This window comes from Carassius auratus, unplaced genomic scaffold (genome assembly GCF_003368295.1).
Source record: "Carassius auratus strain Wakin unplaced genomic scaffold, ASM336829v1 scaf_tig00027603, whole genome shotgun sequence".
NCBI classification, from domain to species: domain Eukaryota; kingdom Metazoa; phylum Chordata; class Actinopteri; order Cypriniformes; family Cyprinidae; genus Carassius; species Carassius auratus.
In genome coordinates, this window is record NW_020525608.1 from 33,722 (window position 1) to 177,900 (window position 144,179).

General features: G+C 37.4%; 7 protein-coding genes across 11 annotated transcripts; 4 read left to right on the plus strand and 3 right to left on the minus strand.

The window, feature by feature from the left end:
- Positions 1 to 5,156: 5,156 nt before the first annotated feature.
- Positions 5,157 to 28,602, minus strand: LOC113079302 (CUGBP Elav-like family member 5). Its single transcript, XM_026251549.1, has 2 exons — positions 27,801 to 28,602; positions 5,157 to 5,254 (listed from the first exon to the last, which is right to left on the minus strand). The coding sequence occupies exons 1-2, from the start codon at positions 28,165 to 28,167 to the stop codon at positions 5,157 to 5,159; spliced, it is 465 nt and encodes a 154-aa protein (XP_026107334.1). The 5' UTR covers positions 28,168 to 28,602.
- Positions 28,603 to 29,428: 826 nt separating this feature from the next.
- On the plus strand, positions 29,429 to 46,280 carry sirt6 (sirtuin 6). 2 transcript variants are annotated; one of them, XM_026251540.1, is made up of 9 exons: positions 29,429 to 29,537; positions 29,627 to 29,806; positions 30,621 to 30,748; positions 36,003 to 36,185; positions 37,293 to 37,352; positions 38,374 to 38,469; positions 38,882 to 38,962; positions 43,034 to 43,157; positions 45,166 to 46,280. In XM_026251540.1, exons 2-9 carry the CDS (start codon positions 29,741 to 29,743, stop codon positions 45,595 to 45,597), a joined length of 1,170 nt encoding a protein of 389 aa, XP_026107325.1. In that variant the 5' UTR covers positions 29,429 to 29,537; positions 29,627 to 29,740; the 3' UTR covers positions 45,598 to 46,280. The 2 variants fall into 2 exon arrangements, with proteins under 2 accessions (XP_026107325.1, XP_026107324.1); XM_026251539.1 differs by having other exon boundaries at positions 29,430 to 29,806.
- Positions 46,281 to 63,822: 17,542 nt separating this feature from the next.
- LOC113079311 (relaxin-3 receptor 1-like) lies at positions 63,823 to 65,423 on the minus strand. Its single transcript, XM_026251557.1, has one exon. It carries the CDS (start codon positions 65,245 to 65,247, stop codon positions 64,048 to 64,050), a length of 1,200 nt encoding a protein of 399 aa, XP_026107342.1. The 5' UTR covers positions 65,248 to 65,423; the 3' UTR covers positions 63,823 to 64,047.
- Positions 65,424 to 72,214: 6,791 nt separating this feature from the next.
- Positions 72,215 to 96,376, minus strand: LOC113079312 (cyclic AMP-responsive element-binding protein 3-like protein 3-A). 2 transcript variants are annotated; one of them, XM_026251559.1, is made up of 10 exons: positions 96,207 to 96,376; positions 91,053 to 91,163; positions 89,837 to 90,119; positions 81,533 to 81,663; positions 80,265 to 80,375; positions 78,949 to 79,055; positions 77,447 to 77,515; positions 76,004 to 76,088; positions 74,228 to 74,324; positions 72,215 to 72,745 (listed from the first exon to the last, which is right to left on the minus strand). In XM_026251559.1, exons 1-10 carry the CDS (start codon positions 96,225 to 96,227, stop codon positions 72,516 to 72,518), a joined length of 1,245 nt encoding a protein of 414 aa, XP_026107344.1. In that variant the 5' UTR covers positions 96,228 to 96,376; the 3' UTR covers positions 72,215 to 72,515. The 2 variants fall into 2 exon arrangements, with proteins under 2 accessions (XP_026107344.1, XP_026107343.1); XM_026251558.1 differs by having other exon boundaries at positions 81,533 to 81,666; positions 96,207 to 96,373.
- Positions 96,377 to 100,206: 3,830 nt separating this feature from the next.
- On the plus strand, positions 100,207 to 112,460 carry ralbp1 (ralA binding protein 1). 2 transcript variants are annotated; one of them, XM_026251536.1, is made up of 10 exons: positions 100,207 to 100,295; positions 101,401 to 101,735; positions 103,450 to 103,884; positions 104,522 to 104,871; positions 105,847 to 106,008; positions 107,187 to 107,318; positions 107,981 to 108,091; positions 108,416 to 108,537; positions 108,721 to 108,841; positions 109,575 to 112,460. In XM_026251536.1, exons 2-10 carry the CDS (start codon positions 101,489 to 101,491, stop codon positions 109,878 to 109,880), a joined length of 1,986 nt encoding a protein of 661 aa, XP_026107321.1. In that variant the 5' UTR covers positions 100,207 to 100,295; positions 101,401 to 101,488; the 3' UTR covers positions 109,881 to 112,460. The 2 variants fall into 2 exon arrangements, with proteins under 2 accessions (XP_026107321.1, XP_026107322.1); XM_026251537.1 differs by lacking the exons at positions 100,207 to 100,295; positions 101,401 to 101,735 and adding an exon at positions 103,047 to 103,236.
- Positions 112,461 to 113,682: 1,222 nt separating this feature from the next.
- Positions 113,683 to 120,163, plus strand: rab31 (RAB31, member RAS oncogene family). 2 transcript variants are annotated; one of them, XM_026251552.1, is made up of 7 exons: positions 113,684 to 113,878; positions 114,787 to 114,866; positions 115,237 to 115,318; positions 116,161 to 116,232; positions 117,212 to 117,318; positions 117,982 to 118,091; positions 118,319 to 120,163. In XM_026251552.1, exons 1-7 carry the CDS (start codon positions 113,843 to 113,845, stop codon positions 118,414 to 118,416), a joined length of 585 nt encoding a protein of 194 aa, XP_026107337.1. In that variant the 5' UTR covers positions 113,684 to 113,842; the 3' UTR covers positions 118,417 to 120,163. The 2 variants fall into 2 exon arrangements, with proteins under 2 accessions (XP_026107338.1, XP_026107337.1); XM_026251553.1 differs by lacking the exon at positions 116,161 to 116,232 and having other exon boundaries at positions 113,683 to 113,878.
- Positions 120,164 to 128,519: 8,356 nt separating this feature from the next.
- On the plus strand, positions 128,520 to 130,884 carry LOC113079304 (C2 calcium-dependent domain-containing protein 4C-like). The gene has a single exon (XM_026251551.1). The coding sequence runs from the start codon at positions 128,571 to 128,573 to the stop codon at positions 129,930 to 129,932; it is 1,362 nt and encodes a 453-aa protein (XP_026107336.1). The 5' UTR covers positions 128,520 to 128,570; the 3' UTR covers positions 129,933 to 130,884.
- The last annotated feature ends 13,295 nt before the right edge of the window (positions 130,885 to 144,179 follow it).

Here is a 144,179-nt window from a genome sequence, read left to right on the forward strand (position 1 = left end):
CTCTCCTCTTCCTGCTTCCCAGACATCTCTCTGATAAATACCCTAGTTATGAATTATATTGTAGTTCTTGTGGCTGAACCAACCGGAGCACAATAATTCCTCATAGTACAACAATACAATCTGACAACTCGATAGAGCTCTTAAATAAAAGGAAAGTAAGGAAACGGCTCACACACACACTCCATGAATTTCCTTCAGACATTTCGGTTGAGTCGTCTGACTTCATGGAAAATCGGTGAATTGAACAACAGGGTTGAGCTCGGACCCTTCATAACAATACAACAGGCATTAATCAGTCTTAGTGAACGTCTAAGTGATTGATTGTGCATAATTTCATCTGTTTTGCATTCAATCTATGAACTTGGTTGCTCCTGTGTGCTTAGTTAAATCTGGACTCAAAAATGTCACACACACACACAAAATCATGTTCACAAGGTACAATGAACACATCTGAGGACAAACTTACTGGTTGGTTAGGCAAGGTTGTGAGTGCGAGTTTCAAGATGATTTCATTGATTTGAAGTTTGGTTCATATGATTAGTCTCAAGATATCCTCTAGCCTATATTTCTCTTCAGTTGTACAGTTTAATTAGGTTTACCCTTGTCTAAACATCACATAATAAATACAAATTTAGCTTACAGTCTACACTGAAAGCAAAAATTAAGAATAATATGAGGCAGTAACAGTCAATTAGAACATTTTATTAATAGCATACGTGTATTATGTGTAGTGTATACACAATACTGTTCTAAAGTTTGGGGTTTTTAAGATTTTTTTAAAGGTCCCGTTTTTCGTGATCCCATGTTTTAAACTTTAGTTAGTGTGTAATGTTGTTGTTAGAGTATAAATAATATCTGTAAAATTCTAAAGCTCAAAGTTCAATGCCAAGCGAGATATTTCATTTAACAGAATTCTCCTACATCGAACGACCAGTTTGGACTACAGCCCTCTAGTTCCTGCAGTAATGACGTCACTAAAACAGTTTTTTGACTAACCTCCGCCCACATGAATACACAAAAAGGGGGCGTGGTCTTGTTGCGCTCCGATGGAGAAGAGGAAGAGTTGCATTTTATGTTTGTCGCCATGTCGTCGAAACGCTGTTATTTTCATCTCTGAGTTCAATCGTCTTTGTTTGGGCTTCCCAGGGACGCTGTACTTGAAGATTAATGGTTACAATTTATGTTTAACTCGGTTCCCCAAAATTATAATCCACATGTAACACTATGTGCAGCACATTTTGCTGAGGACAGCTTCCTCAATCTCAGTCAGTTTAATGCCGGATTCGCACAAAGATTATTCTTGAAAGATGGAAAAGTTCCCTCTTTGTCTGGAGAAGGCGTTGTTTATGGACCACAACCGGTAAGTGTATTTTATTATTTAAGTTGGTGCGTTTAACAGTTTCTGTAACTTACTACACAAAGGGCAACGCTGTTTAGCTTTGTTAACTAGATGGTAGGGCTGTGCAAAAAATCGAATGCAATTTTCATGCGCATCTCGTCAGTAAAAGCGTTCTGTGATTAGAAGTACATCTCCAGCACATGCGTTCAGATCAGGATTGCCAGGTTTTCAAAACAAATCCTGCACACTTGCTTCTCAAAACTACTCCAAAACTAGTCCAATCGCGTTTTCAGGAGGGCAGCGTGCGCTAAGCTGCTGTCGAATCACAACACAGGAACCGCTGGCACAATCAGAACTTGTTACATATTTCTGATGAAGGGACTTTATAGAACAAGGAAGTCATCAGCCCGTTTTTATGACAGTGAAAACAGCAGTATACAGATAAGTTAATTGTGTGAAAAATACAGTTTTTTTTTAAACGCGAAACATGAACACATGTAATATTGCACACTGTAAACACAATCAAAGCTTAAAAAAACATGAAAAACGTGACCTTTAATGTTTAGAAGTCTCTTAAGCTCACACAGGCTACTTTTATTTGATTAGAAAATACATCACAAATTGTGAAATATTATTACAATTTAAAATTAACTGTTTTCTGTTTGATTATATTGTAAAATGCAATTCATTCCTGTGACCAAAGCTGTATTTTCAGCATCATTAATTCCAGTTTTCAGTATCACATGATCCTTCTTATTATTATTAATATCGAGAAGAGTTATTCTGCTTCATATTTTTGTGAAAACCATTAATTTCCTCCCAAAATGGCATCTCTTTATTGCATTGCATCTGACTCGGGGTAAAATGATACTTGGCTAGAGTAACGAAGGCCAAACTAAATCTTGCAAACCACATTTACTTAAACCATTTGTCCCAATCCCAGAGCAGAATGAAACTCCGGCCAAAAAACAAGCCAGCGACTGACTGCTGTTTCCTGTTTCTAAACCAGTTCAGGTGTCACATGACTGACTGTTATTCCACTGACACCCCGTCTGCTCCTGAAATAGCCTCTCCAGCCTAAAATGACGCTCTACTGCTCTCTTTAACAGAGACCCCACTCCAAAACACCTCAGAGTAAAAGTAGCTCATTTCTTTTTAAGATGCCCAGTTCTATAATCGGCAGCCAGGGTTTATAATACACGTCTTAAACCATAAATAATGACTCGTATTATCATAATTCAGTGTGCTACACGTCCCAATAAGACCAGCAGGTTTGCTTGGACATCAGAGTATGAGACTTTTTTTTTTACATAATAATAATAATAATTATTATTATTATTATACAGTATTGTAGTATTTATTTTACTGTCTTTAATGTGTGCTGATTAAATTAAATATTTATATTGCAGCAATGTTTTTTAGACAAGAATAATGATAGTTATATAAAAAAATCACAATTAAAACACAATTTAAGGGTAAATCTGAGCCAACGCTGAGACCAAAATAAATAAACAATGCTACAAATTAATTAATTAAAATAGCCAATCATTAAATAGGAAACACAATATACACAATATTTAAATTCTGTAAAAATAAATATTTGAAATGATAAAAATACTTTTTTTCATTGACAAGACAATGTCAAGAAAAATCAACTCTTAATCGGCCAACTTCATTTCGGGGTAAAAAAGAGACTGCTCTTGGCAAGTTTCATGTGTTTCAGCTGTGTATATTTCTGCATAAGTTCCAGAAGTGCGTGTATATGGAAGCATTCATATTGTGTTTTTCTGCATCTGTGTGTGATCCAACAAGGTTAATGTTCGTAACCTTTACATAAATCTACTGCAGCTCTTTTCCAGCGTTGTGTTTTCCGGCAGCTGGCTCATGGTAGCGATAGACCCCACGGGAGCGTATGAATGTGCAGCCACATGTCTGCTCATGACAGTCCAACATGAGTACAAGAGCCAAACAAACCCTATAGCTCACCTCTGATTAACTCATGCTGCATTCCCTACGGAACTCACGCCATCTAAATATACAGCTCCATTTACACACATGCACTTTTAAAATAAAGCTTCTTTACTAGCATTGATGGCTCTATGAAGAATGCATGGAATCTTTCCAATAACAAAAGGTTCTTTATAGTGGACAAAGGGTTCTTTTAGATTTTTTTAATGGTTCTTTTAAGAACAGTTCACTGAAAGGTTCTTTTAGAAGCTTTATTTGTAAAGGAAAAGTTCACCAAAAAACGTTTCGAGAGAGAGTCAGGTGTCTTAATTGTCCGTGTCTTGTGTTCTGCAAACACATACGAGCATCATCACTGTGTATGTCACGACTCTGTTCCTCTTTCAGGCTTGAACTGATGGGAAAACTAAGGACATTATTAACTGTCTTTACATTTATGTTGAAAGATGAAGCTTGCGATTAAGGAAAGGGACATTACATTTTCGACGGATGCTTGCAGTGTTCGGCCAATCACAATGCACTGGGTCAGTTGGCCAATCAGAGCAGACTGCACTTGTCAGAAGGAGGGACTTTGTAGAAAACTACGTGTTTGAGAGAGGCGGGGCATAGAGGACCTACAATAATGTACAGTATTTGAAAAATAATGTGTTTTTTGAACATTAAAGCATGTCAAAATATTCTGTTACATCAAATACACTAATGATTTTTTTAAAAGCATCATATGAACCCATTAATGATGGATTTGTTTCTTACAAACAACCATCTTTTGGCTTCACAATATATAAACTGATGGACTGGAGTGGTGTGGATTATTGGGATATGTGTGTTTTTTATCAGCTGTTTGGACTCTCATTCTGACGGCACCCATTCACTGCAGCGCATCCATGATGGAAAGAGATGTAATGCTCCATTTCTCCAAATCCGTTCTAATGAAGAAACAAACTCACCTTCATCTCAGATGGCCTTTCAGCACATACATAAATTTTTGGGTGAACTACTTCTTTAAAATCTCTTTAATATCACAACTGCAATCTTAAATGGAGATCAAATAGAGACAAAAAAGACACAAGTAATCTCTTCTCTGCTCTGCTGTCATGCACACAGCATTGAATTAGCAGGAGAAATACATCATGAAACATCATTTCCTCTGTGTGAGGTGAACTTGAACAGACTGACAGTAAAGAGCCAAAGGCATGATGCAATAAAAGATGTCTAACATCTGCCACAGACAAACTTCTGATGGATGTGTTTGCCCTCAGAACCAAAGACCACCGGACGTTACAGAAATGTTACAGGGATGAAAATTTGAGAAAAATGGACACTTCAACTAGTTTCGGAATGATAGTTCACCCCACAAAAGTTCTACTCATTTCTATCTTCTTGAGGGCCACAAAAGCAGCTGCTTTTTATCAAATGTTCATTATGCTCTTTTTTTGCATAACGAAAGTATGATATGGTAACCAGAGCCTGTAAAGCTCCAAAAACAACCAAAATGTATCAATAAAAGTGCTTATTTAAAATCTCTTGTTGATAATATAATGACAAAGTACACAATTTTATGGACAAACTGATTCAAAAATACAAAAAGAGACACATAATAAAGTAACTGCAACTTAACTCAAATTAAATCCTACATTAATATTTCTCAGTGTCAATTTTAACAAAATTCAATTTTGGGTTGAACTTTTCCTTTAAGAATTCCTATAAATAAAATCTTGATTTCATGTCACAAACATATCAAGAGAACACAGACGTAGAAAACTGAAGTTGTTACTGAACCGTGTTCAACGGTTAGACCCTTTCTGCCTGAAATAGATGAAACAAAAAGCCATTAGAGAAATACAGAGAAAGATTAAAAGAGACTTACCCCTGGTAAAGTCTTCTGTTCATGCAATGCATTCTGGGCTTTGATGGCTGATTCACGAGCACAGTAGGTGAGGAACGCGCAGCCTGTAAAAATGAGACGAGAATCAGATACGGAACGGCACACACCTACACAAAACACACGAAGCTGTGTGTTTGGCTTCCACGCTGCCATTTATCACAAATAGATTATTATAGATTTTTACTTCCTGTGCTGCTCTTGCTGTTGTGATGCAAGTGTGTTCTGGGTTGTTGCCACAGCATTAGTATTTTTGATGTTTGAATTAACATACATTAACATGTATTAGATTCATTTATTTATTTAGCAGCTGCTTTTCTCCAAAGTGGCTTACAAATAAAACACATCACGTGGTATCTGCCGCAATGCCACATTTAAAGTGTAGATTTGGAGCAGGGTTACGACCCTACCACCAGTGTTTTGGTTGCCCTGGCCTTGTAACCTCAGCTCAACGCCTCTGCTCCCAGAAGACAGCTAGAAAAGATTTCCAATGACCATGATTAGACATCAACCATGTCTGTCATTCTGTGCTCTCTCTCTCTCTCTCTCTCTGTCTCTCTCTCGCTCTCTATCCCTCCCTCTTTCTCTCTCGCTAATTAACCCCATAACAGTTATGAGTAACAGGATATGATGTCACACTCTGCTCTTCTGTTTAATAGTATGTATATTTTGAATACTTTTAAATAAAAACCATTAATAATGAACACAAAATGTAAGCTACTTTTGTAAACTACTACTTATTAATAAGACATTAATTGTGAATAGTGTTGATATTGTTAACTTAAAAAAAATACAATGACTTAATGTAAACTACTTTGGAAAAACATGAATGGTGAAGAGTGTTGTTATTGTAAAGAAAATAAAACGTTTTCATTCATTGATATAAAGACAAATACAAAGAACTTACTTAAAAACAAAGGAATTTAGAAGTTGAAATACTAAAATGACTAAAATTGAAATAAAATAAAGCTAACAACATATTAACAATTAAACAATAATGAGATATAACAATAACTATCACAATAATTTTAAATACATTTGAATAAAACATTAACTTTGAAGAGTGTTGCTATTGTTAACTAAAACTTAAAAATAATTTTCATCAATTTAAATAAAGCTGAAAAATATAAACATTAAAAAAAAAGCACTAAAATGACCAAACCTAAAAGTGAAATAATAGAATCTTAAGATAAAAAGAAATATTACAAAAACTGGGGGAAAAAAAACTAATACATTTTACAAAAATAAAATATCAATAAATATTATATCTAATTAATTCAAAAACAATACTGATTGTTAACACTGAACTGTGGCTTCTATAAAAGCATGCACTAACTTTTAACAACCTAATGGTAAGTCTATTTAGAAAGTAATTTGAGCTCCTTTTGGCATTGAAATGAAAGCTAGATTTGTCCTAAATTACTTTAATTCACACTATACATTCACATGTTGGCTATCAATCAGCTTGATCAGGTGGATTTCAATATCCTGAATGAATCCTGAATTATTTATACTCTGTCTTGCTTTGTGCTAATCAGAAAGTTTTCAAAAAATAACATTAAAAAAGGTCAAAATTAATTAAAACTATCTTAAGAAGCACATTCCTTTCTATTCAGCATTTTTTCTATTCACATTCAGCCTCTTCCGAATATTAAAACACAAATAAATTAATTATATTTCTGAATTAAAACCACTGCATTTCCCATTGGAGCCGGCTCTCGAAGATCAGACAAAGAATCCAAAGGAATATTAAAGCAGTTTGGGGCGATCTGGAGAGGCCCATCCTTTTCTCATTCCCATTTATTGTTCTGACAGTGATATTTTCACAGCCCCAGTATAATTAGCTTGTAATGATTGCTGTTATAGGAGCAGTAGTCTTGCGTAACCTGTAAACCTTAATTAAACCAGTCACATTCAGATGGACCCAAACCAACCCTCTGAGCGCAGCCGCGTGTCCGGAGCGAACGGACCACCTCATGTAGAACTAATCACACACACACACACACACACACACACACAGCAGAGAGAGCAGAGAATGTAACAGCTCTCATATGTATTCATGTTGCACACCTGTGTCCATTCAACAGGAATATCACTAAAATACATGAACACTGGCACAGCATGCAGACGACGAACATTCGCTAGAAATCAACACAATCTCAATAGCAGCTCATCCATGCCACAACAGATTAAGAAGCTTGTAAAACTAGATTAAACACCCAATAAATCTGTTTTGACGTTCACAGTTTACTATCCTGCATTGATGTGTTACCTGCAGAAATTGGAAGCTGAGCTGGGATATATAAAAAAGGTGGCAACACTTTGCAATAGAGTCCTATTAGTAAACATTAATTAATTACCTAAAAATTAACACAAAACGTTCACTGGGGCTGCACCCTTCCAAAAGAGACTAATATACACTGAAGAGACTAATAACAAAGTGTCATGTCCACTGTCTGATCACCCCGTTCTTGTGTGTGTGTGTGTGTGTGTGTTTCTGTATATGTCTGCATTTCGTGCGCACATGGTGTTTTGTTTTGGTTTTGATCGCTCGTCTTGCACCTATCTTTGGCGTTCCTCCCTCCCCCTCATTATCACAGTTTCCGTTTCTAATGGTTTGCCCTTGCTCACCTGAATTCAATGTCTGTTCATCTCTTGCTCTATTTATTCCCGTCTGTCGCGCCTATCGGTGCCAGATCGTTGTTCGGCAACAATCCCCGTGTATCCACTTTGTCTGATCCTGTCAAGCCGTGTTCTGTCGTGCCTCTGTTTGCTGCTATTGGTTTGTTTTGTTTTTCTTTTTCCCCCCTCCCTCATTTCCTAGACCGGGCACCGGCATTTCCCAGAAGAGTTTTTGCACGGTCGCTGGCTCGCTCGTGGCTTCCTCCCCTCTCCGCTATCATCGCGGCCGCGCCGTTGAGCGCCCCCTGCCGGGTGTTTTTGCAAGGACATTTGAAGTCTCTTTTTCTGTTGGACATTTTTCCTAATTTCCCGGCCTGTTTTTGTTCATTGGAGGAAGTTTTTTCTTTTGAAGTTTTTGAATAAATTGGTCCTGCACCGTAACCTGCATCTGTGTCCAGTTGTGTTCCTGACTGAACGATCTGGCCAAGATGGACACAGCAGGTACAGACTCTGTCAGAACCGCAGTCACCCAGCAGGGTGTTCTTTTGGGCCAACACGAAGCCAGACTCACGAATACCACAAGGGAGATGGAGTTCTTAGCCAACCAAGTGGCTGAGTTGACCAACCGGATCCAAGAGCTGCAACGAGAGGCTCCTCAGGGTGGTGCAGTTCACCATCTTTCTCACCATGAGCCTGAGCCCCGATGCAATAACCCACCACCCTATGATGGGGACCCCAATTCCTGCCGGGCCTTCTTGTCCCAGTGTTCTGTGGTGTTTGCCTTGCAGCCACGCACATACGCACTTGAGATGTCCAAAGTGGCTTTTGTTTTGACTCTTCTGACCGGCAAGGCCAGAGACTGGGGAACCTCCGTCTGGGAGACCAAAGCTCCCTGTTGTGCTTCTTTTAAAGATTTCCGCCAGGAGATGGAGAGACTGTTTGACCGCTCTGCAAGAGGTCAGGAAGCGGCTGACCAGCTAGCACGGCTCCGTCAGGCGGGTCGCTCAGTGACGGACTATGCCATTCATTTTAAGACTCTTGCAGCGACCTGCGACTGGAATGAGGGGGCCTGTCGAGCTATGTTCCGTGCTGGGCTAGAGGATGACATCCAGGATGAGCTGGCCACTCAGGACCTGCCACGTGACTTTGACGATCTGGTTAACATGGCGTTGCGCATCGAGGGTCGCCTTCACCGCCGTCGTCAGCGCCTGGCAGTTCGTGCACCCTGGAGGACTGAGGAGTCGTCATCTGTCTCCCCCACAGAAACCACTGAGCCTGAGCCTATGCAGGTGGGGCGCCTTCGGCTCACTCCTCAACAAAAGCAGCAACGCCTCGCCCTAGGACTATGTCTGTATTGCGGCAAATCAGGTCACTTCGCAGTGGGCTGTCCACTAAAAGTCAAGGCTCACCAGTAAAGAGGGGGATCCTGGTGAGCGCTACCCCTTTATTACATCCCCCCTCCTCTCGCACTCTCCTTCCTGTCTCTATTCAGTTTGGTGGTGTCCTTAACTCCTGTACAGCACTGGTTGACTCGGGAGCTGAGGGCAACTTTATGGACCTCTCTCTAGCCACCCGTTGGGGAATTCCTTCCATTCCTCTTCCCAAACCTATTCCTGCCCGTTCATTGAATGGCACTTTAATAACCACTGTCTCATATGCCACTCCCCCTGTTAATCTTATAGTCTCGGGCAATCACCGGGAGGTGACCACGCTGTACCTTCTTGAATCCCCGAGTGCTCCCATAGTTCTGGGGCACCCGTGGTTGGTGCAACATGGCCCTCACGTGGATTGGTCCAACAACTCTGTCCTGTCTTGGAGTAAGTTTTGTCTTGCGTCTTGTCTGGGTGCTGCCTCTTTTCCTGTGTCTGTGTGTCCTGTCTTGCAGGTGGAGGCTGCTGATTTGAAGGGGGTCCCGGTGGAGTACCACGACCTGTGCCAGGTGTTTAGTAAGTCCCGGGCCACCTCCTTACCTCCACATCGCCCTTATGACTGTGCCATCGAGCTCCTCCCAGGCACTTCTCCGCCCAAGGGTCACTTGTTTTCCCTTTCAGGCCCTGAAAGAGAGGCCATGGACAAATATATTAATGAATCCCTCAAAGCCGGTCTCATCCGACCCTCTTCATCTCCTGCAGGTGCTGGGTTCTTCTTTGTCAAGAAGAAGGACGGCTCCTTGCGTCCTTGTATAGATTATCGAGGCCTGAATGACATCACTATTAAAAACAGGTACCCCTTGCCTCTAATGTCATCTGCCTTTGAGTTATTGCAGGGAGCCAAGGTCTTCACCAAGCTAGACCTTCGGAATGCCTATCACCTTATTCGCATACGTGAGGGGGATGAGTGGAAGACAGCTTTCAACACACCTACGGGACACTTTGAGTACCGGGTCCTACCATTCGGTCTGACCAATGCCCCAGCTGTCTTCCAGGCCCTGGTTAATGACGTGTTGAGAGACATGGTGAATCGCTTTGTCTTCGTGTATCTTGATGATATCTTGATATTCTCCCCATCTCTGCAGGTACACACTCAGCATGTTCGCCAGGTGTTACAACGGCTGCTGGAGAACCAGCTCTATGTTAAGGCGGAGAAGTGCGTCTTCCATGCCCAGTCGGTTCCGTTCCTGGGGTTCGTTGTTTCTGCGGGGGAGATCAAAGCCGACCCCTGTAAGGTAAGGGCCGTTGCCGAGTGGCCAGCTCCTGACTCTCGTAAAGCTCTGCAGCGGTTCCTGGGGTTTGCCAACTTCTATCGGCGGTTCATCCGGAACTTTGGTCAGATTGCTGCACCTTTAACGGCACTCACCTCTCCCAAGGTACCGTTCAAGTGGAATACTGGGGCACAGGAGGCCTTTGATAGATTAAAGTCCCGTTTTATCTCTGCTCCTGTCTTGTCTATTCCAGACCCTGAACGGCAATTCATTGTTGAGGTGGATGCCTCCGATGTCGGAGTGGGCGCGGTCCTATCTCAGCGGTCGCACGAGGATGGAAAGGTGCACCCCTGCGCCTTCTTCTCCCACCGCCTGAGTCCCCCAGAACGGAATTACGACATAGGTAATCGGGAGTTGTTGGCGGTCAGGCTGGCTTTGGGGGAGTGGCGTCACTGGTTGGAGGGCGCGGCTCAGCCCTTCCTGGTCTGGACGGATCACAAGAACCTCGAGTATGTCCGTTCGGCCAGGAGGCTGACCTCTCGACAGGCTCGCTGGGCCCTCTTCTTTGGCCGGTTCAATTTCTCACTGTCTTACAGGCCCGGGTCAAAGAATGTTAAGCCCGATGCTCTTTCTCGTCTCTTCGAGGCTCCTGGGGGAGGGGAGTCAGCAGACACTATCTTGCCCAAAGGGGTGGTGGTGGCATCCCTCTCTTGGGACATCGAGAGACGAGTAGAGGAGGCCCTACTTAAGGGGCCTGTGCCGAAGGGGTGCCCAGCGGGTAATCTGTTTGTTCCCACCAAGTTGCGCTCTGAAGTCATCCAGTGGGGTCACTCATCCAGGCTAGTCTGTCATCCAGGAGTCCGGAGGTCGCTGGCTGCCATCCGTCAGCGATTCTGGTGGCCATCCATGGCCAAGGATGTCAGGCAGTTCGTGGCTGCCTGCTCGGTGTGCGCTCAGAACAAGACTTCCAACGCGCCTCCCGTTGGTCTGCTCCACCCATTGCCCATCCCTTCCCGCCCCTGGTCACATTTGGCCCTTGATTTTGTCACTGGCCTTCCGGAATCCAAGGGTAACACCGTCATTCTTACGGTGGTGGACCGTTTCTCTAAGGCGGCCCATTTCATTCCCCTTCCCAAGCTCCCCTCAGCCAAAGAGACTGCTCAGGTGATGGTTGATCATGTATTCCGGATTCATGGTCTTCCGGTCAACGTGGTCTCTGATAGGGGTCCCCAGTTTGTCTCTCGGTTTTGGAAGGAATTCTGTCGGCAGATCGGGGCCTCTACGAGTCTGTCTTCAGGATTCCATCCCCAGACCAACGGGCAGTCCGAGCGGGCAAACCAGGATTTGGAACGTTCTCTTCGCTGCCTGGCATCCCACAATCCCGGCTCCTGGTGTCAACAGCTGTCCTGGGTAGAATACGCCCATAACTCCCTTCCTGTTTCTGCCACAGGTATGTCCCCATTCCAGTGTTCTGTCGGTTATCAACCTCCCTTGTTTCCCACACAGGAACCCGAGGCTGCGGTCCCGTCTGCTTTGGCCTTTGTCCGACGGTGTCGCCGCACCTGGAAGAGGGCCAAGGCGGCCTTGGCCCAGGCTAATAGGCGGACTAAAGCAGCGGCCGACCGTCACCGAACTCCTGCTCCCCGCTATGTGTGTGGTCAAAGGGTATGGCTCTCTACCAAGGACCTGCCTCTCAGGGTAGCCTCACGCAAGTTGGCACCCAGGTTCATTGGCCCATACCGGATCACGAAGGTCCTGAGTCCGGCGGCGGTGCAGCTCAAGCTCCCTAACACGCTTGGTCGGGTGCACCCTGTTTTCAATGTTTCCAGGGTTAAACCTGTGTTCTATTCCCCTCTTGTTCCATCTGCCCCAACCCCCCCTCCCCCCCGTCTAGTGGATGGCTCCCCGGTCTATACGGTGCGGAGGTTGCTAGATGTCCGACGTAGGGGTCGGGGCTTTCAATATCTTGTGGACTGGGAGGGCTATGGCCCAGAGGAGAGGAGCTGGGTTCCGGCCCGGGACATCTTGGATCGGACACTTGTCGAGGACTTCTACCGGCGACGAGGTGAGCCCCTTCCTGCGGCGCCTGGTGGCGTCCGTCGGAGGGGGGGTACTGTCATGTCCACTGTCTGATCACCCCGTTCTTGTGTGTGTGTGTGTGTGTGTGTTTCTGTATATGTCTGCATTTCGTGCGCACATGGTGTTTTGTTTTGGTTTTGATCGCTCGTCTTGCACCTATCTTTGGCGTTCCTCCCTCCCCCTCATTATCACAGTTTCCGTTTCTAATGGTTTGCCCTTGCTCACCTGAATTCAATGTCTGTTCATCTCTTGCTCTATTTATTCCCGTCTGTCGCGCCTATCGGTGCCAGATCGTTGTTCGGCAACAATCCCCGTGTATCCACTTTGTCTGATCCTGTCAAGCCGTGTTCTGTCGTGCCTCTGTTTGCTGCTATTGGTTTGTTTTGTTTTTCTTTTTCCCCCCTCCCTCATTTCCTAGACCGGGCACCGGCATTTCCCAGAAGAGTTTTTGCACGGTCGCTGGCTCGCTCGTGGCTTCCTCCCCTCTCCGCTATCATCGCGGCCGCGCCGTTGAGCGCCCCCTGCCGGGTGTTTTTGCAAGGACATTTGAAGTCTCTTTTTCTGTTGGACATTTTTCCTAATTTCCCGGCCTGTTTTTGTTCATTGGAGGAAGTTTTTTCTTTTGAAGTTTTTGAATAAATTGGTCCTGCACCGTAACCTGCATCTGTGTCCAGTTGTGTTCCTGACACAAAGTTTGAACATGTATCTTTAAGATACTAATATATATTATTTAGGGGTTAATAAGATTAAACCTTTTTAGCTTTTGTAGGGTACCACGCCAGCGCCAGCTTTGTACCAAGAATGACATACGAACATCAATAACCCGGTCTTCCTTTCTGGTGTTGTAGTACTTTTAAAGTTTTCTCGCTTGTGAATGACACATGATGTAGCCCAGCGGTTCCCATTTCCAGTGCTCACGCACATATTTTGTATGTCTCACTTAATTAACACCCGATTCAGATGACCGACTCGCGAGACAAATAAGCAACTGGAGCTTCAAAAACAAGCCCAAAACAAACCCAATATTATTTGATAATTTATTTTCCGCATTATCATTTATTAACAATAAATGAGCCTGCAACATATTAAACTGAAACCACTGCTTTATTAGAAAAGGATAAACTGAATAGGAAAAAAAGGATAAAAATAAATAACAATCAGGGAACTGCAACAAAGCGGAGAGAACGCACTTTCCTAATCTCCGATCACCTGTGAGGCTGAATCGGATTGGAGAGAAGGAAAGGACAAAAAGATAAGAAGGGAAAGAGAAGAGCATTAAGGGTAGCTGTAACATATATTTAGCTTAATTTAAAAAAAAAACGCAACCCGCAACCCGTGCTGTTTTAACGCGACTTACAAAAAAAAAAAAAAGCCCAAAGTCGCATATTATAAGCAGACTTGGCAACTATGCTCTGGTATTCTGGTCTGTGAGCATAAATTTGATCAGGGGGCGTGGCTTTGAACGGCGATCACAGGAAGGGTGGGACGTTTGCTTTCAGTGCTATCAGGCTAATGTTAGCACTTTCCAAGATCTCCTATTGCACCTTTAAATGACATTATAAAACTTTTTTTTATTTTAGTAGTTAACTAATGTTAACAAATTAAACCTTTTAAACTGTTACCAAAAGGGTCTCTCTTTTAATATCTTGGCAAAAATCACACTTGATAACAATGAAAAAACACACTCTTTACTGCAATATTTTATTTCAAGGTAAAACAAATTGAAAATAAAATTAAAATATTATTACAATTTAAAACATCTATTTTTTGTTTTAATGTATTTTAAAATGGAATTTATTCCTGTGATGAAAAGCTGAATTTTTAGCATCATAACTTCAAGCATCATTCTTCAGTGTCACATGATCATTTTATTATGCAGATTTGCTCAAGAAACATTTATTATTATGAAAACAGTTGTGCTGCTTCATATATTTCTGAAAACTGTGAATATCCTGTTTCAGTCAATTATTCATGTCAACTGAAGTAAAATGGGTTGCGAATGGAATTTCGTGTTAACGTAAAGAAAAACCAGCAAACAACATCAAAAGTCATAACTGGGTTCATCCAGGACAGTACGGCACAACTACAGCGCTTACAGAAAGAAGCCCAGCGTTAGGCTTTATACACCCGAGCATTACACGCCGGCTAATTTAAGATAGAGGCAGATAATTAGATTCAGGCAGCGTTATTCTGCACATTTGGTATCTGTGTTGTATCACGCTCGGATCAATACATTCTGGGAGCAGAAAATGATAGTCATCTCCTTATCATTTTCCATTAAAATCCCCTTTTGATAACATTTCATCACAGGCTGGAAGGAAAGAATGAGAGAGAGAGAGAGAGAGAGAGAGAGGGAGAGGGAGTGATAGAGAGATAAAAAGAGAGTAAAGGAAAGGTTTTTGTAGCTCCATAAAAACAGCTTTATCTCCTCTGTTTGCCCCCAAACGCTCCAAAAACAGACCGCACTGGATTATGGGCTATAAATTATATTAAAATCTCTCCGTTGTAGTAATTTCATTTTCTCTTCTAAAATAAATCTCAGCCCGACAAACACGAAACACTGGAAGTCAAACAGTTTTCTGGGAAACCTTCCTGAGGTTACTTCTGAATTAAACGACTCTATTGGCAATTATTTATGCGAGTTTTAACTCAACATGACTTCATTACATCCGAACGACTTCACCGTAAAACAGATTTAGGACTGGAACAAATTTAGATGAGGATTTTAAACAATGTGCCACATATATCAGCCAAAATCTAGATTGTTTGTGGTTTAAACCTATGCTTTATCACCAACCACAAATTTTTGGAAAGCAAACTTCAACAAGACACGTGATTTTTTTTAAAAAATGCACGTTATTCAACACATTAGCAGCTGTATCTCACTATTTGTCTGAAGCATAATAAACTGTCCACACAGAGATCATAAATGTGCTCAGAAATGTGGACCTCTCACAGGTTTTTGTATCAACACGTTAGAAAGGCAATAAATGCAATTACGGCTGACTTCCTACCCTCCATTACACTTACATTAAACAGCTATTATGTTATATGACTTTACCTTTTATATATAGCTTTTCTGTCTAAAAATGTAATTGTGACATCATTTCTCAGAGCCAAGATCTGCCTTCTTTTTCATCACCTTAAGGGCCAGTCACATTTGTACACATATATACGCTGTAATTAAACAAATTAATTTACTTGAAATTCATGATATTTTTATATTCAAAAGGAATGATTCTGGAACTGCCAGAAAAGAAAACTAATCTCACTGTTCTGTGAAAATAGTCAATTATATTCTACCAATCTAAATAAGTCTCTAAATTCTGCTCACCAAGGCTGCATTGTTTTAATTAAAAATACAGTAATATTCTGAAATATTATTACAATTTAAAATAGCTGTTTTCTATTTTAATGTATTTTAAAATGTAATTTATTTCTGTGATCAAAGCTGAGTTTTCAGCATCATTGCTCCAGTCTTTAGTGTCACATGACCCTTCAGATATCATTCTGATATGCTGATTTACTGCTCAAGAAATATTTCCTATTATTATCAATGCTGAAATTAGTTGAGCCGATTGATATTTTTGTGGAAACCATGATACATTTTGTTTTTCATGATTCTTTGTGTCCGTAAAGTGTCATTTTTGATCAATCGTGGCTGCGGGTGCTTGCACAAAAATGAAGCATATCTAAATACATAAAATGTTTTAACAATATCAAAAGCAGCACATGCAGAGAATCATCACATTATAGCAATCATCATAAGATATTAAATGCAAAAAAATATTTGGTCCAATTGATGACACTACATGCAGCAATTTTCATGCAGCAATCAAGTAAAAACAACTGACTTTCACAGTAGATACTAGATGATGTGAACGCTCTTCTATAAAGAAATCTTCACATGCACTAATAAAGCGTAAGCTCGCCATAATAACAGAGAAAGGATTACACCTAAAAATAAAGGAAAAAAACTTTTATTTTTTTACTTTTTATCCTCTATTTCTTTAGAAAACCATCTGCTGGTGTTTTAAAGAGTCCAAAAAACATTTGAAGATCTGAAGAACCTATAATGGACCATCAAGAACTTTTTAACAATATAGCAACTTGAAAATCCCAAAGCTAAAAACGGTTCTTGATAAGAAGAGTCTTCAACCACTGAAGAACCTTTTGTTTTTAACAATGTACTTCATATTTTGAAGAATGAGACGTACTTTCAAATGCATGTAAAAGTTACTGTACTATAAAACAGATAGGCACAGAGTGACTATTATACTTCATAGTACAGCCTGAAGGTCTACAGCATGCAGTCCAGGTTCATTACCCACAATTCCCTTCTCAACAAAACCAATATTCCCTATAACATCTTTCATAATCTGACATCATGCTAAACAGTAATTACCTCAATGCTTCACCTCGCTCCTCTCTTTGCGCTGTCACTGAGTGCCGACGTTAGTCTGAATAACAAGCTTTCACGCACCTACTCTCCCGGCACGATCCAGGCACTTATTGACAACCCTGATTAAACGTGTGCATGTGAGCGCAGGTCAAAGGGAAGCCTGTAAACATGCTGCTTGTGATGATTAATGTTTACCACTGTGGCTCTCTTCTTAAAACCAGTTGATTTTGATAGAGTTCGCTGTAGCTTAGCTAACAAAATTATAATCCAATAAGCATAAATATGCATGAGACAAACAAATATGGTGTAAAACAGGTCTTTATAATTGCACACTGACCTATTTTATGGTCTGCCATCCTCGGATCGTTTGTTGCTGTGCATTTTGAGATTGCCTTGAAGGGCACATATGATGCTGGCCTAAAATTTGGCCAAAGTAAGTTTCTTAGAAGCAACATAACCATACCTATTGGCAACAATATAAAGGATCATGGATAGTAATACACACCATTTATAACAAGCTTTTCATGTGTATAATGCCTTAGAATGCTGCCTTTGTATAAAAATAAATCATCTTAAACAGCCTAAAGAGGTTAGTTGGTCTACCAATCCACCTACTGAAAATGACTTGTCTGGTCTGTTTGGTTGGTTGGTTTTAGAGATATTTTACACACCTGGAGGTTTAAAAGATACTGAATATGTTGGGATGTTTCAATCCAATTTTGGGTCAAATATGGACTAACCCCGCTGTAGGGTTAATGTTTTCAATTACATTTTGAGCCGAAAATTTGGGTTAGTCTGTATTTGACACAAAGTTGGGTTGAAACAACCCAGCATTTTTTAGAGTGTTGTATTTATTTTGGTGTGTGATGCTACTGGATGAGAACTAAACTTAACTAAATTGAGCTTGATAGTGACAACTGTTTTCTGTAGAGATGCTTTAAAGCTAAATAGAATTTGTTTCATGGCTAATGAACTTTGCAACAATGACACTGTTATTGAACTGATTTGAATCAACACTATTGTCTTTTGTAGAGCTCCTTTATAGCTGAAATTGTATTATATAACTTTGCACTATTATTGAACTAAACTGAATCAACACTGAACTGAGCGGAGTAATTATACTATTAAACTATAACTAGAGCTGTGTTTGCTTCATAACTATTAACTTTGCTACATTCACAGATGTTGCACTGAATCTACAATGAATGAAATTGAGTTGAATGCCAACACTGTTGTCTTTTTAAATCTGCTTTACAGCTGTATTCATTTCATAATAACTGACGAACTTTGCAACATTAACACCATTATTTGTATGTTTATTACTGTGAAGATGATTTGATATGATCTGTATTGTATTATAAAGTGATATATATAAACAAATGTGTCTTGACTTGTCAGCTGGTAAGGTTGAGAGACCATCTAAACCATCATAAACCGGCTAAAGCCAGTGAGCCACATTAGGCTGGCTTTTGCTGTTCTTTTAACAGTGCTGTGAAAAAGAGTAATTGAAATGTGCATCTAATGCTGTTTTCCATCGATTTCACCCTCGGCCTATTGTGGCAAGACTTGCAAACTCATAGAGCACATTTCATAGCAGTAATTTAATGTCAATGTAAATGATAATCTAACAGCACTGTACTAATAACGTCCCACTGAGACGGCAGTCAACAGAGTGTGTGTGTGTGTGTGTGTGTGTGTGTGTGTGTGTGAGTGCATTTGTGAGTGTGACAGGCCTCCTACGCTGATTCATCCTCCCTCTCGCACCCTCCTATGGGCATAAACCATTATTCATTTGCGCGGTGTGTGCGTGAGCATGTGTGTGCCTCTGAGCGTGACAGAAAGAGGGAATATTTTGAGCAGAAGAGGGGGGGGGGGACGCAGATACTCACAGAGGAGTGTGTAGCTTTAAATGGGTTTTCAAGTTCAATTAACATGACGTTTTTAATGAATTAGACGACTAAGTTTTCTTTCACTAATAAATGAAATAATCATAGAAAACCTGGGCAAGAATCTGCCTGTTTAAAATGCATATGAAATATATTACATCTCTCCAGCGCTGCTCTCAAATCAAACTAGAGCTTCGGTCAGGTAAGATGACCTGCCTAAGACTAAAGAGAAATCCAGAAATATCAGCTCTTTTACTAATTACTTACAAATATTTACGAATATATATTAATACTGTATTATATAATTAAGATTGGGTTTTGAACAACTAAAAAATGAGATTGCTTTAGTATCTCATTGGGATGAAATGCAAAATGAGACTTATCTCATCTCATTTTTATCCTGAAAAAAGACCCCATAAATCTCACATGCTTCTTCTAGAATTTTAGAATAGGTCTCATTATGAACTCAAACATTTCTCATCAAATTCTTCCACAACCAAATGATCTGAGATGCGTTCCACATGCATTTTATAGTTCTACACTCTAAAAAAATAAAGTTTCCAAAAGGTTTATTCTGTAGCGATGAAATAGAAAAAACATTTTTGGTTCACCAAATGCTGTTTTATAACAAAGTTCGGGAGGAACAGTCGCAGTTCATTAACCTGACTAACACAAGTGGAGACCAATCAGTAATCAACTCATGACAAGGTATAAATAACAGCAGAACCTATCTCTGTTCATTGACAGTTTTCAGCATCCCGGTTCGCGCTGTCCGTCATCTTATCACAGACGAAATTTTCCTTCCAACAAGGAGATCCATACCGGCGATTTCTCAGATCTGCTACTTTGCTGACCATGATCATTAAACACGACCGTTGAGCACCATCAAACGTCATCGCGACAGCTGCTCTTCTTGCCAAGCCACACGTCGTGGCCAATAGACCGTGCAAAGTTCAAGCTCGCCTCGCTTGACGCCACGATTGACCCGATCAAGACCGGGCTCTCTTTGAGCGCTGGAATCGCAACACCAGCAGGCATTCAACCAGCCCGCTCCTCAGTTCTTACCGCAGCAAGCCTCTTTCACTTCCCGCAGCGGCTCAGCCTTTCACCGCGGCTTTTTCCGGCCGAGGCGCAGTTTGAGGCCGCCTCCTCTAGCGGCGCAGACCGTGCGTCATAAATCAATACATTTTTAGATGAAGACGGTAAATACAGGTTTGCGGCCAGAAGTAGTGCGAGAGCCGCGTGGAGTTCCGATCACATATGTATGTGGAAATTCAGATCCAAATTGAGCCTCGGATGCGTTCAAATATTTAAACTTCTGCGACCAGGCCGTGTGCAAACGCCCGACGGGATGTGATCTTTCGGTGCGAGGTCAGAATTACCTATATTTTGTTAACCTTGACATTATTCTTCAACATAATTTATGTAAAATGGTGGTTCATAATAATTAAATGAATTATTAAACCATTATTTACGTGATTAGCCCCACAAAACCTACTGTTTTTATTTAGGGGGTAATCTGATTTGTGACGATGTATTCATACATTATACATTCTATTCATTCAAATTATTAACTTTACCATGGTGAACATGTCAAGGTAACAGTTAGGGCTACTGCACGACCAGTTTGAAAGTTAAGCACCCCTGCCGCGAGAGGGAGAAATGCGACATTTGAGGGAGAAATGCGACAATCGTGTACAAATGTCGCGTGCTGTGGAAAGGAGGCTTAAAGTTCGTTAAATCAGGCCATGAGGTAGTCATCATCCACACTGAAATGTCCAAAGATATTATCTGCCTTACCGTGCATGTTTAAACCTCACTGAGGTTTTACAGACAAGTTTCATGCAATTATTCTGGCAGGACCAATTTTCTTGGGGACCTATTTCACCATCTACTGGCGTGATCATTATACCCTCGTTTTGCCGCAGGACAGCAGTGTGAGTAAATTCTGAGTTTTTCTAGGACCGTAATAAGAAAGCATGCAAGTAAATATCTTTAGAACTGCTTGTAAGTGAATAGCACATAACTGCAATTAACGTTATTGCCATAATCATGTCTGTTGGTATGTTTTACAGACATAATGATTTTCATTGCATAATGATTCTCATAGTTTTCAGAAGCCTCTGTTTCCACAGTCTATACTACAACGTGAAACCAGTGTTCCAGATGTATCCATTAGTGCTAGTGATGTGTCGTTCGTAAACGAATCGTTCTTTTTGAACGAATCTTTTAGCCGAACAAATCGTTCATGTTATCCACGGACTCATATTTCTCAAGTTCAGTAAAGTTCCTCCCCTCATAGCAGCGCGGCGCTTTAAGCAGCGCATGCGCAGCTCAGTGAACCGGGTAACAACCGTTCATCCTGTCAAAGAATTACTCAACATCGAGCCGATAGCCTTCGAGTATGAGATGTGACCGAGTATGTGATTTGTTGAATGTAGTAACTAATACGCCCTTCAATGAACGAGTTTCATATGAGTCTGAACTAGATCTAGAGATCTTATCGTTCGTGAGTGAAATGACTGAACTGGCACACCTGTCATTCGTGAACGAACTGAATGAACGGATACACGTCGTTTGTGAATTAAATGAACTGGCACATAGCTTATCTTGTTCGCGAACATTTGAATTAGAGTAAACTGGGTTAATCTGCTATTTTAACATGTCAATCTCGAAAATGCAAAGCGCAGTTATAGGTACAGTACTGTGCACATACGCTCGTCTTGATATTTAGCAACTCCACGTTTAATCCATAGACCGTAAAAGAAAGGTTAATCCCCGATTTATGAATGTGAATATATAATACACAAACTGTCTGACCAAACAATTAAAATGCTAATTAGGCAAGAAACCCCGTGCTTTGTTCATCTGAACAACTCAATTAGACTTCCTATATCGAACACGATTATACACACATTTTAATAAAGCCAGATCAGTTTTTGTAACAAGTGAATGCGTTCGTTGACGTAAGACATAACACATAATACACTCTTTTGCCACCTGCTGGCATATTCTGTGTAAAACGAAGAAATTATCTCTGAACTAATCATTTTGGTGAATGAACCGAAAATGAACGAATCTCTAGAAAGAATCATAATTTCCACCACTAATTAGTGCTGCAACGACGTGTCGACGTCATCGTTTACGTCGACTACAAAATGCGTGCAATGCGTGGACGCGTCACACTGTTTACATCTTGCATAATGGCATACGGCGAATGAAGAAGTTGCATTCTATCACAAACAGAGACCACTGTTATTAAAAGTATGAGAATACTTTAAACAGAGGACAAATAAAACGTCTCTTTGTTCCCTTTGCAAAACCGATATGGTGTACCACGGCAGCACAACTGCGATGAGCGAGCACCTCAGAGGAACATCTAGGCGCTCTCCGGTGTCTCCATGCAATTTAACTGGTTACCCTGTGATCTGGTGACCAACTTCCTAGTTCAGGTCTGATATTCTTGCGCTGCGGCATCCTGAAAAGTTGAGATGTTTTCAACTCGATGCGGTGCGGACGCGCCTGAGAAGGAAGAAAAAAAAAAAAAAAAAAAAAAAAAAAAAAAAAGGGGTGATAGGTGACCGGCCCCTTAAAAGACAGCGCGCCACGAGACAACAGTCACAAACCACCGAGCTACCCAGAATCAGCTCCAGATCTCTGGAAACCATGGTAAACCTTGCAGAACCATGACTACATTCTATGGTCATGATGCTAAAGAACATTTCATGACGTCTCAGACAACGGTACATTTATTGCTACCGAGGTTTAATTATAAACGCTGTCATAAACTCATATTTACAATAGTAAAATAATTTTTGCCTCTTATTTTATACTGCAAAAAAAAAAAAAAAAAAAAAAAAAAAACTTCCTCCACATTGGTTGAAAATGAACAAAGGTTGAAAATGTTACTAACCTGTCTACTCTTCCCACAGTCAAGGAGGGGGAACTCAGGGCCCAGTGGTTACAGAATGGACTCCTAACCCTAGGGATGTGGGTTTCGAGCCACGGCCCGGCCATGCCATGACTGAGGTGTCCTTGAGCAGGGCACCGAACCCCCAGCTGCTCCCTGGGCGCCGCAGCACAAATGGTTGCCCACTGCTCCGGGTGTGCGTTCACGGTGTGTGCGCGTTCACTGCCGTGTGTGCACTTGGATGGGTTAAATGCAGAGCTGCTTCCACAGGAGCCTTTTCCATATCTCCCCATTGCCGCAGCAGTGCCTGCTCCCGCAGGAGCCTTTTTCGTATCTCCTCACTGCCGCAGCAGTGTCTGCTCCCGCAGGAGCCTTTTTCGTATCTCCTCACTGCCGCAGCAGTGTCTGCTCCCGCAGGAGCCTTTTTCGTATCTCCTCACTGCCGCAGCAGTGTCTGCTCCCGCAGGAGCCCCTTTCGTATCTCCTCACTGCCGCAGCAGTGTCTGCTCCCGCAGGAGCCTTTTCTTTACCTCCCCCATATAAAAAAAAAAAAAAAAAAAAAAAAAAAAAAGTCATCATGTTAAGCCATTTCACTGAAATAAGCTGTTCAGTTTTCACAATAAGCGACGTGAATTTCAACAAGGGTTTATGATCAGCTTCGATGCCCCACATTCCCAGTCGCATTAGCCTCTGCATAATACGCTGTTTTCAAACATAAAAAAATAAATAAAAAAAAAAAATAAAATAAAAAAAAAAAAAAAATGTTTAATTTAAAAGTCTCTCTTGTTTCCACTTTCCGTCCAGCGAGCACCAGTCTCTCAACGGACGCAGTAAATATTTATTCGTTTCCACTGCCCGTCCAGCGAGCACGAGTCTCTCAGCGGACGCAGTAAATATTCATCCCTTTCCACTGCCCGTCCAGCGAGCACCAGTCTCTCAGCGGACGCAGTAAATATTCATCCGTTTCCACTGTCCGTCCAGCGAGCACCAGTCTCTCAGCGGACGCAGTAAATATTTATTCGTTTCCACTGCCCGTCCAGCGAGCACGAGTCTCTCAGCGGACGCAGTAAATATTTATTCGTTTCCACTGTCCGTCCAGCGAGCACCAGTCTCTCAGCGGACGCAGTAAATATTCATCCGTTTCCACTGTCCGTCCAGCGAGCACCAGTCTCTCAGCGGACGCAGTAAATATTTATTCGTTTCCACTGCCCGTCCAGCGAGCACGAGTCTCTCAGCGGACGCAGTAAATATTTATTCGTTTCCACTGTCCGTCCAGCGAGCACCAGTCTCTCAGCGGACGCAGTAAATATTTATTCGTTTCCACTGCCCGTCCAGCGAGCACCAGTCTCTCAGAGGACGCAGTAAATATTTATCCGTTTCCACTGTCCGTCCAGCGAGCTCCAGTCTCTCAGCGGACGCAGTAAATATTTATCCGTTTCCACTGTCCGTCCAGCGAGCACCAGTCTCTCAGCGGACGCAGTAAATATTTATTCGTTTCCACTGTCCGTCTAGCGAGCACCAGTCTCTCAGCGGACGCAGTAAATATTTGTTCGTTTCCACTGTCCGTCCAGCGAGCACGAGTCTCTCAGCGGACGCAGTATATATTTATTCGTTTCCACTGCCCGTCCAGCGAGCACCAGTCTCTCAGAGGACGCAGTAAATATTTATCCGTTTCCACTGTCCGTCCAGCGAGCACCAGTCTCTCAGCGGACGCAGTAAATATTTATTTGTTTCCACTGCCCGTCCAGCGAGCACCAGTCTCTCAGAGGACGCAGTAAATATTTATCCGTTTCCACTGCCCTTCCAGCGAGCACGAGTCTCTCAGCGGACGCAGTAAATATTTATCCGTTTCCACTGTCCGTCCAGCGAGCACCAGTCTCTCAGCGGACGCAGTAAATATTTATTTGTTTCCACTGCCCGTCCAGCGAGCACCAGTCTCTCAGAGGACGCAGTAAATATTTATCCGTTTCCACTGCCCTTCCAGCGAGCACGAGTCTCTCAGAGGACGCAGTAAATATTTATCCGTTTCCACTGTCCGTCCAGCGAGCACCAGTCTCTCAGCGGACGCAGTAAATAGTTATTCGTTTCCACTGTCCGTCCAGCGAGCACCAGTCTCTCAGCGGACGCAGTAAATATTTATTAATTCCACTGTCCGTCCAGCGAGCCTCAGTCTCCCAGTGGACGCAGAAATACCTATTTGTCTCCTCTATCAGTCGGCGAGCACTAGTCTCACAGCGGACTCAATAACATCTATTTTTCCACTGTTTGTCCAGCGAGCACTAGTCTCCCAGCGGACGCAGAAATATCCATTGATTTCTCTGTCCGTCCAGCGAGCACCAGTCTCTCAGTGGATGCAGTAATTATCTAATTCCTTCTACCTGTCCATTGGGCCTCAGTCTCCAAGGGGACACCGTAAATACATATTTTTCCTCTGCCTGTCCAGCGAGCACTAGTCTCTCAGCGGACGCAGTATGCATCCATCTCTTCCTGTTCTTCGTCCAGCAAGCCCAGTCTTCCAGCGGACGCAGGGACATAATTCGTCTCCCATATCTGTCCAGCGAGCCTCAGTCTCCCAGCGGACGCAGTAATATCTATTGGTTTCCTCTGTCTGTCCAACGAGCACTAGTGTCTCAGCGGACGCGGTAAATACCTATTCATTCCTCTACCCGTCCAGCGAGCCTCAGTCTCCCAGTGGACGCAGTATGCATCCATCTCTTTCTGTTCTTCATCCAGCGAGCCAGTCTTCCAGCGGATGCAGGAATATAATTTGTTTCCTCTATCTGTCCAGCGAGCCTCAGCCTCCCAGCGGATACATTACGCATCTAGTCAATATATCATTACACCTCGCAGGCAGACGGTGGAGCCCGTCTTCCCGCCATCGTAACCGCTTCTTCCTCAACTATTAACCAACAGGACCTGCCTGCTCCTCTACTTCTGCCAGAGGCAATGCAAGATCTCCTGGTCAAACGACCATACTTCTAAAAACGTCAGCCCGCCAAATCTCTGCGTTTTGGGGGGTTCGTAGTCTGGCGGCTGTCCTTTTGCTCTCTTGTTTTTGGGGGGAGTACTCTGGGTTCGGGCCACATCCCGAGCTCGGAGCCCTCCACCCGGACAGCACGCCAAATACGCATAAACTTACGGTATTAATATACGTAGATGTGAACTCGTGAAATGCTGTTTTATAACAAAGTTCGGGAGGAACAGTCGCAGTTCATTAACCTGACTAACACAAGTGGAGACCAATCAGTAATCAACTCATGACAAGGTATAAATAACAGCAGAACCTATCTCTGTTCATTGACAGTTTTCAGCATCCCTCCTCCACCCCATTTCTCCTCACTTATAGATCCATCTACTCTTACCACAACCGGGGGGAGTACTCTGGGTTCGGGCCACATCCCGAGCTCGGAGCCCTCCACCCGGACAGCACGCCAAATACGCATAAACTTACGGTATTAATATACGTAGATGTGAACTCGTGAAAGAACCATTCAGTGAACAATTCTTAAAAGAACCATTATTTTCTTATTGTAAACAAAATAAAAAATAAAAAAAACCTTTTGTGCATTGGACAGTTTCCATGGATGTTCTTCATGGACCCATCGATGCCAGTCAAGGATCTTTATTTTTACAACAAAAATGCATTTATTTTTGTCTAGAACTATTATGCAATTTGATGAAATTGACCTTTCTTAAATTTTTATAAGAATCCATGCTAAACCACATATACTTCCTAAAGCATCATGTTCTGATTTCTCTTGGTGCATTCATTAAAAAAAAAAAATGCATTCTTGCTCAAGTAAAGCACTCAAATGCCAAACAAAGAAATACTGAACCTTTAGTGGGTTCATGATTTCTTTAAATGCATAAATTAGCACGTAATGTAAGGTTCACATTTTGCTGTGAATGAGAAACCACACACCAAATGTTTAATTTGACATAATGAAGATGCACGTCGCGCATTGGGAGCTCTTAGTATGCATCATCTGTGCTCAAAGCGGGGCTGCCCTACTTCTGAGAGCACACACAAAAATACGAGGTGATACATAAGTGGGAGTGAACACGGTACATCTAGTATCCTTTTTAATGTCATGAAGCAGAAAAGCACAATGCAAGAGAAATAGAACGAGAGATCTGACAACATCAGATGGGTCTGTATGACATCTGACATGCATTGATGGAAATCAGATGCAATCATACTGAGCGTGGTTCAATATAATGTGGTTCAATATAAGGTGTATAATGCAACAAAAAAAATAAATTTGATGCTTATATTTTAAGTAAAAAAAAAATTAATAAATGCTAATCAGGTGCACAGGGTGAGCCAGCACAAACATACAATGCATCAGAGTACTAAATGAGAATTAGACCATGTTATTTGAAAAAGAGTGACAGAGGTAGGTTTGAATGGTATCTGACAGTATGTAGCTTACTGATGGAAATTAGTTGCAATAGTACTGACTGTGCTTAAAAACAGTGTGAAGGAGGGAAATGAGAGGATGAGAATACACAGTGTACATGATGAATAGATCTATGTGCTACAGAAGTTAGACTTTTATATTTACAGTAAACATTGAACATTTTCTTTCATTCCTTAAAATTGAGAGATTAGACTGACATCTAACATTATGCAATGATGAAAATTAGTTGAACCCATATCCAGTTTGCTTTAATATTGCATAAGTGAACGCAAAAAGTGAAAATATAAGAACTGGGCTATGCACAGTGTGTAAAGAACAAACGTGCATGTAATCTTATCTTTGTAAAGTCATAAATACCAATGTGCAAAATTACAATGCATTAGTGCATTCCATGAAAAACAGATTATGTTACTCTTAAAAAGACTTTGGCTTGAATTCAATCAACGCATGCTGTCAGATGTCAATCGCTCTTTATCGTGCTGGCCGTGGTATAGGAGAGACCAAAATTAGAGCAAAAGACCACGCTCTGTGCGTAACGAATAAATATAAGCGCAACAGAAGATATTAATGTTTAGAAGCAAGCAGTCGTGAACAATAACGAGGCAACGTATTTTTAGCCCAAGCCCGAACCAGCCATTCAAAAGCATCATTACCTTTGTGCATGCCTGTATAACGGTCCTTGAGGACAGTCAGTTCGTGGATCTTTCCAAACTGTTCGAAAAGAGGTTTGAGGTCCTTCTCCTCCAGGTTGCGCGGGATCTGTCCTATAAAGAGCTTGATGGCATCCTGGTCTTTCATGGTGCCGTTGTCGGGGTGGATGGAGATGGGCTCTGAGCCGTTCATGGGCTTGGGGAAGGTGATGTGCGCGTACTGGGGCTGGTGCGGGATGAGGAGCAGTGGTGCCCTTGCCTGGCTCGGTACCGCCCCCGGTCCAGAGAGGAGCAGGCTGGCGTGGGCAGGCTGAGGATGCTGCTGAGGATGCTGCTGCCTCCTCGCTTCAGTCTGGGTGAATCTAGCCATTCTGCGCGCAGCGGAGAGTGCGATAATAATAACAACATACACACGCACGCACACGCGCCGGGAGAGAGTACGCGCTCAGCTGGAAACGCGACGCTAGCAATCTATTCGACACATGCCACGCTCGCGCCCCCCGCACCTGACGGGAGGAGGAGATGAGAGCCGTGCGCGGTCACGACTCAAATGCGCGGGCCCGTAGCGCCACCTGCCGACCAATAGCCAACTACCCTACTACACAGACAGACTTTCTTGAAACAGTATTGTCTTGAAAAATAAAATTTTATGTATTTACAATTTGAAAAATCACTTGTGCGTCCAAAATACTAAATAAAATAGAAAATAAAACACATCACCTGTCAGTGAGGTTCCTCAGGGATCAGTTCTAGGATCCCTCCTCTTCTCCATATACACTAGCTACATCACTGGTGCATGGTTCCACCTGCCATTGCTTCTCTTCTTCCCTGCCACTCCGACTCTACAGCATCAATTCAGATTCCCGTTAAATGATTTCCTCATCATGTTTGGTAAGGAATCTTGACTTGCTGCAATCTTTATTGACCAGCTGACTTTCAAAGACCAAATTACAAAACCGCATGATCATGCAGGTTTGCATTGCAGAAAATCAGAAAGATCAGGCCATCCCTCTTGTCCCTTGCCCTTGTCATTTCTTGGACATTTCTCCCTCCTACTTCCACTCACTCTTACAAGTCTACATCCCCTCCAGAACCCTGAGATCTACAAGTGAATGACGCCTCATTTTACCATCACAGAGAGGCACAAGTTTCAGAACATTTTGTTCACTGTTCCTGGATGGTGGAATGATCTTCCGAATCCCATCCGGAATTCAGAATCCCTTACAGTTTTCAAGTGACATGCATATAAAGAGATGCAAAAGCCTCTAATTGCTGTCTGAAATTTCCTTCTAAAATTAGTATTTTATCAGGCTCAGTTATTTCACTTTAATTGCATAATTTCATATGTTGATGGATATTTTATTTTACAATGTAAATGTTATTTTAAGCATTATTGTAAAGTTAAAATATAAACAGACCTGCACACACACATGTGTATATGTATGTATGTATGTATGTATGTATGTATGTATGTATGTATGTATGTATGTATGTATGTATGTATGTATGTGTGTGTATGTAAATAGTTTTTTTTTAAGATGACGTAAAGCTATATAAAAATAATAGTCCATGCTGCATACTCCGGTACAGAAGGTGGCGGTATGAACCTGACAAGGAATGATTGCAACTCGCCATTAAAATAAGAGAAGAATGGCGCTACTGGGCATGCGCACATCAATACAACGTATTATTTACCAGTGGACAAAAATAATTACTGTTTTTTTTTCATTATCGTAAGGGGTAGGTTTGGGTTTGGGGTATGTGTAGACGTTAATAAAATACAATCTAATTGGTCGAAAATTAATTTAATTTTTCGTTTCCCGTCGTAGCTGCATCCCGTCTAGACACAACCGAGCAACACACTAAACCGATTGAACGGTTTCGGAAGATCACAAACTCTTTCTTTGACTTGCTGAACTTACCCTTTAGCCAGAAAGTGAGTCATGTCTGTGAATTACGCCGCGGGACTCTCTCCATACGCGGATAAAGGCATCTGCGGCCTCCCGGAGGTGATGTTTACATTTGTTGCCGTTAGCCTGCTAACTTAAGTTAGCTAGAATTAGCTTAATTTAGTGCACAATAGCGTCATATTTAATATTTGCCCTACGAAATGTACTGTTATTCCATATGTAAAGCTTTTCAGTCTCTGTAGACATACGTGTGTAAATATGATAACTGCACGGTTCATTTCGCTAACGTTACCAAATAAACCTAGTCAAAAATATTAGGCAGTCGGTGAATGAATATGCTAATTATAAAAACATGAATTCTGTACTTTGATTATACCACAGTGGAGGAAGCCATATGATAAAAACCACAGGAGTTACTGAATAATTTAATATATATTTTTTAATAACAATCATTTTAATAACAAAACATTTTTTTCCCTGACAGGCAACAACTGTGTGACTGTTTATGGTTGCCGAGCAACGCCATTAATTTGAATCCAGATGAGCTATTATCGATTGATATAATGTTATAACTAAAAAACAATAGTATACGTTTATTCAACGTATTTATAATATAAATGAGTTATGTGTGCATATTATATATTTGTATGTATATGTGCTTTAAAAACAGTAAACCATGATAGATAGATAGATAGATAGATAGATAGATAGATAGATAGACTCATGAGGACTCATGTCAGGATGGGGACATAAATTGGGGTCCCCATGGGTAAAAAAGCAGAAAGGCTCCTGTAGGTTTAGTTGTAGGGCAATAGAAGAAAGTACAGTAAAATCATTACGCCTGTGGGGAGTCCCTAGTACAAGGACAGCTGACCAGATGTGTGTGTGTGTGTGTGTGTGTGTGTGTTTGCAGGAGTTCGACAGCCCAGAGGAGCTTAAGACTAAAGTGGAGACACTGGCCCAGTGGATAAAGGAGTCACAGTACATGGTGGTGCATTCAGGAGCTGGAATCAGCACATCTTCAGGGATCCCAGACTTCAGGTACTGCAGACAGACCTTCATGGATGCGTTTATTAGCATTATTGATATACTTTTAAAGTTAATAATTTGAACTTTATTTTAAAAAATAATAATTTTTATAAAATGTATAGCCTGAATGCAATGTAAGTCGCTTTGGATAAAAGTGTCTGCTAAATGCATTAAATTTAATTATATATATATATATATATATATATATATATATATATATATATATATATATATATATATATATATACATTTTTTTTTTTTATCAAAATACAAAAATGAAAATACCTAAATATATACAGTATATTGCAAATTGGCCAAAAATACAGAGATATGAATTTTTACACACATACATATAATGTGCAAAAAAGGTTATAATCACATTTCATTCTAATTCTGTGACATTGCAATCTAAAATCTAAAATAAGGCTTTTAAAGTGGAAGTTAAATTCACTTAACTAAAAAGGAAAATAATTAAATAATAACAGTCATTTTACAGTCAGTGCTATCATAAAAATAGACATAGTTAAAATTCTACATGTAACATTTACTGTCTAGCTATAAATATTTCAGCAAAAGGCTTGGAAGAGCAAGGACAATTTTTAATATAACTCCGATTGGATTATTCTGAAAGAAGACAGTCACATACATCTAGGAGGGTGACAAATGTACTTTGGGGTGAACTATAGTCTACTCTTGCTGTTCATCTGTTTTTTTGGTAGATGGCGCTCCAAACTGCAATTTTCAAACCATGAAAGAGGCTGATTGTGACTCTCAGAAAAAGCACCATAAAAGTAGTCAGTCTCACTTTTTTTTGCTTTACATATAGTTCAGCAATTCACTGAAAATCGTGACTTATTTATAGCTCTCATTTCTTTGTTACAAGTTTCTTTTATGTTCACAATACATGTAATAACTTCAGAAAATTGCACTTTTTTTATAGGCTTTAGTTAACTGAAAGTAAAATGAAAATGAAAGCTATAAATTTATTTACTTAGAATACATTTAGAACATATTTACCTGTAATTAAAACTATATACATATTTAAAAACTAATAAAAAATGGCTAGGACAAATCAAAATGAAAACATTAATACAAAAAAAAATATATATATATAGTAGCATTTTAAAAATTATAATAGCATTTAAATGATACTTAAAAAGATTGGTGGCATGCTATTCTGACCCCAGCCTGACTGTCCAATCTGTGAGATGCATGCTTCGATTCTGTTCCAATGTTGGCTTTGACGTCACAAAACCAAATCAAAAGAAAAAGTGAAATCGTTACTTTGAAAGAACATTCAGATAACCTTTTACACATCTGATAAAAGAATAAATGAATGATAATTCTACTCTCAGTGTTTTCTGTTCTTGGGCCGTTCCTGAGTAAGGCCTAAAGCGCTGTACTCTTGTGTTTCTTTCCTTTTCTGGACATTTTTATCCCCAGGTAAAAAATGTACACAGACAGTTCTCATTGTCATTATGTGTATGGATTTTTGCTTGATTGTTTTTTAGTAATTTTCATTCATCTCAATGATAATCGGCCTTATTCTTGCAGTTTATCTTATATCCACAGTTGTTTTTACATGTTAACAATTACCTTGAGTATTTCATTTATATTTTATTGATTCATACCAAAAATTGGGATTTTTTTCTTTTCTTTTATGGGGATAATCTCCAGATCAGAATAAAATATAATAATGATAATAATAATAATAATAATAATAAACGTAATGTTTCTAAAATGACAATCATTTTGTATGCAGAATATTTAATTATTTAATTAATAAAAAAATTGTATAAATTTTTTCCTATAAATGTGGGATGAAATATGGCAGGCGTTTTACACTGAATTTTTTTTTATTTCATTTTGTTTTTCATATATATTATTTTATATATATTATATATATTATCATTATATATTCCATATGTCATATATATTTGCATACATGTATTTCAGTTAATTTTATTTTAGTACATCCAGTTAAGCTAAATATACAATTATAAATTTAGCCTCGACAACATATATTTATTATTTCAGTTAGAGTTTTTAAAAGGTTTTTTTTTTTTCTTCAGTAGTGTGTGTGTGTGTGTGTGTAGTGCTTTTCCACACTGCTGAGCTGAGTTGACCTCATTTCACTTTGGTTTACTTTAAGATTTGTGTTTGATGTACACATTTTTAATGTTCCATGAATTTCTTGGATTCACCTTCTGCTAGTTTGTCATTTTAATTGCTTAAAACTGTGTGGAGGAGGTTTAATTTTAGAAGGTGCTGATGTCCCACTGAGTGACACCTGTTACATTTATTCTCCTCCTTTCACTTCCTTTCTTCCCCTCTTTTTCATTCCGTCGGCTCGTCTGACTCATTATCAGAAGAAACGTGTTTGATGCGATGGCTGCTGCATATTTTTCTCTTGTGTTCTCTCATATGAAATCTTCATAAGAACACCTGAAGACTTTACTGTCACTTTTAATCATTTTAATGTACCCTTGCTTAATAAAAGTATTGATTTAGGGAAAAAAATAACTAACCCTAAACATTTGAGAGGGTAGTATTGATTCAAAATGTTTGCAAGAAATAAAATGCATAATCAATGCATGTTTTATAAAGTGTATTTCATTAAACAGAAATGCAATTAAATTATTGAACGATTTGGCACGATGTGAGGGTGAGTGTAGAATTTGTGTTTATAGTTGAACTATTATTTTAATATTCACACAGACACAGTCTCACTCTAGCCTTGCCTCAAGGGAACCATTTGACACATTCTCATGGTTGAATGTTTTAACATTCTGCAGGCATTTTCATCTAAACAGCAGTGCACAGGAATCTCCTTTCAATTTCATACTGCATAGTGAAGAGTTTACTTGGGACATATGTAGACTGCGTGCCCAAGGACTGTTTACTGACCGCCTGCATATTGCATACAGAAAATGTCAAGAGCTTTCTCAAACGTTGATCTCCAATTTGATTGCTCGGCTTGACTCTATTTCAGAAAGTCAGTGCACAGGTTTATATCAGTGCACCGGGAAACAAACTCATCAGAATCTAAGTTTTTGACATTGAGTCTTTGAAAGACGGTCAAAATAGACACTTAGTGAGTAAGCAGACAAGATTCTCATCTGATTTCAGATTTACACTCCTCCAAATGCCACATTAATGAAAAGCTAATTGTGTTTGACGGCTAACGTGTCAGTCAGACGCCCTCTTTCTGACTAAGTGCGTGATTCATGGCCAGAATAAGCTCTTGTGTACAAGACTTTGATCAATAGCCTAAAGTCTGGATAGGACTTATTTAGGGGTTTATGTAGTACTTGTAAGCGCTTATCCAAGTTTAGTAAGAACAGAAAACTTTTGATAAGTCGTGCAGGGAAAGCCGCTGCATGTGTGTAACTAGGAAAGCATGAAAAAGCAAACCAGATTTCATCAGAATTGGCTGTTGTGTGTGTGTGTCTGTGTGTGTGTTGATACAAATTCCCAAGTGCACGAGAGAGATTTCTGCCCGTTCAAGTGAACTTTTGTGTCGTTCCTGTGGATAGTAACTCCATCCACAGTTATTGAGAGTGAGGAGTTGTCATCATGGTACAGAGCCCCTCCCCTCGATATCCCAAATCGATACGTGACTCCTCACTCTCATATTGGAAAGCGTAGTGACCAGTATGAGCTGCCGGCTTGCTTCTGGCAGAGCTTAATATTTCTCGTCTAAATCCAGAGGAGAAGCGCTGCACCGCGTCTAGGACATCGCTAGGTATCGCACACCGGATGCTCACAAGCTCAATTTCCAGCTAATTTAATATAAAACTATGGCGATGCTGCTCTGTAGCACAGCAGGAATTTGAACAGCGTCCTGAGTCGTAGCTGGGCGCAGCGGACAGATGCTGAAACACCATAGAAAACAATGTGATCGAATTTTAAAGACGTGGCGCTGTGCTTCTCGTCCGGTGTGCGACATCCTTAAAATAAATACGATTCTGGTTTTCAGGTTGGCTGTCATTTGTCCGTCCTCTTCCGATGTGGCCAATGTTTCGTCTTTAACGAGATGCATCACAGGGAGAAGAGATGACGTGGTGATGCTGATCTGTGATTTTTCATTCTAGTGTATGCTTTCTTTTAAACTAAATCATTAATAATTATTATTTTAACTTGATCCAAATAAATATTTTAAGAAAAAACAAATACTTAAAAAATCAAAACGACAGTGAGGACGGTGTCACGGCTTTAAACCGGAAACACCGTCTATCACGGCAAGCCTACTCAGCAGTGCTCACTGAATCACAGAGGGAGAGGAGGATCCGAAAGGAGACGAAGTCATTTAGTTCTTTCTTCCTGAAGTTCACTAGTTTCTTGCTCCAAAAACAGTTCTATATAATCATTTTCAAACCTGAGGCAACACAAGTATGCAATGTAATTCTAGAATAATTTGCATCTATGCATTTCATGGTTATTTTTATCTAAATGATCATGCATCGCATTTTAAAGTATGCATTTTATCATGTCTTTTGACTGGGAATCAAACCTATCCTATGACTGTGATGTTTCTGACACCATGCCCTATGTTTAGTATATAGTATCTATACAGACCATTGTTCAAAAACTTGGGGTTGGTAAGATGTTTTAAATGTAAGAAGTCTCTTCTGCTCATCAGGGTTGCATTTATATGTTCAAATATACATGACAAAAAAATAGTAATATTGTTAAATATGATTACAATTTAAAATAGCTGTTTTCTACTTAAATATATATATTAAAATACAAGTCTTCAGTGTCACATGATCTTCAGAAATAATTCTAAAATGTTGATTTGATGCTCAAGAAACATTCCTGATTATTATCAGTGTTGAAAACGGTTGTGCTGCTTACATTTTTTGTGTAAACTGTAAAACGATTTTTTTTAAAGGATTCTATGATTTAAAAAATAATAATTAAATTATTTTTTTTAGCATTATAGATGTCTTTACTATCACTTTTGATCAATTGAATGCATTCCTGCTGAATAAAATATACAGTTTGTAAGAAAAAAAACATGATGCATACTTTTAAATGGTAACATACATTTGCATGTTAATATGATTGTGCACATATTTCAGAACTAGATCTTTTTTGTAGTTTTGCTTCGTTTATAGATTTTATCAATTTTATGATAGGAATTGAGTTTTGAAACTGACAGTATGATTTCAAAGTACATCAAGCCTTATATTTCAAAAGATCAAAAAGATTCGATTTTTCAGGATATGAGCCAGACTGTCTCTGTGCTGTTTGTGTTCATCAGAGGTCCTAAAGGAGTGTGGACGATGGAGGAGAGAGGCGAGACGCCTCACTTTAACACCACGTTTGAGGACGCACGTCCCAGCCTGACTCACATGTCCCTGCTGCAGCTGCAGAGGACAGGACACCTCAAATACCTCATCAGCCAGAACGTAGACGGCCTTCACCTGCGCTCCGGCTTCCCCAGGTAATGATGGATTTTACACACAAAAACATCCAGTCTGATTGGCTGGCTTCATGTCGGTCCCATGTCTCTCATACTGTCTGGATTTAAGTTCTGACCTCTGTCCTGCCTGTGATGTCAGATATGATATGTTAATTAGCTCTTTTAATTTTCTCTTTACACAAACAAATGAAATCAGCATGTCTTGTTCTAGGCAAATTACTTGAAGCTGTTAGTGTTGAGTTTAGGATATTGACATTTTATTCCGGTAGATTTAACTAAAAGCCCTCAGTCATAATCTAATGTATTGTTTTATTCTTTTGTTATTTGTCAGGCTTATTATTGTTAAATAAAACTATCTTAAGAGAAAACTTTAAATTACTTAAACATTAATTAATAAGAATTCACAGTAACTGAAAAAAGGAAAGGAAGGAAATATTTATTTTTTTATTCTAGTTGATGTTTAAAAATAACTAAAACTTTCATATTTTAAAACTTTATTAAATTAACAGAAATGACGTAAACAGAAATGACTAATTAATATTAATAAAACAGTATATGAAAAATACTTAACAGTGATTTCGAAATAAACTAGGCTTAATGGAAATGACAAAACTAATAGAAATTACAAAAACACAAATCACACATAAAAAAAAAAAAAATCTTAAAGAACACTTAAAAACTAATCCAATAATAATAATAAAAACTTTAAGGTTATATGAATAATAAAATAACACGGATTTGTATATAAACTGATCGAAATGTCATAACTAAAAGAAATGAGTGCACAAAAATGTAAATGAAAATATAAAAAGAACTAGTTCAGTTCTTTTATATTTTTCACTAAAAATAAAGTACTAAAATGATAACTTGGTAAGAATGAATAAAATAAGAAAAGACCGAACAAACTTATTACTAAAACTTTAAAAAGAAAATATATAAAAATTTATAAAAATAAAAACTAATTAAAAATATGAATAAATCTTATAATATATATTTTATACTAAAATATTGATTTGAATAGATAGAAACAACCCTCAGTCATTTGTGATCATTTTCTCATCAATTGCTTCTTTTTCTCTCATTCTTCTGCTCTGATTGGGTTTGTTTACTTCTCTCTGTATCTGCTAGGGATCGATTGTCAGAGCTGCACGGGAACATGTTTGTTGAAGAATGTGAGAAGTGTGGCAAGTATGTAATTGTTCTCTGAACGTGTTCGTGAAGTCTGTGTGCACACGTCAAGAGCAAGAATAACCACATCACCTGATGCAGTTTAACCAGTACACGACTTTCAGGACTGTTTTAAACTTGTTCCTGTGTTACTGGTTGCCAAGGGTTCATTACAGATTAAGCTCAGTCAAAAGCATTTGTGGTTCATTACCACAAACATTATTTCCATTTGTCCCTGCTTAAAAAAAAAAGATCAATTAATTAATAATATTAATTAGAAGACAAAATCTGACTTCCAGTGGACATAAATGGGGCTAGTCTGTAAAGATAAAAATGCTTTGTTTCCTCATCAAAGCAGATTTGGAGAAATGTACTGTATTGTTCCATCAGCTCAGCAATGGATCCTCTGCAGTGAATGGGTGCCGTCAGAGTCCAATCACCTGAAAAAGACTTGATAATCCACAAGTTATCCACACCACTTGTGTTTGTGATGTTTTTATCAGCTGTTTATAGACTCTCTTTCTGACGGCACCCATTCACTCCAGTGGATCAATTGCTGATTTCTCCAAATCTGTTCCCATGAAGAAACATACTCATCTAGATCTTGGATTGTGTTGGCTGAAATATCTTCAAAGTTTTTATCAACTGTAAGACATTTTGACTTGGTGCTGTTTGAACACTTTCAAAACATTGCTGTTTATTTGTCAAATTCTGATTTAAAATCGAATCACAAAATATAATCCCACCAGTTTTGAGCAGAAACAGGTAAATGAAGAAAACTAAATCTGTTTACAGAAAAGTCTTTGAATTTACAGTCTCCAAAAACATTGATTCAGGTTTATTTTTCTAGTGCACACTACATGTTTTACATTGAACGTGTGCATTATTGATTGTATATGAGCATCATAGCATTGTGTCTAACAGATAAAGTTATTTATCAGTATTGATCACTCGCACAAATCTCTATTGAAGGAGGCAAGGGGTAGTGTGCAGGTACTTCCAATGTCACCGCGATAAGCACTTGTGCCCTGGGCTGTTTCAGGCAATATGTTCGGGACACTGTGATTGGAGTGATGGGTCTGAAGCCAACCGGACGCTACTGCGATGTCACGCGCTCAAGAGGACTCCGATCTTGCAGGTGATTGTGCCATTTTAGAGCAATGGATCATAACACGTCCATCATGATTTTAGATAATTGTGGGAGCCAGAAATTCATGCCATGCGCACACAATGTATTAGGGAATTTATCATTTATTTATATTATTTATAATAGCCCTGGTATTTACAAAAGACTGCAAGTCACTAGTCCAAACAGGTAATTGATATTGACACTGATGCGCTGGTTTCTAAAGTTCACATGCTGCCTTAAAAACACAATGTTCATGAACTGATGAAAACCGTACAACAAGATGAAACTCACAAAGACCTCTGTCTGATGTATCTGTACTTAAAACATTATTATTAATAGTAGGAAGCACGCACCCTGCGCTTATGCCCCTTCAGATTTCTGTGCCTGTCCTGAGCTGTTCTGTGTGTGTGTGTTTCTGCAGAGGGAAACTGATCAGCACGGTATTGGACTGGGAGGATTCACTGCCTGACAGAGACCTGAATAGAGCTGATGAAGCATGTCGGTAAGGAAGAGAAGTGTGCTCAGCAATACAGCGAGACAGCCATTATATAGCAAATCAAGATATAGGTGCTTGTTAAAAACAAGACAAGTAGCAGTTACAGGTTTAAAATAAGATTCGTGATTGACAGGTGAATTAAGGAAATGCAAATCAAGGGCTATTACTAACTTTACTGTTTTTTATGTATAACTTTTGACTAGTTGATTGCCGGGGGGGGGAATGTTTTTTTTGTTTGTTTGTTTTGTTTGTTTGTTTTGTTTGTTTTTGATTACTTGAAATAAAATGCACATCAACTAGACTAAAATACAATAACATGTATAGAAATATTTGTAAAAAAAAAAAAAAGAAAGGTTCAAAACTTAAAATATAAAAAAAAGTACATTGATATCAAAATGGATAATTCTTTTTTTTACTGTGTTTATTATAAATTATTTATCCATCCATCATTATTCATTTTAGCAAACAAAATTTAGTTCCTGACACATCTAAAAACAAATTGTCATTCAAGAAAAATCATAGTTTTACTCTGATAACGTCACAGAAGGAAAGAAACGATGATTGCGATTTCAGTTCCATGCCGATCAAGTCCCTGGGGAAGTACAGAGCAGTAAATCATGAGTTAAGAAATTGCAAAACTACCATGAATTATTGACATAATTTATACAAATGATAGATTATGGACTTTATATCAGTACATCAGATTAATCTCACTTCCTGTACAACGCTGTTGACCATCAAGCTTGTTGATGTGTTGCATGCAGATGGTTTAGTTAAACAAAATCAAAACTTTTAATGACTTCAAACTGCTTCAGTTTCAGGGCTAATAAATAGATAGGAGTGCTCAGTCTTGATCATTGTATCAACAGCACCAGATCCATCTTAATCATATTACAGCGAACCTACTGCAGTCTCACAAGACTCACACGCATACAAAACATCTCACAACACCTGCTGCACATCTGACCTGCCTCTGTCCTCTGGGCTTCCACATGCTCTCGAAACCCACTGGAGCTTGAAAGAAGAGAAATGTGACCTTGGAAGTAGAAAGCGCTCTTTATTGTAATGCACAACAGTGACAATTTGAGTCCCTCCAGTGATTTTATTGAATATAATATGTTTGATCTTTTGTTTTAGTCTGTCAGGAGTTCAGTTTAGGACACAGTACTACAAAGCTGCTTGTTTCTCTTTCATTACTATAACTGTTTCCTAGTTTACATTGAACATTGGAATGTGTGTTATTAAAGGAGTAGTTCACTCAGAAAGTGAAATGTACTCCCCCTCTGGCCATCCAATATGGCAAGGAGTTTGTTTCTTCATCGGAACAGATTTGGAGAAATCTAGCATTCCATCACTTGTTCACCAATGGATCCACTACAGTGAATGGGTGCCGTCAGAATGAATGGGTGCCGTCAGAGTCCAAACAGCTGATAAAAACATAATCAAGTCCACAATAATGCTTCAGCAAGAAATATGTATTTATTTAGAACCGCTTTGACTTGTAAACAGTGTTTGATCTGTGCATATTGCTCTCCTGATTCAGAAAATCAGAGAAAGCAATATTTTGAATAGAAGCAAGAGTTTGAATTTAAAGTGCAGTAAGTAATTTCTCAGAAACACTGTTCATATTTGAAATCACCAAAACAAACACACCTCTATTTTAAAGGTCACACCCCTATTGTGAAAGCTCCGCCCCCAAATTCACAAACATGCTGTGCAACACAGGCACCTCCCCCACCACGAATTGCTGATTGGATACAAGTGTATTTTGGTGCTCAGTTCGATCCACTTGCAACAGTGTTTCAGAATAAAAATCGCTTCCTGCTCATTTAATGATGGAGCAGTTTTGTTTCTTACAAACATGCTGCTTTTCACTTCACAAGACATTAGTTGATCGACTGGATAACTTGTAGATTATTGTGATGTTATAACCGGCTGTTTGGTCTCTGATGCTGACGGCACCCATTTACTGCAAAGGGTCCATTGGTGAGCAAGTGACATAATACTACTTTTTTTTCATTGGCTAATAAATTAATTGAAAGGTGACCACAGCTTTACAGATATATCTTTTGAAATCGTTTTAGGTAAAAGTTGGTCTATAGGTTTCACAGTGGAGGCACAGCACACGGAGATTGATAGCGTGACACCGATGAGTTTCCCACGACCACATGACATTCGAAAACCAATGAAGCACCTACAAGCTCCAGTTCAGACTTAAAGAAGATTTCTGTTTCTCACTTTTGCTGTTTCACTCTTTCAATTTTCTCTCACAGTCTGAGGTCACTGGTGGTTTCTTTTTGTAGATGTCTCTTGCCTGCTGCAATCATTCACTTCTTCTGAATTTTGGATGCTGTGGTCAATCCCTTTTAGTCATGCATTTAGGAAGCTGTTCTTAGGTCTTAGCAGTTCATGAGGAATTAATGGAGCTTTTAGAGTAACAATTTTCATTATGTTGTGTACAGGATAATTATCTCCTCACGTATAATCAATTAAACATAAGTATTGTTCTTTTGAAGAGTATACTTTAAAGTTAATGATGTTCAGCTATAAAGCGACTTCAGACAGGCTTAGAAACGGTGATGGCAAAATGCAGAGCTTTGAGGCTATTACAGTTCATTTCAGGTCTGTGAATGTCTTACAGTCTTTTCTCCACCGCTGTTGCTATTCTGTGTTGTTTTCTGCAATGTCAGGATAGCAAACAGTTCAACACTTGTGAATGAAAAATTAAATAATAATAATAAAATCAACTAGCCATCCAACAATTGATTAGTCAACCATTGTGACCCATTCTGCTTATTTCAGACGTGTCTATATATATTTAATTCCAGTGACCAGGCCATTAATTAAATGTATTAATTTATTATTAGTAGTAATATTATACAAAACAAAAGTGCATCCTTTTATTAATTAAAGAGTATCGCAATGTGTGTATTTTATTTGTGTAATTGTGTTCAGAATTTTTTTATTTAAAGATCAATCGCGATTAAATGCGTCCAAAATAAGTTTTGTTTACATGATGTGTGTCCTGTGTATATTTATGTATATATAAATACACACATATGCGTGTATATATTTAAGAAAATATGTTTTTTCAAGAAAATAAGTTTATACATTTAAAATATTTAAATATAACATCAATTAATATTTATATATAATATCCATTTATATAAATATATACATGAAAATGTTTTTCAAAATATATAATGAATGTCTGTGCATTTATATATACATAATAAATATACACAAAACACACAGGATCTATGTAAATTTATAAACAATATTTTGGATGTGATTAATTGTGATTCACCATTTAAAAGCACTAATTTAAGATAATATGTTTTGTGTGTGTGTATATATTTATGTAAAATGCCATAAAAGGTGTAGTGTTGTTTTTTTAACTATTAGAAATGTTTATCTGACATATAAATATTAGTTTAATATTGATTTAATTGCTAAAACTGAGCAAAAATAGAGCTGGATAGAGGCTGTATAAAAACTAAAAAACCACATTAAACATTTACAAAAAATTTTGCTATAACGACAATACAAAATAAAAGCTAATTTAATATATTAACAAATTATATGTTAGTAGATAATGGTAAAATAACACTGGAAGGCTGTAAAAAAAAATATTACATGAGATACATTGTTCTGAATTGTTACAGATATTAAATTTAATTAATTATTTTGTGTGGAATTTCTTGTGAGGTGTAACTGAGACATGTTCTTGACAGGTTTTTGCATAATAATGATACTGATTTGCATCAACAAAGGAACCATGTGATGATGATTGCAATCACAATGAACCTGATCAGTACAACAGGATATTTGTGATGAATGGTTTATTAGCTGTATAATGTTAAGGTTATGGAGTCATGAATAAAGCCTTTTATTGGTCCTAATGAAGCAGGAACAGAGCGTTAAAAAGAGCTTGAATGCAGAAGCTGACATTAATGTGTGCATTATGACTGTATGTGAACAAACTGAGACCAAGACTCGTGTGAGCGGCACCTATTCACTGATTCTGAGAAAAGAACAACAGATCCAGAAGCTGATGCTCCACGTCTCTTTTCACAGGCGAGCTGACTTGGCCTTGACGCTGGGAACATCTCTTCAGATTAAACCTAGCGGAGATCTGCCTCTTCTTACCAAACGCTCAGGAGGGAAGCTGGTTATAGTCAACCTTCAGCCAACCAAACATGTACGTCTCACCAACACGCACGCCTTTCATGAAACGCTTCCTTCAAATTCATTTCAAATCTTTTTTTTTTTCAGCATTAAAAATTGCTCAGATGTGACATTGAAGCAGCACAACCGTTTTCAACATTCCATTAACATTACAACACAACATGATAAACTTCATCGGTATATTAGAATGATTTCTGAAGGATCATGTGACACTTAAGACTGGCGTAATAATACTGGAAATTCAGCTTTGATCACAGAAATAAATTACATTTTAAAATCTTTTGCAATATAAAACAATTATTTTAAATTGTATTAACATTTAACTTTTTTTTTTACTGTATTAGTAAATAATAAATGTAGCTTCGGTTAACATAAGAGCCTTCCAGAGCATCACAAATGACATGCAGATAAAAACATATTTATAACCAGAAATTAGGAATTTGCACCATAACATTCTATCAACATTTCCTCAACCATTTACAGTTGTTCCAAACCCGCATTAATTTCTTTCTTCAGTTTAACACAAGATGATGTTTTGAATAATGTAAGCAACTAAAATGTTTCTGGCCACATTGTTCTAATTTGTTCCCTATTGATTTAATTAAAGCAAAGGAACAAATTAGTACAACGTGGCCATCATTTACTAAAATGAGGGAACAAATTAGCACAACATGGTAACAATTTACTAAAACCAAGGAACAAATTAAGTTACAAACAAAGGAATTAACCAAGCAGTTGCTGGTCCCCATTGACTTCTACAGTATGGAAATACAATGGAAGTCGATGGGGACTACTAGTGTCTTTCTCTTAGTCCTGACCCACATGCAAACACAATTAGCAGTTTGAAATCTATGAACACAAGCTCAGATTAGTGTTACTCAAAAGCACAGCAGCGCTAAACCCCGTCTGACCATTCGTGCTTAGTATTAAAACAATTTTGATTAAGAAGCTTTGCAGCTTCATCAAAGAGTCGGCTGGATTTTCTCTTAAACTCGTCTGTCGTTTCCTTTCTGATCTCATCGTGTGGCTGGAATGTGTTTTAATGGATTCATCCTATTAATTTGTAGACGTTTTGATATATGCCCATGTTTGATTCATTTTCTTCTGAAGGTTATTTTTGCCGCTTTTACCTCATTGCTTCTACTTCCTGTCAACTTCTCAGTTCTCAAATTGGATTAATTTTTTTTATAAATCTAGTTTCAAATTCAAAGCCCGACATGCATGCAATGTGATTTCTTCCACGTGTCAGATTTTTGGAGGGAGAGTTTATGGTATTATAAGCAGCTTAATTTGTAGAGAAATAGAATTTGACATTTCTTGTGTTGTTTCGTTATGTCTGTCGGTAATCTGACTCTGCTGTGATTGATTAAAGTGTGCATTTATTCAAAGTAAATTAGTATTTCACTCAGACGGGAAAAAAAGAAAAAAGATGTAATTTTCAAGAAAAAAGTTTGGGGTTAGTAAGATTTTTAATGTTTTTGAAAGAAGTCTTTTCTGCTCACAAAGGCTGCATTGCTTTGATTAAAAATATAGTGAAAACAATTTCAATTACAATTTAAAATAGCTGTTTTCAATGTGAATATGGTGTAAAATGTTATTGAACGCTGATTTGTCAGCACCATTACTCCAGTTGATTTAAAAACAGTTGTGCTGCTTCATATTTTTGTGGAAAGTGTGATGTATTTCATTTTCCAGGATTCGTTGCTGATTAGACAGTTGAAAAGCACAGTATTTATTTGAAATGGAAATCTTTGTAAAATTAAAAATGTCTTTTACTGTTACTTTTGATCCATTCATTCTTAAAAAAAAAAAAAAAATGTAAACATTCACTTTTTTTCCCCTGTGATTTTTTTTTTTTTTTTCTCCTGTAAAACGCAGAAAGTAATTAAAAAAAGCATGATAAACAATAGTCAAGTAGCAGTGGTACATCTGAAGTCACACGATAGCTGTGTGATGGATTTCAGCGAATGACAGCTTGAAAACTCTTGTATTAGTTCAGATCTCTCGTGTTGTTTTTGTAGGACAAACACGCCCACCTGCGTATCCACGGCTATGTAGACGAGGTCGTGGGTCAGCTGATGAAGCTGCTGGGATTGGAGGTTCCAGAGTGGGCGGGGCCAACGGTGTGTGAAAGCTCAGGCGGAGACCTGGACATCCTCCCATTCGGAGCCTGGAAAAAGGAAGTGAAGGAGCTGAAAATAGAGGAGAATAAACACGCCATTCCAAAAAAAAGAAAGAAGAAAGAGCAGGCTGGTGAAATAAACTGCAAGACCGATGTTAAAGTAGAAGAAGAGACCAAAGAAGAGGGAAAGGAGGCAGCGTTTAGTGACTCTCAACCAATCAAAACGCAGAAGTCGTCCTGTGAGGCGCATCCTTTAAACGGCTCCTCCCACAATCCTACAAGTTCTCCTGCTGTGAATGAAACGGGCGCAGAACCACACGAAAAACACTGAGCAGCCCTCTTCCTAGAGCCCTATCACAGTCAGACAGAAACTGAATCACAAATCTCAGGAAGTGTGCTCACCACCACGTACCCTGTGTTTACATCATCACGAGGAAACCTGGACTCAGGCCTGTTAGATGAAGTGAGGTGATGAAGCCATGTCATGTGTACCATTACAGCTAGTTAGTGGATAAATTAGGTCGATGTTTCTCTGTTTGTCAGCTAGTCTGTGGAGTTTTTCTGGATGGAGGTTTTGGAGAATCATGGTTTTGTACTGTAAAATGGATATATGATCTGCACTGCACAAAACATGTCTGTCTTAATTCACCCTAAAATCAAAACATTATATTCTTTTTTATAATAGACTGTATAACAAATACTACTATTTTTTTTATTTTGGGGGGTGGGGGGTTGCTTAATTGTCATGCCACATTGAAGAAAAAGCATTTATGCAGAATCTTATTTTATTTTTTTCAATGTTTTGTTTTATTTGGGGGTGAAATAGGACCCAGGCAAGCTTTGTGAGGTTCAACTTTTAAGGAAAGAATGTGGAATTAGCTTGAGCTATTCATATTAACTGTGTAACATGTAATGCTTGGTAATGTCCACTTCTTTAGCCACTGTTTTTTTTCTGTTTTTCTACTTTTTTTTGTAAAGAACAACCATTGTATAAACAAGATGCTGAAACTGTAACCTGACTCTTATTTTATTTTAAGATGTAAAATATGTTTTCTGTCCTTGTATGATGCTTACATAGACATCATCTTAAGGTACTGAAGGCACACTCCATTTCCAAAGTACCTCTTATCCAAATTAGAAAAACATATGTGACCCTGGACCACAAAACCAGTCTTAAGTGACAATTCTTTTACATTTAAATGTATACATCATCTGAAAGCTGAATAAATAATCTTTTCATTGATGTATGGTTTATTAGGATCAGACAATATCTGGCCGAGATTTGAAAATCTGGAATCTGAGGGTGCAAAAAAAATTTTAATACTGAGAAAATTGCCTTTGAAGTTGTCAAAAAGAATTCTTAGCAATGTATATTACTGATCAAAAATGAAGTTTTGATACATTTACAGTAGGAGATTTAGAACATTTTTTTATTTTTTGTAGATTTTATGCATAAAAGAAAAATTGCTACAAATATACCCCAGCGACTCAAGACCAGGGTCACAAATCTGAAATGTAATTTCTGAAAAATTATAGGGAGACTTAAATATAGGCCTGTGTGTGTGCAATAAATTATTAGTAATTCGTATAACTTGTAGACTTGCTACCTATTCAGAGCATTCCAAATACATTTTACATTTGGTAGATGCTTTTATGCACAAATAACTAAAGGGGTTTCATTTTGCTCCCTTAGAAGGCAGCTATATGCACACGGCCTCGTCTATCATCTCACTGAACGGAGCAATGCAGAAAATATCACCGCAGCAAAGCAATGAATTCTCCTGACGAGCCTTTGAAAGAGCTGCATTAAATTACAGAGGAGGGTTTTGGAGTCGGACAGTGACCGCCACGGCTGATGAGTGGAGGACAGTACAAGTCCAGCATACATCAGCTGCCGCAGAGACTATTAACACGTCCCTGAGGTGCCATCAAGACTCCAGCTACTTCTGAGACAACAATTGAAAGCTCTCTCTGTAACCCTCTCGTGTCTCTGGCTGTTCAAAAGCCACTCATGCAGAAAGGCCGAATGAAACGAAAGCTGGATAAACACAGAGCTCGTGTTCTGATCGCTCCGGGGACCAGAGCTGTTCCGGGGAAGTCAGCAGACGCTTCTCTTATGATCAAAGATGACTGAAAGCTGAACTGAGAACTACTAGAACAAAGTCCTGGTATGGACTGGATTCCTTCCAGAACTCTCTCGTTCACTGCATGAACCCTTGAAAGTCTGCAGAGATTATTTCGACAGCACCGAGCCTTTAGTCAACAATAGTTCTGACAAATTCCCTACAGAGACCATGAAAGGGGGGATATGCTGTCTTAGAAGAAGCCTTGTCTAGTTTATCCACTGTCGTCTAAATGAGCAGACGTCACAATCGACTAGTGATTATCAACAGATCCATATCGTGTATGTCGGTCGGTTTCTGCTGTGCTGTAGGAAGCAAATTATTATAGTTCATACCGAGTTATTGTATTTCATACTGAAGCACAAATTAGTTTTGAACGTGGATGGTGAAGTGGTTTAATGCTTGAGGCTCAGAAAAGGCTGCTTGATCTGGATGATAAGAAATGCACTGCAAAACTTTTTCCCTCAGTATTTTTTGTCTTAAAGGAACATTCTTAAAGGAAAAGTTCACTCAAATGAAAGGAATGAGGAAACATAGGAAAGTTTCTTCATCGGAACAGATTTGGAGATATGTAGCTTTACATCAGTTGCTCACCAACTGATCCTCTGCAGTGAATGGGTGCCGTCAGAGTCCAAACAGCTGATAAATCATCACAATAATCCACAAGTAAATCATGCACATCAGTCAATCAGTTAATGTTCTTGTGAAGCCAAAAGCTGCATGTTTGTAAGAAACTAATACATCATTAAAACGTTTTTAACTTCAAACCATTACAAATCTCTTTTGCAGAATCTTGTACAGTGTGCCAGAAAATGACGCTGTAGAAATTGCTGGAACTGTTCTCTGTTGGCAGAGCCCTGAATTGCCATGTTTCAGATCAGACTGCCTGCTGTTGAACGGTCGGAGAGCTTGGGTCATTTTCCAATCAATCCTGACCCCCTCCTCCAGCACATCTCAGTATGGACATCTGCGCTCCCCTCCGGACTGTTCGAGCATCCTGGTGCCTCCGCAGCATACTAACACCTTCCTGCTTTCTCATCCAACAACCTCGTCAAGAGCTCTCATGGCCATCAGCAGAAAACTGTATGACTTCTGCCTCTCAAACCTGCTCCCTCAAAGTGGGATGGAAATTCAAGTCTCTATTCTTGTGAAATATGTGTACTTCAGTTGATTGCAACATTTGTTCTTAACACAAGACTTTGCTAGCTTTTATTCATTTATGTTGTTTTGCAGTTTTATATGAATCTCCTTATTATATCCCAAATTAACACCTAATCTCATACATGCATTTATCTTAACTGACACAGTAGAGTCTTTAAATAAAGAAGTCATATTTGATACATGAAGACTTCTTAATTATAGATGATGTAAACTTTGCTGAAAAAAAAGCATTTAATGTTTGTTTTACTGGTATAAAGATCGCATTGATTTACATTACAAGCTATTACTAAAATTACATATTGTAAGGTTTTATTGTTGTTGGTATTATTATTTTATATACTTATATTAGTATATATAAATATTATTAATTTATAATAGTAAAGATAATAGGTTAATTAATCTATTTTTATTTAATTCAGTTTAATTAGCTATATTATTTCATTTATATATTTATCTATATAAAATGCCATATACTAATAGAAAACGTTAAAAACATATATTACTAGGTATGGCTCAGTAGGTTCGTGAAAACTTGGTTTAAATTATTAACATTATAAAGTCTATTGTCTGTGAATGTGTTATTTATAATAAAAATTCAATAATTTAGCTGACCCTCCTGTTGTGTTTTTTTTTTTTTTTTTAGCACGGTACTAGTTTTTTGTTGGGGTCAAACTGATTGCTTCCATACAATTGGTCAAAAATCATAACTATGAACATCAACAACAAAATCCCCTTAAGATTCATGTAAAAACCAAACAGAAAACCTCTATCATAGCTGTCAGTCAGAGACCAAGAACTGACTGCATTACTACTTGTTGTGACCATTTGTACACCAATTTATTGCTATCTTCCTCTACCTTTGTGTGTGTGTGTGTGTGTGTGTGTGTCTGCCTCTCCAACCTTTGTGAGGGATAAATGGGTTTCTCGCTTCTTTTCAGAAGTGCAGCAGACTAATTGAGGTACTAAAAACAACCTTTCTTTGACCTTTATTTAAATTTCATTTCAATTTGCATGGAAACCAAAAAGGGCCAATGGAGGGGCCAATTTGAGCTTAACATAAAAAGAACTTGTACAACCTTTCCAAAACACATTTATGTGTTGAGACGTAGGCCTATTTATAACCATAAATGAGAAATGTTCAAAGAAAAATAATATGACCATTATTTTGAGCAATTTGAAAATTGAGCTGACCCCAACAAAACTAGGGGGTTAACTAACACAATGCATTTTATATTATTTATTTCATATAATATTCTCTATTTATATTCATTTATACAAATATATGTAATGTACCCAATGTGCCCATTTATACTCAAATCCTCAGATTTGCATGACTGAAGTGTTGTCTCTATGATGTTGCTCCCCTGCTGAGTGTGTAGGAAGGTGTGTGACGTCACGATCACACTGCAGCACTCGTGGAGATGTGCAGCACGGTTGCTTTAGGAAATAGATTTTTATCTCTCTTTTTCTAACACCTTTAATTAGGTTTAGGTGGAACTAAGTACTCAGTATTGAACAGCACATATAACAAAACATTGCCACAGTCATGTTTAACTTTTAAAGGGGTCATCGGATGTAAAAGACACTTTACATGTTGTTTGAACATAAATGTGTGTAAGTATGTGTACACATCCACACCATAATGATAAAAATTCAACAAGTGTTTTTTTTTTTAATCCATATTTTAAAATCTTCTTTCTCAAATCAGGCTGTTCTGAGATTCCTGGCAGAATGACGTAGTTCTGCACAGGCCCCTCCCACAATAGTTGATTGACAAGGCTGTCTTACCTTAGACCCCCCTTGAGTGAGCTGTGAGCTGCTTCATCTACAGAAGAAGTGAGTATAAAGTTTTTTATGAATCTTTGCAAATCGCCTTCACTAATCGTGTGCTAGTTAGTATGTTTCGCTGCTAAAGTTTACAGTCTGCTAATCATTTCATGGAAGAGAGGGGGCGGGGTCAGCAGAGCTCATTACCATTTAAAGCAACATGCAACAGAACGGGTTGCTGTAAACAGAGCTGATTTTGACAAGGAACATTTTTTTTTACTCTACCATTGAGAAATTTTAGCCAAAATATGTTATAGACTTTTCCTTAAGAACCTAAAGATTCATATCAACTTCTGAAAAAAAAAAAGAAAAAAGAAAAAAAAAACTACATCAGACTCTCTGAAATACTGGAGTCAGACACTGTAAGTTTCATTATGTACACTGGCAAGAAAATTAACAAGATTCTTGTAAAAGATTTCCAGTTTACTTGAGGAGGTCAACTTGAAGTACATTTGTTTTTAATCTTCTTTTGAAATTTAATATAAAACCATCTATCAGTGAATCAAGCAGGACTTCATGTACTAGTGACACAAAACCGTTTTGTGAATCTGACACATCTGCTCAAATCAGAGTCAAAATCTTTTTCACATTCACTCTTATGTTGCATAATTGTGATAAAAGAAAACGATTTTGGTTTCCAAGGTTTAAATGTTTTATATTAAGATGTATCTGTTAGGGACATGATAATGACATTGACAGCTTCTTCTTTTGCTTTTCCATTTACAGATTGTAAAATTGGTATAAGGTAAGATACAATCTGATTTTAAACCTCTCTCTCAGTGTGTGTATTTTCTGTCTTTTTCTCTTTCCCGTCTTTCATTTCCTCAGTTCTTTCTCACAGTCGGCTGATCTCACCTCTGCTTCTTTTTCTTCTCGTTTCTTCTCATCTGTCAGTCCATATCCTGCTCTTTTAAAATCATTCTCTATCTATCCATCTCTCACTCTCTGTCTTTTGTTAGTGTCTTGATCTGTTCATCTGCTTTGCTCTCTGTAATTCTACATAAACTGTGATTAGTTTTTCTTCCAGTGCATAATATTAGACGGTAAAACTCGGGGGCATTGTCATGATTTCATGTTGCTATATCATGAACAAAGCCACAATACTTACAGATGTGGAACTAACTTTGGCTGGAACTAATGAAAATGCTTTTGGCATGTTCAAAGATGCATGCCTTCTTTTTTTTCTTCTTTTTTTTGTGGCCATATCAACAAGTAAAGTATTCACATTTATTCACAGAAAATAAATAGATATTGCTTGCATGTGCACAGAAGCGTTTGCATTTTGCTATTGAAATTAATTTAAATTAATAGTTTACAAAAATGTTAATTGTATCACTTTTATCACAATATATATTTATTGTGTAAGCAAGCAGGTCACGCTGACTTTCAATGAATAATGAGAAGCCTTTATTTCAAATTATAGTGCAGGAATGAAATGTGTATCTATGGCTTTTTCACTTTTTAACAGATGAATGCAGGAATATAGGTTGTGTTTGACAAGATCATACAAATCTCTCTGCATCACTACAACACACATTTAATGAGAATGTGCATTAAGGCTCATAGGCATCACCAGAAGAACATAAAGGTGTGGAATACACAAGAGTTTTTACAACACCATATTATCCTTAGTCGATACCAAACCAGTAAAATCATGATTTCAAAACCCATTTCTACAGGACTTCAGATATGAACATGCACAAGTGTTAAACGTCATAAAAATGAATAAGTTCCTATAAAACAAAGTCATGCAGGCTAGCTTTCATTTATACATTTACTTAAGATGAACTAGCTTGGTTTGCGTTAATATTGCACATTCCAAAGACCACTTACCAGATACTTTGCATCTGGCCTATAGTGCACAGGAGCATGTTTATATCCACACATTACATTCAAAAGCAGCCACCTGTCAGTCAGGCACAAAACTGAATTGCTACTTAGAGCAACTGGCCAACTGTGTGATCCTGTCGTGGGCTCTTCCAGTTAACAGCTCACTGGAGGGGAAGATTGTAAATGAAATAGTGCTTTACAGCTGTCATATGACTCTGAATATAGCACATATAGCACAAGTTATATGGACTACTTCTGTGGTGAGTTGCATGAAAATGAATCTATATGGGTTTGAAATGACATGAGGGTGAGTAATTGTAAAATGTGTCCTTAAAATACAATGGAATATTGTATAAAATAATTACGGTGCCATGCATCATATTTAGTGAATGAAATCCAATACTTGTTCCATATTTATTTTAGCGTGCTGATTTAAAAAACAGTATCTGTTTTGCTCAAGCACGTCACGCTTTCTCACAAAATATGATGCCTTTTGTAGCACCTTTGCTTTTGACAATCATTTGTAAGGTGAAGAAGTCTAGTATTATTCCTTAATCACCAGAAATATTGCCACAAAGACATTCCTGTCTAAATCTGAGCAAGATTACAACTATTTGTTGGGTGTTCATGTTTACATGTATGAATGATTCTGAAGATGTTATTTCATGCCTAATCCAGATTTCAGGGTTAAAACTGTGGTCAGAATACAGAATAGATATTTTCTGCTCCTTCTGTGAGTATTTTACTACATCCCAAACTGCCAGAGATAATTACAGATTTTATAGAGGGAAAAAATTTATTAAATGCAATATTTAATCAGATTTGTCTACTCTGATATATTTTTGACTGCTTTTGTTATTTCTTATTTGTGAAACAGTACATTATGGAATGTTTTATTGATCATTTTGAACTCAGCATCACCAAATTAGGTAATATTAGGCCTTTTGGTGTGTATAATTGATTAGAATTCAGCATAATAATATTTTTTTTTTTTTTTTTTTTTTTTTTGTAGATGCAGGGCTGTGCTATCAACAGGTTATGCAAAATCAGCTGAATTAGTTATTTTTCCTTGCGACATGACTAGCGTTAGTGTGGTGTCGTCTGGTGTTGGTGTGTGCGTCACCCTTGGCTCTGCTCCGATGGTCTGGATTGTGTCTGTAAATGTTTTCTTGATCTTTTCTCCCTGAAGTGTGAACCTTGAAGGCCCAGATGAAGAATCAATATTTGGCCAGCTTCTCTAGGTCACCGCCACAGAACGTCAGCAACAAGAGGAACGACAAAACAGTTTGTCTACCTGTGTAAGTTCACCCAAAATCAAATGGAAGCCTATTTCAATTTCTGTAACATGGATGCATTTTCCATTGAAATTAGATATATGGTGAATTCAGGTAAACTGGGACTCCCAATAAATCTCCCAGTTAACCAGAAGTGACCCCTGTTTAATGAAGTATGAGTTCATATTCATTGGGAATCTGTAAAAAAAATATGGTCTGTTTTGCTTCATTTCTCGAGTATTTCTCCAGCAACATTATGAGATTATATGAAATGCGAATTATGATGATGTTTCCCTCTTCTCAGATATTTCTCCTGTGAAAACTATCCAATCAATTTCAAATGTATCTCTTCTAGAGATCCAGAAGATGTCAACAATATATCAGATTTGCCAAGATGCTAAATGCACAAGTCATCAGAATGAACTCAAATATTTCTCATCAAATTCTAACACCTTTTTTTTTAAAGAATAGAATTAGAATAGAGAGCGCTAGAGTTAGAGGGTCAAATAAAGATGGAAGAGATGTGTTTTTAGCTGAGTCTTGAAGATGGCTAAGGACTCAGCTGCTCGGACTTTGCTGGGATTATAATGACTATAATCAATGATAGTCAAGTTTATAATCTGATTAATAAATATTATTAAAAGTACTTTCTGAGTGACTGATACCATCTTTGTCATGGAATACACGCAGCGAGTTGACAGTTTTAACATACACGTATGTACATTTATTTGATTTCCTTTTTATATCTTGCTTTTAGTATGGTTATAAATACCGCTCAAAATGATATTCAAACTCACATTAGACACTTTTAACATTGAATAAAGCACATTATAAATACTGAGATTATTATTGCCATAATTTGCATATTGATGTTCCATCGCAAAAAATAAAAAATGTTTCTAAAATAGAAACTTTGCGTGTGGCCACTGCGGCTGGTTTAGGGCAAAAACTCAGATTAACATGGAAAGATACCTTACATCACATGTCGTTGTGCTCGTGGATAGGACAATGTTTTACACTATCAAATGTCCAAATTTTTTGTCCATTTGTACACAGAGAAAAAACTGAGACAAAGTCAATACTAAATTTAGACACAGCTAAAAACTCCCTTTTTTCCTTAAATAATGTGGATGTGCTTTCTAAAAATACACCACAGTTACTCCATACATGTGGAGGTCTGTAAATATGGGCCACCACCATGATTACACAATTGAAGCTTTGAAGGTTTTTGAAGCTTTTTGTAATGATGAATGTAAGAGAGCAGCCATTGAATAAAACGTGCTTCTGTTTTTCATTCTCAGAAGTTGACAGATTTTGAGGTGGTGATGCTTTTCTTACAAATTAACTGGAAGCTATAATAACCTCTGCTGATTCTGTTTCTTGCCGGCTTGTTTCTATACTTTTAAATATTGTTTAGAGGATAAAAAGCAGTAATGTCATGTCCTCTGTATTTTTCACGATTGTGTGTGTTCACATTTTCCTGTCTTGATCAATGAACCATCTTCCTGACAGTTGGGAGCCACAAAAAAAGAGACTGTGTGACTGGGCCTGAATAGACAAAAGAGTGACTGCTGCTGGGCAGAAACAGACAGATAACACCGACAGCCATCAGAGAAAAACAGGTAGTGTGAAACCACAGGACTTTTCTGCCTCTCATCTGAGGAAATCAAGTGATTTTGGAGCTTTGTTGTGATGAAAGCTCATGTTCTTCAAACACTTGTCTGAAAGGATGGTGTTTTTGATTTCCCCTTAAATTATAGCTCTTTTTTAGTCCATCCACTGCTTATATTCAATGGCTTCAGTGTGTTTAGAGAAAAGTCAGGTGGTTGAGGTTCATTTAGATGAAGACTGGACTGAACAGTTTTTAAAACACTATTGCAGACTTCAGAAATGATTACAGAGGAAAACTTCATTTCTACACTACCAGCCTTTAAAGTTGTTCAGAACCCACTCACACCGACACACGTGCATCATGACACAATGTGTAGCAGCAAATATTGTGTCTGTCCAGACTGTGAACCAGGTCAAAAGTGTCAGCCATATTCATATTTAGAAAATAAAATAAGGAATTATCTCACACTTTTCGACTTTTTTTTTTTTTTTTCAGAATAAAAGTTTATATATTACAATTGCAATTACATACCCATCTTACAAATCTGACATTGTTCCTCTTATAAACCTGAAGTAGTGCATTTAAATCTCACAATTTCTACTTTCTTTTTTTTTTTTGTTCTTGGAAATCTACATTTATGTCTTGCAGTTTTTCTTTTTCTTTTTTTCCCCACGACAGAGTTTAAATCTCGGAATTTTACAATTTTTTTAAGATCTAAATTTACATCTCACGACAATACTGGCTGTTTAAATTTTTTAAACTTGCAATTGTGAATTTAAATCTCACTATTTTACTATTTCTGATAGTCTGAGTTCTCATCTGGCAATTTACATCTTGCCTCTCTCTCTCTCTCTCTCTCTATCTTTCTCTTGTTGCAGCACAGAATAAAACAGAAAACTTGTGAGATTAAAATAAGACAGAAAATTGTAACTTTTTTAACACAAATGAACTGCAAATAGTAATCTGTAGCAATTCTGAGTTTAGATTCTTGCAATTCTGTTTGTATCTCGCTGCTTTGTCTTTTTTCACTTAGAGATATATTTACATCTCACAAATCTGACCTGCAATTGTGAGTTTAAATCTCACTATTTTTACTATTTTCTGAGTTGGAATCTGGCCTTTCTGATATTTTATCTGAGAATTAGCAGTTTACATCTCACTCTATGTATTTTTTTAAGTCACTGTAGGTGCGATGTATGAAAAGTGCTGGGCTGCTTGGTGTTTCAATGGATTCCTCCTCTATGGCTCCAACCTGTAATTGAATTAACTTTTGGGGGTTCTGAAGTGTTTGAAAGAGCATTGAAAGAGTGGGAAGCATATAAAAAGGGTTTCTGTTGCTTTTGATATGATGGCAACGTGGCTTTGCATTTTTATCTTTAAAAGGACACAACGGATATAGCAAGGTAGAAAACGCATAAGTTTGTAACTTCTGAAATTGTGTTTGGGAACAGAAAGCGTCGCTAACTTTGGAGTGGTGTTATGAGCGATAACTGACGATGTGTGTGGATGTGGAAGCAGTGGTCTTAAAAGATTAGATCATGTTATCTTGGACAAAATGTCAGTTAGACGAAAGTGTTTAATTAAAAGTAAATCCATAAATGCTAATGTTACTTGAAATAAAAATTCACATGAGTCTAAACTTTTTAGTAGGGTTCTAAATAACTAAAACTAAAGCTGACTCAGGACAGTGTAATTTGCTTGGCATGTTACTGCCATCATTGTTTTTTTATTTTACCTGAATCATGAGACAAATATAGCCGCTTTCTTTGTCACGGCTGAGTTGCCAAAGAGAATGAAATCTCATGCGACTGTCCTGCTTGAAGAAAGGTTAAATGAAAATGAACTGATGTGTTTACAGCAGAAGAGCGAGAGAGCAGAGATGATCCGCTTTTCCATTCTGAAGTGGATTTGCCATTTAAAAGTGACGCTCTTGCGAATCTGAAGAATGCAGCAGCTGTTTGATTAAATGAAGCTGTTGTCTTTGTGTTTTCTTTTTTTTCTTTTTTGTAAAGGTCATTGATGCTCTGCTGTCAGTTTAATCAGGAGCTAAGAATATCCTCAGGACATAGAAATATATTCTGTGGTATGATTCGACAAGATGGTGAAGTACTGTTCAAGTATAATAACAAAAATAATATTAAAAAAATAATCAAGTAAATTATCACATTTCCAATTAGCAGCCAGAATGTTTTAACTAAATATAGTTATATAGGTATTAAATATATAGGTATAGTTAACTAAAGAAAAAAAAAACTTTTTGTTATTTGGAATAAAATTAGCTGTAATAAAAAATAAACCAAAATTACATTTATTTCACAACATTTCTTATTTTCATTTAACTTAACTTAACTAAAACTAAAAAGACAGACATTAATAAACTATTAATACAAAACCAGGGTTATAGTTTAGTATATTTATTATTTACCAATATATAAATATTATTGAAAAAATATTTTATTTTATACATTCAGTTTAAATGTATTTATTTAATTTTCTTTACATTTTTATTTTTATTTTTTGGGCTTTAATTTGAAGAGGGATCAATATCACAGCACTGTCAGTTCAGTAGCACCTGTAATATGCAACACAACAAACAACAAACACGATAAAAACAAATGACCTAAAAAAAAAAAGCGTCTCTCATAATTAGGCAGAACAGAACGTGAGACACGATCTCTCTCTCTGCTGCTAATTAAAGTGAGGTCTAACCTTTAACATTATGAAGAAGCATGGAGTAGATCCTGCCACTGGCTTTGCAACACATGCACTTACTACAGGAAACATCGGTAACACTTTATAATAATTGCACACTATTAATCATTAGTTAAGCATTAGTAAACAGATATTCCATAATTTATAAAGCATTAATAGACAGTAATAATCAGTTTATAAATGCAGATATAAATGCTTTATTCTTGATTTAAAAGCATATCTATAATGTGTAATTTCATACTTTATTCATGATCAACTTATCATTTCTCAATGAAGTATATAAATAGTTTATTAATCATTTACTTACAATTTCTAAGTGATCTTATGGACCACTGACAACTCCTTAATAACTGGTGTGTAAATAATGCTATGCTTAATTTAAAAATGATAAATTGATCATTAATAAAGTATGAAAAAACAATTATTAAATACATTATAGATATGCTTTTTTAAATCAAGTATAAAGCATTTATATCTGTATTTATAAACTGATTATGAATGTCTATTAATGCTTTATAAATGATGAATTAACTGTTTCCTAATGCTTAACTAATGATAAATAGTATGCAGTTATTATAAAGTGTTACCGAAACATCTGTGACTATAACTTGAATATGCATAAAAAATTAAATTTTTACACCAAATTATTATTATCTTTATCAATCATTATTACACTTGTACAGACTGTACATATTTGCTGCTTGTTCCAATTCCCGCAAATTCCATAAAGCGGTCACGTTTCTGCACATCACACAGGACGTCTCCTGAGCTCGTGTTGTGAGTTTCACACAGGTCAGGTGACGTCACACGCCTCTGCCCTCTCTCTGAAACTGACACATGAAATACACAAATAATTGCATTTAAAGGCTTATCGTAATTGCTTCGTGTGCCCCGTCACACAGGTCAGGCCGTGACCTTTCCGTCTGGCCTGGCTGGATGATAGTGATCTGGTCAGAGCGGCTGGTTTAGCTCAGTCTTCCACAGCTCTGGACATGGCTCTTGTTTCCCCGCAGACGTCAGATCTGATCAACACGCCTGCAGTCACGCAAAACACTGCCTGTCTGCTGGAAAACACAAAGGACAATCTCTTTCATTTTTCTGACAGTGAAACACCTGCGTTCTGAGAATTCACTGAGCACCGCTACAGATATATCGAGATTGTTGTTTGCTATGATAAAACATTCAACTGATCACAGAACAACAGACGAACAGAGACCAGCCTTTTGCATTCAATCCATCAGACACTGACAGTATTTTGTTTTCTCTTCTGTTATTTTGGGTTATAAATGTCTACTGAATCTACATCCAGATTTTATTCTCCACTAAATCAGGCATAGAAAGAAGTCTCTTAAGCTCACCAATGTTGCATTTATTTGATTATATACCGGACAAAAATACAGAAGAAAATCAGCATCATTACTCCAGTCTTCAGTGTCACATGATCCTTCCGAAATCATCCTAATATGCGGATTTGCTGCTCTATAAATATTATAATCAATGTTGAAAACTGTTGAGTTGCTCGTTATTTTTATGGAAACAATGATTTTTACTGTCACTTTTGACCAATTGAATGCTAAACTAATTCCTTTCAAATAAATTCATCATGTGCATCCATTCATCCATCAATTTGTCCAGAGTCTCTAGACCTATCAATTATACATTTCTGGATTATTGGAAAGTTTATTGCTATGCTGATGTTTCAAAGCTCAGGAGGATTTATGGAGGGAGGATTTAATAATCTGTTATTTCAGTGCCAGATTTGTGTTCCTCCTGAAATTCCTTTGATAGACACAAATGAGGCATTAGCTGTCATACAGCAAGAGTACGGAGCTATGAAATGAATGTGAAGCAGCTCAGATCATTTGATCTTTCACTTTTGACTGCATCCTTGGAAATCCTGGTTATCCTGAGTTTGAAATGTTGAGATACTTTGGTAGAAATAAGTATGAGATTATTATGGGAGTTTTCTCAGTAAGACAATCCAAAAAACCAAGATATTTGAATAAAAATTCTCCATTTGATTATTATTTATCTCACTGATGTCTAGGAGAAACAATTCAAATCCCAACATGTCAGTGAAAGATGGGAGACAATTAAGAAACACCTGGAATATTGCTTAATGCTAAGCAGATGAAAACATCTGCTCAAACTAAAGTAAAACCATAAATCATATAGTAAAGTATAAATCAAATAGAAATTGGTTTTCAAATTCAATTGCCCTAATGGAAGCTACCTTCTGCTCTTCATCCACGAACACAATTTCTTCAGTGTCCGTCTGGAATAAGAAGCAACCAAAGTTCATTATATGAATTTTACCAAACCCGCTGTGGTTTTTCTTTAAATGTCATGAAGTTTGTCAGTTTATGTTGACATATGCTATTCCTCTAATGCTATTCTTAAAATGGAAATAATTTGTCTCTGAATGGAATTAGAGAGTGTTTTCTCTCTCGAGCTCTGACTCCTCTGAAAGACAAATCAATGTGAACTCGCTTCATCTGCTGATTCAGTGACATGATTAACCTGACCTGCCAAGAACCGTCCAAAACAATCCGCATTAGGTTTAATCGTTTAGCTCTCTGTCTGTTCTGTAAATCAGAGAGCTGTTACAGCCAGGCTCATTCTTTCACACAAAACTTCTTCACTTGTTTGGCAGAAACTGGCTTCAAGTTTCCGGTTTATTCTGCTAAACCTTTGACTTACTTGTTTTGGCTTCTTTTAAATCAAATCATTTTCTTTGCTGAAACGAGGCCAGTAATTTCCAGTTCCCAGCAAGCACAGGGAGAATAAATCTTATAATGTTGTCATTGTAATTTCATGAGAAAATATTTCTTCAAAATATCTTCTTTTGTGTTACACAGATCAAAGTAACTCGTACATGTTTGGAATGACAGGAAGGCCAATAAACAAAGACTATTCCATTTCCGATGCCCACATCCAATTTAAGTTCTGCCAAGGAGTTATTATTGTTATTATTGATGTATTTACATTAGCCTGGCTTGTGTCAGGTCTGCTGCAGGAATGTGAATATGATGATGTAGTTTCTGTCACATGTTTCTCGCTTGATGAAAGCCATAAAGCTTCATGCACACAGCATAATAACACGATTCTGTTCAATGGTGTCCTTTTGGAGAAAATGTTCACTGCTCTATGCACAAGCATGCCCTTTTGACTCACCTTCATCACTGTGAGCTGTCAGTCTTGATTAAGGCGAGACACTGCAGGTGAATAGGGAAAAAAAAATATCTAATAGTTATCACCTTACTTACCCAGTTGATTGATTACATTGATTATTGCAAACATTTTTTGTATTACAAGTTTTCAAAAATGTTATGTTTAAATATGCAAATGAGGCATTCTTTAATGAAATATGTGCTAATTTGCATACATTTCTAGTACAAAAATCTGAACACTAGATGAAGTCAGTTTCAAATTTTTTGTTTAATTTTTTTTACATATTAGAGTCAAATGTTTTTACAGAGGGAATTCTGGTTATCTTTTTTTGTCACTCCATAATTCAGAAAATACTTTGAACAGCCAGAAAACAATATATTTTCACAATTTTGGGGGGAATAAAATGTTGTATATAATCAAGGACAATATATATGAACAAATCCCTCTGTAAAAATCTTCAGAATACAGACAGGAATAAAAATGTCAAGTTTGGTGTGTGTACGTGCTACTGAAGTTGAGATTTATGGCTCAGTGTTGAAGAAAAAACTCATTTTGAGAAAACGGCCTTTAAAAATATGTATTGTAATTGAAATCTATTGACACAAACAGATAAAGTGCTATAAAAGAAACACTTAACAGTGTCTTTTGGATGTTTTCCTTCCACTAGTTTGAAAAAGCACTTTATGAAAAACCAAAAAGCCCAAAATCTCAAAATTGACAGGTGCTTGAAAAAACATTGTTTTTGCCTGCAGTGTCTCGCCTTAAATCTTGGCATGTGCACAAATAGATTTCATGTGAGAAGCACAAATTCGGTTCATGGAGGGCTCTTTATTAATTATGTGTGTCAACTGACAATACAGTTCTTCATCCTTGCATCCATTTTCAGTCATCTAGGTTGCATTTTAATCAGTTTCAGGTTTTACAGCTGTGACTAGAGAATAATACGCACATCTAACCCCTGAGACTCCAGTGAACTGGATCTTGTTTATATTTCAGTTTCTTTTTAATTTAAATATTCAGATTGGGATTGTGCCGGTACATTTAAAACAGGTGGCATGGCATTGCTTCACAGCAGAGCTTGCAGCTGATTTGATTCTGTGGTGAATCTTAAATGTACTTGCATGTTACCTGGAGCTCTGGTCGAGATTGCTGAACACTCTGTGCTGGAAGCTTAACCTACATTTGATGAACTTCAGAATAAAGCAGCATAGCAAACGCACAGGCTTTGGTTTGATTCCAGTTAAACTAGAAAGCAGCACAGCTAATGTACAGTAAAAATGCCTTGCAGTTCCATTTTAGACATAATTACGTGTGACTGGGCTCTTTGTATGTCACTGTGACATCTTGAATAAAAAGCACAGTTTTAACAGCTTCATGCATTACGTTCTTTTCTTTACAGTCACCTTCTATTGTAATGGACCAGTAGAACAATTGGTAATTATTATTTATTTATTATATTTTATCATTTTGAATTAAAAAGCAGCATTCTTCGTGTATCATAGGTTCGTGTATCAATGTTTTTTTTTTTGCAAGCTGCGTAGTGAACTATTACCATTTTCATTTATTTATGTATTCATTTATTTGTTTATTTGTTTGTCTGCTGTCCACTTATTTAAAAAAAATATATAAAATAATTTATACATATTCATGTTGTTAAATGTTTATCAGTTAAAAAACTGATTGTGGAATGCAAAGTTAATTCCTTGTCTAGTGTACACTAAATGTTTTTTGCAAATGTTTTGTGTATGCATATGCATCCAAAGAAAATAATCAGAACATTTGCCTTAAAAAAAAAAATATTTTATTTTATTATTTAATCTGAGCCATATACAATTCAACAAAGTGAACCATTGCACTTGACTCAGATGATGTGTCAGAAGTGGATTCATATGTGAGAGAAACCCTTTTTTTTTCTTGAAAAGGACACCTTGCTTTCAATCTCCATCAAAAAGAGTTACTGTATTCAGCATCTGCATTCAGCAGCATTGAACTACATAGAACTGTACAAATGGATCAAGGACAGCCTAGAAAACACTTTCTCTCCTCATTGCTTTATCCTCTGAAGGTCCACAAAGTTCATTCGATATTTTTCTTAGCTTTTTTTCACAGAAAGAGAGAATAAACTCGGTCACATTGAGTGAGTTGCAGACCTGAAGCTCAGCTTTTGGAAACACTGCACATCCATGGAGACGTCGGTTTCTTGAGATGTTTGGGAAGGTCTGAACAACAAATGCAGTTCCATGCAGTATCACGGTCTCATATCGCACTAGCAGTCAGGAGTTTGGACACACCTTCTCGTTTCTTATGATCACTAATATCAGTATTTTGCAATAATGAACCCCACATTTTTGTTGCTCACAGAAGAAGGAGTCATCACAGCTGCTCTGAAAATAATGTGGCACAAAGTGCAGTGTCATAAATGTACATTATTTTAAATAGAAAATATAAACTAATTATAACAATTCTGGTAATATCACACAGTGAAAAAGAGTCCATAGAGAAGTCATCAAAACCATGAAACACAAATGTGTGAATTATGTAATGACAGATGAACATGTAAGATGAACACATCAATATCTCCTTCAGTTCACCCATTCAATAAAAATACATTCAAATAAATACATTTATTAAATTTTTAATCATTTTAATTACAAAATGTTAAAAATAAAAATGCATTTAAATAATTTTAAATAAATACATTTAATTTTTGTCAATATCTACTAATTTTCTTAATATTTTTTTGTTTAGCTAGTTTGCTTATTAAGAAATATTTCCTTAAACTTGAATTGAAAAAAAAAAAAACTATGAAATAGTGCTGAAAATAAATAAACTTGTAGGGAGTGGGGGTATTAAGGAAAAAAAAGTTTTGGAGACCGTGAGAAACACAAGTGCGTCCAAACGTTTGTCTGGTAATGTAGATGTAACTATCATATGCGCCAATGCGATTCTATTTCAAGTCAGCAATGTCTGATATTTGCAAATCCGCGTTGCTTAAGTATACGAAGATGTATTCAAAAGTTCAAACTAGTCTCAGTGTTTTTTCTTTTTTTTTTTTTTTCTCGTTGGTAAAGTCACATCCCGATCTCCATCTGCACCACGGACACCGCGGGCGGAGCCTCCGCCACCTTCTTCCTCCGGTACACCAGCTTGGCCAGGTTCCGGATGGACGGAGTGGCTCTAAACAGCAGTTTCTTGAGTCCAGTGCGGTACTCCTGGCGGATCAGGCAGTACAGCACCGGGTTCAGGCAGCTGTTGGTGTGCGCAAGGCACACGGTGATCGGGAACGCGTAGGCCTGCGCGTTGTAAAACGCGTTGCTGAACGGCACCAGATCGAATTTGATGAGCACCCCCCAAAGGGTCAGCGCCTGGTTGGGCAACCAGCACAGAAAGAACGACAGAACCACGATGGTGACCGATTTGGTGACTTTGGAACGGCGCTTGTGCCGCCCTCTCTCGCTGTCCGAGCCGGGGATTCCACTGACGCGCCGCCGCAGAACGAAGCGCAGCAGGAGGAGGTAACAAACGCAGATGATGACCAGCGGAATCACGAAGCCCAGGAGGACCTTCTGGGTTTGATAGAGACCTAGAAGCAGCTGCGGGTCCCAGCTTCCGGAATCCGAGAAGCGGACGAGGCACAGCTCGTCGTCGGACACCTGCGCCGTGGTGGAGTAAACCGCGTGAGGGATGGTGGCCACCACGGACACGATCCAGATTCCCAAACTGGCCCACTTGACCTCAGCCGAGGCGGTTTTGGGACTTTGCATCCGCAGGGAAGAGGACAAGGAGCAGTAGCGCGCAACGCTCATGGCTGTCAAGAAGAACACGCTCGCGTACATGTTCATAGTGGTGACCGAGCTGATGATCTTACACATCACCTTTCCAAACGGCCATCTGAAGTCCAAAGCGGTGTCCACGGCCCAGAACGGAAGAGTCAGGACGAACTGCAGGTCCGTCACGGCTAAACTCATGACGAAGCAGTTGATGGACGACTGCTTGAGTCTGTGGCGCGAATGGAGCAGGTAAAGCGCCAGCAGGTTCCCGACGAGCCCCAGAGCGCACACGATCAGGTAGACGAGCGCAATCACGACGCGCATGGCCACGTTCGAGCTGTCGCCGTAGAGCTCCGGCGCAGACTCTCTGGAGAGCAGCTGCAGCCAGCAGCGGAGAGACAGGTTGTGGAAAGCGGTCCGGTTCGACAGAGCATCGCCCTCGTCCAGAGCCGGTCCACACGCGGCTAAACCCGGCTCCAGCGCGCTGCTGTTCCCTTGCATGGCACGGCTTTACGCACCCATACGATTTCAACAAGATTCCATGTGCTACGCAAATGTGTGCCTGAAAGGCATCCTACAGATGCAGCATGAGATCCTCATGCGCGTAAACTCTTTATTCCTATTTTTATGTTCGGTTGCTGCGTGTATGTGAGCCGCAGCCGCTTCTCTCTCCTCTGACTCTGCGCACCTGAATGAGCTCATGGAGCATCACCGGGCTTTATATAGAGGAGACTGGCTGCTCTCAGATCGGGACGTTTTCACTTGCCTTTGGGGAAAAAAAAAGTAGTTTATTTTTAAGTAACCTGAAAAGACTGTAGACTTATAATTGGTTTTGGATAAAAACATCTTCCAAATGAATGCAATTATATTCCACAAATACATAGAAAATGAACAGTGTAGCTGGCATAAAACACGCCTATTAACTAGCTTTATTTTACTTTATGAGTTAAATTATATAGAGAGATAAATTATATGTGTGTGTGTGTGTGTGTACATACTTTGTATGGAGAAGGACAAAATGGATTGTCTTTTAGAATTTGTTTAATTGTCATTTAATTGCCATTACAGTGTGCAATTTAATAAATAAAATCTAAGAATGCGTATTCCAAATATTTTAAAGGTCAAGCAAAGTGAATATTCTGGTTAAAAACAAATAGTTTCAAAACCACTTAATTGTAATAAAAGCAAACTAATATGCATGATTTCTGTTTAACATTGTATTCCCATGAGAAATTTTCAGACTCATCAGTGTGATGGCATCTGACTTCACCTGAGTTTGCTGGCCATCAATATCTGCATGGAAAAATGGGTCAGTATTCAGACTTCACAGCGTTAGAGAGAGAGATCTGAGGAGGCAGTGATTCTCCGCACGCTTTCAGCTCTTCTGTCCGTTCTCCTGCTCAACATGACTCTTTGAGGACGAGTCTGTAATCCAGAACACAGCACTCGCCCTGGGCTCTGAGAGACAGTGATGGATCATGGTAGAGGTGGAGGACCAATCAACTTCCCTCAAGGTGAGTGATGCGTTAACTGAGTTCATTCCAGGACAACTGGCTCCCACTGTACCGATTCTGAGATATTCAGTCAGGATTGGCTTCTTGAACATTTAATCCAGATGAACCCTGATGAGCATATTCTGAAGAATGTGGACAGGATCCTATTAAATAATCAATCTGAAGGATCCTATGGGATCAAACAAGAATCCTCCAAGTATCGAATTAGAAGTGTGTAATTACTACTTACTATAGTCAGTTGCCATTTTTACAGTCCCAAATTACAATAATTGAAAATATATTTGTTTTATGGTACACAAATGAGCTGACACCTCCCTGATGTAGATGAGCTTATTTCTTCATGGGAACAGATATGGAGAAATGTAGCATTCCATCACTTGTTCACCAATGGATCCTCTGCAGTAAATGGGTGCCGTCAGAATAAGAGTCCAAAAAGCTGACAAAAACATCACAATAATCCACAAGTGATCCACACCACTGTGTGTTTGTACGATACAAATCAGTGCTGTCAAAATGAGCATGTTAACACAGGCAGAGAACATCTTTACGACCACATCAAACCGGAGACTTTTCAGACGCACACTTCACTCTGCCTCAGCGCTAGGTGTGAGTCAAACTAGCACAGAAATACTGCAGGTTAAGGAGGAACTTTAGTAAACTTTAGTAGAACTGTGGCCAGATGTGATGTTGTCAGGCGATATGACTGTAAAAATGTACTTTCCTGTCTTGACGGCCGTTATACTGTACTTGTAGCACATGATTCTCAATTGCACACACAAATACAGTGGTGCACACTGTGGCTTGTATCATTTCATATTAAAGTGTGAATAAAACTACGAGCATGCATGTCAGATCTGTGTCACGTTCAGCAGCGGCAGCTCTTAAAGAAATAGCAGCCAAATCTGCTGTGATGTCTGTTCATCAGTAGAATTGGAATCAATGATACTTGCCTTCAAAAAGGATGACATTAAACATCCATCCATCCATCCATCATCTTCCGCTTATCCGGGGCCGGGTCGCGGGGGCAACAGTCTAAGCAGAGACGCCCAGACTTCCCTCTCCCTAGCCACTTCCTCCAGCTCTTCCGGGGGGACCCCGAGGCGTTCCCAGGCCAGCCGGGAGACATAGTCCCTCCAGCGTGTCCTAGGTCTTCCCCGGGGCCTCCTCCCGGTGAGACGTGCCTGGAACACCTCCCTGGGAAGGCGTCCAGGAGGCATCCGAAATAGATGCCCGAGCCACCTCAGCTGGCTCCTCTCGATGTGGAGGAGCAACGGCTCTACTCTGAGCTCCTCCCGAGTGACCGAGCTTCTCACCCTATCTCTAAGGGAGCGCCCAGCCACCCGACGGAGAAAGCTCATTTCGGCCGCCTGTATCCGGGATCTTGTCCTTTCGGTCATGACCCACAGCTCATGACCATAGGTGAGAGTAGGAACGTAGATTGACCGGTAAATCGAGAGCTTTGCCTTACAGCTCAGCTCCTTCTTCACCACGACAGACCGGTACAGCGACCGCATTACTGCAGAAGCTGCACCGATCCGTCTGTCAATCTCACGTTCCATCCTTCCCTCACTCGTGAACAAGACTCCAAGATACCTGAACTCCTCCACTTGAGGCAGGAACTCTCCACCAACCTGAAGTGGGCAATCCACCCTTTTCCGACTGAGAACCATGGCCTCGGACTTGGAGGTGCTGATTCTCATCCCAGCCGATTCACACTCGGCTGCAAACCGTCCCAATGCACACTGAAGGTCCTGGTCTGAGGATGCCAACACGACAACATCATCCGCAAAAAGCAGCGACGAAATCGTATGGTCCCCAAACCGGACACTCTCCGGCCCTTGGCTGCGCCTAGAAATTCTGTCCATAAAAATTATGAACAGAACCGGTGACAAAGGGCAGCCCTGCCGGAGTCCAACATGCACCGGGAACAGGTCTGACTTACTGCCGGCAATGCGAACCAAGCTCTTGCTCCGGTCGTACAGGGACCGAACAGCCCTAAGTAGGGAGCCGCCGACCCCATACTCCCGGAGCACCCTCCACAGGATGTCGCGAGGAACACGGTCGAATGCCTTCTCCAAGTCCACAAAACACATGTGGACTGGTTGGGCAAACTCCCATGAACCCTCCAGCACCCTGGAAAGGGTATAGAGCTGGTCCAGTGTTCCACGACCGGGACGAAAACCACACTGTTCCTCCTGGATCCGAGGTTCCACTATCGGCCGAATTCTCCTCTCCAGTACCCTGGCATAGACTTTTCCAGGGAGGCTGAGAAGTGTGATCCCCCTATAGTTGGAACACACTCTCCGGTCCCCCTTCTTGAAAAGAGGGACCACCACCCCGGTCTGCCAGTCCAGAGGTACTGTCCCCAACCGCCATGCGATGTTGCAGAGGCGTGCCAGCCAAGACAGCCCCACAACATCCAGAGACTTGAGGTACTCGGGGCGGATCTCGTCCACCCCCGGTGCCTTGCCACCGAGGAGCTTTTTAACTACCTCGATGACTTCAGCCCGGGTGATGGACGAGTGCCCCTCCGAGTCCCCAGCCACTGCTTCCTCAACGGAACACAAGTCGGTGGGATTGAGAAGATCCTCGAAGTATTCCTTCCACCGCCCGACGATATCCCCAGTTGAGGTCAACAGGTGCCCATCTCTACTGTAAACAGTGTTGGTAGGGCACTGCTTCCCCCTCCTGAGGCGTCGAACAGTTTGCCAGAATCTCTTCGAGGCCAACCGATGGTCCTTCTCCATGGCCTCACCGAACTCCTCCCAGGCCCGAGTTTTTGCCTCCACGACTACCCGGGCTGCAGTCCGCTTGGCCTGCCGGTACCCGTCAGCTGCCTCCGGAGTCCCACAAGCCATCCAGGCCCGATAGGACTCCTTCTTCAGCTTGACAGCATCCCTTACTTCCGGTGTCCACCACCGGGTTCGGGGATTGCCGCCTCGACAGGCACCGGAGACCTTACGGCCACAGCTCCGAGCAGCCGCAGCGACAATGGAGGTGGAGAACATGGTCCACTCGGACTCAATATCTCCAGACTCCCTCGGGATCCGGTCGAAGCTCTGCCGGAGGTGGGAGTTGAAGATCTCTCTGACAGGGGGCTCGGCCAAACGTTCCCAACAGACCCTCACAGTACGTTTGGGTCTGCCGAGTCTGTCCAGCTTCCTCCCCCGCCATCGGATCCAACTCACCACCAGGTGGTGATCAGTTGACAGCTCCGCCCCTCTCTTCACCCGAGTGTCCAAGACATATGACCGAAGGTCTGATGACACGACCACAAAGTCGATCATCGACCTCCGGCCAAGGGTGTCCTGGTGCCACGTGCACTGGTGGACACCCTTATGCTTGAACATGGTGTTCGTTATGGACAAACCGTGGTTAGCACAGAAATCCAATAACAGAACACCGCTCGGATTCAGGTCAGGGGGGCCGTTCCTCCCAATCACGCCCCTCCAGGTGTCACTGTCACTGCCCACGTGAGCGTTGAAGTCCCCCAGTAGAACTACGGAGTCTCCAGTCGGAGCACTTTCCAGCACCCCTCCCAGAGACTCCAAGAAGGCCGGGTAGTCCGCACTGCCGTTCGGCCCGTAGGCACAAACGACAGTGAGAGACCTATCCCCGACTCGAAGGCGCAGGGAAGCGACCCTCTCGTTCACCGGGGTAAACTCCAACACATGGCGGCTGAGCTGGGGGGCTATTAGCAAACCCACTCCTGCCCTCCGCCTCTCACCATGGGCAACTCCAGAGTGGTAGAGAGTCCAGCCTCTCTCAAGAAGTGTGGTTCCAGAGCCCAAGCTGTGCGTTGAGGTGAGCCCGACTATCTCTAGTCGGTACCTCTCGACCTCCCGCACAAGCTCAGGCTCCTTCCCCGCCAACGAGGTGACATTCCACGTCCCTAAAGCCAGATTCCGTGTCCAGAGATCGGGTCGTCGGGGGTCTCGCCACATATATTAAAAATATACTTTATGTTCTTAATGTTGTTTCTACATTAATTTGAGGATTGAATGTGAAATCTGGTTATAAAATGAGAATGAAAAGATGAACGAATAACCTCTGAAGATGGATACCTTTTAACAAAATAATAAGTAGATCTCTATAAACTTCCTGCTAAAAGCCCAGGCTTGGATAAATAAAATAAATTGAGCTTTTGCGAAATTAAAAAATGATTGTGAGTGTGATCCACTCGACCTGTGTCGATCATGAGCGTTTAATATCAATGTCAAGGAAACATCATCCAATGACACCGGAGGTTATTTAATTACACCTGCAAACATCTTACAAATATAAAGAAATAGGAAATAAATACATACAGTTAAATTTAGTCAAAGTTTTACCATAATGTTGTAAAATTTTAAAACCTTTATCTTTTACCAGTTGATCAGTACTATTCTCAAATATGTAGTTTGTAATGTAAAACTAATAATACACCAAGTAAAACCAAAATGTATAAGCCTAAAGGCAGAAGAAAAACAAAGCTGCTCATTCTGTCCAAGATTGTTCTGTATTTCCTGGAGCTCCACACTTTGTGCCAGCGGCCGCCTGCGGTGCAGTTTTGATGCAAAAGCACCGACACCGTGTGAAACCAGTAATTGTTATTCCTCGCCACCTCTCCTTTACCTCTAATGTGCACCACATCAGTAGCTGCACCTGAAACTCTGGTGCATGTTGGAGGGAACGCTGGTTTTTAATGAATGGAAAGCAGCATGTGCCCTTGACCACTCCTGATGCGCTGATGAACACTGAGGTCTGGAGATGTGCAATACTCCACGGGTCCAATTATACACATATTGTGATAGTCAGGCAGCAGCTGCCTGGAGGAAGAGGTGGAGCGAGAAAGAGCAAATACCTGATTGAACAAATGTTCACATTCATAGCCATTTTAGGGTTCATATCTGTTGCATGTTGCATGTAACACTACATGGTCTGTGTGTGTAGTTCATGGAGCAACGAAGGTTAAAGTTGTTTAGCATTCAAAAGCCGAGTCAAAAAACTCAAGGGAGTTCTGTGCAGAACCAAATTAAAAAAAGAAACAACACTTGAGATAAATATTAAGGGCAATAGATGCAGAGGAAATATTGCTGGATATATGCGATTTGTGGATGAATATGCTCACTCACTGATGCATATTGCACAGAAAACGTCTTTCTTGTTGGTTTCATGCAGTTTAGGCAGTGAACACTTAAAATAGTCATTTTGTGCTTGAAGTGCCAGGTTATTTGCATGAGATTTTTGTACCATATAGCTTGTTTAAGGTACGTTTCTGCAAGTAAACTTAAGCATCGATGCAATATATTTATACATAATCATTACTTGTATTATTTTTCTATTACAGGCTATAAAGATAAACCTGCAACATTTTACACTATATTACTTTTTTGTGTATGTTTTCTGTACTATTTCTGTGTGTGTTTTCCATATTATTATTTGCATTATTTTTCCAATTCTTGTCCATTTTATAGTGGTGTAATCTATTTAGATAAAGCCACAATGAAATGGCAAGTAAAAGTAAGATGTTTACAGATGTTGATGAAATGAATGCTTGAGGATGAAATAATAACTAGATTTGCCAAAGTTTGCCAGGTTAGTTGCAACTCTTTGTATGATATTCTGTGTGCATTTGTGCATCTGTGATTTGTATTTTACCCAATTTGTTTAGTTTTCTGTACAACTTTTGCATGCTTTCCAGTTTCAATATATTGCTGCGGTTAGATAAACTCATACCTAAATGTTAATAGCAAAACATTCTGTGGTTGGCTGCTTTGCATGTCAATCAGATGGTCACTTCCTGTCTGTGGGTGTTTTTGGCCGGAAGGATCTGCGATGAAGTGGTCAAATATTTACAAATGCTGCTGCAATGAACACTTGAATAGCTACTAGATTAGCCATAGTACTTGAATCAGTTTATGTTAACAAATGTTCATGCAATGAACGCTTGAGGATGACACAGGCTTTAGATTTGCCAGATTACTGTATTTACATGACATTTGTACAATACAGTTTAAGGTGCATTATTTTCAAGTAAACTGAAGCATCTATAAAATATGTACATTTTCGAAACATTTTACATTTTTAAAGTTCCATTCTGTAATCGCAGTGTAATCTCTTCAGATAAATCTGCAGCTAAATGGCACACACAAGCAAAACAAACAGCAGTTTGCTGCTTTGCATGTCTGTCAGACAGTAACTTCCTGTCTGTGGATGGAATGAGTGGCGGCGCCTTGGTCAAATGTCTGATAAAATGTTCGCCAATCCATGACATCACTTCCTGTCTTTCTCAGGATGTGTCATCCACCTCAGTGTGGCAGCGTGGCCCGTGATGGGATCTCTGTGATGATGCTCGCCATCTCTGTAGCTGTGGTTGTGATGTAGAGGGTCCATGTCGGCGTACTCGGGCCTGAGCCGAAGCTTGCCGTGGGTGGAAGACGACACGTCCACGTCCCTGTTGACTGAGTACACCTCCATCACCGAGCGCAGTGACCTGGACTGAACTGCAGGAGAGAGGGAAGAGTAAATCAGGCCTCGACACAGTGACTCACTGCTGCATGTTCAATGCGTTCTGTCTCCAGGCTCCGGGGTTTTTCACAGTCAAACATGCACATGTCAGTAGTAAATCTTTTCCTTTGTATGTACATAGCATTAAACGCTTGCCCAAGAGTGGCTCCATTATACTGTACATGAGTATAAAAACAGGACCTTGCCATATTAGCTTCATGAAAAAGAACATTATGTACCGTCATACATGCAGCACTCTTCAGGGTTATTTCTGTCATCATTCACATAACCTTCAGGGTCCAAGCAACATGAGGATGAGTAAATGATTTGAGTGAAAATACATTTTTAAGTATAATTTTCTTATCAAACCCCATTTTTGGTTGAATATTGTTCTTGAGTTGAGCTATGTAACATCATAGGTTCTTCAGATTTTTTATTTTTTATTTTTATTATTATTTTTTGGTTTCTGGGTTCTTTAAAGCAGGGGTTTGAAACTTTTGGATGACACTGACTCCAAATATGGTGATCCTCTTGCTAAAATATATAACAGACTATATATTTTAATTTTTAAACACCCATGCATGAGAAAAATATGCTATTAGTAAATTAATAATATGATATTTTAAGCATATTTAATAATAAATATGCTTAAAAAGATACATATATTATTTTACTAAATTAAATAATATAAATAATAATATTTGTATTATTACATATTTTTTCTATGTACTTTATATGCAGTACTATTTAAAGGTAAAATATAAAAGCAACTGAATATTTTCATGTTTAAACAATTAAAAAAAGATATGTGTGATACACAATTTAATTATACAGGTAATAATATCAAATATATTTATTATAAAATTTAACTATATGTTCTATTTAGACCCTTTTCACAAACTGTGATGTTATTGACATTGTAAATCTAGAAAGTTATTATAGTGTATATACATATATTTAAAAAAAAGTTAACAAGTTTGTATTTCTAATACAATGGCCGAGGGAGCAATGAAAATTGGGACATTTTGTACATTGTACTGTGTGATTTTAGTATGTATTAAAGTAGTATTTAATTAAAAGTTTAAAATATGTTCACATCTTATCAAGCTGACTGTATCCTAAAAACGAATGTATCAGAAATGAAACCAAGCGGATTACGAGAAAGGTCAAACATGAGGAGATAAGAGAAAAAGTTGTGCCACATGAAAAGTCTGTTCACTTCAGTGCTGCCATCTCCCATAAGACTTTGACCTGTTAGAGAAAACCTGAATATAAACCAGGTTACACCTTGATATGGAGTGTCTGTATTACACAGATGAAAATCAGCAGCTTATATATGTGTAATAATCACTGTATGCCTCAGATGGTAAACAGAGATGTCTGGTAGTTACACTGTTTTCTGGAATGCATTCAGAAGTATAAAATGATGTAAATGCACTCTTTCATGTGGCCTGCTATCAAAGTCAGTGTTGACTGACCTTTCACGGGGCTGAAGTCCCCGGGGTCAGCGGCCCTCCTGTGTGAGATGGGCTGGAGGCTCGGGATGAGAATGAGAGAGAAGGAAAGGACCAGCACCTAGGAAAAGAAGGAATATTAAACGAGAGGAAGTAAATAAGCAAGTCCTGCTATATTGGTCAGCTGATGACCTACATCCTTTAAACGGCTTGCTCCAGGAAAGATAAAAAGATGCAGAAAAACAAGGATGTTATTTACTTAAAACAGCAATATTGCAATATATTTTCTCATATACTTGAGAATTATTATATATACTGTTCAGATGTTTTTGAAACATTGCATACTCTATTTCTCACCAAGTCCATTTTTTTTTTTTTTTTTTGCAGTAATAAGTTACAAATATTTTTAAATTGTAAAATAACTGTGTTCTATGTTAATATATTTTAAAACTAATTTATTCCTGTGATGCAAAGCTGAATTTTCAGCATCAGTTTTCAGCAATCATTCAGAAATCATTCTAATATGCGGATTTGCTGCGCGATAAATATTTCGGATTATTGTCAATGTTGAAAACAGTTGTGCTGCTTCATATTTTTGTGGAAACCATGATACATTTTATTTTTCATGATTCTTTGATAAATAAAAAGTTCAAGCGAACTGCATTCATTTAAACAGAAATCTTTTTTTATGACAAATGTCTTTACCTTCACTTTTGATCAATTGAATGCATCCTTACAAAAACAAAACAACAACAGTAGCGTACATTAGTAAATTATAATATATTCAGTCCTTCTTTTCTTTACTTGTTTCCTCTGGACATTTTTTCCCCTAACTTCTTTCCTTTTCAGCTCTTTCATTCTAAACATGTTTTGAGATGCTGTAAATCATGAAGTCTGCTCTATACACGTCAGCAATATTGTAATATCCAGACACTTCATTTATCTTCATGGCATCAGTGTTCATTTTAATTCAAACAGCCTCTCGATGCCTCACTTATGAAATGATTCATTCATCTATTCAGGCAAGGATTTATTATTAAAGGAGAATGTAATTGTATCGAATGATGCATCTCGACAGAGAGCGGACAGCGACGAGTACGAAATGTCCTGCAGAGCAGAAAGAGACAGTTTATGAAACACAAAACAATGATTATCTTTCTTCTGGTTGCTTCCTTTGACTGTCAGGAGTATACAAAGGAGTATGTGAAGAGCGAAGCTCAGATCATGATACAGTATATATATATATATATATATATATATATATATATATATATATATATATATATATATATATATATATATATATATATATATATATATATATATATATATAATTAAAATATAATTAAAACTATGCTAATGCTAAATATAAGACTATACTGACTAACTAAAGTAGTTAATTTCCAGTTATTTTGTCATTTTTTTTAGTCACATTTTCGACTGACCCTTTAAAACCCTTATAACTGTTTGAGATTTCTGACTTGTTGCTAATTTTATTTTGGAAAATCTTTGCAAAGTTTTGAGACATTGTTGAGCTCTTCTGGAAGGTGGCAGTGAGATCAGTCACTGATGTAATCAGTTGTAATGAAGAAGAAGAGTGAGTTAAGGCCTATGTGTCACCCAACATTTACTTTCCTCTTTTTTTTCTACCTTTTCTGCAAATGCTCACTTTGAAGCTTGACTTTGATTGTGCTTTAGTTATAAAAACACTTGGTGCCGATTCCTTCAAAGCTTGGAACTTCCTTCCTTCCTTAATTTCTTTTCCTTTCTTAGGCTCCTCCTCCTGTGCTGTCATCTTACCAGGATGCAGGTTCCCGTCTGAGCCGGTTTACAGGAGCTGTTCATCACCAGAGACTGCAGCCGGCGTAACTGCTCCATCAGAGACCTGACGGACAGACGGATGGAGAGAGTTAGAGGAAGAGGTAATGGAACTTCCATTTGATGTGAACTTTAAAAGTGTAAAAGGGAACGGCTTCATCTAAGGACAAATATGCAGCATGTGGAAGGATGAGTGTTTGGAAAATGTCAGCAAGGTTAAAATAAGTTTTGAAGTTCAGTCCATCAACCCAGATGTTTCTGTAGCTCGTCAATATCTTCTTCAGAATGCTGTTAATTTGGAGCCAAAAGGATTAATCAAGAATCTTCAAAGTGTAAAAAAAGATCATACACGGAAATTCAGAATAAATTCTGATTATATACACTTTGATACATAAACATAAAAACACCCACTTAACCCAAAAATCATTAAAGGATTGTCATTTCATTTGAAAATTATGATTCATTGAGAATTTTTTGACATGAGACTGAAGATATTTTAGGTGAAAAATGGTACTTTTAGCTCTCTGAAGCATAAAACTCCCTTTTATTCGCGGAGGAACATTGTTCTGATCATTACGTGAGTTGTGCTTCGGCTCCGCGATGTTTGAGGTGGATGATCGTGTTATCACTTCAGATGTCACTAATGACATCAAAACTCTCCCAATAACAAAAGAAAGACGGAAAGATATATGTCTTATGAGCATGTAAGTAGCTGATATGCCATTGCTGCTTTCACAGTTATTTTACATTACAAAAGTTTACCAATGCTTACTTCAGACATACATTTCTATTCATATCAAATAATGGTTTAAACTATTACTTTGTAAGGCTATTTAAAGGCAAATAGACCAATGCAGTAAATTTATTTACAGATATGATATAAACACTCCTACAATAATTATTCATATTTTAATCTTGTCAGGACGGATTTCCTGGGAAACAGCATACTTCATATAGGCTATACATATTTATATGGATAGAAAGTCATTCAAAATGTTAATGAGATAAATAGAAATGTAAAAATGTGATAATAGTATTTACAAACAGAGGGAAAGCAGTGTCAAATGTGAATGATAATAAGCATCTCACTGTGTGATCTTGCATTGTTCAAATATCAAAATAAATAGTTTTATCAATGGAGGAGATCAAACAGGTTGTATGTCATATTATAAATCAGGAATTGGTAGAAGCTAGCCAAAGATGGCATGGAAATTGTGACATGCATTCATTGTACTGTCAGACTGTAGGAAAAATGTACTTAATTCATTTTTAAGGAAAATGTACTTTCTTTTTGTACAATAAGCAGTTTCAGTACTGTTTTGGGCCACTTGATGTCCAATGTGAATCCAGATCCTGAAGCGAACCATTGATTTATAGCCCTGTCAGAGTGGAGCCGATCTGATATTGTTGTGAAATGAGACTTACGTGTTGGTTTTCTCCAGCTGGAAGACTTTCCTCTGTAATTCCTGATTCTGAGTGCTACAGGCAGCCATCCTAGACCAGAGTATATTGGCCAATTACTCACAGTGATAAATCTGACCTACAAACAGCAGGCGTTCACATGCACACAAACACTCCCTAAATAGTGTACTGTATGTGGTGCTGGATGCATCAATAACATTAGATGATAATTCAGTAATAATTGTTGGAACAGTTGTTCTCATGAACAGGACTGAATAAATGAAAGTAGTTCTAGATTAAAGGGTTTGTTCGCTGAAAAATGTAAATTAAAAACTCTCTCAACAGACACGGAAGAGAAGACAATGCTGAATAAAGTCGTAGTTTTTGCTATTTTTGGACCAAAATGTATTGTCGATGCTTCAAAAAATTCTAACTGACCCTCTGATGTCACATGGACTACTTTGATGATGTTTTTCTTACCTTTCTGGATATGGACAGTATACCGTACACACAGCTTCAATGGAGGGACTGAGAGCTCTCTGACTAAATCTAAAATATCTTAAACTGTGTTCTGACGATAAACAGAGCTCTCATTAATGATATAATTTTCATTTTTGGGTGAACTAACCCTTTAACATTACAAGTTGTATTAAAATGGAGGATAAATCTCATCCGCTTCCTAACTTTCTAGCTTAAAAAATTTATTTTGTCTTTCTGTTGGTGTCCTGATTAGCAGGATTTATTGTCAAATTCAAAACTAGACGTTTTCTTTGAGGTCAGTACAATCCCACAGGTGTTTGTTGGCATCAGACGGTGACGTTCAGACGACTGATTTGTGAATGTGTGAATAAAAACAGCAAGATGCCTGGGGTGCTTTTAGTGACTGCAGCGCCGGCTGTGAAATGAGTTTGTCCTTTGGACAGATAAACCCACGGGCCGTTCCTTAAAGGGCAATTTCATGCCCGAAATGTGTGCAGCAGTGTGTTCTAAATAATTTCTCCAGCCTCTCGGAGGATATTGGATTCCTTTGATCCTAAGTTGAGATAAATTCGAGCCTGGATTTTTTTAATGACTTTCGACCTCAATTTCAACTTTACTGCAAGTTTACTAATGAGTTTTTCTTTGATGTCATATTCATTAATTCAGTCAGACTGTTTACTTGTACAACAGACAGGCCATCTGAGGTCAATGCTTTTATTGTACACAAGTCAGGTACATACTGTAAAACCGTTCACAACAGAAATCACCATTCAGACTTGGGAGCCGGTACTTGAGGCAGTAAAACAAAAAAATTTTGAAATATTCGGATTGTTTAAAATAACTGTTTTCTATATGAAAATGTTAATTATTCCTGTGATGCGCAGCTGTACAGTATTTTCAGCATCACTACTCCAGTCTTCAGTTTTTTGCTTTTCAAGACCCATATCTGATTATTTTCAATGTTGAAAACATTAGTGCTGCTTCATATTTCTTACGTGTACAGTACATGTAATTTGATGTATGTATTTATGCATGTATATAATCACCTGCCCTCCAGTCCATCTACATATTCCTTCTTTTTCTTGCGGCTCTCCTGCGCCGACTGCTTGTTGCGGATTTTCCTCCGAATCTTCTTCAAAACCTTTTCTTCGTACTAAGAAAGTCACGAGAGAACAGGCCAGAATAGACGGAATATTAACATGAATTCATCTTGAAATGAGAGGGCTAACATTTCAGACATTTATTCTGATACAGATTTGATTAGGTCTGAAACCTCAGGCAGCACGTGAATCAAATCAAATCAGCGTAATCTTGTCATTATCCATTATCCTAGCACTCTGAGGCTGAAAGAGGAGTGTTATTTCGATGAGAGGTGCCTTTCATCACTGACTTCATTCATCTCAGCCTCTGTAAAAGCCTCTTTCCTTTCTACTGATGTCTGATCAGGCTTCCAGCAGTAAATATATGCTTGTTACTGTGATGATACTGCAAGTGGTCATGTGATGTTATGACACCATCACCATGAGTATGAAAGATGCATTATACCTCAAAGATTTTATATATATCAATATGGTCCACTCTTATGAATGGGAGAAAGTGCGATGCAAAATATGACAGAATAAGTCTCATCCTTTAAATAGACCAGTCACGATCATCAGATCAAAAACATCACAGAAATCCACAAGTGCTTCACATGACTCCAGTCCATCAATTAATATCTTAAGTGACAAGCTGCATGTTCATAAAATAACAAAACCATCATTAAGGCATTTTCAATTTTAGACTCAGCCGTGGAGTCCATAATCCATAATAATGCTAAAAAGTCCATCTTCTGTTTTCTCTAACATCAAAAATCACCCACAGATTTGTTTAAACCTGTTTTGACTTGTAAATAGTGCTTGATTTCTTTATATTTCTCTCCTGATTCAGATGAGATTACTTTTTGACTGGAGAAAAATCTTAATGATAGATTTGTGGTTTTTTTTTTCAAACATGCTTTTTGCTTCATAATAAATTAATGGATGGACTGGAGTGGTGTAGATTACTTATGAAATATTGCAATGTTTTTAGCAGCTGTTTGGACTCTCATTCTGACGGCACCCATTCACTGCAGTGCATCCATTAGTGAGCAAGTGATGGACTGCTACATTTTTCCAAATCTGTTGTGATGAAGAAACAAACTAGTCTACAATAAGGGTGAGTAAATAGTTTTAGCTCATTTTCCTATATTTTTTTCTGTGAACTATTCTTTTAACACTGTTGGCTTTAGATGGCAAATTTGACTTTTCTTTAAAGGTTTGGCTGGATTAGCTAGTTATGGCAGAGTTTCAGATAGAGGACATGGTCTAAGTGTTCAACAAACCTTGTTAAGTGGCAGCTGGCTGGGAAGACTGACTCCTTCCTTGGCTAAAAGCTTTTTCTCATCTTCATTGAGAAGCAGTTCTTGCTGGGATTGCTGGGTGGAGGGTTTCGACTAGACATAGAAACACATTTCGTTTCATGTCCTTTCAAATTTGTATTGCATGTATTATAATTATTTCTTTTGAGAGCAGCTGTGGATATTACTAGACAGAGCTGCAAAGTGCCACACAAGGACAGTATATTCAGTCTCAAGTATCAGTGCACTGCATTGAATAATGACAACAAATCCATTCAGACTCAGGCATTCAGAAAAGTGCTGCACAAATACATATGTTCACTTGGTTTTTTACAGCGTGCATCACATAAATCAATAACACAATGCTTTGTTTAATTGGTGGTGGTCTATACACATGTGCTGTTGCATCGTCCTTCATTATGCATTTGTGTGAAGATAAAAGTTCAACTTTTAAAGGCCACAATTTTTACACTACATTTTGTTTTTCATCAGTTTTTTATTATTATTATATATTTTTTAATATGTCTAGACAGAGGCTCTGATGCTCACTGAAGCTGTTTATTTAATATAAATACAGTAAAAAAAGTGATTGTGAAATATTATTCCAATTTAAAAAAACTATTTTGTTATGAATTTGCTATGAAGCCGACTTTTCAGCATCATTACTCCAGTCTCCACACGATTTATGTGTATTTTGATAAATAGAAAGTTCAAAAGAACAGCAGAAACAGAAGTCTTTACATAGAAAGCATAAATATATTTCCTTTTACAATTACTGAATCTTTTTTTGTGTGTGTGTGGCAACTGCTTGTTGCAATGCATTCTGGGAATGTTGTTGAAGAATGCATGTGAAGCCCTTGATTTTCTAAAATTATAATTTAGTACACTCTAAAATACTACTGTACTTTAGTCTTTAAAAACGTAATGTATAATTCAAAGTGTTACTTCCTTTTTCTTTGCAATTCAGAATAAAAATGGTAAAATCCACACCAGATTTTTTTCAAACATTGTCTAAGTATCTCAGTTCTTGGAAGAGACCTTTTTTTTTCTCTGTCATGTATTTCTTCCTGAGTTTTTCCACATCTCCTGTTTTCCAGTATGAAATCTGACATCTCCGCTGCTCTCTGTCTCTCCTCTATAGAGCCGGTTGTCATTAGCATCCGTGTGGATGTCACACTAGCTGTATATTTCACAGCAGAACAGTTGAGTCACACACTCTACATGATGTCTGTTTGTGTTCTCTCAGTACTCACAGCTTCTGCGATGTTGGAGAGCAGCAGGTCTTTTACGGTGAGCTGGTAAACGGTGGCTGGTTCATTTCTCTGCACTGCTGATGTGCACTGAGAGTCTGTCAGACCTTCAGAGAACAGACAGGCCTCCCAATCTGCTGCACACACACACACACACAATGCATTTACATCACACCATGTCTAAAAACCAACAGAAAACACAGATCTTTCATTTTCTGAGTGCTTGTTCGGGTGCTTTCGAATGGTGTTCGGGTGCTTTCTAAGGTGTTGCTAAGGTGTTCTTAGCACTTTTATACATGGTTGCTACTTTTCTTGGGTGTTGCTAGTAGTAGCTAAGATGTTTTTATAATTTTTTAGCACATTACTATTTGGGTGCTACTGCTCTAGAGTGTGTTTCCACATAGCTTTGTTAGCTTACAATGATTGCAAGTTCCATTGAACTCTCTTGGTAAATTGTGGCCAACTTGTGACTTTTGGGAAATGCACCACTGGGTAGATTCAGGGCTTTGCTATGCAGTTGCATAAGGTGTTTGGTAGCACTATTTGGTTGCAGCTGTTCTGTGTGATTGTTAGGGGTGCACAAATGTATTGCTAATAATTAGTATCACCAATTGTTTAAAAGCAGCCAATGATCAGGGCCGATTATATGCTAACAATTAAAAAGGGGCAGAAAAATGTGTTTGACCCTATGAATCACCCATATAGCTCAAGCCAGGGTTGCCAGATCCACAGTTTTCCTTCATCAAACATTATTTGTAATAGGACTCCCATACAATAATCACAATCAGTTTTTGTGTTTTGTTACTTCTGATCAGGGGCGGATCTAGAAAAATATTGATGGGGTGGCGAGAAGGGGGCAGGAAATTTTGAGGGGTGGCAACATATGGCAGACGAATATATACTGAATTTAGTCACAGTTTTCACAGTTTGATGATAAATAGTATATGTGCACACTACAAAAGGACACAGGCTATCATTTACAAACTTAATCTCATGCAATCAATGTCTTGCATTTGAAACAGTTTATATAAGGAATAAGTGACCATACCCCATAAGCACCACCACACTCACTAATGCATACAGTATGCATCGACATGTCATTAAGAGCAATATAAAAGGTTCAGTCTTATCAATATGTCAATTTATTATAAGAAACACAAGATTTTAACAGCCAATAACATTTCCAGCTGGGGAGACTCAACTGATTTTCTACAGTTTAGTGTTAATCATCATCCAACTCAACCAGTCAAGAGCTACAATTAGCCTCAGGTGTTATATGAATATGGTCCCTGAAGCATAGGTTTTATTAGCTGACAATAATAATAAATAAATAAACATTATAGGCACAAATAAAAATGTACTTTTAGAAATTGTTTTTGAAAAATATGGTGTTATTGTTTTGGCAAGCTTAAATTAAAACTTCTATGAAAACTTGTGTGATATTTCTTTAAAATAATGTTTAGTATATATATTTTTAAAGTAGGCTATATTTTAATGTGCAATTTCTTACATCATTTCTTTGAGTTAGGCCATACTTTTATTTTGGTGGGTTGTAACCAGAGTTTCTGTGTTTTTTAATGAACTATTATTATTAGCTATTAGGCCTACTTGAAGTATAGCATACTCTTCTGTGCAATAGTACTATATTTCTGTTTGAATTTCTTCAAGTTATACCGAGATTTTATTTTGACAGGTTGTCGTAAAGACATTGCCGTTTCTGTCAGTCTGTCTATACGATACGAAAAAAACAAAAACAAAAAAATATTACAGTATATTAATATTATTTGAAGTAACAAAACCATGGTTAATTTGCAGTTGCCATGGCTACAAGAATGATGATTTGTGGTGTTATTGATAAAACCATGGGTAATTTTCGTAAGGGAACCTTTAAAAAAAATTTCAAAGGAATGTGCCTGAAAGTGATAAACTGGCCTCATTTTTACCTAAATGATTTATACTTTATTTTAATGTTAAAAATGTATAAGGTGTGCATTGTAGCTGACACCTAAATGAACACATTACAATTGTTTTATGACTGCAAGTCTTTCTCCTCAAATGCTTTTGAGCTTTATATTTGCGTTCAGCCCATGTGAAAGAGTAGCATAATTTACATATGATTTTATTTTAATAAATATCAAACATTTAATTCAATTGTGCATTATAGCTGACACCTACATGAACAATTACAGTTGTTTTTATGACTATAAGTCATTCTCCTCAAATGCTACTGACGTTAGAAAAGTGTATACCAATATCTCATGTAACTTTAGGGATGGTCCCTAAATTTGAGACTCGTCCAACGTCCAACGTCAAGCCAACTTTATGTCTGTTTTTTATTTATTTATTTTTTTATTTATTTTTTTTTTACTTTTAGTCTTCTTTTCTCTTCCCTGGATTGGATTCATCCATCAATTATGAACATTCAGCCGCAAACATGAGGTGCGAGCGGTCGCGAGCGCTGATGGGAGAATGGAGGAAGTTTTTTTGTTTGTTTTGGAGCAACTGATGGTGCCCTCTCTGGGAGTTGGTGCCCTGAGTCAGTTCGGCAGTTCGGAGCGAGATCGCGAATCATTTGAATTAGTTCGGGAGTTCGTAGCGGGTTCGCGAATCATTTGAGTCAGTTTGGGAGTACGGAGCGGGATCCCGAATCATTTAAATCAGTTCGGCAGTTTGGAGCGGGATCGCAAATTATTTGAATCAGTTCGGGAGTTCGTATAGAGGGATAGCGAATCATTTGAGTCAGTTATGGGGATCGCGAATCATTTGAGTCAGTTTGGGAGTACGAAGCGGGATCGCGAATCATTTGAATCAATTCGAGAGTTCGGAGCGGGTTCGCGAATCATTTGAAACAGTTCGAGAGTTCAGAGCGGGATCGCGAATCATTTGAATTAGTTCGGGAGTTCGTAGCGGGTTCGCGAATCATTTGAGTCAGTTTGGGCATAGACATATAAATAACTAGACGCCTCATTGGCCGCTCGACCGCACGTCAACGTCGCCGCCATATTGGAGCGGGCAACTGTCATAACTCTCAAATCAGGACAGAAGAAAACATATCTGACTCATCGACAGATTGGACACCTACAAACCGTCACACGATAGTAAAAACAGATCTCGGGGTGTTATCTTTCACAGGTAAGACTCAGCTGTTCTTTCTCGATGTTTTTGGTCATTTTTAACTTTATGTTGACAGCTTAATTAACCACCAGTGTCAGACGATTAATAATATCGCTAGCGTAGTTAGCAGTGAAGGCTGAGACTTCATAAGAACTCAGAGTTTAAATGAATTCTTATTACGTTTTAACTTATATTGCCATTTATATAATAAACGAAATGGTGTTATGAGCACAATATACAGAGTGAGCCCTTTGACTGTCTAGATTAATGATGGAGCTAAAGCTTCTCTCTTTAATTTCACTACCGTTACTTATTTACAAAGATGAAGTGGTAACACTTTAGAATAATGGTCCTTTAGTTAAAGTTAGTTAATGTATTAATTAACATGAACAAACAATGAACAATACATTTATTACTGTATTTATTCATCTTTGTTCATGTTAGTTAATGAAAGTACAGTTTTTCATCGTTAGTTCATGCTAATTCACAGTGCATTAACTAATGTTAACAAGCACAGCTTTTGTTTTAAATAATGCATTAGTAAATGTTGAAATGAACATCAACTAAGATTAATAAATGCTGTAGAAGGATTGTTCTTGCTTAGATCATGTTAACTAAAGTAGTTAACTAATATTAACTAATGGACCGTTTTTCAAAAGTGTTAGCGATTAAGTTTATCATCACTTGATTATAAGGATTTCATTGCTTTTCATAAAACTGTGAACCGATTCTATGTATTCTTTTTTCTTCTCTTTTAGCCACTTGCAAACAGGACAAGGACAGCCTTAAGGAAAGCTGAAGAAAGCTGTTTTCGGAGACGAGACTATACCTCCCTAGACTAGTGTTGTGTTTGTACTAAACCCAGAGCAGCCCTGAATGAATCGACAGAATGACCAGCTCATATTCTAATACTATAGACTGCTTTTAAAAAGCTTTGCACAGGCTGTTTAATGCTGATTATGTACTGCGTGTGTCTTTACCCAAAAACTACATGATGTTAATAGCCTAGAAATGAAAAACACAGGAACTCATAGTGAATCCAGCTGCAATATCATGATAAACTCATTGTGATGTTGTTATAATTATTATTAATTTTGATTAATATCAAGTTTTTGAGGGGAGCATCTCATATTCTGGTCTGTGATAAACAACTATACTTTGAGATTTTGTGGTACAAGGTAAACCTTACACACTCACACCCAAACATTTATATGTGTTAACATACATGGAAAAATAAATCACTGTTTCAAAATGTGTGTGTTTTCTGCATGAGTGTGTGTAATGTGCATTATAGAACATATATCAATATATATATATATATACATATATATACACATATATATATATATATGTGTGTGTGTGTGTGTGTGTGTGTGTGTACATGTATATATTATACATGTATATATTTTACTTAAGGAGCTCATTAATTAAACACAACCTGGAACTCATGTCCACAATTTTTTTATATTGTGTCTGAATTTGATTAATAATTATTACACAAATAGTATTTTAAAATTACATTTCAATTTTTTTTATTTTACTCTTTAATTTACTATTAATTTATTCTTCATTTTTGTCTATTCTGTATAATTCCACCCTTGATATTACATATTCTTCTTGCTATTGTTAACCTATTGTTGTTCAGTTATTGTTAACCTATTGTTGTTCAGTTATTTATTATGGTATTATTCATATTATACAAATAATTTTATACTATTATAAATCTATTATATAGAATATGTTATTGTAGCATTGTACTCGCTTTTCATATTATTCACTTTACTTTAAGTTGTACTACATGTACTTTTTTAATATAACATATCACTTTTACTATATTTCTACTGTGCACTGTATCAGTTCATATTTTCATTTTCACTGGATCCATAGCCTCATCAGTTACATGTGTTATTATTTGTTGTGGAGTTCATCTGTAGGCTAGTGTGTCACTTTTTGATTTGTATTTACGTGTTTTATTAAATTTTCTCAACAATAGTAAATTATTAGTGTTTAAAGATGTATTACTTAGATTTTATCACAGAATTTCAAAGGGAATGAGCTGTGTTCTGATCTGAGCCACGAAAGAGAGAAAAAAGAGAAAAATGTTGGGATTGAACACAGACAAGGCAATAAAATCAAATACATTTAATTAAATGAATATTCAAATTAAATTACATTCATATGTCACAGTTATACTAAATTAACATTAGAATTGTAAACCGAAAATAATAAACGAAATCAAGAAGTGAAACAAATGTGAGCTTTCACAATTCCTTACGAAAATTAATAATTTTCCAAACCTAACTAAATAACTGGAGGCAAAGTTTTTAACTGCACGTAGATCACAAACCTGAAATCGGTTGATAAATGTGAACGTTATCGTGTTTTTATTCAGAAAAAACCGGAGCTCCCCGTTTACTTCCATGTATTTTTAAGGCAGTCTTGCCCTCACTAACATGGCGGCGGCGTTGACGTATCGCAGCAACGGCTCAGAGCGGCCAATGAGGCGTCTAGTTATTTATATGTCTATGAGTTTGGGACTACGGAGCGGGATCGCGAATCATTTAAATCAGTTCGGCAGTTTGGAGCGGGATCGCGAATCATTTGAATCAGTTCGGGAGTTCGTAGCGGGTTCGCGAATCATTTGAGTCAGTTCAGGAGTTCAAAGCGGGTTCGCGAATCATTTGAGTCAGTTTGGGGATCGCAAATCATTTGAATCAGTTCGGGAGTTCGTAGAGGGATGGCGAATCATTTGAGTCAGTTATGGGGATCGCGAATCATTTGAGTCAGTTTGGGAGTACGGAGCGGGATTGCGAATCATTTGAGTCAGATTTCAAGTCTTGTGTTCATTTTGACACAAAATTCAAGCAATAAATGAATTTTTTTGGTGCTCTGAAACGTGACGTGACAGATGGCTGTAGTAGTCCTTCAGTTCAAGTGTTCAAACATGAACATATGAAGGTATGTTGCAAGAAACAGCACAACTTACTGAAATGTATCATGTTTAGTGTAATCGATCAATCAGTGTTTCAACCAAAAGAAAGATGTCAATAAAACAGCTGGGGAACAGTACGCCATTTAACATTGCTTTCACCACAGGAAAGTTATCAAGTTTTCACAGTTCGCTGATTAGCAATAAAAACACTAGAAAGAACTTATTTACTGTAAATCATAAATTTAGCCTCTGATTAAATCTGTCATGAAGGAAAAATAATAGCCTTTTTGTATGTACAAACATTTTCAGTGTGCTTATTATATAAATGGAATAATAGTTTTGTTGTTAATTTTAACCTCTATTATGTACTTAAAGAGAGATCTCCCTGTATAGTTTCCAGCATTAGTAGTTGAGAGAGATTATTTTAGTATCAGTCAAATATCAGTACTGGCTGAGAAATCCAGTTTCTGTTCATTCCTAGTTGATATTAGGTTGATAGGCTGTTTTGAGAATTCTTGTACAATAGAAAGATATTTGTAAACCACGGTTGAACACAGAAGACTGAACAGTGTGACATTTGCATATTGAAATGTGTCATTGGTTTTAAAATCACATTTTCAGATTTTACAATTAGTGAATTACTTGGTGCTTTGTAGACCTCAGACCTGCATGAGAGGCAGAACTTCTGCTGTGGTGAAGCTGTAAGTAAAACTCAGATCAGTTATTATAGTCTGCTTCCTTTGAGGATCACAGGCTTCTCCTGTCTGCTGTAGAATTATAAGTGTATTATAAGTGGAAATTCAGCAAATTCCCACATTATTTGAAATAGCTTGCAATTTTGCCTTATTTCAGCAATTTTGAAGAAAGTCAACACCAGTTAAAGGGTAAGTTCACCCAAAAATTTTAATTAAGCTGCGTTTTACTCACCCCTGAGGCATCCAAGGTGTATATGACTTTCATCTTTCAGGCGAATCCAGTCTGAGTTATATTAAAAATGGTCTTTGATCTTTCAAGCTCTATCATTGCAGTCAGCGGGTGTTGCATTGCTTCAGTCCAAAAGAAGTCAAATTAAATGTGCCCATCCATAAAAAAAAGTGTGTCTCACGTGCTCCTGCAGCAAATCGATGCATTTTTGTGAAAGAAATATCCATATTCTAAATGTAATAATCACTTTAATCTAGTTTGGGCTCACTGTTGTAAACTTAGCAGTTCTGGGAGAATGACGTATGGAGGTCAGCTTTGCACATGCTCTGACACAAGGATTTGTAAAGAAGGATGTCGAAGCATGTCAAGATAAGCCAGGAGAAGACTGGTTTCCTTTGCTATAGTAAGGTAATTCTGCTTCCATTGCTCCTGTTAACAAACGTTGGTTTTCACGAGACTCACCAGTTCATGCGCAGCGCTGACCTCATACTGTACATCATCCTCCTGGAGCTGCTTCCGATATTTTTTTTTTTTACAAAAATGCATCGATTCACTACTTGAGGCCTTGTGAGACACTTTTTTTTATGGATGGGCACTTTTTATTTAATTTCTGAAGCAATGACTGAAGCAATGCAGCACTAGCTGACTGCAATGATAGAGCTTGAAAGATCAAACAGATTTTTTATATAACTGGATTCATCTGAAAGAAGAAAGTCACATACCTAGGTTGCCTCGGAGGTGAGTTAAAGGCAACCTAATTTACATCTTCAAGTGAACTAACGATTTTATCAGTATCCAATCTCAACTAAATGTTTTTTATGTATTACAGAAAATGTCTTTGTGAAGTGAGCATCAGTACAGCCTACAGCGTTAGTACTTAAACAATATGTACCTGAACAGAAAACCCTTTTTTTTTCTTACCAAGTTGATTTTTTAGCATAAATTCTAGTGTATATTTTCCCTAATAACCTATTTTTATTCATATTTACATAAAGACACCGCAAAGAAATAAATAAAAATAAATATTTTGTAGCTTTTGTATGGCAGTGTTATTTTAGTATCATTTATATCATATTGTATTCTTTTATTTTAATTTGTAAAAATTTTAGTCATTTTGAGTATTGTTGTAATTTTATTAATTTTTCTTTTTTTAACTATGCTCACATAGTTTTTATATATTTGTATTTCAGTTAAAGTTAAGATAAACTTAATTGAGAAATGTTGCCTTTGAACTAGCTGGAATATAGTACGTTTCCTATTATTTATTAAAAAAAAAAAACATTTTTAATTCATGTTTGAAGTAACAGTGTTTAACTGTTTGAAGAGTGAAATCTTACCCAGATCAATGGAGATATCAGGCTCTGTGTTTGTGACAGGTGTGTCTCGCTGATGAAGATGTTGAGGAAGAAGATGAGGATGCTGAGGGAGGAAGACAGTGTCAAAAAGCGGACTGGTGGGCGCCGGAGGGCTGTCCAGGTGGTCAGAGGGGGTGTCATCACTGATTCCACTGTCAGAGGGTGAGGGGACCCAGGGAGGAGAGCAGGACTGTGGCACGCCATCTGACGCTTGCAACAGTGAGTCCAGGAAGTTATCAACAACACCTTCACCATGACACAGAATCTGAAGGAACACAAATAGAAAGTAATCACACAAACTATAATGTGACTCATTCATAGATGATAAATGCACACAACTGCGTCTTAGCAGAAACATGCATACACTGTCGTAATGCACAAACTAAAACACACACAAGACAATATTTCAGATTAGTAATTGTATGCATTGCCTTTTGTGTCTCTGAAGTTAATTATCTTATGTTACATTTACTTTAACATGAACTAAAATTGCTCCCAAGAAATTTTTTTATATCTATATATATCAAAAGTTTTTGTTTGTTTGTTTTTTTGTCAGTTTTCTTTGATGAATAAAAAGTTAAAAAGAAGAGCATTTTTGTAATATATATATATATATATATATATATATATATATATATATATATATATATATATATATATATATATATATATGTTTTTTTTTTTTTTTTTTTACATTGTACACTTTGTACATTGTACACTGAAAGCAATGTTTTTTTTTTTGCAATCATCATATCAGAATTATTTCTGAAGGATCATGTGACACTGAAGTCTGGAGTAATGACACAGAAAATTCTGCTTGATCACAGGAAGAAATATTAAAGTATTAAAGTAGAAACAGTTATTTTAAATTGACTTCTAAAACACAAAAAAAATATATTTAACATAAAGCTTTTGCATCCTTTGATGTCTTAAAATGCTGTCCATGTACGCAGCTCCCTATAGGTTTTTGATTTACACACACACACGGTTTCATATCTGACACAAACACATACACAGTTGACAGATAAATTTGGGTCAGACATAAAATGCTGTGACTGTGTTTAATGGAAGCCTTCCATTGTGTCTCATTAATTAAATGAGTTAAAATAACTAAAAATAAAATGCTCTCAGCAGGAAGGTTGTGTTGTGATCCATCACATAAACTCAGGTCACAGAGAACAGATGTCGGTCCACTCACGCTTTGATCTGTGATTGACCACACGGGGTTGCCATGGTCACCACTGCTCTCCAGATGAGGGATCCTATGAGGCTCGAGGAGCAGGTCTAGGAGTTCAATCCCAGAATAAGCCTGATATATAGAGGAAAGATGAGAAGTTGGAGGAAGAGGGGAACAACAACAAAGGCAAGCCATATTTTAAGTTGCTTTCGCACATTAAACCTCGTAAATTACTGTAAAGTAACCAGACTGACTTGGTAAATATACAAATATGCAGTTCATACAAGCCAAATCAATCAATAAGAAGGAAACAAAAAATTCAATATTAAAAGGAACAAATATAGTAAAATAAAAATATTTAAATTAAATAACAGCAAAGGAGCTCAAAGCTTGAGGGGTCATTTCTGAGGAGAACACAATCTTCTTAAAAGTAAAGCTTTCAAAAGAGTGTTTTTGTACCAATGCCAGAACCTTTTTTTGGTTCCTCAAAGAACCTTTCAGTGAACATTTCTTGAAATAACCATTATTTTCTTAGTGTAAAGAACATTTTAATGCTCTAAAGAAACTGTGTCCACTATAAAAAGCCTTTTGTTCAATGAAAGTTTCCATAGATGTTAAAAGTTCACGGAACCAACAGTGATAATAAAGAAACCTTATTTTTAAGAGTTTAGAGGACTTTTTGTGAGCACCCAGAGCACTATGCAACAATATGGTGATGTCTTTGTTATTTCTGCACGTCTGGGGTCCTAAATGTAAAAATTCCCTTCACAATTTATAAAGAATGAAGCAGGAAGCTGCTCCGACTGTTAAAGTTCAACCAGGTCATCATACTGGCATAAAGTATTCATCTGAAAGCCTGCGATGTTATTATTAGCACTGTAGCATAGAGAACACCCACAGAAAATGACATTTGAAACAGCTGACAGAAACATCTCTCCACAGGCCTGGTTACAGCATAAAGCAGTGGGACGCCATCAGATGTGTCAGGAAATGACAAAATAAAGATTGAATCCATGTGACCGGGCCATGCACCTGATATAACGAGCACAATGACACAAAAACTTGTCTGTCATGCTTTACATCTGACATGATGAAGATGTTTGAGCCTCCACATCAGCTCTGCTGACTTTAAAGACCCATGCAAAGTCAGAAAAGAAGAGAAATACAAATGAAAAAGAATATCATGCACTGAACAAAATCTTGATGTGCTAGATTTGAAAGCCAGGAGTGAAAAATCCTTCTGCCAGAGAAAATAAACTCAACGCCAGGGCAATTAGAGCATTGTGTCAGCGTTGCACACACACAGAAAAGATAGGCTTTAAGTCACTGTTTTATTGCTTTTCTGTTTAAATTTGTTTTGGTTGATAAGCTGTCTCTGCAGAATTGCATTAAGTTATTGGTTGTGTTTATAGCAACATTTTCTCTAAACTTCTCTTTTTATCTTGGTAGATAAAGATCTTGGTAGTCTTTGCTACATTTTATTAATGCCTTTAGGAATAAAAATCATAAATGAGATCATTTCTATCTTTGATCGCAATTGCTTTTTGCAGACAGCAATTAGATTAAATATAAAGATATTTATTCAGAGATAAAATGGAGATGTTTGCTCATTGTAAATCTCCTGCTATTAAATTTAATCTTTGAAAAACATGCCTCAAAATTGTGTTCAGAAGATATCAAAGTTTGCAGTCAAAAGTCTAAATATGAACTCATCAGGAGATATCCTCCATCAAATTCTACGAAGACCAAATTTCTTCTATGCATATCAATTGCATAGAGATATATTTAATACTAACTTATTTAAGTATAATTCAAACACTGCTATACATTTTTATTTGTATTTATTTTGTACTTTCTGTTATAGTATTTTTTTTTGTCAAATTCATTAGTATTGTTCTTCTATTTTGTCTGAATGAAAACGTTTTTATGATTTCTTCATAATAAGCCTACTTCAATATCTCAACTGTCTACAGTACAGCAATAGTATTGAAAGAAGATTGAATACTTTAGTCTCAGCTGCTCCTTTGATTTTAGGAACATCTAGAAACCTCATATGTCTCCTCTAGAGTTTTAGGCTACAGTACGTATACACGACAACGATGTAGTCAAAAACTGAAAAGCTTTTCCCTTGAGTTTCTAAAATGTTCCACGTATACACAACGACGTTTTCAAAATGATTCACAATTACACATAGTGTATGTGAAGGTGTTACATAATGTGAAGGTGGCAACAGATCAGTTTCTACAGTGAATATCACACACCACTGGGAACATCTAAACCTCAGTCTAGTTTTCAATCCACAGTTTATTTGTGTTTCATTGACATAATTCAGAGCAATTGCCCTGCTATCGGTGGCCACAGCTGTTTTCACTGTAGTGTTTTAGACTGTGTATTTATTTGACTTCACTTGTGTGACTTCACCAAGCATTGAAACCATCAACCAACTTAAGTATTACATTTATCTTCCCTTTAAACACTCTCCTTTTCTGTCCCCTTTCTGACCTCTATCATGTGTTTCCAACTTTTCTCTTGACAACACTCTAACATCACACACAGACGGCAATGCAATCTTGCTAACCTTCATCCTACATCTCTACATCTTCTTCTGCACCTCTTTCTCTGTCTGTGGGTCTCTGGAATTATCAGTCAGCTGTAAACAAAGTAGACTTTATTTCTGCTTTTTCTTTAAAATCCACACTCAGCATTTTAGGCTCGACTACGACCTGGATTCGTCCAGAAGACTCCTCAACCCCAGCTGCTGTATCGAACCATTTATTTTTCTCTCACAGCCCCCGTTAGGTTGTTGGCTGAGGTGGGGGCACTGGTCTGCTCATTCCTAACAAGTGGAAATTCTCAACCCACTCTCCCATGTGCAGTTATAACACATTTGAACCTCATGCGATTACTGTCACAGCTCCTATAAATCTCCAGGTTGTGATAATTTACCCTCCTCCTGGACAAATTCTAGGCACCTTCCTAGAGGAGCTGAATGGGCTGCGGTCCTCATTCCCGGAGGATGGCAGTCCACTTTTAGTCTTTGGTGACTTCAACATTTATCTGGACAAACTTTATGCTACAGACTTCCATTCACTCCTTGCTTCATTTGATCTCAAACAACTTACCACTGCAAACATGCACAAATCAGGCAACCTGTGATCCATCAACCCCTTTACCGGTTACTTTTAGATGAAACCTACTCTCCCTTTCCCCCTCCCATCTTTCCTCCGTAGTATGATAGCGTCCTCCTTTCTTCCCTTACCTATACATTTCTCATCTCTGGAGTGTGAATGCATCAACTGACACTTTCTGCTCTACTGTAACCTCTTGTCTAGACAATATTTGTCCTCTCTCATGTGCTGCCCCTTCTAACCCCTGGTTATCTGACGTTCTTCGTGAGCATCGGACCAAACTCAGAGCAGCAGAGAGTAAATTTCCACAACATTCTCATTCACCGTTCCTGGCTGGTGGAATGATCTTCCCACCCCATCCAGAATGCCGAAATTTTCAACACTACTTAATTTTCTCTTTATTTATTCCTTCCCTTTCTAGCTTGTACTTACTTGAACAATGCCTTACATTTGGTATTATGAGCACTTCCTGTGTCTGTTTACCTGTTTGAAAAATAATAGCTTTATGTATTCCCCAGTTGTACGTCACTTTAGATAAAAGCGTCTGAAACATGACATGATTCAACAGCACCCTGTGACCTACTTTGCACCGTGGTCATGTGCTTTTGAAGTGAAGATAAGCTTATCTCATCTGAACAAAGTTTTATATGGTTTGTGCTAATGGCACAGAAGAGTTACACACAAAGCTACGCTTGACTAGTCAACCTTTAAAGAGCATGAGACAATTTCATAGCTGGCGGTTTCGAGGACACGGAAGGAAACTGGTAAAGTGAGACTCCTCAAACGAGAGCAAAGCTAGGCTCGTTTAATTGCACTTTGACATCAAACAAATCTAAGAAACATAAACGGCATAAACACAACAAAAGAGCAATGCCCAAACTCCAATTCCAGTTGGGAGGTCTTTCATAAACTGATTGCTGTACTAAATCAAGATTATAGATGGCAAAGACGTAATCCACCGACACAACAACAGTTTTCACGGATGAGTGTGCATGGGTGATTACGACATTTTGGTCTAATAGTGTAGATTTGTTTAACTTTTTATGCATCGTCTGTTGTTAATGGAAAAACTCTGAGAGGAGCCTTGGGTTTTTTACCTGTTTATGTGTGCGCTGGGCTACTAGGCTAAATAGGAAAAGATAATAATCACCAGCGATTGCATTATTGTCATTTCCACAAGCACTGTAGGATAAATACACTGGTTCATTAACACCTCAAATTAGTAGACTGCTTTTTTTCTCAATAACTGAGATGTGAAAAATGTGTGAAATGAGTTTAAATGTAACTGTAATCTCACACATAGCTCTTCTTTTTCGTAAGAATGAGGGGAATTGCCAAGAACATGCATCAGATACCTCAATATGAACTATAGGGCTGCCAATCGATCACAATTTTTAATCTAATTAATCACACCCTTTTTCTGTGATTAATCGCGATCGCACACTTCATGAAATTAAGCATAGACCATGTATCTTGTTTCGACATCATAATTGCTAACAGTATTTCATTGTTTAGACATTTCGGAAAGGTCATGTCACACTGAAGACTGCAGGATTTGCTGACGAAAACTTAACTTTGCATCACAGGAATAATTTACATCTTAATGTTTATTCGGTAACAGAACAGATATTTTGCATTATAATAATATTTCACAATATTACTGTTTTTATTGTATTTTGAGCAAATAAATGCAGCCTAGGTGAGAATAAGATAATTCTTTCAAACACATTAAACAATTTGTATTAATCCAAACTTCGTGTGTATATTTAGCATAAAATTAATTTAATTTCAAAGCAAAAATTGGCAGGCACTGCAAGTATATACTCAAAATATGTTAAAATTTGTAAAAAAAATATTTTTGAGGATGCACCCGGGTGGTCCCTTTTTACTTTGAGCCTGAGGTTAATTCTTCGGGCCTGAGTTGGGCTGGTTCACCAGTAACATTTTTCAAATAAATAAAAATGGCACTTTACCTGAGAATGACCCTATTGTAATATGACACAAACAATGAAAATCTAAGTAAAAGCAAACGGAGGCAATACTTCACCTTGTCTGAGAGAAGCGCCATGTTCCAGGCACTAGAATCACAAACAGAAATACAAGCGTACAGAAGAAAATGGTTAAGATCCAGAGAGAATATCTGAGTATGTCAGTTTGAAAGGCGTCCTCCACTCAGCTGTGTTCCTGAATCTGTTCTCTGTTCTAGGACAAAGTTGAACCTCCTGATAATGAGCCGATGATTCAGGTAGGTTGTTAATGGTCAGAGGGCTTTGACTGACAGGTTAAATCAGACATGTGAGGATCTGCATTCTGTTTATCAGTGAGATGATGATGATGATGATCTCATCAAAATAAATAATAAACATGATCAAAGAAGAGGATGAAATCACTGTTTGACTAAATGTAAATTAAGTGGAACTACTGTATGCAAGAATATTTTCTTTCTAGACATTTCTATTTCACAGCTCAAGAGACTTTGAAATTAGAATGTGCTGAATATTTACTCAACTTCTGGCCATCCAAGAAGTATATTTGTTTGTTTGTTCATCAGAACAGATATTTATCAGTTGGTTGAAGTTGCTTAAAAAAATGTCTTGATGGATTTGCTTCTTAGAAACACAGCTTTTTCCTTCACACGACATTAATTGATGGATTGGAGTAGTGTGGATTACTTGAGGATTATTGTGATGTTTGGACTCTCATTCTGACGGCACCCATTCAATGCCGAGGATGCATAGTGAGCAAGTCACATAATGCTACATTTCTACAAATCTGTTCTGATGAGCAAACGAATTTGAAAAAAATACTTCTTTAAGAATATGTTTTTAATTTCTCAGAAAATTCCTTTGAAAAGATAAAAATGAATGTAAGTCAATTGTTGACATAAAATAAATGTGGATAGATTATTTGAGAAATGGTGGAGTTCATATTGAGATGCTTGACTTTTGAATAAGGCTTTGGTATCTTGGCAAATCATATTGTTGAGATTTGTACTATTACATTTAACATCTAAGGGTATTTAATGTCAATTTCATTGTATTGCTTTCTGGGAAATATTAAAGAGAGCTCACTTGTGATTTTTATATCTCAGTGAGATTAAATGGTGTGTAGACTCGGAGTGTGTATTTACAATCCTCTTGCAGTAATAGCACGCTGCATTTGCATGAACCTGTGTATTCATGACTGATCTTAACCTGAGGTTCGGCACACGGATAAAAACAAACCTGAAACGAAACATGTCTTTAACAGTGTAATCAGCGCAAGCTTATCCTGCATTTGTCCCAGCTGTTATCACAGAGGATAAGACAGCTAATATTGGGAACTGCACATTGTTCTGCTCATAAAAAGAAAACGAGGAACGTGTTACATAACTCCACTCATGCACAAACTCCAGACATGTTTCAGTGATTATGTATGTCGGCTTGCAAAAATGAGCATACTATTATTATGCAAACTTCTATATCGACAGCCTCAGAAACAATTTTAACCACACTTAGCAAATGCAACTTATTAGCAACACATAACACCTTACCAATTGAAGAGTTACATATTCATATTCATATTATAAAAATGAACAGATTGTTAGGTTATGTTTTACAAGAAAATACTACTACTATTCCAAAACGTCATGCTTAATACAAAGTGTTCCTTTATGTTACTTTGTTAAATAATTGTGAAATTTACTACCCATGTTTTTAAAGTGTACATAAACTGGGCCTCTATGCACAGGATCTATGACATGCTGTAAATTATCACAGAAAATGATGTCAACTCCTTTTTTGGAAAAAGGAAAAGCATTTACAGAAATGAATATGCAGTGAAAATCTTTGGGAAACGGTTGCCCCATGAAGTCTACTACTACTGTATATATGTATATATGTAAATATATATATAGCTACATATGCATATAGTTCTTCTAAAACTGCATTCGAGGTCAGAATATATTTCATGGTGCCTTTAGGACATGTCTGCTAATAAGCCCAACATGACCACAGACAGAATCTGGGCACTCTTTCAACAAAGCTCACATTCAAGAGCAAAGGTCATACTGACTCTGTCAAGGAGACAGAGCTTTTTTGCTTTTTGTAAACTTTAAGCAAAGGGTATTAGGATATTTGAAATTATTAATATGTCCACCATATCTGTTTAGAATTGTTTTGGACTGTTTTTCCACTTCACACAAGATAGATGGACTGGAGTGGTGTGGATAACTTGTGGATTATTGTGATGTTTTGATCACCTGTTTGGACTCTCATTCTGACGGCACCCATTCACTGCAGAGCATACATTGGTGAGCAAGTGATGTACTGCTACATTTCTCTTCATCTGTTCTGACCTGTTTCGGCTAATTTTTATTCAGCTAATTTAAAACTATTGAGGTTATTAAAACTAATAAAGTTATTTTACATCAAATCCATCATTTAAGTCAATTCTGCTATCGTCTTTCTACCCTCATGTCGTTTCAAACTCACAACACAAAATAGGTTATGATAATGTCAAAGCTGCTCTAACACATACAATAGAAATGCATGCTAATCAGAGGCTATGCTATGTTGTACTATAGTTGTAGTTTTAAAAAGTATTTTTGCCTTAGTAAATGTTCATGACCACCGCTGCTGGTTTCCCCTCAAAGATGGTTCTCAGTATGAAAACAACAGAAGTCAAGAAAAACAAATGTGTAGTTGTGTGTGTGTGTGTGACAATATGCTTGAACAATGTTCTGGCTATGGCATCTAATAAATCCAAGGAAGAAAGAATCTCCAGGTTGTTATATTACACAGAGTCCTCATCTCCCACCACAGCTGGCATGAATTTTTGAAAACTGGTTGGCCGAATGCAGTGAAGAAAAACATTGTTGCTGCCAGATGCTCTTGACATGTTTTATTGTCATGTGGTTTCATCAAGATGGAAAAAAGGTTCAAAGGTCGAGATAGTGTGAAAGCAATTTTGAGCAAAAAACAATCAACAAATGAATACTTAAACTGAATGCTTCTTATCGAGGCAGAATTCTGTTATGAGCAGACATTGGATTTGTACCAGTCAAACCAAAACCATGAGAAACAAAGAAAGAAAGAGAACAAATGGTACCTGCAGTAAAATAAAATATAATTTACACTTATTTTATTTCAGCTAGCTGCCAACTCAGCATTTCATTTTAATTTAACTTTATGTTTTTATTTTTAATTTATGTTATAGTTAAAAATAAAATATTTTCTTATTAAAATATGAAAAAAAAAATATATATACATATAGTAGTAGTAGTAGTAGTAGTAGTTAATCAGACAACCCAACTACAGTTTGATTGATATTATGCAGGATTAAAAAAAACAAACATGATTTTTTAATTTTTTTTACTAATGGGGTTATCTGTTATCACAAATGAACTCTTCACACACACACACACACACACACACACACACACACACACACACACACACACACACACACACACACACACACACACACATATATATATATATATATATATATATATATATATATATATAGTATCTCAATTAAATTAAATTATCAGTTCACAAACAGAAACCACTGACTCAGTTGAGTGTTCTGAAGCATGTTCTGCTTCAGTTTTATGATGGATGCCATAAAATATGACCAAATTCTTATCTGGCATATCAGATAATAAATTGCACAACCTTAAACAAAATGATAATGCTGACTCATGAAAGTGATATCACAGCAATCCCCTGAAATGACCTAACCAGATGAAGATCATCCAGGAAGTGCTGCTTTTGTTAATAGGCAACGTTTTTCCCCTATCATAAATATGAATAAACTCTTCTGACGTTCCTTCAACTGTAACACTGCACTATTGATCTGTGGCTCAACAGCTTCATCTGCTGGCCTTATCGGCTCATAGAACCTATTGAAAATAATGTAGAAAATTAATATGCAAAACATAATACTTTCGTGGATATTTTAATTTGTCATGTAAATTAATATCCTCAGAAATTCCTCAAATTGATAAGATGAAACCTATGTAAACAGGTGGCAAGTGCAGAATTCTCAAACTAGAGCTCCCATAATTCATGGCGGTTCCATCTGCGCATGCGCGTGTGTCAGACGGGACGTAAACAAGCTACAGGAAGTGCAGCTGTTACATTGATCATAGCGGGTTTGTGAACGGATTCTTTTTTAATATATTTCTACTTGTTCTCTAAGATTTGGTCGGAAATATGGTGTATTTTCTCGCTCATGCAGTGTTTTTGTCTTTTAATAGTTTGTAAGGAAGTATTTGTCCATTAAATCCGAGGTTCGTTAGCAAGCATGCTAGGTTAAGAATGCGTTACATTTAAATGGTATGTTATTAGCGCTGATGGTATCATATGTTTTTTTTTTTCCTCATTGCTAAAGCATCTTTTAAGTGCGGTTCATGTATTGTTTTAACACGTTTTGAAGGTATTCTGTCATATATGGTCTGGATTGTGTTTTCATTCAATGAAACCGCTACTGTCAGGAGAGATTTATTCTGCTCCTAAATCGAGAACATAGTTTCTTCATGGTCTGTCAAAATACAGTTAAATGGCTTCGAGTGTGAGAGTTAAAACCGTGCAACTCTGTTCTCTATGAAATCTGATTTCTTTAGGGGTTTTTATTTTTATTTATTTATTTTTTTTGGTTGTGGCAGGGGAGGGCCCACATTTTGTATAATACATAAATGTGAAGGTGACATTAAACGTCAGTTGTGGGACATAAATCTAAAATTATTGTATATTGTAAAGTAGTAAGTTTTTAGGGAATTAAACTAAGCTTAAAGTCATCATGAACTCATAAATTACCATATTTACTGTCTAAATATAAAATAAAGTTTATTTAAAGCTTTGTCTGGTTTGTTCCAGTTTGTACTTCTCCACCAATAAAACCATTTTTACTGCAGTGACAGAAAATTCACGAGGTTTTGAGATGCAAAAATCCTCATGGTCACTAGAGGACCGTGATTAGGCTGTATATTATCTGATATAAACATCACTCATGAATTCAAACAGAGTTTACATAATGGGTTTTGAGAGGCATCCTGATCATTTATTTAAAGGTTAACTATTGTAAGATCTAATCGGACAACAATCTGATAAGAACACTGTTGTTTACAAAACACTGCTGCCATGAGGGCACAATGTCTGCAAAATGATCTTCAGCAAAAGCGACATAACAAACTGCCATTCTGAAATGGGATTTAAAGTGTGAAAATTAGAAAAAAAAAGTCTGTTTTTCTCTCTCAGGTGATATGGAGAGGTGACGTGTCATCAGAGCCAACATCCAATCCCAGGTCATCGTGCTGCGAGGAGCCAATAGCAGGGCAGCGCAGAGATGACAGAGTGCTTCCTCCCACCCAGTAGCAGCCCTGCGGAGCAGAGGAGGGCGGAGCATCCAGGGGGCGTGGCTCGTACCCCGAGCTCTGAAGAGATCAGCCCCACTAAGTTCCCAGGTCTGTACCGTACAGGTGACCCTTCACCCCCTCATGACGGGCACCACCATGAGCCGCCCGACGCGGTGTCCGATGACGAAAAGGAGCACAACAAGAAGAAGAACAAGTTTAAGAAGAAGGAGAAACGCAGTAAGATAAACACACTCACATACTGTGTATTTACACTCAACAATGCCCTTATATTGACACTTATATAAAGATGCAAGTGGCATTTATTGTAAATAAAGAAATAACTAGAACACTTTTCATGCTAGTGTTATTTTGGTATCATTGAGATACTATTATAGTTTTTTGGTCCTTATTATTGCTTTTTTGAAATATGCTCATTATATATATATATGTGTGTGTGTGTGTGTATGTGTGTGTGTGTATAAAAATAACTGTGTAACAATATATTCGTTTTAAATACAGTTCATTTAGTAGCTAAACGATAATGAGAAATATTGCAATTAGCTGAAATAAAATGGGTTTACATTTCAGATAAAGTTTGTTCCATTTCTTTTTCTGTTTTTAGTTTTAATTAACTATAATAATCCTGTTTCATGCAAAACATTTTTCAGTTTGAATCCCGTGTAGCATTTGAGCTGCTCTTGATTTCAATATTTATTATTTCATGCCATCATATTCAAACATTGAGTGTCTAAATTCCTTTTAGAGCCACTGTAGATGTTTGCACAAGATATCCCTGAATCTTTTGTGTAGAGAAATCTGTATGACGCAAGTTTGTAATGGACCAGAGCCAGTATTCACAATATATTAATATAACTGACCCAAACTACCATTCAAACATTGGTGTCAGTATGTCTTTTATTGAAAGAAATTAATACTTTTATTCAACAAGGATGCAATAAATTGAACAAAAATTTCAGTAAAGACATTTATAATGTTACAAAAGTTTTATGTGTCAAACAAATGCTGTTTGAACTCTCTATTCATTAAGTCCGGCAAAATATATCACTATTTCAACTGAAATTTGAAGCCTTTTTCAGCATTGTTAACAAGCATTTTTGAACAGCAAATCAGCACATCAGAATGATTTCTGAAGGATCATGTGTGACACTGAAGACTGGAGGAATGATGCTGAAAATTCAGCATTGTATCACATAAATAAATTACATTTTAAAATAAAGTCATTTTTTATTTGTAAAATATATTAACATTGTTATACTGTCTATTTGATCAAACAAATGCAAGCCTTGATGAGACTTAAAAGAGACTTCCAAAAACATAAAAAAATGATTACCAACCCCCAAATTTAGAATGGTATTTTGAATAAGAAATATCACCAAAGGGCTAGTGAGATATTGTTTTTAACTGTAAAACCCTGCTCTAGTTGATCGTATGGACTTCTGCCCTCAATGTGCACATGTTCCAGTTTCTGTGCAGCTTCAGAGTGAATTTGTTATTTTCCTGCCGCTATATTTAGCCTCCCAGCAGCAGCCTATTGCACACAAGCAGGAAGTGCTGGATCTTTTAAAGACACACCCTGTCCATCCCTGTAGGTGTGTTATAGGAGGGGCCGGTCATGAGCGCTGGCTGTTGGGGTCAGAGCCGCGTTAGTGAGTCAGTGTCAGGACAAGGAAATGGATCACTAAAAAAAACAGCTGGCACAGGGGGATATCGCTAAAATGTAAGGTGACCTCTTTAGAGCAGTTTTTAGTGTCTTTCTCTTGCCCTCGTTTCATTCTGCTAGTTTCAGTCTCACCTAACCTTGAGAGACACAGACGATGGGACAGTAAAAATTGCACAGACTTTAATAGGGCTGTTTCTTTTTAGCATTAAGTATTGGAAGATCTCTCTTCTCTTCACCTTATTTCTTCTTTTTTATCTCCTCTCCCTTTAGCCGAGGGATACGCTGCGTTCCAGGAGGACAGTTCTGCCGATGAGGCCGAGAGCCCGTCTAAGATGAAGCGCTCCAAGGGAATCCACGTCTTCAAGAAGCCCAGTTTCTCCAAGAAGAAAGAAAAAGAATTCAAAGTGAAGGAGAAGGGGCCTAAAGAAGAGAAGGCTAAAGACAAGAAGTCCAAAGACCTGACGGCAGCGGACGTGGTGAAACAGTGGAAAGAGAAGAAGAAGAAGAAAAAGCCCAGCACTGAGCCCGAACCCGTCGTCGCAGAGACAGTTGTGACATTCCGGCCGATCTTCGGAGCGCCTTTAGCGGAAGCGGTGAGGAGAACGGCGCTGTATGACGGGATACAGCTCCCGGCCGTCTTCAGAGAGTGTGTGGACTACATCGAGAGCTACGGCATGAAATGTGAAGGCATCTATCGTGTCTCTGGTACGGCCCTCTTCTGCTTCCTGTGAACTCAAATCTCATGTTTATGTTTATTTAAAGAATATTCTGGGATGTTTTCAGTTATTGCACACAATAATTGTAACTTGCACAAAATGTAATTTATTTTTATAATTATTAAAATGCTGACCAATATATATAATCTATTGACACGTTAATATACATTTTAATCAAAATGATTAAAAACAGACTGTTAATGTACATATAATATACTTTATAACAAATGAGTGATTCAACATTAAGCTAAAAATCACAGATAATATTCCTTTAATCTTATTTTAAGGGATGGCATTGTTACCATTAGACAAAGTGACTGATTTTTTTTTACCAACCATTTTTATTTTCTCAATTCTCAAAAAAATTTTTTTTTTAAATTCTTCCTACCTTAAAAGTGGGCTTGGATCGCTTTTTGTTCCACTTTTGATAACATTTTATTCCTCTTTCTATTTATGATGTTTAATTCAATAACCATTTAATACCTCCCTTCACTTGTGCTCTGACCTCACTTATATCTAAACAGACAATAAACACATGCCGCTTGCCAGATTTAGTTTTGTCTGCATGGAAAAGTCTTAATCATTGCCCCCATGTTAATCATCTTGCCCCCATGTTGTTCCTGCAGGTATGAAGTCAAAGGTTGACGAGCTGAAAGCAGCGTACGACCGTGAGGAGTGTCCGTGTCTGGAGGAGTATGATCCTCACACGGTGGCCAGTCTGTTGAAGCAGTTCCTGCGAGAGCTGCCTGATAACCTGGTGGGTAAAGAGCTGGTGCAGCGTTTCGAGGAGGCCTGCGGGCGGCCCAGCGAGGCAGAGAAACTGCAGGAGTTTCAGAGGCTCCTGGGGGAGGTTCCTGCGGGGAGCAGACTCCTCCTGGCCTGGCTCATCACTCACATGGACCACGTCATCGCCCGCGAGACTGACACCAAGATGAACATCCAGAACATCTCGATTGTGCTCAATCCCACCGTACAGGTGAGTCTGTGATCTACAGGTGATGACCCATGGCTTGATGGGATATGGGTTGTTCAGCACTCGTAGTGGCATGTCCATCTGAAAATGTATTATATATTAATCAAATCTTCTTTTTCATCATGCTGAAATAATTTAGAATTAAATACATTTTTATAAAAAATATTTTTTTTTAGTTCTATAGAAGAATATAATTTTTTTTATTATCATAGTTCCAATCAGATCAATCTAAATTGTAAAAAACAAAAAATCGTTATCGACAGCATTTTTAGTTTATTTATTTTTAAATCTAGTTTTTATTTTCCAAAAATTAGCAAGAGTTGCTTTTTATGTTTCATGTATCTCATATCAATCCACAAGCTCTTTCTTCCCACATAAAAAAAGAAAAATGGATGAGCCGAGCAAATATCATTTTCCATTTTTCCCTATTTTTATTTTTTTATATATAAATGTAGGTTGATTTGATTGCATGTTTACTCTTATAAAATCAAAAGGGTTTGAATTAAATCAAAGCATTATTTTTGGAGTTTTCCAACTTTTAGCAAGAATTGTTTTATACTATTATCACTAATTTGTTTCTTGTATTCATAATCTTTCTTAAATATCATTAACAACACTGGCCCTTTTTCCATGTGCAATATTTTGTAAATATTCAAGTATTTGCAAAAAGTCAATTTTGTACCCTGGACAGAAGTAGATAGTAAAGAAGTGAGTGAAATGAAGCCTTGTCTAATCATCACTGATGGTGTTTCAGTGTATGGTTTTGGATGCATTTCTGCTCTCAGACTGAAGGTTGTCCTACTTTATAGTCTCTCAGGACTCATGGAGGATAGAGGTACCCTCATGCCCTCATTTGAGAGAGGACCACAAATAATGCAGAGAATATGATTGGGCAATAACTATATATTTACCTCACATAAACAGTGGTTCACCATTCCTGTATGAGACCGAGTCCGATCTTTGCTCTCTGGTTTGTAGATCGGGAATCGTGTGCTGTACGTGTTTTTCACTCACGTCCGAGAGCTGTTCGGTGATGTGGTTCTGAAGCCGGTCGTCCATCCCCTGCGTTGGTCCAATATGGCCACCATGCCAACCCTACCTGAGACCCAGGAGAGCATTAAAGAGGAGATCCGCAGACAGGTGGGACTCAATACAGCTATAAAATAAAAGAAGTCGATCAATCTCACAAACCTGGCTAATGGTTCACCGTTCAACCCAAAACTTGATTAAAAGATGATGGAATTATATTTTTGTGTAATGAGTAATGCATCTCTTCATGCCATTTTTGTCATTTTGAGATCCACATCGCATGATTTACCTGGAAGAGGAAGCTGTATGCTAGACAAAGTTTAGTTTTATGTTTTACATATGATTAGTTTTATTGTGTCCAAGGCAAATGTGACCCTAGAACAAGGAAATGTGTGTGATATTCAAAACAGGAGATGAAGCCAAACTTTGTGAGTGAGGAGAGACTGGAAACAAAAACAGATCTGGAGCAGAGGAAATAAAAAGAGTCCTGATGTGTGTGAATCTGTAGCTGCTGTCACATGACTTCAGCAAGATAACCGTAACACTACATTTAATGACTCAGAGGTGGATCTTTGTGAGAAACATTCTCAATTTCGTTAATTAGAGGTATCGGCTTTGTCTCAGATGTTTCTCATAAAAACCTGTTGAAGGAATAAGACACATTCATATGAAAATCTCTGACTTTGATTGCAGATTGCTGAACACCGTTTGAGATTTAATTTAGTAAAAACTGGGGTCCTTTTCTCAGGAAAAAAGTCAAAGCAACAAGAAAAAAACTGCATCATTTGCTCTAGGACAGCTAAGTCTTGTTTGTGAGTCAGTGAAATTTCGGACACCAAAAACTGTCACCGAAAGAGCAAAAAAAAAGCGCAATTTCGGTTTCAGCCGAAATGGTTTTGGAGAACTGAAATCATTGACCAAAAACAGTAACGTTTAAATAGCGGTTCTCCAATGGCACATATCATACTTATCTATTATTATACGTTTAACTTAACCTGTTAGTGATGTTTTATTTAATATGTGTTTAAATAAATCTGTTGAAAACGTGATTTTGTAAATATTTATATTTCAATGACGTATTGGAACAGAAAGCGTATTCTAGTTTTACATGCAATTTAAATGTTTGTACACCCAGTTTTTATTTTAAATGTTTATTATGCATTGGTAGATTATTTCATTGTTAAATAAACATTATATTAGCTTTCTGTAAATGGAAACTTCTTCTATTTCAGTTTCAGTAAAAGTTGATTTCAGTGCATCACTAGTGATTTGCACGTGTTTTTCTGCAGGAGTTCCTCTTGAACCGTCTGCACCGAGATCTGCAGGCCGGTGTGAAGGATCTGTCCAAGGAGGAGAGACTCTGGGAGGTGCAGAGGATCGTCACCGCACTCAAACGCAAGCTCCGCGAGGCCAAGAGACAGGCAAGACATCAGCAAACATCTCCTAATGAGTCTGTCTGCGAAAGAACCATCAAATACAAAAGTGGGCTTTTCCTTACAGGAAGAACAATGGTGACATTTGAAGTTGGAAATGTTATCAACTCAAAATACAAATAGAAAGAGAGCGGTACTGGCTAGCATTAATGGGAAATACACAATGTGGAAGAATTTACATTGTATTCTGTTTCTTAAATATTGCGAGAAATAGATGGAGTATTGTAATGTCCTATATCTACACCTATACTTACCTCAAAAGTAGCATGTAAACCACTTGTTGTATTGTTTTTTTTATTTTATTTTTACCCTGCATTTCTATGTAAAAATAGATGAAATTTTATATTAAAAATAAAGAACAGAAAGAAGAGTGAGAAATGAGTGAACAAAAACCACAACTTTTTTATTAAGAGATCAGATTTAAAAAAAAAAAATTTAATCAAAGAAAAACTTGAAAGATGTTGTTTTAATTAGTTCTTTATTTATTTATTATTCACAGTAGCTATGTCATTTAGCATAATTATAAATCATAAACAAGCAGAGTTAGGAAGAAACTGGCCACTAAAAACAATTGTTCCCATTGTTCATCATGCCTCTCTTCTAGAAAGCTCCTCACGTGTTGTTTGATTTCTGTCCCTCTGAATCTGCAGGAGTGTGAGACTAAAATCGCGCAGGAGATCGCCAGCCTGTCTAAAGAGGACGTCTCAAAGGAGGAGATGTCTGAGAACGAGGAGGAAGTCATTAATCTTCTCCTGGCACAGGTGAGGCCACCTGCTCGTGTTTCAGGTGCTGGCTCGACTCTGAAACGCCTACACAGATAAACAAATCAGCTGGTCAATTGTAAGCATCACGGTACTTTGCATAGTATTCGCCAGAGCCGTTTTTTAACACTTTAACCTACAGAAACACATAATGTGCGGATACATGCATGCACACCTAAGCAGCATGTGAAACAGGGCTCTTTTTTCTGTCATTTTGCAGTTCTGCTCTGCAGTTTTGCTGCATACTTGCACTTGTGCACTTGTGAATTGAGATGCAGCCGATGATTCTTTCAGTGGTGATGTTTTCTCTACTGCCCCCTGCAGGAGAATGAGATCCTAACAGAGCAGGAGGAGCTGATATCACTGGAGCAGGTGCTGCGTCGCCAGATAGCCACAGAGAAAGAAGAAATTGAGCGACTGCGTGCGGAGATCGCAGATATACAGAGGTGAGAGTTAACACACAGGCAAAATGATCAAATTTGTTGCTAATTTTAATAATACATGTTCATAATCATGGGATTTGTGTGGGAAGCAACATTTTTGAAAAGTCTCTTCTGCCCTTCAAGGCTCATTTTCTGGTTTATTTTCTGCTTGAAATGACACACACACACACACACACACACACACAGCCGTCAGCAGGGCCGCAGTGAAACAGAGGAGTATTCATCAGACAGCGAGAGCGAGAGTGAAGATGAAGAGGAACTGCAGATGATTCTAGAAGACCTGCAGAAACAGAACGAAGAGCTAGAGGTGAGAGCTTTGTTCATATGTTTTATTTGACCATTGCCGAGTCCTAACCTTTTTAGTTAATGTTGTTAACTTTTTCAAGCTTTCCTATTTGTGCTTGTTTTGTTGCATTGTCTGAATTACATTAGTTAATAATAAAAATGATAATAATCATTATTGTTATTATTCTTATTATTAAACGAGTCCTTAAAAAAAAAAACTTGAAGTTTTAGAATCTTAAAAAAAAAAAAAAAAAAATCGTCTCTCAAATCTAACTGGATAAACCATTTTAAAAACTGCTGAAAAATAGTCAACATAACAGTTATTTTAATATAATTCAGATAGTATCGTTTTTATTAATATTTTGAATTTTAATGTTTATATATAAAATTTAGTTAAAAAATATATTTAAAAATTTTTTTTGTGTGTTTTTGTCATTTTTATTAAACATTGTTTTGTTGAATATTGTACAAAAAAATAAGTATTCTAATACATAAAGTTCAACTAAGTTAAAATTTGAAATGTTGAATTCAAGAAGCTTCCGATGGACAAATTCAAGTGCCATCCTACTTTTTTTTTTATACTATATATATACTATATATATAATATATTGTTTTATAGAAATATATTGAGCCGCTTGGCTTCTGTAAATGGCTAATTACTTAATTATATTATTTGCTTCTTAGCATTTGGCCTAAACTACTCGTTGAATTCTGTGCATTAGTCTCATCTTTGTCTTTGTTTTGTGTCACTGCAGAATAAAAACACTCATCTGAATCAGGCCATTCACGAAGAACAGGAGGCCATATTGGAACTGCGTGTTCAGCTCCGCCTCCTTCAGACTCACAAGCTACAGCAGGAGCTCACATCCCCTCCCACTTCCGAACAGGCCCCACCCTCCCAGCCCAGCCCAGAGGAGCGATCTAGAGCGGACGAGCCAATCAAACGTGCCGCAGCGGTCGCCATAGAACCCACTGCTGCTGCCGCCCCAGCCAATGGGAAGCCTGGAAAAGATGCCATGAAGCCATCGCCCAGCAAAGACAAGAGGGAGGCCAACCAGTAAACCATCTGACCATCACTACACCTGCGCTTGTGTTAGCTCATCACATAACTGTGACATCTTGGGTCAAGGGTCAGCAAGGTGAAGTGAGATGGTCGTTACACTGGGAGAAAACTGGACAGCAGAGTACGATGGCGAGATGTGATGTGTAGGTCAATAGGTCTAAAGAGAGGCGAGTAGGGGAAACATTTCTGATTGGTCATCGTCACAATGGAGTGAAATTGGATTCTTTTGACACGTTTAAGCTTGTATGTGAAATTGCAGCAGCACAATCAGATCTTTGTGAGTGCTCAGATTTGACCCCCATCTAAAAAGATAGGCTACTTCTCTTTCTAAATAGTTAAGAGTGTTAGGGGTTTGTGTTTAAAAATCCCAAGTTTGTTAAAACGTCCAGGTTGATTTTTACTCCAAAATCAAGAGAAAAAAATAGGTATTATATTATATTATATTATATTGCATTTAGAAAATTAATCTTATTTTTTCTTTTTTCTTTTTGGCATTCTAACATTATTTACATTACTATTAAGCACTTTTCTGCATAATTGACATTATCTTAATTTAAATAAAATGTCATTCTCATGACGGAAATAGAAAAAATATTGATATATTATTTACATTATGAAATATATATCATATTGTATCAAGTATGTTGTACTGCTTTTATGCAGATTTAAATAGAAAACTTGTGCAAATTGTTCTTAATAGTCATTAAATTAATGTCACAATGCATACAAATTTTTTTTTTTTTCTCTCTTTATGCAAACGTATTTTTATTTTCTATTTTGGGTTAAAATATATGAAAGCCTGTTTCCATGGAATAAAAATAAAGTGTAATTGCATCTCCCAATTTTGACAAAAAAGGTCAGAATTGTGAGACTTTTTTCCTCACAATTCTGAGTTTACGTCTGACAATTCTTCTCTTGCATTTTACTTGTTTTCTTCAGGATTTTGAGTTTACATTTCACAATTCAGTTTTTCCACCACATAAAAAAAAAGAAAGAAGAAGAGCTAGTTGTGACTCAAAATTCAAAATTCTTTGTTTCCTGCAGTTGCTAGTTTAACTCATAATTCTGATGGAAAGATTCAAATTTTGATAGATGATTTCAAGAGACAACGTTTCAAGATAAAAAGTTGCTATTACCTTTTTATTTATTTATGGCATGAACAGGCTTTTATATAAATGTGAAATTGTTTTTCTTAAAATAAATACTTCAAGCATTTCATGAAATACTAATAGGATGTTATGATTCATCCTGTGTGGAAGCACCAAACCACAGGTGACGAACATCCATATCTTCTGTGTTCACATTACATTTAGTGCAAAAACAGTCATTTCAGGCAAGCAGTTATACTTTTTTTTTGGTTACAAATGCATTTTATTTATGCAGTTCTGCTCATAATTAAATCCCGAAGGAGTAAATACATTGAGAAATATCCTGGATGTCTGTTGCCAATACAGAAATAAGGAGAAGAGAATTCCTAATGGGCTGCCAGCTCTCCAGTTGTGGGTCCAGGTCTAGAACCGAGATCAAACTGAGTGAAAATCAGTGAAATGAAGTGCCATAGGTGACTGTGTGCAGCCGCACGGAAGAATTACTTTGAAGATGCTCTGGGACATTGTCATACAACTAGATTGTATTTGGAGCTATTAAGATATTCAAAGGAGATGGTTTTGAATGTTTATTATAAATTTCAATATTTAATAATCCTATAGAAACATCTAATCTGTAAATGCACTAAACAGTGCAGATCTGCACTTGTAGAATGAGAACGAAATGATTGCCGTTTGTTGTGGAGTTGATACGTTTTTGTCAGTTTCCGTACGTGTCACGCAATGTTTTTTAAAACAAATTTCATGAAGCACAAGAATATATTTGATCAGTGATAAAGTTTGAGGGCTTATTATGGGTGAAGTTCAGGTGATCAGAATCAAAGAAAAGATATTGCATGAATAAAATGATTCTTATATTTGAAAGAAAGCTTCATTTTCTTTCTGCATAATATCTTATTTTGAAATATGAACAACTTTTTTTCTGCTCCTGAAGTTTTGGCACAGTTGTTACAGATGTTCTGAAACACTGATCAATAGTCATTTTGGAAACTTGCTCTAGATTGTCACCTATTCTTAATTTTTTTTACTACCAATATTCTCTGTTTCATTTTTTTGTGTGATTTATTATTATTTTTGTCTAAAGTGCTTGTTGAATGCTAGTGTACTACTGGACTTTTGTATGTTCTTATTCTCTTTCAGATATAACACATTTCCTCCCTCATTTTGCTTTTGGTTTGTTTTTTTTACTTTACTATCTTGTCATGCTATCAAATCCTGTTTGATTCTAATCCAAGCTATTGACAGACTGTTTGTCAACTACATTGTATGTGTGGAAAAATAGAAAAAAAGAAAGAAAAGCTCTTATTTCCCCCCAGATTTCTCTCTGTTAGAACTGATCTCAAAGAGATACACACCTGCTCATCTACTTTTGGAAATGATAGTTTTTCATATTATAAACAAAGCTATTATAGCCCATGATCATTGTGGACAGAATGCTGCCATCTAAAATAAAATGATAGGTTGGACATTAATTCAAGTCTGAAGATTTTTGACTGGAACACAGAATATGAAGGTGGAGATCATGCTGCTGTGATTAGTGTTACCACAGTTATGGACAGATAGGACAGGTATGTGGTCTTATTTAACACAAGGTGTAGGTTTTCTCTGTCTAGGTTCCTACTGCAGGCCTTGTTTGATTTACATACTATTTAGTGTAAGTTACAGGCAGAGAAAACCTCAGGATACAAAGTCTGGAGCTTGAAATCTAAGACCATCTAATCATACTGTGATTTAAACAGCATTCATTTTTTTTTTTTTTTTGTTATTGCATATGAATTTGCATGTTAATGACAATAATGATAATACTATGTTATTATTCAATGATTCGTGTTACATTAGTAATTTTATTATTATTATATTCGTATATTTTGGCTTTATAAAGTATCCACATAATTATGCATTAATCCATCAAGTTAAAATGTGAGCATGGACCACAAAATCAGTCTTAAGTCGCTGGGGTATATTTGTAGTAATAGCCAAAAAATGTTGCCTATTGTATGAGTAAAAATGATTGATTTTTCTTAAATGACAAAAAACATTAGGAAATTAAGTAAAAATCTTCTTCCATAAAGATATTATGTAAATGTCCTACCGTAAATACATCAAAACTTAATTTTTCATAAGTACTGTCCATTGCTAAGAACTTCATTTGGACAAATTTAAAGGTGATTTTCTCAGTATTTAGATTTTTTCTTTCTGCACCCTCAGATTGCAGATTTTCAAATAGCTGTATCTCAGCCAAACACTGTCCTATCCAGACAAACCATACCATAAACAAATTAAAAAAGCCCCTTATGATTGGTTTTGTGTTATATAAATAAAACAAAATTAAATGATTGAAATAAAGTTTACCTCGAATTCAATTGAAACATTGATCAGTTAGATACGTATACAGTAAAAACGTAGGCCTTGGTGTACAGACAGACAAACAGACAGACAGACAGACAGACAGATAGATAGATAGATAGATAGATAGATAGATAGATAGATAGATAGATAGATAGATAGATAGATAGATAGATAAAGGTAACTAGACTAAATACTAAAAATATGAAAAAATAAAATCATATGCAAATAACAGTAATCAAGAGCGTACATTTGTTCAATTCACACTGTTTATTATTATAATTTATATTATTTGAACACTCTCTCTTTGAGGCGTGGTTTATGTCACGTGATGTAAGTGACAGCTCGGTCGAAATTCTCCAGTCGGTTTCCGTTAGCTTTGGGAAGAGATGGTCAGAGTTTGTTTTTTACGGATGTACAGTCCGCTGGCACCGTGATGGATGAGAGTCGACAAAACAATACAGGAGACTGCTAAAATAATGTTTCAGCTGCCCTAACGTGCTTTCCAATGGCCATCAGGGAACTGAAAGTGTGTCTGCTCGGGGTGAGTTGAGATTCCTCCGTCTGCGGCTTCAGGATCATCGACACAAACACACCGACTGACTGGAACTCCTTATTTCTGAGTCGTTTTCTCATACTCAACACGCACCGTCACGAAATTCCTCTTTCAGTCATGTGAACCATCGTGATTTGTACATACAATATCGTCGGGTTTTTTATAAGAGAGCTGGAGCTAAAGCTGGACGTGGTTTTGCATAAATTCATTCTTTTGGAATGTTTGCGGCCATGACGTCACCGCCGGCTGTGTTCGAAATGGAATTCTAGCGCGCTGCGCTCTTCACATTGCGCAGTATATACTGCGTGTTGCATGTTATTTAAAAATGAACAGAAGAAAATACTACCATACTACTTTCTGACTGTGTCTGCACTATGTATACTGTGCACAGATTTTCTTTTTACATTTAATACCCAAGATGTAACAAACTGTGATTTAAAGGTCTTAATGACTTATCGTTTGAAATTAACCTAAAGTTAAGACATTTTATGCAAAGTTGGATTTAAAATCCATTTCAAGTTGATAACCAATGTGATTAAAGCAAACATGATATAATAAAACCAAATAACAAAAAATGCAGCATACAAAAGTTCAAAACACTTATTCACTAGAAACTGATGTTAAGTGCTTTGTGGATATGGTATTTTGTAAAGCATGCTGTTTGTTATGGCAAAAGTATGGCATTCAGGTATTTTATACATTCATACATTTCTATTCCATACAGTGTGCAGTATGCATACTTCAGAAGTTACATACTGAAAAAAAAACTTAATGTCCACATCATTTTATGTAGTTCTATGATAGTCACACACCGAAAGACATGTAAACATTGATCATTGGTCGTATATTTCATATTTCACAATGTTTCAGTGCTTTTGTTTTTCTCATAATCACAGGACACGGGTGTGGGGAAATCAAGTATCGTGTGTCGATTCGTTCAAGATCACTTTGACCACAACATCAGTCCAACGATAGGGTAGGTGCATCTGGTGAGGTGAAGAAATCACATCTGGAAGAGGAAGAATGTGTGCCTAAATATACCTTCATGAGTCAAACCAACAGTTTTAAACAGCTGACTCAGAGTCAGTTCAGTTGTTTCCTCTCAGTTTTGTTTACATCAGCACATGCTGATTTTCTCGGTTATGTTACTCATTACACTTGGATAGAAGAATATTTTTAGCTTTGCACAATTTTCATTTAAACTCTTTTTTTCCTTCATATTTTAGTCACTGTTACTGCAAGATCATTTCCTGCTTAAATGAAGACTGTATTACACATTTTATATACATGTATACTATAACAAATAAATTCATATGTTTATCATGATAATGTAATCTGTTTTGCAGTGCATCTTTTTTAACTAAGACTGTCCCCTGTGGAAATGAACTTCACAAGTTTCTGATTTGGGACACCGCGGGGCAGGAACGAGTGAGTGAATTTTTATTTTGTTTTATTCATTTAGAAACAAAGTTTAGGTATATGTATCTTTTATGAACCTTTTACTTATATATGTGTTTGTTCATTTTTGTTTAATCTGAGACAGTCTTTTTCTTCCTTAATGTCATAATTCTGTATGAATCTCATGCAACCTATTAGCTAAAAAACTATATCCCATGATTCCATAGCATACAGCTTCTGTTTTCCACACACACAGGTTTGGGTTCCTGTCAGTATCTGTGCCCCTTAACACCCAGCCTAAATCAATAGTTCAGAAAGGGAATTATCTTATTTCTGTTTGGAACATCTTGTGAGTGAGTAAATGATGACAAAAGTTTATTTTTTGGATGAACTCTCCCTTTAACACAAGATTAAAGGATGTCAGAAGATTCTAAGTCATCCCTGTGTGGCACATTTGACATCACAGTTGTTATTTAGAGAAATCTCATTTCATTTCCAACACACACACACAGAGTTAAGAGTTCACTGTAGGTGTGACTCATCGGGTGTGTGTGAGTTTGGGAAGTGCTGGCAAGACTTTGTGTTCACGTCTGTATGTCCAATATTACTGTCTGTTCAGATCACTCGGAAAATATGTGTCTCCTTTTGAACTTTACATCATCTTCTTTACAGCACACATATAAGTCATCCTAATATGCTTTATTAAAACAATACTACAGGAGCTACATTTTTTTTTTTCATTTGCCTCTAACCCCATGTAAGAGCAAAAGTATTAGAGATGCTTGCCTTATTAAAAAATATAATCATCAAAATGAAAATGTGAAACTTTGAAAGCTCCCAACATTGACAGTGTATATTATATTTTTCTGCAGTTTCATTCGTTGGCTCCCATGTATTACAGGGGCTCTGCAGCAGCTGTCATTGTTTACGACATCACAAAGCTCGTAAGTTGTATTATAGTATGTTTGCGCAATTCATTTTCAAGTTGCTTCTATTTCAAAACCATGTGTTTAAGGTGCAGTACACTGAAATGTGTCATTTTGATTGATTTCATGTGTATTTGTTTATAATCTTGGAAGGAATTAAGAAGTTTTGAAAGAGCAATCACAATTGAGATTCTTTGTTTCTTAAACTGATTTCGCATCAATGTCTCAAACTGTGCTCAAACTTTTCAAAACAAAAGTCAAAGATATCAGTATGAATATTTCTCTTCAAATTCATCCAAGATCAAACAATCTGAGCTGCTATCCACGTTTTATAACTGGAATCAATTTTATAGCTCTGTACTCTTACGGGATGACAATTACTGATGCATTGGTGTCTATTTCATTTGATCTCCTCTGGAATATCAGGGGCTGTTTACATAAACGGGTGTTTTGACTGTTCGTTTACATCAAAACAGCGTTTTGGGGACTGAAAATGCATATTTTTGTAAAGAGGTTTCAAAGTGTTTTAAAAAAACTGCACAGTTTTCATTTCTGTGTAAACACCCAATACAGGAATCTTTGAAAACGATGACATCATTGGCGTGTGTAGCACGTGTTAAGTATGTAGACATGCGCTGTAGGTGTCGATTTTAAAAGCAAGTGTGAACAAACATTCACAACAGTGGCGGAGTACATGGTACTGTTGTTGCTGCTCAAGAGTTTGCTAACACTTCTTCAGCAGACTGTGGATTTACTTCACCAGTATTACAACCAACAGTCATACACAACATATAATTGTTTCTGTTTTCTGTTATTGTTTACTAAGAAGATGACAGCGCCAACTACTGGCCTGGATTATGTAATAGAGCGTTTTGGGCCATTGCATCCTTGTCGTGTAAACATAGCATCAGAAGCATCTTAGACAAAGTTGATACTTAAATGAAATGTACAGTTTTTTGAAGCTCCATGTGTTTTGTGATGTGTCTCGTTTCTGAAGGACTCTTTCCAGACGTTGAAGAAGTGGGTGAAGGAGCTGAAGGAACATGGGCCGGAGGATATAGTCGTGGCTATAGCAGGAAATAAAACCGATCTGGGTGATATCAGGTTAAAAACAAACCTTCCTCTTTCTGAAAATGCATTATACTCTCTAAAGTTTCTTTCCAAAACCTGCAGCCGCTCAGCTTACATTTTCATATTTGATATGTAGTATGTGATCATTTCACCTGAAGTCGACATGAAATCAAAATTGCTCATTAAGAGCTGATCAAATTTATCAAAATGTCCATAACTAATGTTCACAACTTCATAAATAAAACGTAATAGTTTGCTATCCAGCCAGTTCCTAAAGCGTAAACACAAGTGCTGCTTTCACATTGTGGTGGTAAACAATGGTCTGCGAATGCTGTTTCACTTTAGTTGTGATTATTATAGAGGTTTTTTTTTTTTTTTTTTTTGACTTTTCACTTCTGAGAAACTTGGACTCACCATCATCTCAATGGCAGCAAACTGATCCTTCAAGACCGTGTCACTGTTAATTCAGCAATTTCCATTTAGAAATTTTGAATCACTTTTCCCAACTCTCTGCCTCTTTGTGTTTGTTTAACTATTCGACATTTGCAGCAGTCCAGTGCTCGTTTACCTCAATCCCCCCTGATGTTTGTGTCACCCCTGTCCTCAATTGAACACCTTCCTCAGGCTAATCAAACACTCAATGATTTCTGAGTGAACTGATGGTTTACTAATATTCAATGGGGTTCTTTATTTTAGGGAGGTTCCTACTAAAGAGGCAAAAGATTTTGCAGAGTCCATTGCAGCCATATTTATGGAGACCAGTGCCAGAAATGCAGTAAACATAGAAGAGCTGTTTCAGAAAATCAGTAAGTATTACCAAGACTAGTCAAGTCTCCACTCTATATCTGGCCCACTGTAGTAAACCCGAACACTATAGCGTATAGTGATTTGTCGCATCTTCTCCCTCAAGTCAGTATGGATGTTTATTTCTTGCATATTAAGTTTGCATCTTTTCCCCCTGAATTTTTAAGCAGAATTCAGAGTAAAAAAAAGTCAAAATTCATGACATGTTCATGTTCTCACCTCTGTGTAGGTCGACAGATCCCTCCGCTTGAGAACACAGACGCTGACAGCCACGAGTCTTTTAAACTGACACGGCAGCCTCCTCCCTCCAGCAGACGCTGCTGTTAGACATCCATCCATCCATCCATCTGCAAGTCACTACAAACACCCTACAACATGACTTCCTGTGGTACTTGACCCAAGCGATACATAGATGAGGATCACAGTACACACAAATCAATGTGTGTTAATGTAGGAGTCTGTTAGTCTGATGTGGATACGGTCACATGACTGATAGACACATAATGCAGTAGGAAGCACAGCAATTCTGCCTCTGAACCATTTTGTACCAAGTCAGAATGGTTTCTGAATATCGTTTTTTCATGCTGAGCAACTCTTGAGACATGAGTTATCTCAACATGAAATAATTTTCTTATCAAGTCTTTTTAAATGCAGCACAGATTTGTGACAAATAGAAATGCTAGTAGTTAGCCCGAAGTTTACACAAGAATAAGTGCCTTAGAAAATGCCATTTTTATGTTTGGCATTGCCGCTTTGATTCATAAAAACAATAGTTTTAATAGGTTATTTGCTTTGACCGTTTACGATGACATAGGATCTGATGAAGCCTAGATGAAAGATTGACATTCGCAAATGTGTTAGTCACACACAGTGTTTATTGTATTATGTATTTACATACCACTACTGCTTCATACTAATAAACCGTGGGTCTAATATGTCATTTTTGTAAAGCTGTGTGTAATTGCACATTGTTTTTATTTCAATAATTTTAATTCATTATACGGACACTGTAAAATAAAGTGTTGTCAATTTATTTCATTCTTAAAATAAATAAAGGTTAAAACTGGTTATTGGTAAAAAAATGCAAAACATCAATATAATGTAGAAATTTTCCTTTATTAAATGGAAATATGTGGAAATCAGCCACCAGGGGGCACAACTGGCTTTAAAATGAACACATGTTTTGTTAGTTATTCTGCAAACCTCTGCTTACCTGTTGCTGTCAATGTTGAAAAGCCTCAACTGTTCATATTCTCCCCACTAAAATTTCGGAGGTTGGTGATTTTTTTCAATTTGCAACCGAGAAAATGCCGTTCATATGTTAAACAGGTACACTTGTTATCTGGTCAGATAGTTTGCAAGTAAAACAAACCATCACTAGGTTGATTCCCCCATAAAGTTAAAACACTGATTCAGTGGCACTTTCTCTCGTGAGTTACAGGAATCAGTTCGACTGATCTGCGGCACATGGGGATCGTGCCGATGGTTGGGTCATTATTTTTGCAATTCCATTTGGTGACACTAGTGCTTCAGAAATTACACACTTCACCTTTAAGGCTAAAAGCATAAAAGCAGGGTAATTGTGCACTCTTATATAACCAGCCTACCTTGGTGTGGTCGTGAGTGGATTGATTGCCTGTCCTGTGCAGTAGTTTTTTTAAATTTAATAATCAGAATGATCTTTTCTGTCAGTCACACGCAGCACTGGTTCTCCTCTAACAGTTTAGTTATTTTGTTCATAAATCATCGCAGTCATTATTGACAAAGCATCACATGTAATTTAACATTTAATATATCTATCTAATTATATCTCTTTTCTAAGTTAGAAAGACTAAAAGTTGGTGTGAATGCACATGGATGCCTTAACGTAGCAAATTCAGTCTGAATCATAAGAGCTAGACGAGATCTGGTAATAATGGTCATATTCAGTTAAACATTTTGTAAATAACTTTATATTTGTATTTTTAAATCTACCTTTTCTTAGTTAACTTAATGTTTCCATTATGTGATATAACAATGGTATCAAACACACTTTGTACCAGAAGTCATCAATAAACTACAAATGCAGTATGCAGATGTTTGCTTGAAATATTATTGCATATTTTCTTCTTATTTAATTGTTTTTATTGATGAGTATTCATACAGATTTGGACAGTGCTGAAGATGCAATAGTTTTGGGAGATAAAAGTCAAGTTTTTTACTGCGGTGGTCCTATCTAAAGGTTACAGTAACAATAGGTTTTATAAATCCCAAAGGAGCAATTTAGCACATAGGCAGCTACAGCTGTCCAATTTTTTCTTCTTTAAGTGAACTACGGGTCTAAACTTTTCGGCACTGTTGCTGTATCTCAGCAGTAGACTTTCCAGAGCAAAATATCTGATTCAGTTAAGTGGGTTTTTAGTTTTGTTTTGATTTTCTCTGTGTGGTGTTTGGAACTGGTACCATTTGAACATTTTAATAGTGCTGTGGACGCTTTTTAAAAACAACATGAACCAGCATTTGCAACACAAAAGTCAAAAGTTTGGACACACTTGACTGAACTTTTGAAGTTAGTTTTGCAGAAATAGACAATGTATGTACGTATTTATACTACTATTAAAAATTTTGGGTTTTGAAAGAAGCTCATTAAGGCTGCATTTATTTAATCAATACAGTAGTACATTAAAACTGGTAATATTGTGAAAAATAAAAACTTAAAATAACTTTTGTATTGTAATATAATATATAATGTAATTTATTCCTGATGCAAAGCTGAATTTTTAGCATTACTCCAGCCTTTAGACTGCAGTCACATTATCCTTTAGCAATAATTTTAATATGCTGATTTGCAGCTTAATAAATATTTCTTAATATTTTTTTGGAAACTGCCATTTACTTCATTTTCAGGATTCTTTGATAAATAAAAAAATTTGCAACATTATAAATGTCACTTTTGATCAATTTTACTTCGGAATAAAAGTATTAATTTTTTACAATTAAATCTTCCTGACCACAATCCTGTAAACAGTAGTGTATGCATAAATATATTTGTGTATATATTAATGTATTTGTTATCTTTATTTATTATTTTGAAGGAAGAAGATCAAACAAGTGTACAGCATGCATGAATATATGAACTTTTGACAACATAAACATGAAAATCATGAACTTTTCTGCAGCTTTCTACTGGTCATTCAGGGATTCTTTGAGGTGAATGGTATTTAAATCACATCATTAGGGGGTACCTCAGGGTTCAGTGCTTGGTACTCATCTCTTTACAATTTCCACAAACATCATTGGCTCCTTGTACATTATTTTTTACCGCTGCACTGACAACAAAAAATTATACTTATTTTTTTTGCACCTTAGGTTGCTAGAGTGTTTTGAGTGGTCGCCAGTTGGTTGCTTACTGACCCAAGTTAAAATATATATGAAATTCTGATATGGCTCAGCTCCCTTCTTTAAAGCTTATGGGATTTTTCCTGTTTTACCATCCGCCAGTTGGAAATGGTAAGTCCAAACCTCAGAAAAGTAATTGCACACCGCAACAAGCTGTACAATTTGAGGTTTCATGTTTTTAACACAAATTGTGTGGCATGGAACAAACAAGCTACAGGAAAGATTTTAGGCTTAGTAAATGCCCCTAATTAAGACTCTTCTTTTTCCATCTTGTTTGTCACATCACAGTAGAAGACAACCAACTATTTTCTGTTATACACTCTTATAAATAAAGCTTCTTTATTGACATCTATGGTTCCATGAAGAAGCTTTAACAACCATGGAATCTTTCCATTTTGTTTTTATAGTTGAAAGGGTTATTTAGACTGTTAATGTTATGCCAAAAATGGTTCTTTTAAGACTTGTTCACTGCAAAGTGTGGTATCTAAATTGCACCAATGGGGAACCTCAGGGTTCGGTGCTTGGTCCTCTTCTCTTTACAAGTTCCAAACACATCACTGGGTCTCAGGCACATGAATTTATACATATTACTTGTGCACTGACAATGTAAAACCTGTTCTTTAGCTCCTTGCTATATGGTTGCTAGTGTGTTTTTAATGGCTGCTTACTGACCCAAGTCAAAGTCTATACATGTATTTCCTTATACACGCATATGGTTGCATGAAGAAGCTCTAACAACCATTAATTCTTTAACATTCCTCTTTTATAGTAGAAAGGTTCTTTTAGATTATTTATTTTCATTCTGATTTTCTGGGCCATGATATTGTGTTTGCTACATCTGCTGGGTCAGAGCTATGTCAAGCACAACTCGATCCGATGTTCAAGTATTGTTTTGATTAGGAACCTTTGGAAAGCCCTTGAAAAGAAAGGAAATGGAACAATGTGTCTTACTCTTCTTGCTTCCTATTGCTTCTGCCATGAAAATAAAGGCTTTTGTTCTGTGCAGATTACTTCTTAAGCTCAGCTAACTCTCTGGCTGACCCCGCAGACCCTCTTTCATCTCAGGTAAAACAGCTGTAATACCTGAGTGACCTTTGTGATGGCCAGAGGTGATGCAGGTGTTCTTTGCCGGTGGGTGTTTGTGACAGGTTGACGTTGGGGTTTATTATGCTCGTCTCCACACTTCTTGTGTCTAACAGATCCACGTGCGGACGCCCACTGCTTGCCTGGACTTTCTCGCTGATGAGACAAGTGGGCGATTCAAGAGAGGAGAGCAGAACAAAATAACTTGTGGCCAAATGTCAGTAAATCTTGTAGCCTGCATCACCATGGGAACGAGCTGGGAAGAGGCAACAACAGCGGCGACGTCGGACCGGGAAGCAGGTTTTTTACTGCTCCGTGTCTGCTGTTTCCTGAGATGATCTTTTTATTCTTTATCAGAGGTTCAGATGTTGTTGTCATGCATGCTTTGACTATTTTTCTACCTCACAAAGCACCTGGAAAATGGCTCTATTTTAGTCGGAGCCATGCTTTTAGAAGAATCTCACTTAATGAGTGTAATTTTGAGTCTTTGCACACCGGCATGAATGGATGTTAATATAGCATTGTGTGCCATATGGCAGTTATCATTTCATCTCTGTCATTGCAAGCATGTTCTGTAGATGTATGTGGAAGCAAAGGTTTTTCGTCTCCTGCTCCCAGAGTTCAACTGGGTTCAGTAAGTGTGAGAATGCCCCGACAGAGATCATTAGACCTGTTGTTTAGGCTGCTTGTTAAAATATCATACCGTGACATTTGCTCAAACATGTTCGGTGGCCCCTGCTCTTGTTAAAATAAAAGTTCCCAAATGAGGAAAGCAAGTGTTGCCTCCTGTAAATCAGTGGTCAGTGTTTTTGTCTTAAACAACACTGAATTTGAAGGTATATACATTAATGTTTCCTCTTATGTTAAAAGTTTGATAAAGCAGCTTGTTTTTGAGCTTTTTTATTTATAGAAACTGGTGTCAGTACATATTAAATTGATTAAGCACAGCTATTTTTGTGTTTCTAGAAATTTGAATAAAACAATAGTTCATAATAATTAAAATTACATTAGCAAATATTAAATGCATATGTTTAATTGTCCACAAAACAATTTTTTTTATAATGGATTCAGACTTATAATATATAAATATTAGAACAGATTCAGTCCAACCTAGAGATGACAGAGAAAACTGGCTTTAGATTGTAATAAAAATTAGACTCCTCAAAAAAGCGTTGATTTACTTTACACATAAGATTTAATTTGTTAACATTCGTTTGGATGAACTAACAATGAACAGTACTTCTACAGCATTTATTAATCTTAATCTTACCCTTTTACAAACACATTTTTTAAATAACGCATAGATAATGTAGTCAGTTAACAACAAACTGTTTAATTTATGATGTTCCGTATGACACAACCTTCATAAAAGATGTGCATTTTTTTATTTTTTTATTTTTTTAGTTAGTTTGTGTATTCTGAACTATTTATTTAAATGTTTTCAGTGATATCACTGCAAAGTGGCAGCAAAAAAAAATAAATAATTAAAAACAATCAACTTTTGCTGCACAAAGAAAGTGTGAAAACATAACAATGTGTCCATATTTGGATATTTCTGAATTGGTCTGAAGCCATTACCCTCTCTGTGATGATAGACTTTAGATCTGTAAACACTATCATCAGCGCAGAATGGGCCGCAGTTGGACACCAGCTTTTGTTATGCCACAGTTAAAGTGGATGATTATCTCAGTTGTGTATAATACTTTCTGCAGATAAAAGTACAGTCTATAATTAATATCTAAACCCCCTCATTGTTTCATAGAGAGATACTGTGGGCAAAGCCACCAACCCGCTTTTGCAAGCTCATCTGTGCATGATGAAGACTTTTTAGATGATGAAATAGAAATGAAAGCGTAAATTGTGTGACAGTAGCTCTGCCCATGATGCATCCTGGGAAATCAGAGTGAATGTGATCAACGCTGTACTTTCATAGCCATAATGCTCCTCACCTCTCCAGGCAATTAGTTAATTGCATTTTAATGTTAAGCCCAGACAGCAGATGAGAGACGCCAGAGAGAGAGATGGAGAGAGGATAATAAAAACGCCATACCTGGGGATACCGCCATACCTGAACACAATTTGTATTTTGCTTTAAAAAGGAGAAAGACACTTTTCTCTATTCAAGATCATTTAAATAGATGCATGTAATAATTACTCACATGGTTCTAAATTTCATTTTCTGCTGTTTTGGTTGTTTTGTAGTGATTTTGATGAACAGTTTATGGAATAGTTCACCCAGAAATGAAAATGTACTCACCCTCAAGCCATCCAAGACATAGGTGTGTTTGTTTTTTCAACAGATTTATATAAATGTAGCATTCCAACACTTGCAGCAGTGTGCAGTGAATGGGTGCCGTCAGAATGAGTGTCCAAACAGCTGATAAAAACATCACAGTAATCCCCACACCACTCTGTTAACATTTTGTGAAGCAAATAGCTTTGTGTTTGTAAGAAACAAATCCATCATTACTGTGTTTTAACTTAAAATAGTCATTTCTGGCCAAAATACGAGTCCATAATCCATACTTCTTTCTGTGTAAAGTCTATCTCCTGTTGTCCTCTCACATCGATATCCATCCATAACTTTGTTTAGAACTGTTTTGGACTGTTTTAGCTTGTAAGCAGTGCTTGATTTGTGTGTATTTCTCTCCTGATTCAGACCATGTGACTGGAGAAAGCAATATTATGGATAGAAGACTTGCATTTTAACTGGAAGCAACAGTTTGAACTTTAAAATTGTCTTGATTAATTTATTTATTACAGACATGCAGCTGGAGTGGTGTAGTTTACTTGAGGATTATTGTGATGTTTTTATCAGCTGTTTGGACTCTCATTCTGACGGCACCCATTCAGTGCGAAGCATCCATTGGTGAGCAATTGATGCAGTGCTGAATTTCTCCAAATTTTAAAACTCATCTACATCTCGCATAGCCTGAAGGCATTTTCTTTCTTGTGTGATCTATTTCTTTAACTGAGCCAATATGTATTCATATAAATAATTCAGGATTTAAAAGATGTCATAATCTTTCCTTGTTTTTTCTTGACATGAGCTAGCCATACGTTTACATGCACAGACCTGAAAAGATTGTGTGTCTGCTGTGACTTTAACATGTGCTTTCTCCAATCAGCTGACTTTTGGAAAAGTTGTCTGCTTTTGCGTGAACAATATGGGTGTGCGTTTCCATAGTCCTCTCACCAAGTTTCCAGGGAAACAGCAGATCAGAGAACAGCAAATCAAACACAATTATGCATCATCTCAGAGCATTATTTCATTCAAAACGCTTCTCTCTCACTGGCCAGCTATAAGATTCCACCAATTGTGAATAAAAGACAAAAAACGGTTTAATTGATGAAGCGCTTTGAACAGTGTCTGTTGCAGAACGCTCACAGTTATCTATGCATCATGATTTCCCTGACAGAGAGATGTGGTTTTTCACTGCCCATTTCTGATTGATTCAGTCATGCTTTTTTCTGCTGTATGCATATTACAGTATGTGAAGTATGTAATGCCTATGACCCTTATTTATAAATGTATTGGACTGTTTTGGCTTGTAAACCGTGCTTGATCTGTGCATATCTCTCCTATAATTCACACAAGGTGATTTTTTCACAGCTGGAGAATGCAATACTACGCAAAGAAAGAGTTTTAGCTGAAATATTTTATCTGAAAGGAATGGTTTGAAGTAAAAAATGAAAAAAAAAAATAAACGTCTTGGGTTTGTTTCTTACAAACATTCAGCTTTTGGCTTCACAAGACATTAACTGATGTACTTGAGTGGTGTGGATTATTGTGATGTTTTTATCATTCACTGCAGAGGATCCACTTGGTGAGCAAGTGATGTAATTCTAAATTTGTTTGGATTTAGTTGGATGGCCTGCAGGTAAGTAGCCTACATTTCCAGATGTTTTTCTTTTAAGAGCTAACCTTGTCAATAATTTGCTAATTTACTGACTATTTTCATCTTTACTTTTTGCATATATTTTTTTTATATATTGCAATGATATACATGTAGTATTTGGTAAGCAGTCTGTTCTGTTCCTGTTGCACTCCTTAAGTAGTAGGCAGTATACAGAAGGCTATAAACTAGTATTCATCCGAACTCACTGACGGACTGCGAGTAATTCCAGAGTGGTGCGCGTTACCGCGCGCGCGCACGGTGCGCTATTAAAGCCTCGAATCCACGCGCCGTGCCAACACACAGCTCTGTCCTGGAGTGAGAGGTGAGAGGAGCAATAACCCATGGATTGAAGCGAGGACGCTTACTTCAGATCCCCAACCACAGACCACTTCACGTAAGTTCAACTGAAATCCAACAGGGTTTTAATACAGGAACAGCTTTGAAAAAGTTCAAATGCATTATATATTAGTATATTTAATACATATGTTTATAAAAACTAACTATCGGAGCAAAATATCTGAGTATCAAACTATTGCTCATTATAATGTGTTGTGCAATATGAAAAATAGCAATCGGGTCAGTTTTACCGCGTTATTGCTGTTGGAAATTATTGTCAAATAAGGTTTTTGCGAAGCCTATTTGTTGTGTTCGTTGAGTTCTTGGAGAACAGAAAATGCCATCTGTTGAACATTTCTTTCTCTTCAAAAAATATACCAGGTCCGCCAAATATATTTTATGAAAAATGAGAACGTAACTAATTAACACTTACAAAATACTTGCCTTTATTCCGTCACTGCTTGTGGGAGGTCCCATATTCATTTTATTATTATTATTATTCTAAGTTTTAATGTAGTCATATATACAAAAAAATTATATTATCTGTATAATCACATTAAAAGTCTCTCATGTGCCAATTTAAACGACGCATATGTTTGTTTAAATAGACAGCGACTGGTATTATGAATATGATTTACTTTTGATCAGGTAAAGTCTTTGCAGCTCCGTCTTACTTTTGCGCTTTTGCAGTCGCAGAGTAAATGCTGCGCAGTCCGTATTTCACATCACTGCGGTCTCCACACGTTAACACTGACCTGAAGTGCAGCTGTTGCGCAGAGGACTCTTTCAATGAGGAAAAAGATCCATGCATCAAGTGTATGGAGAAATTACGTAATAAAGAAAGTGTTTTCAACGTTTACAGAGCCAGAGACTCGCACCAGGAAAAAAAAAATATTTTTTTTAAATTAAAATTATTATTACATTTTTATTAATTAAATTTAATTATTGTTTTATCAGTTAAATATTTAATATGACTAATTCAACTGACTTCATTTGGTTATGCCAGTAAAAAATAATTGTTACGGGTCAGATCAGGAGGAAATTACTCACTAATGTGCACAGATTCAGTTTTTTTACAATGCAGAAACGTCATTAAATCTTTCAGTCTCTTTAATATAACCTCATTGTAAACCCAATGCAGTACCTTCATGGACCCCAGGTGTCCACAGACCTCTGCTTGAGAATCCTGGGAATTGAAAGTAAAAACTGTATATTCAAATGTGTGGCAGGATATTGTGATACTGGAAATACAACAAAAATCTATATAGAAATATTAGGTAGTACTTAATGCAATGATGTCTAAACCTACTAGGTTTTATTGAAGTCAAAAATAAAATGTAATATGCCTGAATTAAACTGAATTGCAGAAGAAAAAAATCTATTTTAAGATGAGAAAAGGAAGAAATAGCTAATTAAGATAAAGTCATTTTCATGTTTTTATTTATTTATTTTTATGCTGAGTGCCTGCACTTACAGTTAATAAAATGCACACATAGTGTTTATTAGCTTTTTGAAACCATCTGTGTACATTCTGCATATATTTCTTATGTAAATAAGCTTTGTGGATTGAATGTGTAATGAAAGCATGATGCTGAGCTGCATCTCCACAAGGTGACAGTGTGCAATTGATAACAGAAAAGGAGACAGGTGTCAGTTGTCTTTAACAATTGCTTTTTAGTGTTAGCAATGTGTTAACATAGTATCAGAATCTTCCAAGAATCCACTGGGTGACAGTGTACGCAAAGCAGCGAGGAGCTGGACAGAATTCAGTTTGTATTTGCATTCATGAATCGCAGGTGTCGGTGTGGGTTGATGATATTTCGTCTCACTCTCTGTGCCCATAGGGTGCAATTGCACATCTTTTCCAGACCCCACGGAGAGATGTGGCTGCTGGAAAAGATCCGCGGTTCAGTAGAGGGAAACATTCTCCGGCAGGGAGACTCGGCTGACAAACAGAGCAAAGCCCCCACCTACAGCAACGTCCTCACCCCTGACAAGATTCCAGACTTCTTTATTCCGCCTAAATTGGTGTGCTGCCCTCCAGAAGAGGAGACGCCAGAAATGAAGCCAAAAAATGGGCTCCATTCTTCCTCGTCAGAGCAGACCATATGCTGCAAGACGCCACAGGGCAGTCCGCGCAGCCCGCGTCTCATTAACAAGCTGGCTGGAGACACCAAGAACTTGCTCAAAGCTGCAAACCGCCACATCATCCAGATTGAGAGCGCAGATGACTTGGTGGTTGGGGAAGTGGGGGATCTCAACACGAACGCTGATCCCCAGTCGCAGACGGCCATGTCCTTGCCCTATGTACCCAAAGCACAAACCTCTTATGGTTTCGCTACGCTCATGGAAAGTCCTCACACGAGACGTAAAGAGTCCCTCTTCCATAGTGACCCCACAAGCCCGCTCACCTCGCCAAACACCCAACGCAAGTCACAGGGCAACCACTTAAACCCCAGCGACTGTAACGCCTCCCATTCCAACCCCTACCGGTACTTCAGTGGAGGGGAGAGCGACACTTGCTCCTCGGCTGAGTCCTCCCCGTTCAACTCCCCTCTGTTGTCCCGCTCCGCATCCCTCATCAAGATGTTCACCCACGAAACCCAAGCCAAAGTGTCCCGAGCCAAGCGCTCCTTCGGCCGGCACAGCTCTCTCTCCACAGATGAGTGCAGCTCTGTGGAGACAAGCCCGAATATTCAGAGGCGCTTCCGTTGCCCTCCTTCTCCGGCATTCCGAGGACGCAAACACGGGGGCAACATGGATCGCTTCACACAGCACACCGTCAACCTCCACAAGGGAGGAACGTTACGCATCTGCACAGACTACGACATTGACGCTGCCAGGCTTCACGTCCGCGTGCTGGCGGCCGAGGCCCTCTACGATAAGCAGTACGATGCAAAGAGCATCAACTGTTGCGTGGCTTTGTACCTGAACCCGGGAAAGCTCCAGAAACAGCGGAGCACCATTATCAAGAACAGCCGCAACCCTGTCTTCAACGAGGACTTCTACTTTGACGCCCTTCCGGTTGTGCAGGTGAAAAACCTCGCCATCAAGATGAAGGTAGTCAACAAAGGCACCAGTCTGAAGAGAGATACCTTATTGGGAGAGAGAGAGGTACCCCTCAAGGAGTTGCTTTCTGGGATCTAGAGGTCAGATTTTGTCCTCCAGACACACCAATGCGGTCTTCACCTAACAGAACCAGACAAGGAAATATCCCAGCTTTGAGTCCTCAAAGTGATTCGGTCCCTTTGGTTGCAGAACTCTCCAACTAACTGTGTGCAGCTTCCCAACATGTTTACCAGCAGTGAGAGTGTATGGATGTGCAGTACTGTATGTGTCAGATATTCTGTAGATTTGGCCCTTGAGTGTACAGGCATGCTTCGATTGTATACATGAGTTCCCAGGGTTTGTTGAGACCAGTGTCTTCTTGATTCCAGACCCTGTTGGGTCTCATTTTTGTAGACACAGATAGATAAAACAGCTCCCCATCCACATGGTGTATCTTGACAACAAAAGCACATCATTGTAGACTGATGCTTTGAAGTCACTTAAGGCCAGATGCAAATGCATGATTCATCAGCCGTTTGAGCCTTAAAATGAAGAGAGTGACAAATATATATTTGTCTCCAATATTGCTATAATAACAGTGTTTTGCCTTATGCCTCTTTCATTCCGCTCTTGAGACTGTGACATTTCTCTCAATCACACTGTAAAACTGGACTTTTGATGTTTTCATTTTTTTCTTTTTGAAAGCTGAATCTGTGCAGTTCAAAACCACCCTTCAGCCTTATTGAGTGACAAGCTGCTCACTTTGAGTGACACAGAACTTTAGAAAGGGCGTGATTGGACAGAGCATATGACATCATCATTTCTGTAAATAGAAGGCTCTTTAAATCTGCTTCTGTGTAGCTGCATCGGAAATCATTGCCTATTACCTATAATGTTGACTAAATATTACGCAGTTTGGGAAAACAGTTCAAAATACTACAGGAAAAAAATGTGCCAAAAATGACCATGGTATTACCATGTTTATTTGGACATGCTTGTGACAATGCTATGGCATTTTTTGCAGTTTCTTGGATTGGCATAGGTTCTTGGGCATGTTACATAGTTTTGACATGTACTATGGCGATTTATATTAAAATGGTAATTATGCAGTAACATAGTATACGTCAAAGTATTGTAGTATTATGACACCCGATCTAATACTATTTCTTTACCATGGTAATATCATTGTTTTTTTTGTTTTTTTTTTTGGGGGGGGGGCATATACTGTGGAAATATATTGGTTTTGGACAACTGCAATGCTGATACCATAAAGTACCATATTTACATGGCAGTCTTAACTCTGATTGCTTCGCATGGCCCACATTTTTGTACATGTAACATGAATATATCATAGTATGCTTTGAAGTACCATGATACTGTGTATTTCAAAATATTGCTTTACCATGGTACTGTTTTTGCAAGGGATATACTAGTAACCAAAAGTTTCAAAGGTTGAACTGTTATACCGAGGCTATGCTAACATACACAATGCTTGCAAAGAAATTCTTCAGAACAACAATGTACATGTTTACGTTTCTGAAGGACATTAACGGTGCCCACTAGTGCCATTTTAGCTTAAATCTCAGGTTAGGGAACATATTGCATTTTCGTATGTGTGCAGTTTAATATGTTGTTGACTTGCAACAGTTTATGGTGCATTGTGGGTATCGTTTAGTAAAGTATAAAATTGTTCAATAAGATGGACGAATATCCCCCAAGGAAATATGGAGTTTTTTCATACAGCGTCTATGTTCAGAAAGTGTTCAGATGATTATTCTTTTATTAAATATGTGCACAGAGTTTTGGCATGTTTATAGTAGATGTGTTTGTAGATGTTTTCCAATGGGAGCCGTTGCATGACAAAATGTTCAAGCCCACATGTTTTCTTTTCTATTGTTATTACGTCAGATGGTGAACATGTAAGATATAAGCTCACATCATTTCTTCACGTAATCCCCTATATTGGATCCACAGCACAACACTATTTTGTATATTGTACGTGAAACTCATTTTTACCACAGAGCACAACAGTGACAGTGCATTCATTCCCCAGTTTTGGACATGTACTTTTCTCATTCATTTTCTCCACTGGTAAATTGAGAAAAAGGTGTTAAATGCTAATAGGCTGAAATGAAATGTCTTGAAAGGTTTATATCTTACAGTTAAAAAACTGAAAATGAATTTTCACCTCGCCCTAAGGTTTCACTTGAATGCTGTTGATTAAAGCCAAGTCAGATCAATTTGGAGTTGTATAAGACACTGTAATGCGTCATACATGGCAAGCTCTTTGTTTGACCTAAAGAGTGTCCGGTAATATTCCTGAGAGCTCTTCAATCAGGTTGCCACACTCTTCGGTTCTTAAGTGGATTCACAAATTGCAGTGCTATTAGAAGTGAGACAGATTGTTTGGCAGTTTTGGCTTCAGCTCAAGGTAACACATCTGTGTGTTTTTTGATGAATCATTTGCATATCCTTAAGAGTGAAGTGTGTAATTTATGTGCCACATGCGACACCAAATGGAATTGCAAATAGTTTTTCATGTTTTGTTTTTCCAATGAAATGTGAGTGATTTCCTTGTGCAAAAGTTTCTAGGGAGTTATTGTTGGCTGCCACCTTTGAAAATCAGCTTTTGATCAAAGATTATTAAGATTTTTTTTTTATTTTTATTTTTTTGAGTAACATGCAGATGAATCATGCACAATAAAGTTGCAGTCACAGTAGCAAAATTTCAGCAAGATTTTGCATGCAAAATTGTCAGTAGGCCCATTGTCAGTAGTGTAGCAATGCATGAATTACATCTAACTTTCAAACCAAACATCTTGCATGACCATTTTTAACCTGTTGCAAAATGGCTAAACCTTTCTTCCAAATGCAAAATTCCCTTTTAATATGGCTGGATTTTGACTCCAAAAATGTTAAACCTTAATGCTCATTAAGTGCATTAAGAAAACAGTCAGTTTTTAATTAATCTTGACTTCAATTGCTCTTTTAGATTTAGTTTTATGATATAGCACGTGGCATACTGTACATTTGAATGATCAGTCTTAGTGCTATACAGTCTTTCCCTTTAAATACAGTTATGTTGTAATTTCCGTTTTCCATTTTTCTTTCATTCATTGATTTGTCCCCGGGCATTTTCTGCTCAGTTGAGTTACCATCTTTCATCATTCATTGAAAGCACTTCCACGTCACTTTTGCCAAGCTGAAAACATGTATTATATAAAAAGGGGGAAAAGGCACTTTGAGCAAACGGTCTGCAATTACATGAATCAGTCCATGGGTGCTTCATGGGATTTTTTTCCACTGTACTCTATACTTCGAGGGTACAATGATTCATTTATTACATTATTTCCATTTCTATTTTCAGTGCTCTTTCAAAAAAAGCCAAATTAGAAAGCCTTATTCCTGTCGGAGATCGAGCTCTTTTTGATTGGCAGAGAATTCAATTTAGAAGATGAGAAACAGATTCCAGAAGGGATTCAATATGGGGGGTGTTAAATCACATTCATTTCCGCAACCATCTTCCTGTACGTGAGATTAAAGTGTCTCGCACTTGTGTTTCGGATAAGTCATGGAAAATGAAGTGCCTATCCACTGTACTTGATTCCCGTTCCTTCCCTGAGCCCGTCACCAGCCGCAGCGTTCCTATGCATGTGTAGATAAACACCCCTCACCTGTGATGTGCCGACTCAAACCCGGAAAACAACATTCCTAAATAGTGTGGTGTTTCGCTTGCTGTTATTCTGAAGACAGATGTGGTTTGGATTAGATGCACTATTGTCATGCCGTTTTAGCTTATTTCCAGTGGTTTATTCTCTCTCTGTATCTCTTCTTCTTTTCCAGACTGATTTTCTATCCATATCTTTACTGGGATCATGCTATTGCTTTGTCTATTTTCTTACTTTGCTCAATAAAAGTTGTGTATATGGTGTACAACGGTTGATCTCTGTTCTTTAACCTTCAGTTTTGAATCCAGTCCAGAATCACAAAAGTAGGTTTGCACAGATGCACAGTGTGTTTTCTGATGGTTTGGTTTCATCACACCGTAAAACCTTCTTGCAGCTACTTTAGTCTCCAACAGACCTTCTGGCTAACCATATCTGAGATGTCAGATGGCTTCTTTTCTTTGCTGCCGTCCTATAAACCTGTGGCTAGAGAAACACCTGAGATGCTTGCTGCTCCTTCAGATTCGTCATTGGTTTCTCGGTATCTCTGGTTAGCAAGTTCAAGTTATTTTTGTGTCGTTAGAATGCAAACAGCTGATAAAAACATCACCCACAAGCAGTGTTGGGGGTAATGCATTACAAATAACGGGAGTTATGTAATCAGATTACTTTTTTCAAGTAACTAGTAAAGTAAAGCATTACTTTTTAGTTTAAAAGAAAATATCTGAGTTACATTTTCAAAAATGTTCCCATTTATTGACTGGTGAGTCTCCTGTCCCCATATTGGGAGAAATAGGAAGTACAGAGGCGTTGTGTAGTTCTAGACTAAATGTGAATGTGCATTAATTCATCCCACTCGCAAAACAACAAAAACAACAAAATAAAACAGATTTAGTATTCATCAAAATGAATTAAAACTCAGAATATGATGCAAACCTGCAATAATTAAATATGTTAAATAACACAAATGTATCTAATGCCATTTCATTAACTTATGTCTTTGCTGCTGACCTTTGATGATTCAGTTCAAGCATACTAATAAGCAAAAATGTCTTCATTTTAAACTTGATAAACTAACAATTGTGCTTCATCGTTTTTTTTTATTGCTGAAGAGTGTTCTTCTCCTGAACCTTCTTCTCCTGTGTTCTTCTGTACACAGAATTATAATATTAAAAACAATCAAGCCTTGCTCATATTTAAAAATTAACATGAAAGTATTGCAAGAGTAACGTAAAGAATTACTGTCCAGAAAAAGTGACTAAGTAACGTACTGTAATTAGGTAATAACGCAATATTGTAATGCATTACTTTTAAAAGTAACTTTCCCCAACACTGCCCACAAGTAATCCACACCACTCCTGTCCATTAGTTAACATCTTTTTGAAGCTTTTCAACTTCTGGCTAACATTTCTCCAGATCTATTCTGATGGAGAAACAAACTCATTTACATCTTGGAATTCTTTCAATAAGATATTATTATTATTATTATTATTATTTACCTTCTTTGCACACACACACACACACACACACACACATAGAGAGAGAGAGAGCTGTGCTAACAAAAGCCAGTGCTTGTAAACTGATAGGTTGCTTTTGTTTCACTGGCAGCCTATTTTATCAAAGTTAAAACGGTGCTTAAGTTGCTCTGTTAAATCAATTAGGAGGACAAGATGCAAAGAAAATGAAAGAATGATGAGCTGTTAGTAGCATAGCTCTGACAGATCCTTATTTATTGGTAGAAGATACAAGACAGTTAGGAATCTCAGGACAGTTTTTAGAGAAGTGATAAAGTCTTTTTCTTGGCTTATAACCTCATAATGAGTTTTTGGATTAGATTTCAGAGTTCTTTCTACTAGTCTTTCTACTTTCTTATAGTAAGTGAGTTTGATGTCTTTAAATGTGCTGCAGAGAAGTGCACAAGTGGGACAAAAGAAAACACTGAAAATAGTTCAAAGGAAATTTCACACACACAAAAATGATATGTGCATTATATATAATCAGTTTTTTTTCCATTCAATTGTACATGCTTCATGCCGAGCAAATCAGGTCAGAGAGGTACAAACCTCTAACTAATGCTCAACAAGTCAAGAATCAATTCATATTACAATAAATATTACATGCACATAAAATGTGTTACATTTATCTCAACAATGCACTGAAATTAGAGGCGCTCTCGAGATGTAACAGCATCATTTTGCATTATGAATGCTCATAGACATAAGTTATATTTATGCTAATTATAGCTTTCATGCCTGTCTGTGATTGATTGTGTCTCATTATGGAAGAAATCGTTTGTCAGTCTTTCAAATGGCTTTTCTGCAGAACAACAGCCAACTGAGAAAAGTCGGCCATATTGTGTTATGGATTGTGGGCTTGGCCGAGGGTTTCTATGGCAACTGCGCAGAACATTTGCAGTCCGGTTTGGAACCCAGTTGGTCGGATCTGTGTGAGCAGTATGTTCCATTCATCTGCTTCGAAACATGTTTTGAGGGAAGCTTCTGGAGCGACACCCAAGACAGATGCAGAATTTAGTCCGGTTTAGTCTGAACTAGACTTTTCGGAAATAATTATTCTCTATTCGGTTCATATATTGCCAACATAGACTTTTACTTAATTACATGGCTTTTTACAAAGCATTTCAACATTCTCAGAATAAAAGGAACAAAACCTGTCACTGGGGCAGTACATTTTTAACAAGCACACCTTTTGTACCTAAAGATACATATAAGTACCTAAAGTGTACATATTAGTACCTAAAAAGTGTCCCTTTTGTACCTGAGTGAAGTTGAAATTGTTGTTATAATTGCCTCAGCTGGTAGACAAGCACAATAATACAAAAGCTCTGTTAAAATAGGTTTTGTTATATCTGACAGACTAGGTAATGAATCAAAACCAAGGTTGTTGTTTTTGAATAACTGATTGAACTATTCATATTTATTTATATTAATAATGAAAATATGTTTTGTTTTTTTGTTTTTTACTTCAGTGGCAGCAATACGCTGTGTTTTCCACTAACTGGCAACCGGCCTGTTACAAATCAGTGGGCGGAGTCACACATACCAAAACAAAAACATACATTCCGACACAGAATACATTGAAAGTAGAATAACTGTCTGGAGAAACACTGAACTTGGCATGTTTCCTAAATATCTGTGAACATACTATGGTATTTTTATGCTTCGGTACAGTCAACAACAACAACAAAAAAAAAAAAATACATACAGAACCTTTAATCATGAACATTACTTATCAATAGAAAACTTTGTAGAGTGTTGATGGTGTTGCTTTATGCTTGCCAAGGTTTTCTGGTGGTAACTAGGTGTTTTGGGGGGATTTGGGCTAGTTGTTTAGGTTTAGTTTTGATCTTTACTGGCCCGTCTTCAAGTCTCTGTTATTCTGATCTATAAAAACTGTGTCCCTCATTCAGATTTTATAAATGCATTTTCTATTTCACATATGCATTCATAATTCATAATGTATTTTCTGCCTGCCGTGTCTCTGTTCCTAGGCCGTGTTGGAAACACAGTAGTAACTTGGTTAACTGGTAAGAATACTCCTCCACCAAGTAGAAAATGTTGCTATGGCAACAAAGGAACCATTGTCTCCCGATGCAAAGGGTGAATGTTCTGAGAGAGGCCATCTTTCATCTGATCACATGAGCCATAAAAGTTCAGCGTAACTCACAGAAGTTTAGGAAATGTTTCCTCTAAGGCTTGTTATGGTCATTAAGCAGACGCTGTGATCTTTCACCGCTATTCCCCGACGCCGCTCACTGAAAACAACTGCATGTTTATTCTTGATTGGCTGAGCCAATATGGACTCAGTCGCTTTCAGAGTCAATGCAAAAGGGCATTAAACCAACATAAATGACTCCAAGGGGAGCGGAACTGCAGTCTGGAGTCAAACCAGATGCATTTTAAGAAAAAAAAAAACACAAGCAAACTGAAAATGAAGTTCACTGGGACTCTTTAGAACTGAGAATTCTGTTGATTTTATTTCTATTTATTTATGACCAGTGATCAAACATTCATGAACTTGGCATGATTGTGTAAAATGTTTTTTACAAATAAATATAATGAAGTTTGGTCTATTGTGCCATGATTAGACACCATCTAGAGCTGCTGTTTTGCAAATTTTAAAATTTTTATGAAGATTCAGCTTCAGCTATGAAATATATATATATATATATATATATATATATATATATATATATATATTTTTTCTTCAGTTTATGATTTTAGTTTCAGGTTTCAGATTTTCATGGTTGATTTTATTTCAGAACATAAATGTAATTTTATGTAAATAAATTAGTTTAGTTGATCGCTAATTTATCTAATTAACAATTTTCTAATTAATATTTTCAATTAGCTGTTATTTTTTATATTATATGTTTTTGTTTTAATTTAGTTTTAGTAATTGAATGTATTTTTTAAATAATTTTTATTAGTTTTATTTATATTTTATATACTATTCTATTTTTTTTCCGATTGATTGATTTATTTTACTTAAACTTACTTCAGTTAGTTGCCAAGTTTAAGAAAACTGCTTGTGTTTATACTTGCCGCAAGTAAACCAAATTTAATTTAATCTAGGTTATATTTATCTTTTACATTTCAGTTTTGATCATAGTCTTTGAAGATGATATGCATATTTGATTGAACGTTGACATCACATTTTAACAATGTACAATTATTTGAGTAATTGAATTATATTATTTGCATGCAGCATTGTTTTCCCCTGCTGTCTGTGAGCATCAACACAGACCTGTGACCCACCAGTCCAGAATTACTGATCTGGAGCTGCATTAAATGATGTGCTACTCAAGTTCCAGAAGGGTCTTTCTGTGTCGAGCGGTCTTGACATCTGTAACTTTCATTCTCTTGAATTCCACTTTTCTCCCCAGCTCTCACTGTGCCATTACTGTAAATAGATCTGCATGAGTGTATGTGAGTGGGTTTGTGCACATGAGTGTCTCTGGTGTTTGTGTGTGCATGTGGGCATTTATGGAAACCATCTTTACATGATATAAATAACATGACATATCCAGGCATATCCATTCTGTAATGTTTGAATTTGTTTCAGAAAAGAAACCATCAAAATATGTTTTTGAGCTAAAATATGGGATAAATCCATTCATTAATTCTGAAAGGTAGTTTTGCAAATCTCAACATTATTTTCCTGTAAACGCACAAGGCAAGATTGTATTAATGAAACATTGCAGCTTTTTTTCAGTTTTAGGTTTTAATTTCAGGTTTCAGATTTTCATAGTTCATTTTATTTGAAAAGATAAAAGTAGTGCTCTGCAACAATTAATCACTTTTTAATATTTTTCATAAATATACATGCATAATAAATACAGTACTCACACATATATTATGTGCACAAAAACGTATTTAAATGCAATTAATCACAATTAATCACTGCCCAGCACTAGATAAGCTAAATTTGACTCATGTTATACAGGTGCATCTTAATAAATTAGAATGTTGTTGAAAAGTTAATTTGTTTCAGTAATTCAACTCAAATTGTGAAACTCCTGTATTAAATAAAACCAAAGACTTAAACTACTTCAGTCTGTCTGCATTGAATTTATTTAATACACGAGTTTCACAATTTGAGTTGAATTACTGAAATAAATGAACTTTTCCATGACATTCTAATCTATTGAGATGCACCTGTATTATAATTTAAACAGTAATTATAGAAATAATCATGAAAAACTAAATAAATGTATTGATAATTTCAGTTATTAAGTCTTTGTATTTACATAGTATTATGTACTTTTGTCTTTTTTGTATTAGTTTTAGGTTGATTAATTTTAGTACTTTAAACCAGGTTTATTAAAATGTACAAGATTTTGTACTAAAACCAAGCAAAAACAAAATCAACTTTAACTAAACTAAACTTAAAAAAAATATTTTTAATTAGCTGCAAAGGCAACATTAAAATAAAAGTTCATTACAACTAGACATTAAAAACTACAATTACAAAAATGCACAACAAATTAACTAAAACTTTAAAATGAAAGCAAAAACAGAGATATAAATATAAATATAACTATTTTAAAATGTAAATACAATAGAAAATGATGCTAAAATACCCCTGCTTTTAACTTTAATTTACTTTATTTCAGTTAGCTGCCAGAAATTTTTTTTTTTGACTTTTTTTTAGTTTATGTCTGTCCATCAGATTTTATTTTATTTTATTTTATTTTATTTTCATGACACCCCCAACATGAGGATAATAAGTAATATAAATAATGAATACATATGAGATTGTTCATTGGACCACCTTCTACCAGTCTGGTCAAGATGAAGACGTGGATTTTTTCTGAAACTGAAGTGCTGGCTTACAACAATACAAGCGAGAGCAGACAATAATTTAGTCCAAATTTGAGCACTAATGTAAAACACAGGGCTCTTTACTCAACCTACCGTGGAGAAGGAACTGGTGCAGGTGGGAGTTGTTTGATTGGTTAGAGTTCTCCTCCCAGACGCCTTTGAGTGTGTAGATGAAAGCTCGCGTGGTGAGTTTTGATGATTGCGAGGCAATGGTGAATAAAGGAGCCAAAACGCAGCCGCACACCAATCACAGCCTAATCAACATGAGCAGTGCGCTATCTGCTCTAAAGGCACAGGATTCAGCTGCTATTTACAAAAGATCAAATGCTGCTGGCCGCTCACTGATATTTCGGTCAAAGCACAGCGCTGTGTTTTTATTAGATGGCAATTTAGATTCGACCCCAGAGCTTTTGTGTCCAGCTTTTGCTGGGTGCTCATGACCCACTTTATATCCTGAAGTGTGCATGCATATAAATACATAGGTGTGCATGTTGTGCCACGCTGATTGTGTGTATTCAGACAATTAATCAGAATGTGTATAGATGAACAGTCTGGTCACGAGATCCCGTCAACAAGCAGTCGCTTACTTTTTTGCTTTTGTGTTGATGCCATAGCAACCTGAGAAGATATTTTGTTATTTTATTTCTGATTTGGGTATGTAGAATTGATTAAATGGATCTGTTTGTAGGCACTTCAGCTCAAAAACCTTGGTTTCCAGTTAATGATACAACTTGACCTTTAAATAGTTTCATTTAAAGCAACCGTATGAACATTCATGTATTTTTGTGACTTTGGAGCTCCTACAGTTAAGTGAGTGGAATTCAGTTTCGTGATTATATAGCTGTCACATTTATAGTAAATAGCTGTGTGTGCGCATTCGTTGCTGCTGTAAAGCGCTCCTTTCGCAGGATTTCGTTCCCAGCTCATCAATTACAGAAAGTCATTCACATTATTAGATGTCAGTGAATGATCTGAATGATTTTGAAACTGACATAAAAAAAAAAAAAAACTTACAGTTGCTTTAAACAAGTGACACTGTGTTTAGAGGATCTGTAGGCTATTGGCAGTCATTTCAGTGAGAATTTCTACATCTCGCCTATGTAAACAATATTTCAGAATCCACAGATAATGTGTGGGACGAGGCTTTTCTTGGCAGGCTCCTCACTTCAAGGTGAAGTGTGTGATTTCTGTACAACTACTGTAAGCATCGCTGTTGGATGAGCCAATGTTTCTGAAACGGAGCAATGTTTTGATAGAGCTGCAGTCTTTACTCTCTTAAGGAAAAGCTACTTACACATGTTTGCTGCATATTAAGAGGAAATTACACACATCATCTTCAACATAATTCACGGTGATCCAAGCATGAAGTGCTGATATTACAGCTTGTGGCATAGAATTATTTGTATCTGAATTTATATTTGGTATAAAACAAGTGTACAATTATACCTATGATTTAGTTTAACATATTGTAATTCTATCTTTGGAAGGCAATTGGCTTTATTAACTTAATACACATTTCTGAGCTTATTGTGAATGATTGATTATTTGAAAGAAATCTGCACCATTTATATAAAGATAAAAAAAGTAGAATCTAATTAACTACTGGTGAAGTGTTATGCTCACCAGTGGATTCTCTGCAGTGAATGGGTGCCGTCAGGATGTGCAAACAGCTGATTAAAACCACAATAATCCACAAGTAAATCACAGGACTCCAGTGTATTGATTAATATCCTGTGACGTGAAAACCTGTATGTTTGTAAGAAAGAAATCTATCATTATGATGTTTTTTAACCTAAAGGCTTCTAGTTAGAAATATGAATCCATAATAATAAGAGTTGCTTTAATGGAGAAAGTCCATCCTCTGTTGTCATCTCACAGTGAAAACCACAGACATTTGCTTTGGACTGTTTTGGCTTGTAAGCATTGCTGGATCTGTGCATATTTTTCTCCTGATTCAAATGAGGCTCTTTTTTTTAAATAATGTACAAAGTAATATAAGAGATAAAATACTCATATTTTAGCCAGAGGTTTTGCTTTAATGTTCGTTTCATGCTGTTTTCTTTTTCTTTTCTTTTTTACATTATACAGCTCCTGGTGTATCATCATATATAAACAGCATACATCAAAACATCCCAGAAGAAAGAAAGTCAAGTTTGGACTGATGTGAGTGTGAGTAAATTACATTTGGGTGAAGTAACCATCTAAAAAGATGGAGACTGACAACATTATTCAAACATCATTCCATAGGCTATCATGCACATTTTCCCACAAAACTAGCACTCATCTGCATTTAAAGCAGGCATATTCAGTTTCAGAACTGCTCTGTCATCATAGCAATGAAGAAGTGTCTGGCTGTGCTTACAGTTCAGGAGTGCATGATTATGTGATATTGATTTTTCCAGTGTGCTGGTTATGTGGGATTTGTCCTCAAGTTCATTTCAAAAGAAAATTCCCAAAACATTTTTTTATCAAATTTGAATATGAAAAAAAAAAACATAATAATAAAACTACAAAAGATAAAAAAAAAAAGTATATTGCAGTATAAAAAAAAAGCTAATTAAATGAAAAACAGCTCAATTTCTTGTTATGGAAAAATTTGAAGATCAGCTTTTTGTATAGGAAACAAGTGTGAACAATAAAGCCAGTAAATATTATTTATTAGAGAAGATAGGACAGTGGCAATAGTGTTGATTTGAGTCCCAGCTATTTGGTGAATGGAATTAGATGGCATGAAGTTTTTTTTTAAGCTTTTATTTTCTACCTGTTGACCTTTGAAAGTTGCAATTTCTTGGACATAAATAGCTCACGTTGAACAGTGGCATCTCTGCATGGGGCTAATAATGCACATTCAGGCTCTGTGAATGTTTGCAGCTGGTGTTAAATTGTGTTGTGTAGTGAATTTGTTCTCTTTTGTGTGTTCAGTTCGTTAGAATCATTGATATGCTATTATAGTGTTTGTCAATATCTTGAATTAAGTTTTATTTTTCACATTTTCTTCCATTTTTTAAATATCTTTTTTAAATTATGTTTTAGGTATTTTAATACTCTAAGCAAATGATATATTGCAACTAGCTAAAATAAAGTGTTTAGGTTTTTAGATATTTTATTTTTAATAAATTTTGTTTGTAGGTGACACTTTGTTTCAGCAGTACTCTATATAAAAGTAGAATCACACAACATAATAAGACATGCAACTGAAAAATAAACAAAAGAATATGTGATTGCATTTCTTTCTTTTTTTTCAGAAGGGAAAATGATACAATCTTAACATTCATGGAACGTAATGGGATTCCGCTGGGTTGTCATGGCAACCTACAGAAGCAAACACCTGTGAATTAGAAGCGCTCCGCTCGCCCTCCGCCAACAGGAAGTGCTTTAATTAGAGCCAGAACAGGAGAGCGGAGGGGACAATGTGCTTCATTTCTGCAACCCACCAATTAACACCAGCCATCTATCAAATCACATAGAATTAGATCTCGGCTCAACAATTCTGACATGTGCTGGAGAAGGAAATTATGCTTAATATTCATATCAAAACTCATCTTTTCTAAGGCGAAGTCTCTATTAAGCGCTCATCTCTTGATTATGGGTTTCTCTACAGATGTGGATGCACTTTTCTTGTTGGGATTGGAGTTCACAGCGTGCGATGACGTTATCACGATCGCTAACTAGGACAGAGAGTAAATATTATAATGGGTAATGATATGAACAGATAATAGACTGGGAAAAAGTAAGAAACTTTAATGATGTTATGACGTGCTTTTCAAAGGGGCAGCAATTTTTGAAAGCGTTTCCACACATTTTCCACCCTCTTTCTGAACCCAAAATAAAATGAGTAATTTTTAAAGGTTATTTTATCTCTTCGAATTCAATGCCTTCTGTTATATAAAAAAAACATAGTTCACCCAAAAATTGGCAGAAATTAGCAAATAAATAACAAATAAATAAATAAAAAAACTCACTCTCAAGCCATCCAAGATGTAGATGAGTTTGTTTCTTCATTAGAGATGAAGCGTTTGGAGAAGCATTGCATCACTTGCTCACCAATGGATCCTCTACAGTGAATGGGTGCCGTCAGAATGAGAACATAAACAGCAGATAACAGCATCACAATAATGCACACAACTCCAGATCAATTAAAGTCTTGTGAAGTGAAAAGCTGCATGCTTGTAATAATCAAATCCATCATTAAAGATTGAACTTTTTTATCTTCAAACTGTTGATTCTGGTTAAAATACCAGTCTATAATCATAATAACTATTTCTTCATGATAGAGTCGATCTCCTGTTGTCCTCTCATATAAAAATCCAATGACAACAGTTTTGGACTGCTTGTGCATT

Coding starts and splice junctions, on each gene's coding strand:
- LOC113079302 (XM_026251549.1), bottom strand. CDS start 28,167: ATGGCTAGATTCACCCAGACTGAAGCGAGGAGGCAGCAGCATCCTCAG. Junction 5,255..27,800: donor TTATACAGGCATGCACAAAG/GTAATGATGCTT, acceptor TCATTTTTACAG/GCTGCGCGTTCCTCACCTAC.
- sirt6 (XM_026251540.1), top strand. CDS start 29,741: ATGTCTGTGAATTACGCCGCGGGACTCTCTCCATACGCGGATAAAGGC. Junction 29,807..30,620: donor GCATCTGCGGCCTCCCGGAG/GTGATGTTTACA, acceptor GTGTGTTTGCAG/GAGTTCGACAGCCCAGAGGA. Junction 38,470..38,881: donor AGAGGACTCCGATCTTGCAG/GTGATTGTGCCA, acceptor GTGTTTCTGCAG/AGGGAAACTGATCAGCACGG.
- LOC113079311 (XM_026251557.1), bottom strand. CDS start 65,247: ATGCAAGGGAACAGCAGCGCGCTGGAGCCGGGTTTAGCCGCGTGTGGA.
- LOC113079312 (XM_026251558.1), bottom strand. CDS start 96,227: ATGGCGCTTCTCTCAGACAAG. Junction 91,164..96,206: donor TGGCGCTTCTCTCAGACAAG/GTGAAGTATTGC, acceptor TCTATATATCAG/GCTTATTCTGGGATTGAACT. Junction 77,516..78,948: donor GTAGATGGACTGGAGGGCAG/GTGATTATATAC, acceptor ACTCTGGTCTAG/GATGGCTGCCTGTAGCACTC.
- ralbp1 (XM_026251536.1), top strand. CDS start 101,489: ATGACAGAGTGCTTCCTCCCACCCAGTAGCAGCCCTGCGGAGCAGAGG. Junction 101,736..103,449: donor TAAGAAGAAGGAGAAACGCA/GTAAGATAAACA, acceptor CTCTCCCTTTAG/CCGAGGGATACGCTGCGTTC. Junction 106,009..107,186: donor AAGAGGAGATCCGCAGACAG/GTGGGACTCAAT, acceptor GTTTTTCTGCAG/GAGTTCCTCTTGAACCGTCT.
- rab31 (XM_026251552.1), top strand. CDS start 113,843: ATGGCCATCAGGGAACTGAAAGTGTGTCTGCTCGGG. Junction 114,867..115,236: donor AACATCAGTCCAACGATAGG/GTAGGTGCATCT, acceptor TCTGTTTTGCAG/TGCATCTTTTTTAACTAAGA. Junction 115,319..116,160: donor ACACCGCGGGGCAGGAACGA/GTGAGTGAATTT, acceptor ATTTTTCTGCAG/TTTCATTCGTTGGCTCCCAT.
- LOC113079304 (XM_026251551.1), top strand. CDS start 128,571: ATGAATCGCAGGTGTCGGTGTGGGTTGATGATATTTCGTCTCACTCTC.